The sequence below is a fragment of the Rousettus aegyptiacus genome, unplaced genomic scaffold, assembly GCF_014176215.1.
Source record: "Rousettus aegyptiacus isolate mRouAeg1 unplaced genomic scaffold, mRouAeg1.p scaffold_m13_p_1, whole genome shotgun sequence".
Lineage (NCBI taxonomy): Eukaryota > Metazoa > Chordata > Mammalia > Chiroptera > Pteropodidae > Rousettus > Rousettus aegyptiacus.
This window is the reverse complement of record NW_023416284.1, coordinates 113,647,922-113,792,100: the sequence shown is the minus strand read 5'-3', so window position 1 is coordinate 113,792,100 and position 144,179 is coordinate 113,647,922. Positions and strand designations below refer to the sequence as shown.

Genomic DNA, 144,179 nt, shown 5'->3' with positions numbered 1-144,179 from the left:
ATATAAATCAACATTAGAACTCAATTGCAATGGAAAATATACATCCCTACTGATTCAAACTTTTGCCAACAGTCTCCAGACTTCTTTTATTTTGATCTCTTATCAATAAAACACTTTGTTCATATATTTGCAAATTATGTATTATTTATAAATTGTGTACATCACTTTACTAATAAAATTATAAAAACACATGAAATATATAAAAATATATAATCCAGTAAATGAAAAATACTTTTTAAAAATGTTATATTGTTTATTAGTGATCTAAAATTTTTGCTTATTTAAAAGTTATTATAAATGATTCATGAATGCAATATAAGTAAAATGCTGCCTTCCCTTTTTATTCTTAAATTTAGCCACAGTAATTTAAAAATTAACTTTTAATTTCAATTTGCTAAAATACTTGATTCTAAGGACTGACCAAGATAAAAAAAAAAAAAAAAGGTGCTGTTCAATGGTAGGTACATATTTAAAAATGGGGGAAAAAAAAGAACATTGGTATGATTACTAAATCATTGCATTTACATTTCAACCACACCAACTTAATATACAAATCAGGTGGAAAGGGGAGGTACTGAGCTGGCTCGGTCTTCCTTTCTGTTTCCCTTCCCTTTCCCATGGGCACTATTGTGACTGGATGTCACTGAAATCTATGGTTGCCTGATTTAAAAGGCTAACTCTTCCTACAGGGAGGTGTTTGTTTATTTATTTTTCTAATTCTTTGGAGACACTGCTACTGATAATAGGTGGTATGGAAAAAAGTGAGTAAGCAAGTATGCTATATGGATATCTTTGGGAGAACAGTCAAATTGAAGGGAACAGATGTGTCAAATTGTTGAAGGAAAAGCATGTTTGGATTAGAAAGACAAAGAAATGGAGGTGAGTGTAGATAGAGTGGGGAAATATGGTCAAGAAGGAATGAATTAAAAAAGAAGTTATAGAAGCAAATTATGACAGACCTGGTAGACTATCATAAGACTATTTTTGACTCTAAAAAAGAGGAGGAGTCAATGAAGGACTTCGAATAGAAGTGTGATAAAATCTGACTAAATTCTATCTTTTCCTGGAGTTTAGTTCTTCCTTTGCTCGAACACACTATATTCTAATTCAATAGGTTTATCATTCCCTTTTCCCCATGCAAGCTTCCCGAGGGTCAGGGCCATTAATTAGTCATCTTTGAATTTACAGAGCTTAGTATACTGCCTGGATTAAAATAGGTGCTCTGGAATCATGTGCTGAAGAAGTAAATTTCAAAAAGGAGAATAATTCAGCCCTGAATTAGTCAGCTGTGTGCAATACAAAGGGGTGTGTTTTGAAATCCAGTAGATCTATAAGGTTTTTGTTTGTTTGCTTGGAAACACTGATTTGGTGATTTAGGACAATTCTATAATTATTTATTCATTCCTCAAACCTTTTGACTTAACTATATGAACAAAGGATATCATCTTCTAAATTATCTGGATCTTAGTTTTCTTGTTTTTACAGTTAGAGCTGTACCTTCCTATAAAGTGCTATTCTCTTTCAAGATATCAAGTTCTAAATTAAGGCTACAAGTAATTTTTGGATTAACTTATCCAAATGAACCATTTCTCAGGTATGTTTTAACAAAATCGAAGGCTAGAAACTATCTCCCAATTATTAAAGCCTTCAGCCTATTGAGAAGTCGTTACTTTTATACAACTTTAAAATGCTTCCTTTCATTCAGTTTGACATTGCTAATAATTTTGTATTTTGCCCCTCCTAAATTCTTATACTGTCTAATTTTTAAAACTTAACAAAGTATACACTACCTATAAACCTGTATCTCTCTTCAATAGAAAGGAAATAGGGAGATATTACAACAAATGCATTAATGCAGCTGCATAAAAGCTACTATATTAGTTATCATCAGACATGTAGTAATATGAATTCAGCCACTAATTATTGGAATACATATTAAATATTCATGTTTTAATTTAATATACCATAGAAATAAAGCACATAAAGGAATGTGTGATCTATTTATTGCGACATTCTGGAAAATTATCTTGAGGCTACAGAATAATTTAAAATATGATGGTTCTTATCACACATTCTGGGCCATTTCATGAAAACAGCCATATATTCTCTTCATGACCTAGCTTTAACTTGGCTCCTCTGAAATTTGCACTATTTTTAGTACCTTGAGGGATTAGGGTGGGATTTAAACTAAGATCATTTCTCCATAATCATTGCACATTTTTGAAGCATGTTAAAATAATAATACAATTTAGCATTGACATTTTATGTGGAGGGAAAGAATAAGTTTACAGCATATTTTCTATTATTGCCATTTTGGAGTAGAGAGACTCTTTGTAATTTAAAAAAAATAATCAGAAATGGACAATTAAACAAAATTTGCCATTTATTTTGCTCAAGGAATTTTCTACTATATACAATCACCTGGTACAATAGGGTTTGGGGGTGTCATTGAGGACTCTTATTACTATGGTGACATCTCAAAGTAATGTCCGTAATGTTGTTGACTCGTCATATGTATTGAAAATAATTTGCTATGGCGCCAGGCATGACAGTTTTAGGGAATTTTAAAAATTGGAATTCATGCTTATTAGTCAATCTAGATAATTGTATCTGGATTTTAATTTGATTCTCTGGATTAGAGCCATGTCCTCACCTTTAACACTATAATGGGATTCTTTGCTGCCTGGATCTTTCGCTACCAAATATTGTCAATAGAGAACTCCCTTCACTATTCAACACTGCCAGTCAAGATGACCTTAGCAGTAGGTACTCATCTAGGACTTTAACTCTAATGGGGCTGATCTTTTCCAGGCAAAATCCTCTTAGATTATGTACTATACTTTTAAATTCATAGCCCAAAAAGGCAAAGAAAAATAGCACGAAGTGTAATGTATCTCCCAATCAGATTTAATCTATTAGAAGCATTAGGAGTAATTTCGATTCCTCTTCTTTCCAAAGGAAACAGTCACCTAGCTCTATCTGCATCAGTCCTGCCAAATTCACCACAATTTTAAGACTTGTGCTATTAATTAATATACTAATATATAATTTTATTGATGTATGTGGGGAAATTTATCTCATCTCATTCTAATTTCACAATAGCTATTTCGTATATCTATAGAAACATATTAGTGACAGAACCATAGCTCTCTTTCATTGCAACATGAGTAAAGATGGATTTCATAATGCGTAATAAATACTAGTTGATAAAAATGGTTATGCTAAAAATAGTTTTACATTATAAAATACTCCAATTCTGTAACATTATAACCCATGCATCACTTCATATTCATCGCATTTCGATTTTTAAACCCCTGCCAAGTAATGTCCTCAAAATAACAGCTGTTCATTTAACTGAACATATCGAATTTAACAGCTTCTTTCACCATCACCCGCTTTTCATTAATTGTATTTTTAGTTCTTTTCCTTTACACTTAAAAATGTATATGCATCACTATAATGAATTCATTTCATAAATATAAAAATAGGTAAATATTATTTTCATTTTAAGTAGTTTATTTTAAAATGTTACTTGAACTCAGTGTAGTTATGTATCTATAGATGTTAAACTGTAGCTTAAAATGCTTTATCAGGTTTTTTTAAAAAAAATAATAACAAAATCCCTTAGTTTTAATAGTATATTAAGTTCTAATTAGTAAAAATTTGTGTAGCATAAATCTATTTTAAATATAAGTATTACTGAAAAAGTATGCTTTGTTTAGCAAATTAAAAGAAAATTTATAAATGAAGAAAATAAAAAGAGAGGACTTTTAGGAGCTTATCCAACAAAAGATACTTAGGAAAATTTACTATAAGGCCTCTCTGATTTCATTAGCTCTATATTTGTAAAGTACCCACGTTAGCTTAACTGTTTCAGTAAATGATCACTTGTTAATGATCAGTTCTTTGGGGTTTTTATTATTATTATTATTATTAAAGAAAATGATTCATGTGAATATAATGTATGTGGAAGAAGTTGGAATTACAATAACAATATAAAAATTTCTTATTTCTAATTCCCCAAATATTTATTTAACATCTACTATAAAAGTATTTTCACAAGTAACCATGATATGAAATGCCTCACAATCCTTGTATTGATACAAAATATTCAATCCAATCCCACAATGTTTATTTCCCATTTACTGTACTAGGCAGTGCAGAAAATAAAATAAGTCAGGACGATGGTCTTCACAGGAACTCTGTATTATGTAGATGAGAAATGGATTTGAAGTAACATACCAGTAGATATATACAGTTTTCAAACTTTGCAATATGGCTTTGGTTTCTATTTGATACCAAATTTATGTCCAAGAAATTTTTACAAAAATAGGGCCAGTTTTGCTTAGCGCATTATCTCCTGGAAATAAACTGAAAAAAAAAAAATGTAGATTTACAAATTCTTAAGGACTCATACTGAGAATTCTGATGGACAGAAAGGCTTAAGGAAGTTCAGTGTTACCTAACCAGCTGAGTTAAAGCCATATTTCTTATATCCCAACTAATTAGCTCTTTCAAATAGAACAGGATGAATATTGAGAAATTACATTTACTTACATAGTTGTCATCATTTAATAGTCTAACATGGCAATTTATTTAGAAATTCTTATTTTCATGCCAAACTATTTGCTTATTATAAAGTTCTTTTCTTAGCTTTGAGTAATCAATTCATTCACCCATTCATCACTTATTTGAGAAGCTATCTGATAAAATATCTTTTAAATTTCCTATCCCATTCTCAGAAGGTAGTTATCCCTAAGAACATATTCTTTTTGAGTAATTTGGTTTTATTAATCCACCACATGAAATGCCCCCATATTTTCCTAATTTTAAGACTTTATTAATTTACTTCTTTTGTAACCTTTTAAAATTTTTTTCTAAGTAATAGAAAAGTTTCAATTTATTGAAAAAAATAAGTGGTTTTTCAGAATTGTCACTACAAATTCAGATCAGTCATTTTTTCCAAATGGGCATGATTTATGAGATAAAATCAGTGGTCCAATTAAGCTAAATAGAGCAAAGTCAAGACCACATATGTTCTGATGCAGTCTAGTCTAGGTTGTTTTGCATAGATCTTACTTCAAACAGAATATAATTAAGTCCTAATATCTTGGGCAAAAACAAATTAATTTTTCAGGGGATTTGGTTCTTGCTTCTGAGGGAGCAAACTTACCAGAGCTGCTAGGTCATCTATTAAACTTAGGTTGATATGTGTGTTTTTGGGTCTTGAGAAGTAGATACCGAGAGATGTATTGAGAGGAATACCTGTCAGGCAGACAGTGATTCAGTCTCCATGTATGTAATAATATCCTCTTAATGGTGATAGGCATGATGAGGAATAGAGAGAAGCAGTTTAACCCTTTTATAAGAAAGTTATTACATTTGTTTCTTAATGCATAGCAACTTTTATACAAAGGAGTATTTTTGTTCTTGTTATTTTGCTACTACAGCTTTGGAATATAACATAGAATTTTAAAATGATCTTATATTAAATTAAAATTAAAATTATTTTAAATAAAAAAAAATTGATATCTCCATCTCATGTGTTATAGAAACAAAATTTCCAAATGACCAGAGATCTTTTCTCTTGGGAGATGTTTCTTAAGTCATTTTATAGAGTGGACAAATTGTTACTTTGAGTCCTAAATTACATATTTATAGTCATGTACTCTTTTATAAGGAAGTTGATATTTGCACACAAACTAATACAGATAGATGGTTATTGTCAGAAAGAAAATTATCATTGTTATGGCTTATTCAATAGTGGTGCATTTTTTTTTTTTTAATCAGCCTTGGAAAACTCGGATAGATACATAGATGAGCAGCTAACTCATAATAAAATGTGTGCAGCTCCCAACCTATTCAATCTCACATGCCATTTTTAGAGAAATAAAAAGATTTGGGACTTGACATATTCTACTAAATTAATAATCTTTAGAATTCATTATAACAACTCCAAAGCCACACACACCATTTTAAAAATGACAAATAATGTATGTATTTATGGAAAGAATTCAAGTAATATTACCAAATAATATTTTTTGATCTTTTGGTTTCTACAGATTTACCTTGGTATAGAGTTTGAAACTTCAAGATCTAGGACAAAATTTAGCAGTCTTCAGTCAATAAACATTGCATGAATTACTGATATTATATGTTCTTAGTTTGGTTTGCAAGATTAGTTTGTACACTTATTCAAATATAATCAAGCCTAAAAATATTGTGCTCTGAATTGAAGACAGAATGGTAAATAATATGCAATCCCTTCCCTCAGGATGCTTATAGACAGAAATAAACTGTCTTTAATATAAAGCATGATAAAAAAAGTCACATGATCCACCAAGCTAAATTATTATATTTTTGTTCGCTATGTGTTAAAACACTCTCAATGCTGTTTTTCCTCCTCATAGCCCATACCCTGGTGATTTTATACATATTCATTTTGTGTGTGTGGGTGTGTGTGTGTATGTGTTTTCTCCTTTCTCTCTGTCTTCCTAATAGGCTGTGAGCCTCAGGTTATTGTGATCTAAGGGTTCCAATCTTACCTTACTTATTGATCTTTGTATGTCTGGCGCCTATTGCCTAGAAGAACAGAGAGGGATTCGATAAGTACTTGTTACATGAATGACCAAGGTGCTATTCCTATAGACTTGTTTTATTAAAGGCTGAGCTTCCCACAGGCATATTTTGTCAAAGAAAATTATTCTTTATACTTAATTACTCTTTGATAAAAATATAATTCAGTATACATTTTATACTGATATGTTGTATATAATATATGTTATTATATATACACACATATAATAGTAGTGGAAAACAACAGTGAAGTCTAATCTTTATTTATTACATAATAGCATATTTGAAAAATGATTCTTGATATATGGAAGATATTTAATAAAAATGCATAAAGATTTTCCAAACTGCAATTCTTCTCAATCACTCATTAATTAAATTTTGATTCATGTAAATTAGAGGTGAATTGAGAAATGGGCTTTTGATTATAAAAGAATTATATATTCATAAGGTCTGTCATACCTAATGTTGATATTGGTGGTTAACACATTGCATTCTTATTATACAAATAGTACTCTACTGAAGTCACAGATACATTCTTTAATCATTACAGCATTCTATAGTAATTTTACATACTAGGAGACTTGGAGGCTTTAGGAAACATCCAGGGTCACAAACTGAGGGGAGCCACGGTGAGATTCCACCTGTCTTTTGAGACCTCGGCACCATTGTATATATCTTTTAAGACATAGTCTTCAAGTCACAACATATAATCTTTTATTTTCAATTTATTTTCAACAGACTATTGACATTCAGTAGTCTGTTATATTCATTGCAGGTATACAGCAGAATGGTTAGACATTTACATACTTTATGAAGTGATTCCCCCAATTAGTCTAGTACCCACCCAACACTATACATAGTTATTACAGTGTTATCAACTATATTCCCTATGTTGTTCTTTACATCTCCTTGGCTATTTTATATTTTGCAATTTGTACTTCTAAACCCCTGCACCTTTTTCATCCATCCCATTAATTCCCCTCCCATCCAGTAATCATCAGTTTGTTCTCTGGATGTCTTTATTTTGTTTATTTCATCCTTTAAATTCTACATTTAAGTATTAGTTTTTCTCTTTTTGACTTATTTTACCTAGCTTAATACCTTTCAGGTCCATTCATGTTGTTGGAAATGGTAAGACTTCATTCATTTTTATGGTTGAGTAATATTCCATTGTATACATATACCACCTATTCTTTATCCAGTCATCTTTTTATGAGCACTTAGGTTGCTTCCATGTCTTGGCTATTGTATATAATGCCTCAGTGAACATAGGGGTGCATATATTTTTTTCAAATTAGCATTTGGATTTACTCAAATAAATAACCAGAAGTGGAATTTCTGAGTCATAAGGTAGTTCTATTTTTAACTTTTTGAGGAACCTCCATATTATCTCCACCAATTTGCGAACTCACCACAGTACACAAAGGTTCTTTTTCTCCACAGCCTTACCAATACTCATTGTTTGTTGATTTATTGATGATGTTCGTTCTGACAGGTGTGAGGTGATATCTCTTTGTGATTTTAATTTGAATTTCTCTGATGATTAGTGATTTTCTATGTCTTTTCAAAGGTCTGTTGGCCATTTATATGTCCTCTTTGGAGAAATGTCTATTCAGGTCCTCTGCCCATTTTTAATTGAATTGTTAGTTTTTTTGGTGTTGGGATGTATGAGTTCTTTATAAACTTTGGATATTAACCCCTTATCAGATGTATGATTGGAGAATATCTTCTCCCATTCAGTGAGTCATCTGTTCATTTTTTTGATTGTTTCCTTTTCTGTGGAAAAACTGTTTAGTTTGATGTAGTCCCATTTATTTATTTTTTTCTTTTGTTTCCCTTGACTGAGGAGATATATCAGAAAAAATATCACTAAAAACAGTCAGAGAATTTACTGCCTATGCTTTCTTCTAGAAGTTTTGTTTTTTCTTTTATTTTTTTTTTTAAATTTTGGGTCTTATATTTAAGTCTTTAATATATTTTCAGTTTATTCTTGTGTATGGTATGTGAAAGTGGTCTAGTTTTATTGTTTTGTTTTTGTTTTTGTTTTTTTGTTTTTTGCATGTATCCGTCTAGTTTTCCCAGCATCATATAATCTTTATACCTCCTGCTAGGTGGGTCAGTTGCATGTTTTCTTGCAAGACAGTGATCTGTATGTTATCTTCAAACAAAGGAAGAGGTAGCTTCTTGTATATTCCTGCGCTACACAGGGATTTGGGCACTGTTGCTCTTATAATGAAGTCCTGGTCTTGCTCCTCAATTTTTACAGCTCTCCAACTGTGGGAAATGAGTCTTTTTATAAGCTTCCAAAGACGTCTCCTAACTCTTAGTCTTTAAAATGAGTTATTCTCCCTAGTTTTTCTTTGTCTTTTTCAGTACCATCAGTGGCACTCAACAAGAACCATCTGATTCCATCCTTCTTATGATTTCGATTTAAGTGCCTGTTATATACTATTTTTCAGTGCATTCTTCCCTCCAGTATCCCAATCCAGTTCTAAGCTGGTATAATGTTTTAATACTTGCACTACTAAACCATGCTCTCAGTAACCCACATTACACATGTAACCACTGACAGAATTCTCTTTGCTAGGTGAGTCACAGATAACCCAGCTCAAAAATGTCATTTTACAGTCCCCATACTGAACCATTCCTGGCTCTAACTCTTGTAAGTGGAACTCCCCAGGAAACTCTCTAAGAGATGAGATTTTTCATATTGAGGATTTGTTGTGAAATACTCTGGAAACTGTATCTGTGAGGGAGTAGAGAAAAGGGAAATTGGCAGAGAGCAGAAAGTGTTTTTGCTGGGGTGCCCCTTCAGAGATGTCTCAAATTGAGACCAAGGGGCTTAGTCTTTGTATTTCTGTTTAAACCAATAATTGGATGTAGTCTGTCTGTACTGGGGGTTGGAGAGAGTGGCACAACATTGAGCAAAGCAGCTCCCTGTAGGCAGGGACAAATCCTAGGGAAAAACTCAGTTGTGGATTGTCAACTGCTAACACTCTAGGCAGCAGAGATTAGGAGAGTTCCAGATGGGAAGAGGGCTCTGAGTGGTACACCACAGCTCCCTCTCAGCAGCCCATGGAGCTGACTAGTGAAGAAAACAAATTTTGACTAAGAAACACAGCTGTTGGCAAGCAGAATTTGAGAAGCTAAACTAGGTAGCCAGGGCCATGTGATCTTTTTTTTTATTTTCTGCAGAAAAAAAGTACTGCTTCAGGCTTCTGGATAAAGCAAGCATTCTCTCTCCTTTGATAACAGTAATTCAAAAAGATATTTATTTGAAAGGAATACACTTAAGTGAGTATACAGAGTTTTAAATTCAGAGAAATTTATAAATGTGTTCCTTTACTTAATATGTAAATGCACTTATATAAATATATTTTTGAAAGAATAAGTTTTAGCAGCAAAATATTCATTTAAATTTTTTTTTGAAAATATGAAATCATAGTTTTCAAGGGAGCAAACTATTTATGTAATAAATGTCTCATTGGCTAGTTTTAAAATTCCACTCAAGTAAACCTTGGGGTCAAATATATGTTTCAGCAAATGTTTTATTTTTTTAAACATTTTCAGTAGATATTTTAAATAATTTTTACTGTTTTGTGAGGAATAAGGAGTGAAAACCTATATTTATAAAAAAAACAGAAACGGAAGTTAATTTCATGTTCAATCAATGATTATTTCTAGAAAGAGCTCTAGTTTAATATATATTAGTATCTTGAAGAGAGGAAAAAATTCATCAGTTATGTTATTATGTGCACACTAGTTTATCTCCCTTGCTTTTGAAGGCCTCATTCATTCACATTTGTAGAATGTCTTCTTTCTACCAAACTTCAGGCTCAGGATACAAAGGTGAACTGGGCACATGTTCAGATTTACTTTAAAGAGATATTGTGATAATTTCAAAAAAAATAATATCACACGAGTGCTATAAATGAAATATGAATTAATGTGGAGACCCAAAGATCCAGCAGCTATTTCTTTGGATTGTAGAAAGAACAAAAATCTTCATAAAAAGTTTCATGTGCCTCTTTAAGGGATAAATAGGAGTCTGCCCAGCAGAGAACTGAAGTTAATTCTTTAGTACGTGGTTGTAAAAAGGTAGTGAATATCACTGTAGTACATGGCATGCTGGGTGGAAAGATGCACAGCGGTTAAAAAGAGATGAGAGTTTTGGTCTCAGGCTAGGAAAGACAGTTAATTACAAAAGGTAAAATTTAGATTTTGTCTCATGCATGGTAGCAGCAAACAGGGTCTTGTTCAGAGATGAATAACACGTTCGTGTTTGATTTTTAGAGGTAATTGGCTATTATGAAATAGGAACAAATATGTCCAGAGACATATAAATGTCATCTATTTTCTATATAGAAATGTGGTAAGATAATGATAGGTGTCTGGAAATAAATATCTAAGTTAAACAAAAATAATTTAATAGAATTAATATAATAAAATTAAAGAATGTAATGGTATTTAATTTTTAAAAAGTGTTCATTTGTTTTTTATGCTAACCAGAGGTCTACCTTTGAGTACAGAATGCCAGAAGGTAGACAGATGGACATTGGTTAGGGAATAATGTCCACTAAAGATATACCTAATCCCTAAAACTGTGAAAGTTACTTTATATGGTAATAGGAATTTTACATACGTAATGAGGTTAAGATTTTTGAGATGAAATGGTTATCCTGGGTTATTTGGATAGGCCCTAAATGTAATCACAAGTATCGTTGTAAAGAGGCAGAACTAGAGGTTTGGAGAGAGGATATGGCAATGTAAGAACTGAAGCATGATGCTACACTATTGAAGGTGAAGGAAGGGGGCCACAACACAAAAAATGCAAAGAAGCACTATAAAGCTGGAAAAGGCAAGGAAACAGGTTTTCTCCCCTAAAGCCTTCTGTGGGAGATCATATTGTCATAGGTAGTTGTCTTTATTAGCCCTTCAGAAATATGTCCCACAAATAATTTTACTCTTAGCCCAGTTTTATAAATGAGAAGACAGGTTAAGTAATTGTTAAATAGTATTATGAGAAGAAACAAAATTTGGGCTGCCACTCAAGCTCCCTGAACATTGTAACCAAAGTAAAACCAGTAAAATGAGGGTGGGGAGAAGGTGAATGATTTAATAAAATGAATAGAATACATGAAAATGTCTTATAAATTCTTTGGACTTCTACCTTTTAATGAGAGGCAGACAATTTTTAGGATCATTTCCAGCCTGTAGATACCTCAAGGTAGAACAGTGTGGCTCCCATGTACCTATTAAGTATTTTTAAACAGGAATTTAGATAGAGAGATGATAGATAGAGAGATAGAGATAGATAGATATACTCAGACATATATTAAATTGGCAGTATGAGACTAATTAATCCTCACATACTGTTCCTGTTTGCTCATTTGTGCCAAACTCTGTTTACATAATTAATAATCTCTAACAACAAACATATACAACACCACTGACCAGCAGTGGCATATTTCTTTTAGAAACATGACTTTAAGGTCTACATTCTAAATCGTTAGTTAAGTAATGTCAAATGTGAGAAAGCATGGATTTATTTCATGGCTTTAATGATTTAGGGGACACATTTAGATTTGTAGATATAAGATGAGTCACAATTTGGCTTTCCTAGAAGTAGAAAAAATGTTTAAAATAAACATTTAAATGTTTTGGATGATGTACTGGAAAAAAAGGAAGGTTTTTGAAAATCAATATTAGGTTACCTGGGGTAGAAATGATTGACAGTAACATAAGAAGGTATTGTGAAAAATTCTTTCAAAATTATCTTTGTCTTAAAATTTTAAGATGATTGCTTAAAATTGTACATTATTTTTTTAAGAAAATGATTATGATATATGATTTTAAAGTAACGAGTGATTCCATATATCACATACAAATTACTTTTTTTATTCATAGTTAAATATTTTTTCTCATTATAAATACTTATAGTGACCAGATAAAAAGGAAATGGAAAACTATTTATAAACTTTAAATCACAAGTCAAATTTATATATTGAGGACTCTGCTTCCTTTATGTATATGACAATGGCTACTGTTCAATAAGAATTCATTGAGACTAATGTCTCTTATGTGTTCAGTGAATACATTTTAATTATTATGACATAATAAGACATTTTTCTCTGTTTTTAAAAACATATTTTGCTTTGAGCTAGTAGAAGGAATTAGAAACAAAAGCAAATTTTAACAGTGGCTCTTCTAAGAAAAACTAAGTTGTAAACCACTTACTGTTTTCCCAGCTGTCATTTCAGAACATAATTTTGTTAAATAGGAATTAAAGAATCACTCAAAATGCTTTTAGACAGCTGGTGGGAAACTTGGCACAATAGAGACATTGTCCTTGTTAACACTTGGCTCTTCTAGAAAATATAAATAAAGCAATAAAAAAAAAAGAGATAATTTTAAGACTGTAAAAGTTAGTAAAAATCACCTAATTCAAATGTATTGATATAAAAATTAAGACCAGTTGTGACTGGTTAGGTGAGTTAATAGCCTACATGTAGTGACATTGTAGATCAATCAAATACTCCTCTTCCTCCTCCTCCTGGATATTGCACCTTTCTCCATTTATATTAAATCAATATCATAAGTCAGTTAATATTTGTAGAAAATATTTATAGATTAGAATAAAAAACATAAGCCTTCATTTCCTGACTCCACAAGAGTAAAAAGGAAGAGGAGAAGGAGGAAAGCAGGGAAAAATGAGTGGGAGGGTGCTAAGAGAAGGGGAGAGGAAGTGGAAGAACGAAATACATGTTTGATTATCCTAAGGAGAGAGGAGCAGTGATCGAATTAATAAAATTAAATTCTAAAATTCCAAACACATCTTGAGCTTGTTTTCATAATTTATAAAATTTGGGAATGACAAATTTGCCTCTTGGGAATATTATTGGATTTATGGATTCTAACGTGCTAATAATAATGAGAGGGATATTTAAAATCATTGTTCACTTTTTCCTAAGCATTGTTACACCTTCCTAGACTTCCCCACCCACTACTTACTGCTTTCTTGTCTATAACACCTGTGGCTGAGTTCTTATTTTACCTTTCTTACTCACTATTGATTTCCACTGCAAAGGTAGCTTATCCGCCTACAGTAAAATCATGATAGTTAACCATAAAACAACAACAAAAAAAGCCCTTCTGTCAGGGAACTGTAACCTACAGATTTATAAAGTATTTAATAATTGTGAAGGTCATGATGGCTCATGAAGATAGTTTACACTATGACTCTCTATTCAGTGCCCTCCTAACTAGAATTCCTCTTTGTAATTGCTAGGAAATAACGATGTTTAAAAAGGAAAAAATACAGAAACACTATATGTGACATTTGCTGAAGGTTGTTTCTTTAACTCCAAAAATAATCTTTTGTCAGAGGTCATTATATTTGGTTTTATATAAATTACATAAATGTGGAATTTGTATAATATATACTATGTATATATCATTATGTATACTAGATATATCTATAAGTACATGTACATTATATATACACATGGACACAGTGTTGCATATAAGTGCTTTCTGTTTAACCTAAAGAAAACTTTTACCTAATCTTATAGAATTTAAAAATCCCAGTAAATTTAAGATATTATCAAGAGCCAAAAGCCTTAAGAACATACAACAGTCAAAATAAGTTGAAAGATATGTTGAAAATATCTTTATATTCCCCAATATTCATTATTTTATTTTACTTTACCAAATAAATGATCTATTTTAGGGAGGTATTTTAAAGTGTCTCAAACAGGAGGCAGATGTTACATTACCTGTTTGGTACTTCTACTGCTGATGTGAAAATGCCTATCTTACTTTTCTACTTTTATAGATGCTTGTTTTACTTGGTGTCGCTATGCCAAAAATAAATTTCGTACTTGTGGTTTAAAAACTTTCAGTCACACTGATTTACATACATCCCATGGCTGCAAATATTTCGTGACTACATGTTTCGATTAAGGCAATGATTTTTAGTCTCTGCTCTCTATCACTGTGAAGCTCTATGAGAATGAGCATTGCCTGTATCTAACCTGTAGATAACCTGCAGAGTCAGGATAGTTCTCTTTATTCCTTGCATGTACAGGTAAAGTGCATGTTTATCCAAAACATTGGTTTTAAACCGATTAATATTGGTTATAATGTTAACATCAGAGATTTCTCCTTTGTCAACTCTATTATGCAGATAGTGATAATGACTATGGCACTGCTGTTTATATGGCATTATATTGGTGTCAACTAGACCATCTAGCAACTTTCTGATATACAGAAAAAAGTAAAAAAGAATACAAGAATCGATATATTAAAAAGTTACTTAATGCAAATGATTCGATCACTTTTAAAATTTGTGGGTTGTCATAATGATATATTTCAGAAAATATATTTTGGAATTTATTAATTTACCAGATATTTTAAAATGATTTTTAAAGCTACATTTGGTAATACTGAAGACAAGTTCTAATTACAGTTCTGCCATCAACTAGTTCTAATACCTTGAGCCATGTGCTTACCCTTCAAGGTTTCAGTTTCTTCATTATAAAATGACATAGGTTGGATGTCTCAGTGGTTTTCAATCTGTGTTTTGAGACTCGTAGGGGATTAATGGTGTCCTCAGGGACTAGTGGGAGGAAGAAGTGGCTGAGATAGGTAAATGGACAGCATTCTGGGCCTCTCTTCCCTTGCTTTGCTAAGAGCAGATCTGCTTTGAGCTTCTTTATTTAATTTATTTATTTATACACCTTGGGGAAATATGTCTGTATAAGGGTTTCTTAATTAAAATTAACAAATTTTAAAACCACCGAACCAAATATTCTAATGTTTAAGACAGCTTTGGGCAATAAAAGACGTAAAATTCTATGAGCTATCTAATGTGTTAGAAAACTGAGTATGAGAAAAGGAACTATATATTATCTTTCTGTGAAATAGTTTAGAAAAAGCCTGAGGGGGGAAGAAAAATGGTTTTGAGTCCATTATGTGCTTGCATTTTCATTGTCTTTTGACTTTTAGACCAAAAAGTAATTGTCTCAAACATCTAAACTATCTATAGCAGAATTGCATTTATATTCTGGCATCTCTATGTTTGTGATAGTCTCCTAGAAAATTATATTTTTGTATTCTTAAGTATTATATATGTCTTAGGGATAAAGCTTTGGGTAATAAACTAAATCTTTAGTTGTTACATTGAGTCAATATAGAAAGCACTATTTAAGATGTGAGAAATGTGTTTGAAGTGTAAACATCGATGGCAGATGAATTATTTTTCTATAGTAGCTATATTATTAGTAAAGAATAAAATTCTGTTCTGATAGCCTAAACCCTGTTATTCTAGTTTTAGAATCTTATTTAAAAGCAAAAGACTTTGGAAAGAGTCACAAATAACTTATGAAGATAGGGCATGTAATAAGATAGCTAAATAATAAGACAAATTGCTAAGAGAAATTATCAGTCAAAAATAGCATAGTAGATAAACAACCGAGATTATTTTGAAGAATATAATATGAATTGTTTTAGCAGATTGACTAGACTACAGGAAATAAACCTAGTGGAATTTGTACTCAATGTCCTTTCTTTGTTTAGAATAGGTACTAAAATACTAATTTGCCCTTCTTATTACTAACAAGAAATATTTTGACACGGAAACAATGACCAAGTTTTTAAAAGTTTATATTTCCTTTATTAGACATTTAAAAATATAGTTTGATTTATAAACTATTAATATCTATCTCTAACATGTGCCTTTTCATACTTTTATATTACATTTTTCCATGTTTGAGAAATTGTGTTTTTCTGAAAGAGTTCTGCTTTGAAGGTATTACTCAACGTAACATGTACTTTCATTGCCTTATTTCAAATATGTTCAATGAAATGCAACATTTATAACTGTTTACAGAAATGTTTAAATATTCCATTAACTTTCTGTCAGAATAACACATATTATTTCATTTTAGATTTAAAGCACCATGATAAATCATTTCACTGGCTGAAAGAAATCATATTAACATAGTTTTGTTGGTTTGTATTTAAGAATAAAAATTACTACATTTATGGCTACTCCTGAATATTATTATATCAAGTATTTGGCAACCTTTGTGCCAATAGCTAATTCTATAGATCTTAATAGATTCAAATTGATACTTAAAATAACAACAACAACAACAACAAACAAGCATTAAATCAATGGGTAGAGTCCTTTATTCTTTTAAGAATAGAATTCACTTTGAATTTTACTTCAATTTTTTCTTATTTTTAAGAAAAATAAAGAAATCTTTGTCCTTCTGAAAAGGATTATATGAGTGATGAATCAGAAAATGAACACAATTTAAAACATTTGTCAGTTTTACTCTTTCAGCGTGTATCTAAAGTTTCAGGTATCTAAAAGTAAATTTCATACAAGATATATTTTATTTTAAAAATGATTTTTAACATATTTTTATTTATATATTTATTTTATTCTATTCCATTTTTTATTTTTTTTTAAATTTTTTTAGGGAAGGCAACCCTTGGTTGACCTCACAGATTGAAAGGACCTTGTCATTTTACAATACCTTATTTTTTTATTTTTTTACACCCACATCACCTGGACTTCCTAGGTGGTCTCACATCCAAGTACTAACCAGGTCCAACCCTTGCTTAGCTTCCGAAATCCGATGGGCTAAGGCTTGTTCAGGGTAGCATAGCTATAGACTAATATATTTTTTAATGTTTCAAATGCAAGATATATTTTAGTAAGGTGAATTTTGTGGCTAAGACTGAATCAAATATAATGATTTTAATACATAAACACATTTTTGTAGTAGAACTAGTCCAATTTTTCTTTCATTTGTATTTTTGATTCTCATTTATAAAACTGGTTGTAGTTAATCATGATAAAAGCGTGATTTAAAGGAATTCTAAAATGTATTTTTTTGTTGTTAGGAAAATTAGATGTTTAAATATCTAGAAATTATAAACAAAATATTATCCATGACTATATTACTGCCCATTATTATCATATATATGTAATGCTCTAATATCAATTATTTTATTCAAGTATAAGATAGTATTCCAGATATTGAGTATAAGTAATAAATACAATAGTTAAGTTCCTGCCCCCTCAGGATGTATATTATAAAAGTTACAGAAATATACAATAAAATGTTTCAAAATATAGTATAGAATAAGTGGAAAATATAATATGTACATAAGTAACTAACATACTTAAAAAGTATCATAAAAGATGTGTAGTAATTGTGAAAAAGGAAAGTATACCAGAGGAAATGATCAAGTATTGAAGTAGAATGTGGCAATTATTTTGACCTTGTAGGAAGGATAAAATTTGGAAAGTTGGGGCAGAGATTAGGGGAAGTTAACAAAGATATTTCAGCTGGTAGAATGTCAAAGAAGCAGGAAACAGACTGGGGAGTAGCCTAGGTTACCTAGAGGGGTTACAGCACAAGAGAACATTTTAGGGAAAATTTACTGGCATCTTAACTGTGACTCAGTTATCATATGAAGTTCTATTCTAAGAACTCATTTCATTCCCACATCCTCATCAGCCAGGTATTATTACTTCTGATTTTCCTTGAAATTAAGAAATATGATTATGATCATATAGCTAATAATCCTAGGGGCTAGAGCTTAACTCGGTTGTCTATTACCAAATCCCCACAGCCTTAAAATCTGCAATAATTCTCAGGTTTTGGTCTTTCAAAAAGAAAGAAGAATAAACATATTTATTTGTTTGTTGTTTGTTTTTAACTGAGCATAGACTTTTAGGTTGGCATTTATTTTCTTTTCTTCCATTAGAATATTAGTCTACTGGGCTCTTGCTTCCACCATCAGGAAGTCAGTTGTCAATCTTGATGTTCCTATGAAAGTAATGTGTTTCGTTCTTTGGCTGCCTTTAAGATTATTTTTTTAAAATATCTTTCATTATCAGCAGTTTTAACCTAGATGATTTTTAATTTGTACTTATCCAGCATAGGTCTGGAGAACTTTTTAAATCTGTCGTTACTGTATTTTGTTATCTTTTTAAAATATTACTTTTTAAAATATTGCTTATTCCATCTTTCTCTTTTTTGAGGGGACAGGGGTGGACTCCTAACATCTGTCAGGTTTTTTTTTTTCCATTATTTTCCATATTGCTTGTCCATTTTTCTCACTTCTTTATCATTTTTTTCTTTATGTAGTTAAATCTGGATATCCACAGCTAATTATCTACTAAGATTTCTGTTATTTTTCTTAGTTTAATATAAATATTGGATTAAATTTTTACATTTAAATTATTATTATTTTAAAATCCATAGTATTTCTTTGGCTCTTCTATTGCAGGTTTCTAGTGAAATTTTGTCTTGTTTTATATATTTTTGAACATATCAATCATAGTTATTTTAAAATATCCAGTAACAACAATATTTGAATAGTCTACTTCTAGTGTCTAATCTTCTCTTGAACTTTGTTCCTCGATGTTTCTTTAATTTTTTATTGAATACCAGCCATTTTGTATGAAGCGTTGAAAACCTCTACCTAGTGTTAAATTCTTACAAAGAGTAGATGAAGTACAGACAGATGACTTCAGCTCAGTTGAGTGGGGTTTTAGCATGATCTGGGCTGGGGTTTTTGCTAATTTGTCTTGCTTATTGATTGTGGCCCTTTAGAATATCAACTGAAATCTGAAAGGGTTTAGCAGGACCATTCCAAAATTTTGCAGGCTCTAAATTCCAACCTCTGGTTTTCCCGCACCACACACTACTGAATCTTTGCTGTTCAATTTCACTGCTTTCTACTTGTATTGGGTGGTTACACTCTAGGAAATAAAGGTCTCCAAAGATTGCACATCAAAGTTTAATCTTACTTCTCTGCTCTTCTCTTAATGGACCTGTCTCCTTGACAAGTTAAATGCCGATATTTTATTTTCATTTACCGGAGATTTGCTGAAAGCTCCAGCTACTTCTTTCTGCTTAGCTTGGTGGTTTTATTTATTTATTAATTTTAATTTACGTATAGTTAGTATACAATATTACATTAGTTATATTAGTTTCAGGTGTACAATATAATGATTTGACATTTTTATACCTTATAATGTGATCATCTACTAATTCTAGTAATCATATGTCACCATGTAAACTTATAATAGTATTATCGACTATATTCCCCTTCACCTTTTTTTCATAACACTCATCCTCCCATTTCTTCCCTTCTAGAAACCATCCCTTTGGTTTCTATTTCTGAGGCTGTTATTGTTTTGTTTTTTCTTTTTTTTTTGGTTTCAATAGAAGTAAAGCCATATGGTATTTATCTTTCTCCATCTGATATTTCACTTAGCTAATAAATACTCTTTGTCCATTCATGTTGTTGCAAATGGCAAGATTTTATTACTGTTTTGTTGCTCTATAATCCTCCATTGTATCTATATACCACATCTTTGTTATCCATCCATTGATCAGCAACTAAGTTGCTTACATATCTTGACTATTGTAAATAATACTGCAGTGAACATAGGGTGCATGTATCTTTTTGAACTAGTGTTTTTATCTTCTTTGAATAAATGCCAAGAAGTGGCATTGCTTTTATTTACTTGAATTTAAATAGGCAAATGTCCTGGTATTTACAGCAGAACCAAGTATGATATTATCTTAGATTGCTTACTTTCTCCAGAATTTAGGAGATCCAATCATCTTATTTTTGTTGTCGGTGGTGTTGTTTTGTTTGTTTTGTTTTGTTTTACGAATTCAACAATTGCTTTATATGTTTTGTTTAATTTCTCTAATTGTTTTTGGTAAAATAATATTTGGCAGAACATTTTTGCTTGCTTATTTGGTAAATAGCTTTTCTTAATATAAGAAGATTCTCATTGACTTCTCATTTGCTAAGAGAATTTGTATGAATGTATATTGAATTTTATAATACCTTTTCTTCATCTGAGATGTCCAAACCATTTTTTTCCTTTAATAGACTTTCTTGTGTTGAAGTATACTTCTGTATGCCAATGGGAGAAATTACCAGCTTATAATATAATATATTTTGAAGATATCATTAAATTCCATTACTTAAATTTACTTATTTTTTCAGGTTTTTTTTTATCTTAAGTGAGATGGCTGAGTTTACATTTTTTGTTATATGCTTGCCAAGCGTTACTATTCTCAAAAAATAAGTTGGATAGTTTTATCTGTTTTTCTATTTTTTTTGTACCTGTATGGCCTAAGAGGGGAATTAAAGATTTGGAAGTAATTTTATTTCAGTTTGTATGAGCCTACTGTTAATCTGCCTCTTTTGGTGCATTTTAAAATACCTATTTATTTAATAATATTTTATATTTTACCTTGATCAATTTCCCTAATTTATGTTCTAAAATTTGTTCACTTTGTCTAAGTTTGTGTCTTGTAATTGGCACATTGCTAGATTCTCTTCCTTCTCCTCTTCTATTTTTCTAGTCTGATAATCTTTATCTTTTAGTAAATAGCTTAACTTGTTTATCCAAAGAAATGACATGAAGATGATAATTCTGACCAGTTTCAGTATTTTCTGCATGTTATACTTTGACCTTATCAGATTTAGATTGGTATGCCTAAAGGTAATGATTACTATTAATTGATGGTAGTCATATGTCACTAAACTAAGCATGTTATAATCTTTACTGCACACAATGCTCAAAATAAGCTTAAGAAATAGATATTATTGGCACTTTATGTATGGAAGCAACTGAGACTTTGAGAATTTAAATAACTTACTTAGAGGCATTAACTAGGTTAGTAGTTGTGGTAGGCAGAATTATAAGATGTAAGATGGTCATAAGATTTCCACCTCCTAGTGTATTAGGTCCTGTAAAATCTCCTCTCCTTGAATATAAGACCTATGAGTACAATAATATATTACTTCCATGATTATGTTACATTATGTTAAAAAGTAACTTTTATTGCTGCAACTAAGGTCCCTAATCAGTTGACTTTGATTTATCGAAAGTAAAGTTATCCTGGGTTGGCCTGACCTAATTAGATAGGCTCTTGAAAGAGACAAGTTGAAATAGCAGATGATCTCCGTTGGCCATGAAGAAGCAAACTGCTCTGCAGTAAGAATAGGAAGCCCAAGGCCAAGGACCTAAAAACAGTCTCTGGATGTTTAGGGTAATCTTTGCCTGACAGGTAGCAAGAATACAAAGACTTAAGTCCTCTAACTACAATAAAATTAAATTTGCTGACGACCATTGAGTTTGGGCAAGGTCTCCAAGCCTCAGGTGAGATCATAACCCAACTAATATATGGGTTTCAACTTGGTAAGATTCTAAGCAAAGGATTCAAATAACCCAGACTATATACACTGACTGACAGAAATTATAAAGTAGAAAATGTATGTTGTTTAAAGCTGCTAAATTTGTGGTAATTTGTTTTCAGCAATAGAAAATTAATGTACCGAGCATATCTAGAAATTTAATAAGCAACAAAACAAGTGTTAAAATTTTATCTCATACTTCAAAATTCATATTCAGAATTATTCTCTTCTACTTACCTTAGTATGTTTGACATTAGTCACAGAAATTTAAAACATCTGACTGTTGATCAGGAAAACTAACCAATGTATAGTTCATCCTATTACATTTACCAAACTTGACCACTTTGTCTTCTGTCTCACTGGCTGTGCAGTTGACTGTGGTAGATCTGGTTCATCTTCTATCATCTCTGTCTTCTGTGTCTCCTTCTTAACTACATATTTTCAAACTATAAAAAATGTTTTATCTAAATTCAGTGGAAAGAGTAATGTCTACTTTGTATTAAGAGGTAAAAATGATGTGGCTTCAACTTCATATATTTTGTAAAATTGTACTCATTTTGGTAAACATATTTTAAATATATTTCTCTCTTTAGCAAACCTACCTCAAATACCAAGATAATGTAGTTTAAAAATAGTATTTTACCTTTGACTATTATTTAAAATTACTGGAATTAATTAACTTTACAATGCTAAATGGAAAAGTGCTTTGCATTAAGAATGTCTAAACCCAGAAAAATGCTTCTGAGTCAAGTAAGCAACAGATGAATAGAAATGATTGAACTCTGGGTTATTTCTAGTTATTTCTACTCTTCAACATTTATGATTTTTAATGTTTCATATTAGATAAAAATATTTCTTTATTCTTTTATGTTTTCTTTTCATACAGATTCTATTGTATCTGGTGATCACTGTTATAGCACCTGACACTTTAATGATAATTATATCATTAAATCGATGCTAATTTTCCACTAATTATTACATCATCAGGAATACCAATAAGCTTTTAAGAATATATGACTTTGATGAAAAAGAAATTCGACTGGCTTTTTGACTTACTAAATTTGTTTCAAACTGTTACTGAGATGTCAAAATAGAACCCAGCAAATAAAACCCAACTTTTGTCTTTACATAAATGATCTATACCTCTGAGAAAGTGAATTGTCAGAACATAACTAAAGGGCAACTTGTCCCACAGATTTCATGCATGTGTCATCCATCTTATTCTGTCCATCACTGTGTTGGTTAGTTTTCTCCCATTCACTACAGCATACAGTTGACTTGTCTATTGTAGAATTGCTTCCACTTAAAATAGCAAATTCGTAAAACAAAATATAATCATTACATTTAATTTGTGTGTAAATCCTCTTTTAAGTCTGACAAAAAAGAAAAGGAAAAAAAAATATATATATATATAAGCCTAAAACAAGCTATGAAAACTTTGTGACTATTATCACACTCATTGAGAAGTTAACAATGTGGGGTAACAATGAATGAGAAAATTGCTGCTAAAATTTAGGAGACCATGAGCACTGTTAATGAGTACTCTTGAGTGGAGAATTAACACATGAGTCAGGAATAAAGCCAAACGTTAACAATACAGTGGTTCTCATTCTTCTGCTTTTCAGCTACTTAGAAGCCATAGAAAAACAACTGGCCCTGTTAAACCAAAGCATATTACTCAGTGGCAACTCTCCCATATTTGAATTACTGTAACTTAAAGGTACATAGATGGAACACATGGTGCTTCTTCGGTTAATGTAACATTTGACAGAATTTTGCTATTCACTCTAACAAACATACAGAATGCTCTTGAAATCTGTTTTGGATACTCACGACAGTTCTTGCTTTATTTTTCCTATTATATAATTTTTTTTCCATTTGTTCAACCAATATACATTACATATTTAGTGGGTGCCAGGCCTCCTCAAGATGCTGGGAAATATTAAACTGGAACTTGTTCTCTAATCTCAGGGGACTCCCACTCCTCGTGTGTGCATGTTAATATGTAGACATCTTTATTCACAAATAAAGAAACTGGGTTGGCATAATCTAGTGCAGCTCTGTACACTAGAAATATAATGATACCTGTGTGTGTTTGACATTTTTTTAGGAGCCACATTTTTAAAAAATTTAAAGGAAACAGTTGAGATTAATTTTAACATGTTTTGTTTAACTTTTTATATCCAAATTATTATCATTACAATACGTAAGTAATAAAATTATAAGTGAGATACTTGACATTATTTTTTATACTAAAACTTCAAAATTCAATGCGTATTTTATACTCACAGCACATCTCAGTTGGGACTAGCCACATTTCAATGCTCTATAGCCACATATGAATAGTGGCTACTGTATTGAATAGTGAAGATCAAGACAACAGCTAACATTGATTTTAATATTTTTCATAATGCTAGATCAGAATCTTTGAATGTAGGAGACCAGCTTCTACTTTTTTGATAAGAGCACTATTTTTCGAAAATATTTTTAGTATATAATTACCCCATAGTAATTTGAGATTTTTTTGTTTGTTTTCTCAATCCTGGGAAAGCAAAATTTGCTTTTATTATTTTGAATATTGTCATAGGCTAACTCTATTCTTTAGAAAATAATATGCAAAGTTATACAATTTTAATCAACTAACAGTACTGAATTTACATAGGTTAATTATTTGTAAATAATACCAAAAGCTGTCAGGAGGTTAATTTGTCATAATTATGTTTTTTTAAACTTGTGAGCTGGTTGCTGAGCTTCATATTGAGTTTAATTTTATAAAATCACTACCTCTTATTATTACACATTATTTTTATATTGAGACATTTAACAAAGTCAATATTTCCATATTGTGAATATGATTCATAAGTATTTTTATACCTTATGTATATTTTATTGATATGTTGCACATTTTTATTGAATTACATACTAATGAATACTTTTTACATAGTTTATAAACTGTCATAAAAGTAATTTGGAGGAAGTATTGACATTCTATAAAAATTCTAAAAGGCATAAGTTGATCGAGAGATTGAAATAGCCAGGAGTAATATTTGGATTTTAGGCTTAATGGTAAGAAATAATCTAAAGGTTGTATAATTTTACGTTATTCCCTTAGAGCTACCAGTGTGTGTGCCTGTCTGGTTGGGAAGGAAGTTTTTGTGAACAAGAATCCAATGACTGCAAAATGAATCCTTGTAAGAACAATTCCACCTGTGCTGACCTTTACAATAGCTATCGGTAAGTAATATATTTATCATTTTCTTTATGAAATTACTTGGAGTGCTCCATGTCCTTGAAATGCATGCAGACATTATTTTCACTTTACAGTCACTTAATTAAAATGACTATCTCAAGATAAAGAACTATTTTATGACACAATAATGTTATATTCATTTGAAATTTACATATATTGAAGTCTAGATGTTAAGTCAAAACAAGAATAAAGGTATTTAAATAGAGAGTAAACTGGTGGTTACCAAAGGCTGGGCAGTAAGAGAGTGTGAAGGATGTTGTATAAATGTTCAAACTTGAAACTAGTATATAGACAAGATTGTGTTTTAATCATAAAACTTGCTAAGAGACTAGATCTTAGTTTTATCACACAAAAGAAATTACTATTATTATGTGACATGATAGAGGTACTATCACTACAATGGCAATCACGTTACAAAATATAAATGTATCAAATAAACATGTACAACTTAAATTTACACAATGTTATACATTAAATATGTTTCAATTAAAAAATAAATAAATTTTATTTGGGAAATGCAGTTTCCGGTTGTGACACATGTTAAAAATGTATTTTCTTCTTCAAAACATGTTTTTGTATCTCAGTATTGTTTTGGGCCATTCCACACAAAATGAGTGCCATGCTATGGCTCCTTAGTATATTCATTGAATTTAAACTTTTGATTTATTTCTTAGAGATTACCATGAGTTTGAATTACTTTGGTCAAAATATTGATATATTTCACAACTTAATTATGCACATTTTTGTAGTCTAATTGTATCAGTTTTAGATGAGACATGTGAAGAAACTAAATAGAAATTCTGAGTAGCTATTGCTATTTCAAGTTTTTAAGATCCAAGTACATATTGGTAAATAGCTCTTAGTCTTTGACTTGTTTTGTATAAACTTTTATCAAGCAGATACAAAACCAGGTATATTGCAACTGGAATGTTCTTGTCACAGAAGAATACTTATTGAATATAAATATACTCAAATTATTATTTTTCCAGGGATAAGTCAAAATGAATTCAAAAAGTCTTCCAAAATAACTCATACACTTCCTTTTGTCTTATTATTATCAACTTTCGGAGACTAAAATGGAATATAAGATCCATACTAGTCATAGTAGTCAGCTTATTTCATTAAAAGAGAATTCTGAAATAGTCAGCAATAGTTAGATTGATATTTCAATGACAGGAAGAAAAATGAAATAATCTTGGTAATATAGAGAAACTCACAGTGCTAGTAGTTGATATTAGTTTAAATTACACAAAAATGTAAAAACTCAGAGCTATGCTATATGATATTGATGTATTGATAGATCATAACAAATTAATATTAACTGCTTGTCTATGTAGTAGAAGAAAAAACATCAAATTTCATTAAGCTAGGGAAATAGCTATAGTTATGAATGTTTATTTTACTTTCCCTAAATAATTTTATTAATTATAACCTACAATATAGAATATGAATTGTCCAGATATCTTTTTCCTGAGACTCTGATGTATACGTTTTAACATTTAGCTTTCTTTAATTTCTAAAAGTAATGTGTCTTTGCATTTGTTTATGTATGCACTCACACTGTCAATTGCCTCCAGACAAAGACCAGCAGGAACACATTTGTGGCTGAACAAATTGAGTTTTATAACACATTGTCCAGGGTGACAACACACATCCTGTAAATCCAGGAGACATCTCCATAAAAGGGTGCTGTAAATGACTTAGAGGTTTGAGCTTGAGATGTAATTCTGGGAACAGTTTAAGAAAGTGGGACATTAGCCTGAATCAGATATTATCAAAGTGGAAAGAATTCTATGTTTGGGTTCATAATAAATCTTATGTAGAAGGATGGAAGAGTAGGCACAGGTGAAAGAAAATTTTCAAGAGGCACAATCATTCAAACTAGCCATGATAGGGCTATTTTTGTGGTTTAGATAATTTTCATGTTTTTGTCTGTATTTGGATAAGATTATAAGGAAGGCTTATTTTTGTTATGATTCAACAATGTCAATGAGTAGCCTTGCCTTGTTTTGATGTTCTGCGAGATTCCCTTTTGAGATGTTCAACAGAACACCAAGATCTAACTGTGAAGCTAGTATATGGTACCTGGCCAGCTCCTGGATATCCTGGATGTTAGTTGCTGCTTTCTCTTTCCTAAAATACCATCTCATACATATGTGTGGAAAGAAATATATGCGTATGTGTGTTTATGTGAAATATATCACTTATGTTTATCCATCTATTTGTCCGGAATATGTAATTCTCATAATGTATATCAAAATCAAACAGAAAAGGGACTCAAATATTTATTATCCAACATAACAGTACTTTTATTTAGATAAAAACACTTCTATTATGTAGAAGTCTTAAAGATCTAAAACAAAATAAGCAAAAAAATCTATAACATTTAATTAAAAAACACTTTATTTTAATATTCATGAGACATAATCAGTCTTTCTAGATAACTCTGACACCACTAATTGTGAATTCTTAATGACTTAAATTTCTAAATGTGTCAGAAGACTTTGCCACTTAAATTAACACAAACTCCTAGTCATTTTATCATTCCTCAGATTATTGATAGATTACTGATTTTATTTCTGAGAGATTGTGTTGCATTTTTTTTCTGCAAATGAAAATAGAAGTCCAGCTAAGTAAGCTTTCTGGTTATATCTTCTTTGTGGTTTTAAAGATAATGTGTTAGTGTAAATGTTATAACATTAGCTATACTGGATTGTAAGGAGAAGAGAGAATTCACTAAATACATTATCAGTGAGGTTAGCATAATTCATATATTACATACAATGGCTCACTAGTAATTTCCTTACCAAGTTATCCTTTTTTATAATAACTTTATTGAAACATAATTTACATACTATGTTATTTATTTTTTAAAGGATACAATTCAGAAGTCTTCAATATATTCACAACAAAGTGAAGCCATTACCACCATCTTATTTTAGAACATGATCATCACCCCCAAAAAGAACACATACCATTAGCAATTCTTCCATATTCCCCCTCACCCAGACTCTAAAAACCACTAATCAATTTTCTTTATGTATGGATTTGCATATTCTGGAAACTTTATGTAATAAAATCATGCAATATGTAGTCTTTTTTTTTTTTGACTGGCTTATCCCACTTAACATAATGTTTTCAAGATTTATATTGCAGCAAGTATCAATACTTCATTTTTTTTTTGTGGCCAAGTAATATTACATTGTATGATAATAACACCTTCGTTTATATGTTATTCAGTTGATAGACATTTAGATTGTTCCTACTTTTTGAGTTTTATGAATAATGCTGCTATAAATATTTATGCATAAGTATGTATATGGACATATATTTCTAATTCTTTTAAGTATATAACCAGCAGTGTAATTCCTAGAAAATATAGAAACTTCCAAATTCTTTTCCAAAGTAGATCGCTATTTTATAATCACACAAGAAATGTATGAGGATATTGATTTCTCCATACCCTTTTCAATACTTAATGATGTCTATCTTTTGTAGCTGTTCTAGTTGGTGTAAAGTGGTATCTCAATGTCCATTTGATTTGCATTTCCCTAAAGACTAATGATGTTAACCTTCTTACTATGTGCTGTCTTAAGATGTGCTTTTTGGCTATGTGTACATACTCTTTCAAGAAATGTCTCTTTAAATTTGACTGAACTGGAACTAGGTTATTTTTCTTTTAATTGTAAGAATTTTTTTGTATATTTTGGATTTAAGTTACTTATAAGATATGTTTTGCAAATATTTTCTCTCATTTTGTGAGTTATGTTTTTACTTTCTTGATGGTGCCTTTTGAACTACAATTTTAATTTTGATGAAGCCCAGTTGATTTATCTTTTTTTTTCTATCACTTCTGCTTTCGATGTCCTATCTTAGAAACTTTTATCTAGCCCAGGGTTATAAAAATTAATTCTTACATTTTCTTCTAAGAGTTATATTTCTTATTTTGGTATAATTTCTTTTAAGTTAATTATTTTGTGTGTGTGACATGAGGGAAGTATCCAAGTTCACTTATTTACATGTAGATATCCTGTTGTCCCAGGATTATTTCTTGGAAAGACTATTTTTCTTATATTAAATTGTTTTGGCATCCTGTCTTACATTTGAACAAAAATGTAAAAGATAGTTTCTGGACTCTCAATTCTATTCCACTGGTCTATTTCTATTCTTATTCCAGTACCCCTGTCTACTATCATAGCTTTTAGTAGTTTTAAAATTAAGATATGTGTCTCTAACTTTTCTCCTTTAAGATTGTTTTTGCTCTGCTGAGACCATTGCATTTTTATATGAATTTTAATATAAGCTTGTTAATCTGTAAAAAAAAAAAAAAAGGCAACTGGAATTCTGATAGGTGTTGCATTGAATCTGGAAATCAGGTTGGAAAATATTTCCATATTAATAAAAATGAGTTCTTCATACACATTTATAGAATGACTTTCCATTTATTTATTGCTTATTTATTTTTTCAACCATGTTTTTAGTTTTTAATGTACAAGTATTGCATTTTTAAAATTTATTTTTAAGAATTTGATATATTTTGATGTTATTATAAATTAAATTATTCTGTTAATGTCATTTTTGAACTGTTTCCCTAATGTATAGAAATGCCACTATTTTTTTGTATGTTGATCATGTGTTCTGCAACTTTGGTGAGCTCATTGAGTAATTCTAATAATTTTTGTGGCTTCCTTAGAATATTCTATATCTGATTATAAACATACTATTGCTTCTACCTTTCCAATCTAGATGCCGTTTATTCTCCTTTCATGCCTAATTACCCTGCATAAATCTCTAGTATAATACTGAATAAAAGTTACAAGACTGAACATCCCTGTCTTATTCCTAAGCCTGAAAAAAATCATGTAGTCTTTCACCAATAACTATAAGGTTAACTGGATTTTTCATTGGTTCACTTCATCTCTTCTTTTCAGGAAAACATGTTGGATATTGTTGAATGCTTTCACTGTATGTAGGGATATTTGACTTTGTCCTGTATTCTATTAATGTGGTGCATTGCATTCACTAATTTTATAATTTTGAACCAACCTTCCATTTTAGTATATATTCCATTTAGTTATGGTGTATAATCCTTTTTATATGTTGCTAGTATTCTGTTGAACAAATCTGGGTTTATATGCATGAGGGATATAGACCATTATCTACAGCTTTCCCTTTCTTGGTGTGTGATATTTTTAACTGGTATTGCCACTAGGTAATTTTGGTCACAGAGAATGTGTTAAGAATTTTCCCTCATCTTTTGGAAGTGTTATAGAAAGATTGGTATTAACTAGTCTTTAAACTTTGCTAAAATTTACTGGTAAAAATATCTGGTCTGGGCTTATTTTTTCAGAAAATTTTGAGTACTCATTCAATCTTTTTGCTTGTTGTAAGTCCATTCAGATTTCCTATTTTTTTTTCTTTTTTTGAGTCAAGGCAGTCTTTCTAGGAATTAATCCATTGCATTTAGGTTATATAGTTGGTTGGCATAGTTGGTTCATTGTATTTTCTTAGAATCCCTTTTATTTTTGTAAGGTTGTAGCAATTTATTCCTTTCCAAGTTCTGATTCTAGTATTTTGAGTCTTTATTATTTTTCTTGGTCAGTCTACTTTAGTATTTGTTTCTTCAGAGAACCAACTTTTAGTTTCATTGTTTTCTCTATTTTTAAAATTTTCAGTTTTATCTCATTATTTCCTTCCTTCTATTTGTTCTTTTTAAAAATGCAGTTACAAATTTCACTCTGTTCGTTTTTATTGTTTTTTTCTTTCTGAACTTTAAGATCAACAATTTAATTGATTTTTCTTCAAATTCACTGTTTCCTTCTACCAACTTAAATATGGCATTGCTCTTCTAATGATTTTTTTTTTATTTCATTTTTTGTATTTTAAATTCTGGAATTCTATTGGTTTTTTGTTCATAATTTATATCTATTGATATTCTCAACTTGACAACACTTCAATCTCATAACTTTCTTAATAATTTACGTATGGTTTCTATTTTTCTTTGAACACGCTTACAGTTGATCTTTGTCAGATGACTCCAATATTCTTGCTTCCTCAGGGACAGTCTCTATTAATTGAATTTATTTCTGTGTGTTAGCCAAAAATATTTTCATATTTTTATGAACACTTGACCTTTTACATAATATAATGTGGCAAATCTAGAAATTAGATCCTGCTTTTCCCCAATCATTACCATTTTTGTGTTATGTTTTGTTTTGCTAATCTTTGTTTAGTAATTTTTTCTGGAATAGTTCTATAAATATGTGTATTTTGTCATGTGTAGATAATGTAGTCTCTGCTTGGCTACCATAGGGTTCAACTAATAATTTAACAGAGATTTTTCTTATTTCCTTTAACTGTTAAGTCTCCCAGCTTTTACTGAGGGACTCTGTATGTGTGAGTGGAGGAATGCATGCAACATTTAGCCAGGCAGTTTATAACTTTGTCTTATACTTCACTGCTTACACAGAGTCTCAAGGACAGTCACACATAAGAGATTAAGGTCTTTGTTAGGCTTGTGAACACATTTTTATGCTCTGTGTGTTTAGCTTTTCAAAGACCTCTGTGAACATCTCATTCTCCACTTCTTACCATTAAGGATGTTGGTCAGCTTCTTGTTAGCCTCAACTGGAATTATCACCTCAAGCAGCTGCAAAGTTAAACAATTGCCACCGATTGTTTTTGATAAATGTCCTTTATAATTTAAACTGTGCTATTCCTGGCACGGTTTACCATTTAACTGCTTTCTTTATTTATAATTTTTTTCTTCTCCCAAAGCAGAGTCAAAACCTTTAGCTACAGATGGGATCTGTATGGCAAAGTTAGATTTGGGTCAGGTAAAATAAGGTCAATGGCTAAGAATGAAACTTTTCATAAAGCTGCCAGACCAATGAGATAGTGTCATTCTCTGGGAAGAATCTTTTGTGTGAGCTCCAAACCTGTACTGCTACCTCACTGACTGTTAGGCAGCTGTTTTCACAGATGCTTTAATTGCAATGTTGTTTTAAAGACGATTATGGAGCTAGGGAGAAGAGTATGGAAATACTGCAAGTTAAACCACTGCAAAGCTGACTATGCTTATGAGATTCAGCCATTTCTCTTGAATAAACACTCAGATTTTTGCGAGCATTTAGTTCATACCTAGGGTTCTGAAAAAGTTGATTTTGATTATGTTTGCCAATGTTCTGGTTTCCTTTGTGGAAGAATAGGTTTTCAGAAGCCCTTCCTCTGCCATTAGTGAAGTGACTATACTAAATTATATTTTATATTGCTTTTAAGAGAGAGAACAATACCAAGAGCAAGAGCAAGAGCAATAGCGAGAGGAAGCATGGGTTCCAGAGTCGGAGAGTCTGGATATTGGATATAAAGTTTGGTTCTATCCCAAAGCTTCCAGTTTTATTATCTAAAAAAGCAGGAATAGTAATGGGTATACCTCACGGGGTTATGGGGTTGATTAGATAAGATTCTGTGTGCGGAGTATTTAGCTCATTTTTTGATATATAGTAAACTATAAATATCACTAGTTTTTATTCTAGCATCTGTTTTCAAATATATATATATGGATAAAACTAGAACAGCAACTTATAAATGATGAATTCATGGAATCACATAGATATCAACTCATCCTATTCTATATATGTATATGTACAGCAAATAAAGACCTCTAAAAAGAGATTATTTCATGCTTTTATAATTAAGCTTCTTAGTTAAATTTTAGGGGTCTCTGAAGGTTTCTCACAAATTTTCATGGGGCAAAAATTGCAGAAGTTTCAGTAAAGAATATAATGAATATTTTATTTTGTGAAGAGTCAATTGAAAGAAAACATCAAAAATTGCAAAGACTTTTTAACTTTCATATTTTTGAAGGAATCCACATTATATCCCATACTCATTTCTTTAAATAGAGTATTTTAATAGATGAAATGCAATGAAATTGCATTTCATTGACCATATCCTTATATTCCTTGAGAAGAAAATGTTAGGAAATAAATATTTGCCAGAATATGAAAACTCTTTAGGTGATCTCTGTGTCCTAAGTTACTGAACTACCTACATGGGTTCATCCGTAAACTACTAAAGTTAATATAGTTTAGTGTTTACACAGTTTCAAGACATTAAAAAGCAAATTGGGCTAGGGATGTAATTTGAATGCTGACTGCAACCTGCCTTCTGCTATTCCTGGCACGGTTTACAATTTAACTGCCTTCTTTATTTCTGGTTTTTCTTCCCCCAAAGCAGAGTCAACAGCTTTAGCTACAGATGGGGCTCTGTATGGCAGTTAAAAGACCCAGATGCCACACTCTGGAGCATGTTTTGCCAACAGCATCTGGCTCCTTTGCTGTCTGTACAATTGGCATTCATGTTGACGCTTTGGCCTGCTTTTCTTGTGGGACACTTTCAAAGTAGACTTTCAGATAACATGAAGGTTTGTCCCCACTTGACCATATTAATTCTGTTTCTTTTTCTCAGTTTATAATTTATGCAAAGTTGTCCTAGAAGCCTCAAATTATGAAACACTGTATATTAAAACTTTTTACGCTTCTTAAGAATATATTTTAATTTTTTTAATGGATATAACTGGAAAGAGTTGGAAATTTAATAATTATAAGTAAAAATCAATTTCAATTTATATGTGTTTAATTTACTATATGGAAACTACAAAATTCCAGTGTGTTATTAGAGGTGGTATTTTGTCATTGTTGTTGTTGCTGTTTTTAGTTTTGCTTAGCTCATGATGCTTAGGAGCTCAAAATTCTAACTTAAATATAAAATAAGTGCCAATAAAAAAAAATCCATAGCAGAATTTTAATTCAGGGAATAGCAGCCTGTAGTACAATAACCACCTTCAGCAAATAGAAGACTTTTTCTTTATAAAAACCAGAGTTTTAAACAAGATATGTATAGCTACATCATACTTTATTTTACGGATATAAAATAATGACCATGTAGACAATTTTTAATATTTTGAAATTACAAACAAATAATAATTTGGGGAAATTAATTACATGTGCCTCTTTATATACATATGTCTGTATATTTATATAATAAATTCCTAGAAGTGACAGTGACAGATCAAAGTGTGTCCACATCCAAGATTTGGACAGATTTTAGCAAATTATCTTTTAGAGATGTTTAATATTACATTCACAAGCAATTAATGAGACTGTCTTTACCATACAGTTCTAGTTTTTATCATTTGTACTAGAACAAAATCTCTTAGTGAAGCTTTGTATATGCTTATTTTATATATGAGAGAAACAAGCCTTTGATGTTTTCAGTGAAATCACAGTGTTGAAAGGTGATGAATCTCAGTCTAATGTCTATGTGACTTCAGATCTGTGGTTTTAGATCACTCTTAACTAGTCTTGATTTTAATATAAAATTATACGAATATTGCCACTGGCTACCCTCAGTTTCCAAGGGGGAATAGCCGCTACCATAGCTATAACTGATTTGTGAGAGATTAAATAGTAATCCTTCTCCCAATGGAAAAGTTGGAACTTCACATAGGTTCAATTTTATCAAGAAATAATAACTCAAGGAGTAAGTATACTTTCTTTAGAAGAATATATCCAATGTCCAATTAAAACTTTACAAATAGGCTTTATAGTTCACTAAGTAAAGTTACATTTTTAATAACAATAACACAAAGGAAGGGAAGGAGAAATCGTTTTTTTTTGTAGTAAGGCTCTTACATTATAGGTGACTTGGTATTATATTATTTGTAGATAAGTGATACACTAAAAAGATCTTTGAAAACCATTTTCAAATGAATAAATGAACTCTCTTCACTGAAGCTGTATTGAAAGCAAAAAGAAAAGAGGTGAATTGAAAGACTGCTTTACCTGACACCACAATATTTTTCAGAATAAATGAAGTTCCTAGTTGTTTTCCACCTTAGAAAAGCTCCTCAGGTACCTTCTATATTAATTTGCAATGACAAAATTTGGTGTTCCATAATTTCCCAGTCTCTGTCCTCACCTGCTCAAGGCGTTTTTCCTGTGTGCATGCCTATCTTTGTGTCCAAATTTCCCTTTTTTATAACAACATCAATTATATTAGATTAAGGCCCATCCTAATAGCATCACTTTAGTTTCATTACCTCCTTAAAGTCCCTATTTCCAAAGGAGGTCACATTTTGAGATACTGGGGATTAAGATTTCAAGATCTTTTAGGGATATGTAATTCCAATCATAACATTCTCTGATGTGTTCTGAGTGTAAATATTATAACCGTGGCAGCCCAGAATTTTATATTTTAGCATAGCCACACATACAATTTCCTGAATTTTATTCCCAGAGCTGTGTAGGAATGTATTTATTTAAAGATTATTTTTATTATTTAAAAAAGTAGTTAGGAAAAGAATCCTGGACTCATAGATCATCTCATTATTTTATATAGAACTCAGGAAAAGTCTATATTAAAAATATTATTGTCTTCGGATGGGTTTTATTTGTTTGCTTGGCCTTTAATATTTGTTTTTAAAAATATTGAGTTGTTTCATAGAAGCCCTATGAATTATAAAATTTAAGAGAAAATGCAAAACAAAAATGAACTAATTAGATACACTCAGAAATGTTTCATTAGAAATGAATTGAAAACCTTCAGTCATTGTTTGCCTCTGATTTGATGTTGCATGTGAGGGCAATGACTATGAAAGGGACAAAATGTAAAATTCAGGATTATGGATCTTCCACTAAAATCATTTTTTATTAAAATTATTTTTTATTAAACCCGTGGAAATAAGGAAATAAGTAGTTACAAAAAAACGAAAGAGATGTAAATGTAAATCTTTCTTTTATTACAAAATCTGTATTTCCTTTTTTTCTGAAACTATCATTAATCACAATGTCATGGTATGTTCTTATAAAAAAATGGTATAATCAAATACACAATATCCCTGTGTTTTTCTTATTTTTCTAAGTAGCCTATTTTCCTTTATTGTTTTATTTTTTTCTTTTTTTGGGGGGGAGGGGAGGGCACAGTATTTAAAGAAAAATAGCCTCTTCATAAGTCACTCGATTGTTTTTATGATTTTTTAATATCATAAAACAAATATCTATATACAATTAGAGGAATTTTGGCAATCGAATTTACTCATATGACTACCTCCAAAATCAACATTTAAAATGTTATCTATTGCCTCAATATTTCCTTGAGCCACTTTAAAGTTTATTTTCCTCCTTATTTCTGCTATTTATTGGACTTATAAAAGTTGTGCTTTTGTCATCATCTGTGAGTAAACTATTAGAAAACACCAATACATTCCTTTTTTAGATTGAAAAATAAATGAGTATTTACATATTGTGTTAATTTGAACAACGATTTTTCGTAGCAATGTTTCTAAATTGCCTTTTACTATAAGTATGGCTAGATGATGTACTAATAGTATTTCTATTTTTAACATCAGAAAACCAGTTATGATTTCCTCGATGAGATGTTATTAACAGAAGCAATATAGAATTTAGGACTTCTTTCTCCAGTACTTTTAACACTCTATTATTTGCAATTGTCACCTGCTATTTGTTATCTCAGTGATAAAATAGTTGCTTGAGGCTATGCTTTTTCTTTTTTTTGTCCAGCTTTATTGAAATATAATAAACAATTAGTTGCTTATATTTACATTGTACAATTCAATGAGTTTTTTTTCAATTATATTTGGCATACAATAATATATTAGTTTCAATTGTACAGCATAGTGATTAGAGATCTATATAACTCACAAAGTGATCATCCCACTAAATCTTCCCTCTTACATATTTATTACATTAATTATTTTATTTATGCTACACTTTATATCTCCATGTCTATTCTGTAACTATCCACTTGTTTGTACTTCCTAATCCCTTTGCCCTTTTTCACTATTCTCCAAACCCCCTTCCCATCTAGTAGCCCTCAAATATACTCTATATCTATGATTTTATTTCTGCCTTTCTGTTGTATTTTATTCTTTAGATTTCACATGTATGTGAAATCATGTGATATTTGTCTTTATCTGACTTATTTCATTCAGCACAATACCCTCTAGGTCCATCAAGACAATATATTTTTCTATCCCCTTCCTTTTAGTCTGTGTGTGTCTTTTAACCTGAAGTGAGTGTCATATAGGCAGCATATGTAGGGGTCTTGTTTTTTTTTTTTTTCATCCATTCAGCCACCCTATCTTTTGGTTGGAGCGTTTCATTATTTTTCATTTGAGGTACTTATTGATAGGAATGTAGTTATCACCATTTTTTATTAATATGTTTTTGATACATGTTTTACTTTTTAGAGAAGTCCCTCCAACATTTCCTATAATACTGGCTTGGTGTAGATAAATTCCTTTAGCTTATTTTTGTCTGGGAAGCTCTTTATCTGTCCTTTGACTCTAAATGATAGCTTTGCTGGATATTCTTGATTGTAGTTTCTGGGTTTTCATCAGGGTGAATATTTTGTGCCAAGCCCTTATGTCCTGCATAGTTTCTTGTGAGAAATTAGCTGCCAGTGTTATGGGTGCTCCCTTGTAGGTAACTAAGTGCTTTTTCTCTTGCTGCTTTTAAGATTCTCTCTTTGTATTTAACCTTTGACATTTTAATTATAATGTATCCTGGTGTGGGCAAATGTGAGTTCATCATTTTTGTAATTCTCTGAGCTGCCTGTGGTTAGGGAAGTTTTCCATCATTATGTCTTCAAAAATCTCTTCAACTTCTTGTTTTCCTTCAGGGACCCGTATGATACAGATATGTTTACATTTAATATATCTCATAGGCTCCTTAAAGTATTATTATAATCTTGGCTTTTTTCCCTTGCCATTCTGATTGAGTGTCTGTGGCTTCTCCAGCCTCTATATTGATAATTCAATCATCTTCTTTATCCACTGTGTTGATTCCCCCCTACTGTACCCTTCATCTCAGATAATGTGTTCTTCATTTCTGACCAGTTCTTGTTTATAATTTGTTTCCGTTTTTCCATTTTATAACTCTTTGTTAAAGTTTTCATTGAGTTCATCTACTCTTCCACTAAGTTTATTGAGCATGTTTATAACCAGTGTTTTGAACTCTGCATCTGCTTAGATTGCTTAACTTTATTATTCCTAGATCTCTGTTCTCTTCTCTCATGTGATTTCTGCTTCTTTGTCTTCTCATTTTAGCTGCCTTCCTGTGTCTGTTTCTATGTACTAAGCAAAGCTCCTAAGTCTCCTAGTCTTATTAGCATGGCTTTGTGAAGTAGGTGTCCAGTAATGAAGTCCTAAGAGGGATAGCTGCAGACCAAGTTTATTCCCAGCCTGTGACCCTCTGGACCCACTTGTTAAAATTCAGCAAGAAAGCCACAGATGCTGTGCTTATAGTTGTCTCAAGAGGCCATACCAGAAACCAAGGTCAGCTACCACCAGTGTGAGTCTTTGAGTTGGCTCAGCAAGGAGCACCGAACTCGCTGAGGACACAACTAGATATGGTTTGGGTAGGGTGGCAAGTTGGAGGAGGTGGAGTTTCAGGAAATCCTCTGGGTGGAGGGACCTCTGTTATTCAGTTTGATGACATCTCAGTTATGGCAGCGCTGAGTCTGCACACTGGGAAGGGTAAGGGTTCAACAGAAGAAGAATGGATACCATCTGGGATGCTGCCTGGGAGAGAGCTTTGCCTCCAGCCCTCGCTCTGACAACTCACTTCCTGTAAGTCCCTTGTGCCCCCAGATCAGCTGACCTGGCGCAGGTGCTCAGAGCGATCAGGTATGTCACTGGAAAAGTCTGCTTGAGAACATGGCCCCTTTAAGAGGCATCTGCAACTACCCGCTGCAGCTGCTGGCTGCAGCTGCTCTGGATCAAGCAGCCTCATGTCTTCGCACCCTCCTACCTTCTATCATTGTTGGTTGGTTAATTATTTCTCTCCCTAGTTGTAGTGCTTGTGTTCATCTAGATCCCAGGTGACTTTGCTTGCTGTTTGCTCCATGTTTCTGTCACAACTTTTATTTGATTGCAAAAGGAATGAACAAAGCCGCTGTTATCTACGACATTTTTCATTCTCTCTTACGATGCTTTTTCTAATACTGAGGAGTCTCAAAATCTCCAAGTAGCTGGGAGGTTATTGTTAGTTTTATTTAGGGTTATTTCTTTTCTTTATAGAGGGTTATTTCTTCCTTAATAAGCATAAATGTTAAAGCACCTTTGATTTCTATATCTCTTGCAAAGCCATACTAGAAGGCATGACCCATTTTATGTTTCTCAATGTCCCATATTAAAAAAGTAAAGTGTAATTTTTTTCTTTGACTTCAGTGTCAAATAGTATTATCCCTCTGCAGAGGAAAATATATGTTTTCTTTTGTCAGAAATTATTATTATATATACATATGTATATGTATATATATACACACACATATTATATATAGCCTAAATATTCTTTATATTTAGTCTTGATTTTTAAAGTAAATCGCAATCAATGCATACCCTACTTCATCCAATCTTTACAAATACTGATTTTGTGTCTATCTTCCTTCTTTTTAAAAAGTTTTAAACATTGTGTTTATGGTACTTACATTTTTCCTGAACAAGTCCATGTTCATGGTTTGAAGCCACTTGAAATATTTTGAGAAGTTAAAAAGAAATTTTATGAAAAACAATTATTTGGGGTTTGCCTCACATAAAATATACTTAGATTTCAAACGTTTCCCTTTTTCCTTTATAATTTACTGGACGTTAGGATTTTATAATATTATGGCAAGTCATTAATCCTTCCTTGATTGATACAATGATTGAGAATACACCTGTTGTTTTGCAAGTACCATAAATTTAGAACAAAAATGAATATAAATGGCTTTCAAATATGTTTTGATTAAAAATTAATTTAAGGGCAAAGCGCTTGTGTTTTGAGGTGAAGTATATATAACATTATAACTTCTAGTATCAAACCCTTTGTACTGGTATTCTTTCAGTGTTTCAAACACGCCAAGTGTTTTTTGTGTTTTGTTTCAGATTTCTTTTTGCTATTTCTTCTGCCTGAAATACTCCTTCCTTTACTGTCGCTCACCTTTTCCCCCAAGGCCCCTAAGACTGGATATCAGCTTAAAATGGCCTATTAGAAACCAATCTTACCACCCAATCCACAGTCTTACATATTTTGTTTTCCTAGACTTCTCACAATTTTTAATTGCTGTTTTATTTATTTGTTTATTTTATGTCAGTTTCCCTTGCTAGACTAATCAAATGTGTTCTATTTTATTAGAATGGTACTATACACCACACCAAGTATCCTGCATGCTTCGAGACACCTAATGACATTTTATTGAGTAAATAAATTAATATTCAATTCATTAATGTTACAATAAAGAAACATGCATATATATAGCCATATAAAAATTAGGTTAAAATGTGGTATTTTTGATAACTATTAAATATTGTTGTACTAATTACCAGAAACTTACTTTTAGAATGCCATAGGAACTTTGTCTTATTATTTCCTCTAGTACCAGCTTTTAGAGACAGACATTTATTGTTATTTATTTTCTTTAAATTATAGACGATGCCAGTCATTTTCTTTTAGAGAAATAGATCCCTTGAAAAGAGAAATTTTTCCTTGTCTAGCTCTTCTTCACTATTGAAATTAAGTTGAAATTGCTTTCCTCTGAATCTGTATTTCCACTCTCTTATTCAGAGAATCCCACATCCTTTATGCTAATTTACATCGTCTGCTTTGTGCTTCATTTTTCTTATTTTAATGTATCATTTTTGGATTGATTACTTCTTCCCCGTTTACATTCAAAGTTAGGTTTTTGTCTTCTCAATAAACTCGCATTGATCTGGGTTCAAATTTTAGCTCTGACTTTTTTTTCCTGAACACTGTTCAATATAGACTTTTTTACAGTAGTTTTATTATTACAGAAAAATTGCACATAAAATACGGAACATTCCTATATAGCTTCCTCTCCCTTTCACATACACAGTTTCTCCTATTATTACAAATTTGCATTCATATTGTATCTTCTATTATTAACCTCATACATTAATGTGTTACGTTTGTTATAATCGATTAATATTGATATATTATTACCGACTGCGGTTCATACTTCACATTAGGCTCCATTCTTTGTCTGTACAGTTCTGTAGGTTTTGACAATTTTGAGAATTTGAAATTTGATAATTTCATGCATCGATCATTACTATATCACACAGAACAGTTTGCCTTAAAAGTGCTCTGTGCTTCATCTATTCACTCTCCCCTCTTCTAATCCTTGGCAGCAATGATTTTTTTTTTTTTTTACCATCTTTATGGTTTTGCCTTTTCAAGATTGTCGCATACATGGAATCATAAAGTATGTAGTTTTGTTTTGTTTCAGACTGGCTTCATTCACTTAACTAGATGCAATTTAAACTTTCTGTGTTTTTATAGCTTGATAGCCCATTTGTTTTTACTGTCGAATACTCCATTGTATAGCTAGATAAACCACAGTGTTTTCGTTTTAAATTAATTTACCTATTGAAGGACAACTTGGTCAATTTCAAATTTTGGAAATTATAAATAGGCTTCTATAAAGGTCCATGCACAGGCTTTTTATGTGTACATAGATTTTTTACTCATTTGGGTAAATAATTATGAGTATGATTGCTGGATCTTAAAGTAAGCCTATGTATATTTAGCTTTACAAGGAACTGCCAAACTGTCTTCTAAAGTGAGTGTACCATTTTGCATTCTCACCAGCAATGAATGAGAGGTCTTGTTGCCTCCAGTACTTGCCAGATTTAGACGTTATCAGTGTTTTGAATTTTAGTCATTCTGATAGATGTGTGTTTCATTTGGATTTCCCAGTGACATATGATGCTGAAAATCTTTTCATATGTATACGTCATTTATATATTTTATATGATAAGGTATCTTTTCAAATACTTTGTCCATTTTTAAATTGAGCTGTTTGTGAGTTTTAAGAGTTCTTTGTGTATTTTGGAAACAAGTCCTTTATCGGATATATATCTTCCAATAATTTTTCTCTCATTCAGTTCTTTATCTTTTCATACTCTTAACAGTGCCTTCTTCAGAGCAGAATTTTTTAGTATTACAAAGCCTAGTTTATCATTTTTTTCTTTTATAAATCATTATTATGGTGTTGTACATAAAAAGTCATTACCAAAACCAATATTACCTTGATTTTTTCCTATGTTTTCTCCTAGAAGTTGTATAGATTTTTATTTTACCTTAAATCTTGATCCATTTTAAACGCTGTCTTTTTAAGCCCTCTGTTCTTGAGCAACTAGAAACTTGGGGTCTTCATTGAAGATTATTCTCATTAGCTTTAAATTAAGATAGGTGTTTATTTTTCAGTATTGTTGAAATAACATGCATATGGTCTCAAATACAGTGGTTTACACATAGAAAAATTCACAAATATTAATTTTCTCTGTGCTTATTTCTATCCCTAATTATATTCCCTAGCATTTCCCAAAGCCCTTCATTTTCTTTGAAGCTTTTCAGCCAAATTTAGGGAGATATAGAGCTCTATAATAACGGAATTTTTACTAACCCTTGTCAGCAAACCATAGTTCATCTTTGGCCTAGATTAATCTATTTGCCTAGATTATTGTCACATGTTCTGGAATTAAAATTCAATCTAACTTGCTAATGCTAGTATATTAACATATCATAATGTCAATATTTATCAAGATTCATTTTGGCAGACACTGGAAGAATGTAGTTTTTCTTAAAGATACCAATGGAAGAATGTCAGTGCTTTTATATATGTTGATATATTTATCAAGAAGCAAGTGTAGAGGCATGCAAGGAGATACAAAGAAAGATTTAAGTTAATAAATAACATATGATGGCATTTAAAATTTTAAAATTCTACAGAACCTAATGAAATTGAATATTATTCACAAATACATACATAGATAAAACTGTAAGGAAATATTTGGAAATAATAAACGAAATTTTAAGGTAGGTGTTCTTTCTAAAGGAATAATGAAAAAGTGTGATTGGGCAGAGATTCATAAAGAACTTCAAGTAATTTGGGAATAATATGTCTTAATAATCGTAGGATATAGCTAGATAATAAAAAGCAATCAGATTCATTTAATCAATGTTACACTTTGTAGCATCTGAAATATAAAACAAATAATTAAAGAAAATTTAGGACCGTAGACTTGTGCCCGTATTTCACATATTACAATGTGAATAGAAGGGATCAAATATTTAGACTCAATTATGGACTATGACTTTTTATATCTACAGTTTGTGTTGATTTCAAACTTAAAGGCCTTTCATTTCTTCAGGCAAAACTACTCCTTTTAGTATTTTAATTACCAACCTTTAATGAACTGAAGAACTTGAACCAGTTGCTGAAATATTTGCTATATCTGTTGATTTATTAAAATAGTTTTAATGAGTCTTCTTTATCTAGTGATCAAATGCAAACACAAAAATCAAACATGTTACTAAAATATTATTTATATTTTCTAGAATTAGAGAGACAAACCAACAGAGACATATTTAACTATCAGAAAGTATGCTTCAAATTGATTTAACTGCTAACAACAACAAAAACAAACAAAACGTCAGCTCTTTTAACTAGATGTCCAGATATAAGGTGAGCCACATGAGTAGGAAATTACCCCTTCTTTGAGTATCCCTTGGTTGCACCATCTGTGACCTGAATGTGTCAATAAACTACCTTTTCATAGTGGCAAAGTGATATTAGCCATCCTGGCTTCAGATATATACCCTATCAAATAAAAGAGAGAGAGCATCACTTCTGGAGGCTGTCTCATTAAGTGAGAAAGGATACTTTTTACAAGACCTCAGCAATTGTCACAACTCTTTGACTTTCATTGTGTCAAATGCCCATGGTAAATCAATGCTGATTAGTTCAGTCCTGGGTTCCTAAACAAGTTACTTTAGGAGAGGAGTCAATTGGGGGACACACTAGAACCACTTAGAAAATGCTGAGACCTGCCCGCCCCATTGAGAAATACTGATTTAATCTGCCTTTGATGCACTCTGAGCTTTGGGATTTTCAAAAGCTGGTAGGACCTCAGGGGTCCCCAATCCCTGGGCTGCACCAGTCAGTGGCCTGTTAGAAACTGTGCTGCACAGTAGGAGGTGAGTGGTCCACCAGCCAGCAAAGTTTTATCTGTATTCGCAGCCACTCCCAAGTGCTAGCAACTCCACCTCAGATCATCAGGCATTAGATTCTTCTCATAGGAACACTGGTCCCGGGTGCCAAAAAGGTTGGGGACCACTGTGTAAGTGATTCTAACATGTAACCAAAGTTGAAATTCACTGTCTTGGAGCAATCAGCCTCATCCTTGGCATGGAGTATCACCATAGGATTAACTTTCTATGCATAATATAAAATGCAGAGATGGGGGTAGATACCTGAATAAAATTAGTTATATGAAGAAATTGAGACCACAGAATTGGTGCTATGTAGATAACAGATAACACCTACACCACTTTCCCAGCTCAATCTCATAGTATCTATAATCTGAAATTAAAAATAAAAAGACTTTGGGATGGCAAAATCTGTTATATATTTAGAGTTTAGAAGGATATCAATGAGTATAAATTACATTAAATCAGAGTCTAAAATGTTTTATAGATTTATGTATGAAATTTGAAAAAAAGCAAACATTCAAAAATTTCAATATATCTGTTTCTTTGTTAAAAAAAACTCTAAGTAAATACAAACGATAAAACAGTAAACTAAAATTGTCATTAATGTTAAAGGAACTGTTTATTTCAGTTAAAATTATCATAATACCTGGTATTGGAATAATATAATCCTTAAAAATATTAACATATTTTGTGGCTATAATGGCAGATGTGGCAACCACCTTTCAATGTAGACTCTGAAGGATTTTATTAAAGTGAAAATGTGTGGAAGAGGTAAACATTTTAATTTCATTCATTGTTAAGAATAGAATATTAATTGGCCAGGTATTGAATACATTACTAAGGAAATGGAAAACAGAAAGATAAAATTTAATGGGCAGACAACAGGAAAGCTCCAAGGATGAGATCTTAACTTGGATGGTCAGTTGAACAACAGTATAAATTCCTTGGGCAACTGCAGAATGGATAAGAGAGAGTCAGTTGTTAGAGCTCCATGCTTAAGAATTTTATATACTTCACAATTTCACCTTCAAGTAGCACTGGGATTAACATATTACTAAATATTCTGAAGTTTAACACTGGATGTAATGTAGGCAAAATAAAGTAGTATTTATGTATTCAGCACTATTGAATTTCAAATATTTCCTTTAGAAAATCTGGAAGAACATATTAAAACCCAAAATATTCTATGGAAAATAAGAGTATATTTTTCATATTTAGAGCTAAATAAGTGAATGTGTATGAATTGATAGCTTACACATGTCTGGCATTCAGAGCAAAACACTAGAAGACCATATGTTTTATTTACTCACAATCAAGTTCTGGAAAACAAAATGCTCTTTCAGCAACTTGATCTGTGCGATTTCCCAGGCTTCAATACCACATTTGTCAAAATGTGGCCTATTGCTCCCACCATACAACTTTTCTATTTGCTGAGTTAACTTGACATTTACTTCATGTTGAAGGCCTCCCAAAAGGAATGACATCATTGACGTCAATGTCCAAAATCTTTGCAGAACAAAACCTCTGCATTGCTTTGTAGGAATTCAAATATCTCACTGTTGAGCATATATAAAAAAGTAATAAACTCTCCTTCAATAAATACCTCAAATTCTTCATATAATCAAAATCAAATTAATTTCTATGGCCTCTCCTATAGACATAATAATCTGAAAATTCTGACCAAAATTTCAAATTCACCATAATTTTATGGGAAAACTCTTCCCACATCTTTTTTAAGTGAATAAAAGCTATAAGCTGAAAGAGAGAAGGAAGAATGAATGAATCAGTCCTGGCAACAAGGGGCTAACATCATCCACCTGCCATAAATATTGGGAATATGAGTAAAATACAGTGTGATAGACTCAGATGAAAAAACAAACACACAAAACTACAGAGCTATGTCCTAAAAATATTTCAGCATAATGGTAGGGAATCTGAAGAAGTATTAATCTTATCTCCTATTTTAGAAGTATGAGGACTAAAGGCAAGAATCTTTTCCATCATTGCAAGCAACTGCATTCAGAAGTTGCTATTCTAGAAGTTTCAAGATTTGTGCAAAGACTATTCCAGGAGAAACCTGGCAGAGAAAAAAGGACTTGTCCTGGTGCAGCAGCACTTTCCTTGCCAAAGAGAAGGAAAATACCAGAAAGGAAGGTGAATACACCTACATCATCATTTTGGCAATGATGCCAAGCTAAGCAGAAGGCACATCAATGGGATGCTGTTACGTAATCTGAGAGACAATCTGCAAAGTAAAAGTAAAATATATATTAATCTGATGTCCAATGAATGATATTGAAAAAACTGAACAGCCACAAGGTGGAAGGGGATCCAAAGAAAATATACTGACCTTTATGGGCAAATACCATGCATAGACAGATCTCTATACACAAAAGATGAAACAAAACATAAAAGAGAAAACAAAAACGATAGGCTGCTAACCCATGCTGCAGAATAAAAAGGGTCTTCAAAATTAAGATGAAAAGCAAACCACTGTTGGAAAAAAAAAAGTCGTTTTATTCTTAGGATATTGCATGCTCTAAGTGAAAAAGTCACTGGTACAGAATTACATTAAAAAAATAAGTTTTTCCATGTCCCATCCAACTCACTCTTTAATATATCTATATTTAATAATAGTAGTCATAATCAAATTGTCTAAATATTTTACAGGTGGTAACTAACTTAATTCTTCCTTGAGAAATATATCATCTCCATTCTTAGGGATCTGGGACTCAGAAATAACCTGCTCAAGTTTACACGACTACAGTAAAGGCATTTGAATCTAGAACACCTGACCCTCTATGTACATGTTTTTCACTCCATACTCCTTGCTGTCTCTTATATGCTTCTAAAGATTTTCTGTGTATACAAAAGTACCTATGTACAAACATATAACACAATTGAAATCAAGTTTCTATATTATATGTTTATATGTTATATAGTTTATATGTCACATATATAGTTTATATGTTACATAATGGCATTTTAATATGAGTATCTAACTCATATAAAAATATATATTTTATTTTAATTGTTTCAGATACTATAACCAGTGCCCTCTTAATATCATTTGTGTTCTTTTGCCTTTTTAGAGATTCTAAACAATGAAACAGAGAACCTTGAAGACATATGTTTGTGCTCTTGTATGTATATATTTCTAGAAGTATAATAAAAATATTTGACACTTACTTGTGGAGAATACATACAGGTTCAATTCCCTAGGAATCAAATTCCGATGAAAATTGGCATGCTGGAAGTTTACTGTGGAGTGCTTTTGAAACGTGTATAGTGTTTTTGTACATCATTTATACCACAATAAAGCTATAAAAAAGAAAAGAAAACATCTGTGGGAGAATTAAGAATGCAGAATTAGACAGAAACAGAGGACAAATTGCAGTGGAAAGACAATGGAGGCTCCCCAGTCACACAGGCAGCCATACAGCAGGAATGACACAGTAGAGTTGTTACGCACTGGGGAGCTGGGTCTTAGCCTATGTCCCTCCCTCTACCAATTATTGGGTGTTATCTGTCCCAAGAAAAAGGCATCAACTTTAAGTGAAGTGGTTTTTTTTTTTTTTTTTTTTTTTTTTTTTCCCAGCTGAGGGCAATTCTCACAGCTGTCAGCCACCAACATTCCCAGGAGTTGGAGAAATCAGTGCGTCAGTCCTAGGTCGAATGCATCCACTAGCACCTATGGTTAATAATATAGTATTGTGCATTTTAAAATGTTAAGAGGTTAGATCTCACGTTAAGAATTCTAACCACAACACATACATACACACCCCACAAGAACACAGGGAAATTTTTGGAGGATGTGGGTATGTTTACTACCTAATATGTCTAAGTAATAATGATGATATCATAGGTATATGCATGTGTTCAAATTTACCAAGATGTACTCAATAAAGTGTGCAAATTTTTGCACAAAACAAATATGTCTCTCAATATTATACCTCTCCATAAAGATAAATGAACAAATAATTAACAAATGAAATCATACCTTGTACCCTTACATTCATTTGCTCTTTATAAGTTCTGTGAGATGCTACTTTAGAATTCTGGTGAGCTTCTTTTCTTGCAATAAATTATAAGAAAAGATTAGTATGGTGAACTATAACACCTACCCCTTCAGCTAGTCCACATGCAATGACTAATAAACTTCAATTTCCTCTTCCTCTATCCACTTTATATTCTCTTTACCATCATTAGGACCTCCCTGGTCTTGCTCTAACCCTAAGGGTCTATGTTAAAATCTATATAGTAGGGCTCGCCATAAACTTTATAGGACATCTTTGCCAGCACTGCAAATACCTCTAATTCTGCAGAGCCAGTTGCGTCTGATGGAGCAAAGGACAAGCCTCCTTGGACTTTGGCATGAACCTCTTACCAAAATCTTCTGCTCTGAGAGTCATTCAGAACTGCTCGCCATCTATATTCCTAGATGAATGAGTCAGAGCAATATTTCTGCCATTGAAATCAAAGAGGCCTATGGAATGTTGTGTTCCCCTTTTAATGCTATGTGGTATAAGATGTACTAATTTGTCTTTAATTTAGTTGTGTCCCAGTATGCCTAGAACATTGGATCTCTAACAACTTCACCTATCTGACAGGACCCTGAGTGTTCATAGGGTTTATCTCCCACAACTGGGGCACATGTATCTTCCTAAGGCTTTCAATATTTGCCATTTATTACAACATCTAGTTTGATTAATATAAAAATAATAATAAATAATGTCACTAATATAGTGGATCAATGTGACAGTCTGCAGAAAGGCAAAAAAAGTTACCTTCAGATCATTTTATGATAGATGGTGAGAGAGATAACATAGCCTTGAAGCTAGACTTTACATGTGGACTGTTTTCTGATCTAGATGAATGTAAACTGTTGCTGACCCTTCTGCTTGACAGAAAAGATTTCCGTATTCTTGGCCATATACTGTGTATGTGAGGCAGTGTCAATCTGCTCCATCAGATGACCACATCTGTCACAACAGCAGCATTTGAGTTACTACTTGTTTAAGTTTGAGTAGTCAGTTATCATCTTCAAAGTAATATATGTTTCTTTGGGTAGAAACCAGTGTGGTGAAAGGAGTAGAGAAATGAAAACAGACCTTGTTGTCCTCTAGGCTGGCACCATTTCTGCTTTTTTCCCTAGAGTGCTATATTTTTTGTAATTTATAGTACTTTATGCTTGGAGGGTAGGAGTTTAATGAAGAGACAGGTTCAGTGGCTTCCAAATTGCATTCTTTATAGTTCTAATTCCCAGACAGAGACAACATGAGGATTCTGCCATCCAAAAAGTAAGTCCATTTTAAGTACAGTTAACTCTTGAACAATGCAGACATTAGAGGCAATAAAAGCCCCAGACCCTCTACAGCACAGTTGAATATCTATGTATAACTTTTGGCTCCCTCAAAACAGAGTCGGCGCCTCACATCCATGGATTCAACCAACTTTGGCTCGAAAACAGTATTTTTCATTTGCTGCTGGGAATCTGTGGTTGGGAAATTGCAGTCGGGAATGTGGAAACACTGTTTTCGCTCCATGTATTATCGAATCTGCTGATGTGAAACCACTGATAGGAGGGGCCAACTATATTTATTGAAAAAAACTCGGCGTAAAAGCGGACTGACTCAGTTGAAGCCCGTGTTGCTCAAGTGTGGGCTGTATATCTTCAGGTATAGAGAATATGACAATTGGAACAACTTAACCCACCATGAGCTACACCTGAGTCAGGTACATTTACTACCTTGTCTCCATATACACACATTCTAAAACCAGGGCACCGAAGCTTCAGAAAGCGAGATGTTGATGTCAAATTGAGCTCAAATCCAATAGCCTTAAAAGCTTTGGCATTTTTTCTCCTAAATGTAGTTACAAAGGTAAATGGCCATAGGTCCTCTTGGTAGAATCTTTACTATATCTTTCTGTGGTGTTGCAGGGAATTTTCTCCTGGGCGCCTGGCCTCCCCTCAAACCAGTGAGATTAGGGTTTGAAAACTGAGCAAGGGGTCAATATTTTTTAGCTGGAGGGGTTCCCTCGGCTTCTTAATTATTTATTCTTAATTTATTATAGTCATGTAGATTGAGAAATATCCTTGTTTACTAATCCATCCTGCTCTAGAGACAATGTGTTTTATTAAGTGCCCCTATAGTCTCAGAAGATCAGGATCACTATTACTGCTTCTCTAACCTTCATGATCATTATTATTGTGCCATACTTACTCTAAAGGATATTTAAAAGACTCCCTGTGTTTTGTTTTGTTTTAATACCCAAAATCTATCATCTCCATTACTTATGGGAAGCCGATTTTGGTAACAGCATCTCCTATAATAAGTCCTGGCCTATGGGGTTCAGTTAATACTAAGCTTCTAAATGGAGTTGGTACCCTCCTGAGAAGCATTTATTATCACTTTGATAAAAAGAGAGGTCTCCAGGCCCTCCTAAGAATAAGACCAGTTTTGTGGCCTTATGTAAAGCCCATAGTTTAGTATGGTCATTTCTCTCCATTGTATTCATTTATTTTTTTAGCTACTACAATAATTCTGCTATTTCTTCTTCAGTTAACATGGACCATCAATTTTATGATCTTCCAAAGACTGGTAACCAACAGTCAGGAAGGATCTGCTCAGGAAATTGGGTGATACAGTTCCTTAAAGCTCCTGTGTTATAGGTGACCATTGGGTGACATGTTTTATAAGAGATTTCTCTCCTCATCTTCTTTCTCCTTTCTTTTCACTTCCTCATCTCTATTTCTCCCTATTTCTTTTTATAATCTCATACCGCCTTTAAAAATAAATAAAAGTCAATGTGAATGTTACATATTTTTTCTTAATTTTATTAAATTTATTAGGGTGACATTGGATTTTAATGGTGGTCATTTTAAATTTTAATGAAATAATGGGTCTGTAATAATTTTCATATCTCTAAATACTAGTTAGCTTTCTTCTAAGTAGTTTTATTTTCACATGTTTTTGACATTGGCTAACCAAAGTTGTTCTACAGTTCATAATTCATTGTATTATATGCATACAGCCTAGAACGAAGAGTTTATGATTAGTAACGAGTGTGAATTACTGATACATATTATTCCATATTCTTACTGTCTAGCATTTAGTTGGTCCTTGTGTTCTAGTCTCAGATTTATGTGTATGGACTTTGAGTTTTCTCTCAAATGTACCATAAGTTCCATCACATTTACTTTGGGTTTTAGATGTGAGTAAATCAGAGTTTTGATCCAATGCTTTCTCCCTCTGCTTGACTGGCACTTTGGCTTCTTGCTATGAGATGAAGAATCCTCTGAATCTTGAAAAACCTGAAATTGTTTTCAGATATGCTGGCCTGCCTGGAGAGTTGAATTCAACAACTGTGAAAAGTTTACTGTTCGGTTGTCTTCTTACATAGCATAGGAGATTAAACCCTGTAGAACAGTAGAAATTATAGATAATTTAAATAGAATAATCCCAAGGACATATCTAAGTAGTACATTTACATCAAAATGTACATCGTTAAAATTTTTCAGTATCGATAAATGATTTATAGACTATGTATGTAATAGAATATATGCAGAAAGTATATATCTTTGAATATATATATATATATTTAGAGAGAGAGAGAGAGAGAGAGACAGAGAGAGAGAGCGAGAGACAGAAAGAGAGAGAGAGAAAGAGAGAGAGAGACAGAGGATTGATAGACTGAATAGAAAGGTCTTTTTTCTACCAATATTAAAATAGAAATTCTTGAATTTATTTAGCATATATACTCAGTAATATTTTCACTCTTAAAAACATATAAAAGAAAAATGTTTTCTATCAATCAAGTGTTTGTAGGTAACCTCATTAGTAGGATTCTTTCCTACTAATTCTTTCCTCCTTACTCTTTCTTATTCAAATATTCTGAAATCCTATAGCTATTGAGGAAGTTATCATACCATACAGAGTGCCATTCTATATTTTTAATAAATTAATTTTATATTTTAGTTTAAAAAGATCAGTGTTAAACTTACTTAATTCTAAATTATTCCTGATAGTACTTGTTAAAATACCCTTTTAATTTTTTAATCATGAGCCTTGATTTTTCCACAGAGTTCCATATTTGAATTTCTTACTAGGACAGCATCTTATATCATGAAGTAAATTTTAGATTCTATATATTAACCATTAGTACCCTCTTTTCCTTTCCCATTTCCATCATTATCTTCCCTATCTCATCTGATGGCATCATTATCTTTTCAATACTGAAGCTAAAATCCACCAAGTACTCCCCATTACCCATTCTGCCTCATCAGCTTATACTAATCATAGTCCCAATTTTCTCGAGCCTACATCAGAACAGTACTTCAAATACGGAAGACCTAGTGAATACCTTCGTTTAGGTTCTCATAATCTTTTATCAGCAATAAAACAATGCCGACCTAAATGGTTGTGCTACCAAACTCTCCTTATTTTAATCTATCTTCTACTCTATGACAATCTGATTGTGTAACTACTGTACTTAAAAGCAGCAACAAACCTTAAATATCTTCATGGACATTATGCAAGATAACTTTGTTTCACTACTGTTGCTATTGTTTTCAACTTTGCCTTGCTGCAACTTTTTAGGTCATATTCATCTTTTTGTTCTATCCCTATCAGTCCTATTGTATATTTTTACATCTTAACATCTTCATAGTATTCTTTAGGGCGGTCTTTAATTTTGCTTTCTACTTTTAATGTTTACTAATAAAATTAATAGTTTATTTGAAATAAATGTCAATACTCTAAATGAGCTAAAAGTTCCCCACATTTTTATCCAAGAGGATTGCAGTTAAGAGTATAGTAGTGGCCATCTTGTAATTCATTGTTAATATATAGCTTTGTTGATAGTACACCTGAAATAATTAAATAAAGAACAGATAGGTAAATAGATAAAATGATAAAATGTCTGACTTGGTGGAATAACTCACATTTTTAATTCTTCCTTTTTCTATGCCTTCATTTTTTAAAGACATTAAATGGATGACAATACTATTTTATAAGTTACTGTCTTATAATTTCTTTTTCACCTATTAATTTTGGTTGAAATTTTATTTTGCATACAAGTAAAGTCTGCAACAAACACCAAGTGAACTATTATAAGAAAAGATCTTTCAAATGATGTATGCAGTTAGACATTTATAAATTTATAGTCATAAAAGCTAGTATACAAAATGTATTCAAATGTAGATAAATATTGCTGAATAATATTTAGTCATTGCATAGTAATATTTATGTTCAGTGTATAAAATGGTTAATATTTGTCTATGGCCATACCACCCTGAACAAGCCCGATCCCATCTGATCTCGGAAGCTAAGCAAGGTTGAGCCTGGTTAGTACTTAGATGGGAGACGATATAGGAAAACCAGATGCTGTAGGTGTAAAAAATAAATTAAAAAAAATTAAAAATAAGGAATTGTAAGCTGACAAGTCTTTGCAATCTGTGAGGTCAACCAAGGGATTCCTCGCCTAAAAAAAAAAAAATTGAAAAGAAAAGCTAAAATGGTTAATATTCAAAAATTAGAATCAGTTACTAAGATTTCTGAAGCTGATGAATTTCTTTGATGAATTCTCTTTTTCTCCCTCCTATTTTATAACAATGACTTCTACTTTATATTATTAACTTTGGTACTTTAAATCAATGTTTAAGAATCAAAATGGTATTCTCATTTAGAAGGAATTCAATATATATTATGCCAATGGATTTTTGGTTCCCTCACTAGGGAAGACAGCAAATTAGAATATATTAGTCTTCCTTTAAGTATATACTAAATTAGCTTTCCAGTTACTACTCAGTTAGTTTTCAAGTTAAATTAGTTACTACTGGAAATCGTACAATTGAAAAGTTATAGAATGTGTGTTTTTGTTTTTGTTTTTGCTTTTAATCTATAAAGACTCTGCTTCTAGCTGCCAGATCACACTGAACCCTGAAATTATTTCATGGTACAACCTAAAATCGAATTGAAGCTTTTACATAAAATACATTTTTTTCTATCAAAGACTAGTTTTTGTGACATGTGCAAAAGCAGATTTAAATATATATATGTGTAGATCTGATTGTTAATTACTAGTAGTGACTTTGTTCATTGAAACTTTATTTTCTACAAAATACTCATTCATCTCCATAGGCCTCACTTTGGCATCGTTAGTCCTATTGACATATGGCCAGATGCTTTCCTGAAGATTTGATCCTTGTAAAAACATCACATGAAATCTTGGGCCACCTGTTATTTAAGAAGATAGAACAAACCTTCAGCACATATGCTAAATATTCAAGCATTTTCAGTTATTTACAGGGAACTCTTAAAGTAGTCAAGCTGAAATTTCACAAAATGTTGAATGGTCTTACAGTGGATTTTATACCTATAAACTAGAAAAAAAATGAAAGAGAGAAGAAAGGAAGAGGTCAGAGTTTTAGTTCTCAGGGTTGCTAACCACATGACTGGATAAATTGCTTTTATTTTTTGCACTTTCAGCTATCCTATAAAATGAAAATACGAATATCTCTTCTACTTGTTTCAATGCCTTATTGGAAGTATCAACTGGGATAATATATTTGACAGTTTTAATATATGATGCGACTTCACAAATAAATGAAGAGTACCACTAGAAACTGAAGCAATACCCATTCTTGAGATGCGTATTTTATTTAGGCATAAATCGGGTAACAAATACTTTTTAAAAATTCTGTGACACCATCTATAACCACTGTGAGTGACTAGGCATTTATGATATCAGGAACTACATATATATTTTATTCATTATCTTATTTAATTATTATAACAGTTATCAGAGATTACCAATTTCATTAAGCTCTCTGGCCCTCAGTTTCCCAAAAGAAAGAATTCAGGTCAGTCTACGATTTCGAACAAAGATCATATATTAATCAATATTTATATTTTCAACATATTATGTACATGAGAGTATGAAAATTTAGAAAATTCATACACATTGAGGAACCAGAAGCTTAATAGTGGAGGCACACCATGCAAATATTTATAATACAAGGTTGTATATGTGATGATTTCCTAAAAGGAGTTAGATCAAGGTGAAATCATGTGCAGGATTAGTAAATTAATAATAATATAGTCTTTTCGGGGGAAAATATTCACTTTCATTAAGGGCTCTAGGAGCTAATCAAAGATAAATAGAGAAGCACCTTAGACACTTTTGTAAGTGAATGAGTACCCTATAAATAATTATCCTAGGATGATAAACCTAAGCCAAAGCTATCTAGGCAAAGTAGAATGGATAGCCACCAAATAATGTCATTATTTTTTAGAAATGAAAATAAAAATATCAAGAATTTTTACTCATTCTTAAAAGAAATAACATATGCATAGATATATTTTATATTTCAAAGGCATAAATTATTTCAATTGTGAACTTTGCCTTGATCAAACAAAGAACATGTTCGATTTGGATGGTAACAATCACTTCAGGCACACTACCAGATTTTTAAAAAAATGCTGTAAAATCTACAGTGTTTTTAGATAGGATTCAATCTTATTGAACTAGTAAACACATCATTAGTCACTTATGCCCAAACTCATCTTCTGGTCTATTTATTTTAGTATTTATTTCAATTGGTGCGTATCTACTTAGAATTCAATTTCGAGTACCAGTGCAAGTCAATCATTTAACAGTCTCCTCTCATTGTACTAATATCCTCTATATTTATTAATACATAAAATGCTAGATCTCCTTGGAGCTTTGACACTGAAAATAAGGTTTTTTTTTTTTATTGACTTACTCATTCATTCTCTCCCCCTGCCTCCCATCCCCTACTTCTCTCTCCTTTCTCCCTTTCCTTCTTTTTATGCAAAAGATTGCTTATCATGAAGCAAGTTAGATCTTTGAGCAATATAATATTTTCAAGTTATCTTAGATAACTAATCTATCAGTAAGAAAAATAATTTTTCTAATATCTTTTATGCCTCATCTCATGATTTATTACTTCCCAAATAGTACATTTACTCAAGATTTCGAACTCTACCTTGCCTACACGCTGATGCAGATTCTGTTTCTGAACCCACCTACAGTGTTTGATTGACTTCCACTCAACCAGTTGATCAACAGTCCTCCATATTGGCAGGTTTCACTGTTAGCTTTTTTCTTTACTTGAATAATACTTATGTGGGAAACTCTTTTTTTTTTTCTGCCTTATTTGTTAGCATTCTCCTGCTGTTAGCAGAATTAGCCTAGTTTTATGGAAGACGTTTGACTAAAATGTTATTTGAAGTCAAAAATTTCTAAGATAATGACAGATACAAGATGGCTGAGTTAGACTGAGCTAATGTCTGTGAATTATAGACAAAAGTTTTACTTTTTATTTGTTTACTTTCTCTTAAAATTTTCCATATTCTTCAAATATTAATAAGAAAGATGCTTTTAAAGCATACAAAAACTTAAACAAAGATCATATGCTTACCATAAAGGAGCACCTGTTATAAATACTCTGATGGTTATAAAAATCACATATTGCTAAAGACATTGAATTAAATATTTAAGGCTTATAAACAGTGACCCAATTGGTAAAATTGATTTTATAGAAAATAATTAATTGAGGAAACTTTCTCAATTGATAATTCAGCTCAATAGTTGCTAAAATTGAAATTGGTAGCACTCTTGTTCTCTGATAAGTCTTAGTGACCTATATTATAAATTTACCATATGCTTCTTAGATCTTATTTCAGCCAATGCAGTCAATTTTGTAGTAATAGACATTAAATTGTCTCAGGAAATTAGGCAAACAATATTTTTAAAGTTTGTGTAATTTATTAATCATGCCATAAAAAAATGCCACATATTAGTTTTATATAGTGATTACATTGAAAATGCAAAGAATAAATTTGAAACAGCATCATTTATATTTCTTAAAATTTTATTTCAGCTGTGAATGTACATCTGGATGGACTGGACAAAACTGCAGTGAAGAAATAAATGAATGTGACTCTGACCCATGCATGAATGGAGCTCTTTGTCATGAATCTATCATCCCTGGGCAATTTGTATGTCTGTGCCCACCCTTTTATACTGGAAAAATTTGCCATCAACACTATAACCCCTGTAATCCACTCACTGACCCTTGCAAAAACAACTCAACATGCTTGACTTTGGTAGATGGAGATCATTATTGCGTTTGTAGAGAAGGTAAGAGCTTATATTTATTTTAATATTGTATTTTTATTTTTGTTTTGTTTGTCTGTTGGATGACGGCTCCTTAAGACTGGGTGAGAGAAAGCCTATATAACTTAAGAGCTTAGGTAGTATCTATCAAACTCCAAATTCAAGTATATAGACTTGCTGGGAAAACAATCTAAAAAGTTAACCTAAATAGCAAGGAAGAGAAAGGGATGAAACTTTGTGGATTTTGGCTCCTTTTTCTCTCTCTCGCTCTTTTTTTTGTTGTTTTTCAGAAATCATCTATTATTTTTTGTTAACAGTTTGTCTTTCCTGAATGATCCTGCCCATCTAGTGTCCCTGACAATAACAGTTAGAGATGGACATAGGTCCAATCTAGGGTAATCAAATGCTACACTGTTACTTTTCTTCTGGAGCTATCTATAAACATCTCTTCTTTCTGCTTATATTGTTAAACTATTATCATGTGACTGTGGTGGCTATTTTGCATTATGTGAGAGAGCCCAAGTAAGAGATAGAGAATGATTAGCTCAAAGGACATTATTGGAGCCCCTAAATTCAACTAGACATGATGGCAGGCTACTTCTAATTTTCTGGGATATATTGGCCAATAACTTTACCTGTTATTGTTAAAGATACTTGATTGTGATCTCTTCAGATATAACTAAAAGAGGTCTGACTAATGCCTCAGTAGCCTGGGTAAAAGTTCTCTGTTTACATACTGCTGACTACATAAGAGCCATTTCCGTCTTCAGCAGGAATGTGTCTACCATAAAACTAGCACATCATAGGTTTTCAGTATAACTGAAATGTGTCATAAGCACAATACAAAAACCACATTCTGTTTAGAAGTCTACCTCTACCATTTATTTCCTAATACCCATTTATGGGTTCATATCTCTTTCCTTATAACTGGCTCTAATAAAATAGGAGCCCTTTAAAGATAAGAACAATACTTATTTACTCTTCTGTCCAAAAAGCCGGCTTAGACTATATCAATTAATCAGTTATTTTAGTCAAATCTATTTCTGTTTGTTTTTAGAAACCCTCTAAAACTTCTTGATGACATAAGGAATCTGTTATAAGAATATAAAGTCCAGTCCTTGTGTAGATGACAGAAACTTCTAGGCCTTCTGAAGGATTGTACCAGAAGCTGAAAAGCCATTAGTAATTGTTTTGTTTTGTTTGTTTGTTTGTTTGTTTGTTTAGATGACAAGGGTATAGAATATATATAATGTGGGCATATAAAGCATATGAATAAATGTTTTCAGGAATGAGGCAAGAAAAGCAAGGTAAGACAAAATTTAAGGGGAGCATTTGATGCACTGTAAACCTCAGTAATTATGAAGTACATAATTTAAATAAATAATTTTTCTTTTAAGAAAAATTGAGAGTGAAAAATTATTCAGTACCAAGAGAGGGACTAATTTCTTCAACAATATTATTCCATAGTGCTTTATTGACCTCCTAATATATTCTTAGAATATAAGTAATAGATACATATTTATTGAGGGACAGCAGTATATTTCTTAAGTGTAAATAAAAAATCCTCTATTTTCACCAAAGAATTTTCTACAAGATGGGAATGTTTTTTGAAATTATCATAATTTTTATAATACATTTGCAATTCATAAATTTATTTAATGAATTTATATACTCTAGTGAGATTCTTTTTCTATTATGAAATAAGAGGAAAATAAATTCAGAGGTTATCATAAAACATTATCACCTACCTATCAAACTAGTCATGAGATTTTCCATCTTTAAGAGTATCCACAAAAATATCTTGAGGCCAATTTGGATCTCACTATTATATATAAGTAAAATTCTGTTTTGTTTTTTTTTTTTTGTGGGGGGGAGGGGAGCAATTTCATCATTCTACTTAAGGCTTCCAGAGAAATATGACTAATGAAATCAATGCTTTGGATAAAGCAGTGGGTAGCACAATGATTCCTATGTTTATCTCCTTTATATTATGATCTAGCTCAGAGATCTTTAAAGTGCACACTGTTTCTAAACTATTTTTTTCATATATATGTTTAAAATTGAAAAATATATTTCTATACATCAGAAATCATAGGAGTGAATTTCTGTAAATCAGGCCTAACTACTGTACAGATGTTTGTTTAATATTGCCTTTAATAGTTCAACCTCTGTAGCTAAGGTACTGCAACATTACTTTAAAAAACTATCTCAGAATAAAACAAGGTTAACTATGAAATGTTTTAGACATTATGCCCCGAGTTACTTTAATAGCTGCTATGTAAAATAGGGTCTATGTCAAAACCACTGTATCATTTTTTAAAGAAAATATTCTAATCAAATTCAATTTTTAAAAAATACTGATATTTAAAACCACAGAGAATTCTAAGACTTAACATCTTATGCAGCAGTAGGATTTAGAAGCTCTACTGGAACTTTCTGTAGGTTGTTGGTGTGTGTCAAGTGAATGGAATATAGGAGGTCATGAGGAAAGAGATTTAAGGCTGAAGATCTTAGAGTTCAGCATATGTGTTTCTGAAATTCTGTTCATGATTTTTAGTCAGTGTGTAGGTTCTATCACAATTTAAATTTTAGCATAAAAAATTCCCATAGCCAGAGTAATAATGTGACTGCATCCTAGACAACTAAATTATAAATGACATTGAAATTCACCCTGAAAAACCAGAAAGTAGAATAACTAATGCTTTGACTTTTGCCAAATTAATTGATAAGCAGGTAAATATTTTGGTTAGTGTGATTGAAACTTACAGTCAAAGCAGTCTAATCCATTTTGTTTAAGCGTGAACTACTTATAAATTATAGGTGTAGTAAAACACCAGAACTATTGTGAACATGTTTGCAAGACAAAGTAAGGGCAATCCTTCTGTCTTCTGATTAGAACTGAGGAGAGATAATTTGGTCCCTATGAATGCTAAACATTTTCTAGTGGAAAATATGTAGACAGAGAAGCATTTAGCAGAAATAATTCGATACAGGTTTGTTTTCTTTGTAATCTTATTTGTTTAAACAATTTCTGTGATTTAAAAAATCGATGCTTTAATAAATTTTAAAATATCATATAGAAAGACAAATAGAATTTCATAAGATCCCTAGAAATAAATGGGATTCATTCTTTGTATTCCAATAGTGTTCATTTTGGTGATTTTGTGTGTGATCAATTTACACACTTCAAAATTTATTTTATAGTACATGTAAATTTTTTGCTTTTCTAAATCTATGTTTTGTACAACACACATCAATCTTACAACTGCATGTTGGTAGTGTTCTAGAAATTTAAAAATTGTATTCTTCATTAACTGATTCAGCAAACATATATTGATTTCCCACCACACGTTAAGTCTTGAGACAGGTGCTGTAGAAATTAAACATGGAAAAAACGTTCCTTCAAGGAATTTAAAGTTCAAAGGAGAGACACATAACTAACAATTAAAGTACAGTGTAGAAAGAGCTTTGCCATTTAAGGCAGAGAGAGGCACAAGAAAAGAAGATTTGTGGATGCATACCCTAGCTTTCTTGTTTAGTGTAACAACTCTGAATTATGTTCCACATGATTTCTAAGAGGGTCTCCAGAACCTGAAGCCTTAGTTGCCCACAGCAATACCCTCCTAATTAAATGACTCCTTTCCCTATTTTACTTTTCTACTCCCTTGCAATTATTCCTAGGATACTCTCTCAAATAAACTACTTGCATGCACATCATCATCCAAGAGTCTTCTTTTAGAAGAACTCAAGCTAGGACACATAGCAAACCTATCCATCTGGGAATTATTATTGATGCAAATCTGGGCATGAGAACCCTTCCTTGGAGTTGATGCTAAGAGAAGCTTTCTCTTTTTCGCTGAAGTTTTTTCATTTGGTGCAGCAAACACCATGTTCCCTTCACGTGGAGATCTGTAGACAGTAGTAGAGAAATGTTGGTGAAAGAGCTCGTCATGGCAGTTCTTATAGTTTTTTCTTTAATTCTGCAAACTGCCTTGTATTCTTCTCAGCTGGGTTACCAATAAATCCCATTTTTTGTTTAAGTGTTTTTTTGTTTGTTTGTTTATATTGTATTTGATCAAAAGAGTAATGCCTAATGCATGCAGTGAAAGGAAAGAGCTAATTAAGTAGGAAAGGTTGAATAACAACTTCAGGTTCGTAGAAATGGGATATAAAAATGACAGTTACAGAGGTAAAGATGATTTTAGATGAAATGCATGTGAATGTAGATATATACTGATTACAGCAGAGTTTCTGTATTAGCATCTTTGTGTATATAGTGAGAGATCTAAAATCATTTTATTCTTAGAATATATTTGTTTTGAATATTCTCTTCAGGGAAGATTCTCTTACTACTTTGAGTTATGTCTCAGTTAATAGGCAAGAACATCACCCTATCAAATAGTGTCAATTTAATTTCAAGGGATTAATTTTCAAATGTAGCCACTTCATCCATATGTTCCCAAGGTGAAAAGAGCAAACATTTCTTTAAATGGCATTTTACAAAAGATTAAAATGTGGAAAAGACTCCTAGGAAGGTGTAGTGAAAAGAAGAATCAGATCATTTCCATGTGCTATGGATTTACAATTGTGATTCTAAGCTTGATGAATTTGTAGTACCAGAAGAGGCAAGCAGTTGCATTTAAATGTATCAATTACTCCAGAATACATACTATTATTATGGTAATACCATATTACCAAAGGCGTATGATTCCAAGTGCCAAATAAATGTGTCATTTCACAAAATAGTTTGTCTAAATTAAAAATCATTCATTTTGACAATTAAAACACATGTGCTCATGAAGTAGCATGTGTCTACTAAGTTTAAATAGCTTTGGAAATTTATAGTGAAAAAATGCTTCAAAGAAAATATATATTGCTGCCAATTAACTTTAAATCATGTCAAGTATTTATTACACTTTAAAATATTAGCTTTCATACTAATTTTCCAAAAGTTTCCTAAAAATTAGTGTTAAAAAATCTCATTAGTGCCTATTAGAAATATTAGTTCTATCTTTTCATAGTTCATAGTGTGGGGGAGGAAGAAACTTTCTTCCACCTTCAAAATTCTTCTTGCCAGTCTAATACTCAAATAGACATAAGAAAGATTACCAAGAGGACATGATTAAATTTAATATATACTTATGTATGAGAATCCCACATACGTCATTCAGAGACCTCACATGCATGGGAGGTTTAAAGACAAAAAAAAAAAAAGAACATGAGGATATAAGACATTCTGAGCTGGGGATGAAGCAAGGGACTTCAAAGGGTCATTGTAGAATGATAAGTGCAGATGTTTAGTAAATAGATATTTGCCCAGCCATATAGGTGGGTCAAAAAAGAAATTACTGCTAGTAATCTCTTATTATGGGCAAGGGCCCTAATTTAAGTTCTTCTAGTTAAAGGGAGGGGCAGAAGTTTCCCTTGAGCCTGAAGCTAACATTATCCTTAGCTCAAAGCAATCCTCATACCATACAAGTACATCTTGGGGTAAGTAGCTCTGAACCTCCATAATAGTTAAGTATGCAACTATTTTGTAATATTTGTTAATTTTAAAGAAAATATCAATATTTGTATTAGATTGTTTTAAAGTAAAAATGAAACAAAATTAATAAGATTTATTACATGCAAAGAGAACTATTTATTTTTGTTTTCATAAAGTTAAAATCTAGGGAAATTATTTTTAATTAAAAAGAAATAAAAATGTTTTAATGCTTTTGAATATAATTTATTTGTAATACTTTTAGTTTTTAAGGTGTATGGTTTTGATCCTACCTTGTTTGAATGCATGAGGTATACATTCTAATTTTTTCCTATTTACTTTCATTTCTAATTACTCTGACTGATATTACTTCTAATGTGAGAGTTGTCAAGGTATAGCCCTGAATGATAAAATGTTTCCTAAAAATGGTTTTATGAAAACCTAACTACTGTTAAGGTACTTTGTTCTATGCTACCCCTTCTGAAGAATAAATAGGCTGCATTTGTTAGTAATGAGAAAATACTCAGTGATTTAAAAAATTATATGTATTATTTACATTGATTTAGCTGTTAAATTTCAGCAGTAGGTTTAGTAACTTATTTTATGATATGTGTTCAGAGAGTAGGGAATTGTAAAAATATCATTTATTATCCAGTCACATGCATTTGCTATGACAATACACAGGCAAGATACTATAAGGAACGGATAAGAGAACATCCTTTTGAGAATGTCTCATTATTTGTATGTAAAGAATTCTATTGCAGTTAATAAAATAGTTTGCTGAATAGTTCTGGATGGGAACAAATAATAGGAGAACAGGATAAAATTAATCCACAGTACTTTGAGTTTTGACACACTTTTTAGCTGTCACTGCATATATTCAAAACAAGTACCCCTTTATATGAATAAATATCAACTGCTAACACAAAGAACAATGAAAATTTAGTTTGGAACTAAGTATACATTCTCCTCCTTTAAATCCCTAAAACATAAGCTTTCTTAGCAAAGATTTGTCTTATTTTAAATGCAATCCATGTCTACTTTTTCTTGCAATGTCTACTACATTTCAGCAATCTCATTTCCTCAGCCCATTGACATATGTTACTAGTTGGTAACAAAGCTCCATCTCAGAAATGTCAAACTAAATGAACATGGCAAAATCACGAAAAATAAGTTTATCCTGTGAGCTGTCTGAGTTCCCAGATCCTGAATGTTCTGATTCATCAGCCCAGCTGAATTCAGGGAGGCACATGGGCACTTCTGTAGCTAGCCAACACCCTTGAGCTTCAGTGCCTCAAAATAATATTTCTAGGAAATGCTTTAGTGTCGAAATGCTCTGCCTCCCAGATAAGCTAGTAGGAATTGCAGAATGCATCCAACTCTCTAAATTTTAAATAAATTTACCTTCTAATATTTAAAGAAAAAGCTTCCTGTGTCATTTATAACAGTATTATGGCATTTGCAATTTCTATATAACAACAGTGATTGATGAATAGTAAAGTGTGTTGAAATAACAACTTACCTAAAATTAAGAGAACCAAATTAATTGGAAATGGCTCATTTTAATTTTGTTTTTAATGCTGAAAATACACCATCTAGTGCATGAATGAAATTATAAGAATGTAACTTCAGAGTTTAACTTGAAGGCTTTGATAATTGAGTAAGAAAAAATAGGACAAATTAATAATGGTACTTGTTCTGAAGACAACCTGGTCTGTCAGTCCCATAGACTCTCCAGGTTTCTTATGATTAGTAATCCATAGGGCATTGTTATTTCATCTCTCTACTTTTAACCTATAGTTGCCTGTATATTTAAAGTGAATTTATTTTAGATATCATGTAATTGATTCTGTTATTTATTTTATTTCTGCTTTTTTAATTGGTTTCTTAAAAATCATGTTTAATATAATTGTTGCTCTGTATCTTTAATTAAACTATTTTGCTATTAGTTTCCTATTTGTATATGTACTTTATTCCTTTTTACGCTTGTCTTCTTTTGGATTATGTAATTTTTAGGTTTCTATAATATCTCCTGCTAGAGAGACAGCTAGATTTTATAAGATGTAATACCAACTTCCCAACTCCAACTAGAAGAGGTTTTGGCATTTGATCTGATGGTAGACACAACAGAGAATGGCAACAGCTTGCAGCATAGTGTAATGTGAAAAGATAAAGTAGGTCAATCCCATGTTCTCTCATAGGAATCTAAGTGAAGAAATAAGCAGAGGATTTTCCACTGAGCAATAGGTGCTGAAGCTGAAAGATCATGATATAAAGATAAAGACCAAGGAAACTGTGTTATATCATCTGCATGCCAGTATTAAAAATGATTTGAAACTTTGAATATAAAGAATTGTTTGCAGATAGAAATAGGAGGAAAAACTATGAAAAGAACTAGGATAGGAAGATAGCCATTCATGGGTAGCTAGACCATCCTCTCTTTCAGATGCTTCTCGATTCCAATCTCAATCTATATCTATGCCAATAACAAATATAGTTTTCTTAGAGTAACATAAACTCTGAACAGGTGGTGACATATAATGTCACAGCAACTATTTGAGTCTTAGTTATGTCACAGAGAAAGGAAAATCGTGTTTCTTATATTTTCTAACTAGTATAGGAAAAATATTAACAAGAAAAAATGGTATAAGTATATATTGTTAGACTTGGTTAATATGTAACTATGAAAATAATTGTTCAAATCGTCATTATGAATATTAAAATATTTCATGTGTTTTAAAAAGTAATAATTATGCTGATTTTTTCTAACACAAATGTTTCGAAATAATTATAGCTGCCTCTCTTATCAGTCTAATTTTCTTTCATGTTTTTTTTTGTGTTTTTTTTTTAATATAACTGGCAAGTGTTTAAATGGATGACTGATTATGTAGCTGTGAATCAAAATAATTTGTTTTCTTTGAGTCATTTGGGTATGAAAAGAATTAAATAATTTGCCTCATCTGCTAACTGCCTTGAATAAATTTGATCATTGAAGCTCAATTTTACTTTAAGATTGGTCATCACATGAATTCATTTGCTTTTCAGATCATTTCAATTCTTCTTGTTCAAACATTCAAATACCTTAAAACAACAGTGATGTTAGCAACAACTACTTTCCCAGGGGATTTAGTAAACAATTCCTCCCTTGATTCTTTCATTTGAACTCATTAATTAGAAACTAGCATAATTTTATTTATACGTAATGTAGAATAGAGTTATATAAGAAGCCAAGGATTTTTTATTTTTCTTTTAACTTCCATTATAAGCAAATTCTCCAGACTCTTTATCACTGATTCTGATTTTCACACTCTGAAGTGAGATTTGCTCATCCATACCCATCTCATCTCTCTTTTCAGGCTTTGAAGGGGAACACTGTGAAATTAATGTGAATGAGTGCCTCTCTCTTCCCTGTCAGAATTATGGTGACTGTGAAGATGGGGTAAACAGTTTCAGGTAGAAAAAAAAATATCTAGATACATGTTTATGAATCTAGATGTATCTAAATGCATGTATGTTTGTAATTTCATTTGACAAAATTGAACTTTTTTTGATATTAACAATTTGTCATGCTAGATTTATTTGAAGTTTAGATTTTATACTTTTTATCAATGCGGTTTTTAAATTTCTTTGTTTAAAGGTGTGTTTGCAGATCCGGGTTTTCTGGACATCTATGTGAAATTGAAACTGAGTGTTACTCTAAACCTTGCAAAAATAATGGAACCTGTATGGATCTGATAAGCAGGTTAGAAGCTATATTTTACTGAATCAATTGTTTTATATGTGAAATTTAATGAATAATAAAGTGAGCATACATGTACTCATTCAACTTAAGAAGCAGAACACTACTGATACTCACATGCCTGTCTTCAGACACTCCTCCACTCTCCTGCTTGATTGTATTGGATATTCTGAATTTACGTGTAATACCCTTGCCTTTAAAATGCAGTATGTGTGCCTTTAGTTTGCATAGTAATATAACTGAAGTAATATCATGTATAGTCTCGTGAAAGAATATATTTTGTTGAATATGATGTTTCTCCATTATCTGTTAATGCATGTATCTGTGGCTCATTTTTATCAATTATACAATATTTTATTTAAATATATGCCAATATTTCTTTATCATTCTTTTGGGCATAATTTTTGGGTTATTTGTTTCATATTCCTTAGAAATAATAACACTATTAAAGTTTTCAAATATTATTTCTCGAAATACACAAATACTAGAGTTATACTAATTTTCATACCTAGAAGTAGAATACTTGAACCATTAGGTAGATATTTTCACATTTATTGTTTCAAGTATGTTTTAATTTCATTTCACTCTGTAAATGGAATATTTATACTTACTAAAAGTGAATAAATATTCTTATTTGCATTGTCAGAATGTTCCATTCGAGCTTCATCTTATGTATAAAATTATATTTCCTTATAGTTTTTCTCTGTATTCCAATAATAACTATGAAGTTGAGTATTTTTCCATACATTTCAATACATTTAATTTTTTCTTTCTAGAAATGCCTGTTTATGGCATCCATTCATTAATATTCTCATTTTATAGATTTGTAAGAAACTTTATATATTCTAATTATTAATACTTTTGTTAGTTGTATTACTGAAAATATATACTGGTTGTGACTTGACATTTCACCTTCTTCATGGTAAATTTCGAGTGCCAAAATTGATTTTAAAGTAATTGAATTAATTAATGAGTTAGTATATGGTTTGTTTTCCTGTACCTTGTTTAAAAATATTTACCTTAGAACCAAAGCATGTTTCTTATATTTTCTTTTAAAATACTTAAAGTTCTGCCCTTTATATTTAAATCTTAGAATGGTGCGAGTATAGTATTAGGCAGGAATCTATGTTTATTTTTTCCATTTGAATGACTGATTGTGCCTGCTACATGTGATGAATCAAGCCAACATTTTACTAACTGATCTGCCTGATCTGCAATGCCTTCTTGGTCACAGATCAAGTTCCCGTGTATGAATATGTCTATTTCTCTGCCTCTATTTTGTTTCCTTAGTTTAGTTAGCCACCCATATGTCAGTACCATAAATCTTAATTATTTACCTTTGAAATATTTCAGTACTCATAGGGCAAGACATCTCATATGTTCAGTCTTCTTTAGTAAGCTTTAATTGGAATGACAGTGTCTTCTGTTACAATCAACTACATTCTGCATATATCCCTAATATCCAAACAAACAAATAAACAAATGAAACCCAGGTAAAATTTTGATTGGAATTTTATTTAACTTATTGAGCGATTTTAGAAGAAAAATATGTCTTTATATTGATCTTTTGAAATATCTATTAAAAAGTTAGACAAATTCAACTGGGCATATATTGATTAGGGTAAAAAAGACTCGTTTTACAGGTCATAGTTGCTCTCTAAGTACCAAGGGCTATGTTTACTTTTAACAGACATCTAACATCAACAATTATTGTTGAAATTTATATTGTAAACTGCTTAAGTTTTTTAGAATCTTCTATATGTCTGTCATTTTCTATGGCTTTTTCATTGTTCAGTCTGGTGAAGTAAATGGGAACATGCTTTGAATCACTAACCCTGCAACTCTCAAGCCTTTCAAGGTGACACCAGTCACAAGTTCTGCTGGAATACAGAATTGTCCTCATTTTAAAATCTCAATGCATAAAAAAAGGCAATTCAAGATCTTCCAATTAGGCTTTCCTCTATAACAGCTCTTATTCCAAGGTGAAAATTTTATTACTAAGTATATGACTATACTACTTTCAGAGACTGTGGGGAGAAAGAAAAAAAAAATTATATATATATATATAAAGGCAAATTAAATGGTTTCTGTCCTACAAACCTATGCATGTAATTCTATTTATGTTTTATATATATATATATTATATATGTTATGTGTAATATATATGTTATATGTAATTTATATTATATATAGTAGCACCATAGTAGATTGTCCATATATATAATTTCTAGTAACCTATCACTGATTGGCCACTGCCAAGGGTATCTGTAAATCATTGCATCAATCACCATTCTGTCTCTCTCATTTATGTGGTTATTTGTTCATTTTTTTATATGATAAGCAAGTATATTCAACAGGCTTTATTTATTCTTGGATACTATTTTTCTAATTCATATCAGGGAACCCAATTTCACTCCTACATCCCACATTATTATCTCCAGCTTATAAAGGACAATCACCCCAGAGCTCATCAAAAGATAGTGAACCCATTCTTAGTGTCAGTGAATGGAGTGCCCACCTGAGTGAGTGGAGTTTCTTCCTAGGAAACTGGGATGCCCTCTGTATTCTCTGAGGATAGAAATTAAGGGGTAACTGAGCAGTTTTTTTTACACTAGATTTATTCAGACAGTTTCATAACAATGAGCCCATGAACTATTCCTTCTAACATATACCAAGAAAACTCTGGCACTTCTACCTCACCAATTTAAGCTGGGATTGGGCCCTGTCTTTGACTAGCCATCCTATTATACGCCACACCAAATATTCATATTAGCACATTAAATCTTCTTTCTGCACCCATGACAATAAGTTCAGCTCATTTAGGTACTGTGTTTATTTTCCTTTTGTTTGACCATCCGAAATTCAGTCCCACATCAACTCCCCAACTTGTGAAAATGTAGATTGATGGGCTATCTTTTCCTAGTTAATGTTTCCATCTCTCATCAGTAAAGGTGGAATTTAATTATTTTGATGTGCTGGAACCAGTGAGAAATGTTCGGGAGTGACCAGAGGAAACTGAAAAAAGTTTATATCAGTTCTTTCAGTGCCATTTAGAGGAAGGCTTGTATGCAGAGGTATAGATTCCTTATGACACAGAAGTTTTGCCTCTATGAGTAAGGGAGATTAAAGTGAATACAGATATTTAAGTTCCTCAACCATATCTGTTGTCTGTCTACCTGGAAAATGAACTCTTTTAAAATCACTGAATAGACTGTATCAGTTTGCTGTAGTTGCTTAACAAAAAACTTGAAAGCTCAGTGGTTAAAACTAATAATCATTTACTGCTATTTTTCCATCTGTGGTCTCCTGCAATTTGGCTAATCAGTATAGGTTGACTTCAACTAGGTTTCTCTGCAACATGGCTAATGGAGGGCAGAGGAGTATTTGCAGGTCTATTACATTACCTGAAATGGCTTGCTCCAAATGTCTCTCAGCCTCATTGGACTAGCATGTTCTTCTCATTGAGTAGCTGAAGCTCAAGAGAATAAGCAGAAATAAGAATAAACATGCAACCTCTCTTAAGCCCTAGGCTTTGAAATACATTCTTCATCCTTTACCTATAGATCACTATAAAAAAAAAAAAAAAAATCAAGGTCAAGCCTGAAAGCATGGGGCAAATAAGCACTCTTTCCATGATTAAGTTGTGGCCAGGAAGAATGGTAAAGAATAAAGATTTAAAAAGTCAGAATATAAGATGAAATATGTAAAGAATATGAAAAACCAATTCAAAGAGGAGTACATTTAAATGATCAGTAAACAAATAATTAGGAAACCTAAAATAAGATGAGGTATTATTATATATCTTTCCAAGATGAATCTCATTCACTGTTCAAGAGAATATGAAGAACTACTCTGGGGAAAGTTCATGAGTATACATGCCATAGAAAAAGTCTTAAATATGGGTACAGGGAGATATGTACATTGTTATACATTTGCAGTGTGTTTACAATAGTAAAAATTTAGAAACAAAATAAGTTTTTAAAAATTTAATGTAATAAACAGAAAACTTTATAGTATTTACTCTGAATAAACTATAAAATAATTATTGCTTAATGTTTATTAAAATGCATGGTAAATGGAAAAAGAAAGTATCAGAGTTATATATGCAATATATTATTTAGTAAAATATTTTGTAAGAAACTGCCAAACTATCTTCCAAAGTGACTATCATTTGCATCCCCACCAGCAATGAATGAGAGTTGTCATTTCACATTCTCCTAAGTATTTGGTGTTGTTAGTGTTCTGGATTTGGGCTATTCTAAGAGGTGTGTAGTGGTATCTCATTGTTGTTTGAATTTGCATCTTCCTGATGATATATGTTGTGGAGCACCTTTTCATATGCTTATTTAACATCAGTATGTCTCTTTGGTGAGGTGTCTCTGTTAAGGCCATTGGCCCATTTTTTAATCGGGTTATTTATTTTCTTATTGTTGAGTTTTATGAGTTCTTTGTACATTATATCCATTTTATTAGATATATCTTTTGCAGACTTTTTCTTCTGGTCTGTGGTTTGTCTTATCATTCACTTGCCATTGTCTGTCACAGAACAGAAACTTAATTTTAATGAAGTCCAACTTTTCGATTTTGTTTTTCATGGATCATGGACTTGGTGTCATATTTAAAAAAGAGAAACAAACCCAAGGTCATCTATATTTTCTCCTTTGTTATCTTAAAGGAGTTTTGTAATTTTGTGTTTCATATTAGGTATATGATCTATTTTGAATTAAGTTATATGAATGAGTATAAGATCTGTGTCTAGAATTTCTTTTTTCTTTTTTCTTTTTTTACTTAGGTGTTCAGTTGTTTGAGTACCATTATGTTGAAGAGACCGAGACCAGTTTTTCTCTTGAATTGTCTTTGCCCCTTTGTCATATATAAGTTGACAATATTTATGTGGGTCTATTTATTTTAATAACACCATCTTGATTACCATAACTTTATGGGAAGTCTTTAAGTCAGGCTGTGTTAGTCATCCAACCTTGTTCTTCTCATCAATATTGTATCTCCTTCAACACTGCATTCTGGGTCTTTTGCCTCTACATATAAACTTTAGGATCGTTATGTCAATATCCACAAAATAATGCTGGGATTTTTATTTTGATTTCAATGAATCTAGAGATCAAGTTGAGCAGAACCGATATCTTGACAACACAGTCTTCCTATCCATAAACATGGAATATTTCTCTATTTCGTTTCTGATTTTGTTCATCAGAATTTTATAGTTTTCTTCATATGAATTGTGTGCATATGTTATATTTATACCTAATTATTTAATTTTTGAGCAGGCAATAACAATTAATAAAATATTAAAATATATTTCGAAGCATATCACCCTAAGAATAGTGATTTTTCTCTTTGTAGAGAGAAATGGAGAAGAATTAATCTCGCTGTATGATAAGGGGTATCAAATATAATCATTGTATACATTCTCCTTAAAAATTCTTCAGCAACTTGGAAAAATATTAAGATGTGTTAAATACAGATGCTGATTATATGGGCATTGATTATTCTAGTCTCAGAAAATTACTTTGTTTAAATTGTTATAATACAAGCCATTTTCCATACATTAAAATATTTAAGAGACAGAAAAATCGAGGAACAGCAGAAAAATGAGTAATCACATTTTATGCCCCATCTGTTTTGCAAGAATATGTTTTTTGGTTGAACAATTTTCTTTGGTTTGTTTTAGCATGTTGATATTAACTTACCCATTAAAAGTCTTTGAAATAATTTAACAAGTTATTTAAAACTACTTGATGTATATTTAGTGCAAATTAAGTGAAACTGCAGATACACAAACAGGAATAACATTAAAAATAGTAATTATTACATAATATATTTCATGATTACATTCATGTCTTTAATCTATTTCATTCACACTTTTGGTTTTTGAAACCGAGGCCTGAAAAAATTAATATTTAATCCTAATGACATTATGTAAAGATGAATTTCTTGATATATGACAGCCCAATTCATTTACACTGCAATACTGAAAACTGGAATTGACATTTTCTGACACTTGTTAATATATGTTATCTAATAGAACTAATTTTTTTTTAAGCCACAGTCATTAGTTCACTTAGGTCACAGATAATAATCTTGTTCTGCTAAAAATGAGAATTCACCAGAACAATCACAATAACAGACACTGGTCCAATGAAAGAATATAGAAGAAAACAAATTTTTCAAATGCTTGGCCAATATTATCATAACCAAATCATAATCAATAAGAATATTTTGACCAATATTTGATGTTCATGAGTTTCTCAGTTTTTACTGTCTTAAAGTTAAAAATGATTTGTTAATATGCATTTAACCAAAAGACAAAAATCTTTACATTCTTTTGTAAATTATCTACCTAGAAACCAGTTTTTAATTCAAATGAATTATATTATTGAACATATTGCCATAACACCACTGTTTGAGTTTGAGATTAAAACTCACATCCATGTGAAGTAAAATTATAATAGTGGCATACAGACCATTTTAAAGATAATTACTCCCTGGACCAAACACATTGGGTAGAATATAATTGGTTTACTTTTTTTTTTCTTTTTGTTTGAGATACACAGAATGTACACTTTAAAGTATAACATCTAAAAGATGCTATATAAATTGAAACAAATAGTATAAACTATTCTTATCCTAGTATATGCAATATCCTTTTAGATTAACATAAAATTTGATAAGCTTTTTTCATGTGCAAATTTTCAAAAGACTGATTGCTATTCATTATGGATATAGGATACTTAAATATGGCTGTATTTGTTAAAAAATAAAAACAATTATAGAAGAAATAGGAAGTTTTATGTCACATTTAATAACTGATTAAAAATTAAAATTTATTACCTAAAGTATTTATTTAACTAATTTTTCTATAAAATGTTAATATAAGAACCTTTATTCATGTTGCAAACATAAAATAGATTATTCACGTTCTGATGAATAAATTTCGTTATAAATAACTGGAACAGGAATGCTGTTATACGGGAAAGTATATATATCGTTTTAAATGTATTAAAAATTCTCTCAAAATCCAAATTGCTATCATGGGCTAAGAAATTCTAGTAAAGTTTCATAAGCAACAGTTTATAGTTTTATTTTTGTCTTCCGACTGTTGGTTTATACGAAATATCTATGAAATAATCTATTAATATTATAAATATATTTTAAAATGGAAATGTTCATTAAAAATCTATATTATGCTTTAGATCATATAATGTGATTTAATCAATATAGTGGTTACATTTTAAAATAGCTGTCTAGAAGCAGAAAAACTACAATTCCTTTTTCACCTATAGTAAAATAAAAAAAAAATAATGTAAATAACAATGTAAAAAGAAGCTAATTTTAAAGCTATAAGCCCCTGCGATTATCTTGCATTTATTGCATCTCCTTTCATTAAGGCAATATCATTTTATGTAGAATGTAATTACTCCTTTTTTTATTTTTACCTTATTTTAATGTATCGAATTTTCTTCAGAAGTCAACTGTTAAAATGCCTTTTAGTTATTTAAAAAGTTTCTTGAAAACCTATCTGGAAAATTTTAGATCTTAATCAAATTAAAAGAAATTTGAACAAAAATGCTCGATACCCAGAAGTGGAATTGCTGGATCATAGGTAGTTCTATTTTTAATTTTCTGAGGAAACTTCATACTGTTTTCCATAGTGAACATACCAATTTGCCATCCCACCAACAGTACATGATGGTTCCCTTTTCTCTACATCCTCACCATCACTTGTTGTTTGTTGTTTAAATGATAGCCATCCTGACAGGTGTGTGTAAACTGAGAATGGGACCCTCAGCAGGTAAAAAGGAAAGGAAAAATATACCAAAGCTGAAGGGGTTTTATACCTTACTCAGAGGTCAGTAGGAAGAGAAATATAATGAGGATCCTTATAGACATATCCTATGCACTTTCACCTTTTACGAGTTTGAAGGGCCGGGTGCAGAGAATGAGTTAGGAATGTGCAGCTCTTTGCTTGATTCTTCTACTCAAGAGAGGGAGTGAGGGGCAAGGCAAGAAAGAGAGAACGGGGTTGAAAGAAAGGTGACAGAAAGAGTGCACATGTATTTAATGCTTCTGTGAAAGACTAAACACAGACATTCAGAGCAGATGCTCTGTTCTGGAATAAAAATTTGATTTTCATGGAAATTTGCCTTAATATTATACAATAAATGAATATAACTTTTAGTAAAAACTATAAAAGGATCTAAAAAGCTAAAATTTAGAAGGTAATTAGGATTGAATAATGAACAAAGGAGCATTTTGGGTAGGGAGAAAATTTGAATCTCTTCATACATCCTCAATGACTATATAGATGAATAAAAAAAGTTAAACAAATCCTACCTCTTCACCACAAGAAGAAGACAGAGAACATGAAAAATTTGACATTACTTGATAGAAGAAGCAAAATAATATGTTTAAAATAATATAAACAAGTTCTCATTGTTAGAAAAAAGAATTTCAAATATAGAAATAGGCTAGACTAAAATATATCCTATTATGTTAAACTGGAATCAAGGTGTTAGTATGAACTCATGCATTTGTACATATCAGTTTATAATAAACATATACATGAAATCATATGCAAAAGTAGATATAGAATTTGACATATATTTGTTAATATGTATATACAGACACATGCAGTATGTACGTACAACTATATGTATGCCTATACATATATACACACACATAGAAATTATCAGGGTTTTTAAGTGTCATGCTTCACTTAAAGGAGCCATTCCTCATATAATATCTGATTTCAGATCCAGGGCAGAAAATATATAAGATAAACTTGGACTGTCTTATGCAAAAAAGTAAGAAAGTGCTCAAAGAATGATGAAAACATATCCAAAGGATACAGGTGACAGCTTAATGAGGTTCCTGCTATCCAAATCTCAGAAGAACTGAGTATCAATATAAATAATAAGTTACAGATTTGACCCATCAAATGAAATGAAAATTCATGAATCTGGTTAGACAAATAATTAATTGAATCAATCAATCAATCAATCAAATAAATAAAGGAAAGGGAAAAAAAAGATCTTCCTAACAATCAAATGGCATCTAGTAAATGTGGAGAAAATGCTGAGTTAGAAAAGCATTATTCGACAAATAGTATGGAAATGTTTGATTTAGTTATGGATTATTAATGCAAAACATCTCCAATTTTAAGATAGTTGAAATCTCAAGATCCTAAGGGACCAATCTGACCATGAGACCACTTCGAGAAGAAAAATGTCTCAAAATAATTTCTAATATTCTACAATTCAGGCTAAAATGTAGATTTTGCAACTTCTTTAAATATGATAGAACATCCTAAGTACATGCAAAGTTATATAAATAAATTGAGATCAGTTAGTATCTCATATATTTTGTAGCAATACATTTTTAAAGTTATCAGTATAGAAAAAGTCACTTTCTAGATGTATTTTTACTGCCACATCTGAGAACACTGTGCCCAACTCCTACATACTCTGATCCCTTGAAATCATCATTGATTCATTGAGAACACACAATATTAATCAAAGACAATATCATTAACAAGAACATCTTGATTTTAATAGGGGATTTTAAAGATTCATTAATTTATCTTGCACAAGATTGGAAAATACTGGTGAGAGCATGGAAATGGAGAAAATTTTTGCTGTTTGAACACAAATTCAAGAAGTCATAGCAATTGGATTAACATCATCCTAAAAAAAGTTATTATGGTCAATTTCCTAGCCACATGGAGAGCTCTTAATGCAATTCTCTTTGATATCAGCTTGAAGTTGCACATGCAATTTTAATACCTTTTATCCAACTAATACAAAGATCCCACTATTTTATTTTTATTTTTTATAACTAACCAGTAAACGTTTTCCGTCACCTTCCCTAGCAGTTAGCTCTGTTTTTGTAGGAATTCACAGTTTTCTCTATTGGCATATATTTACTGTACTATTTGCATGTTGATGTTCCTAACTTCTTTATGAAACTGCCAAAAGCAAGCCCAAGCATTATTTACAGTTGAACCTGGATACTCAACTAAAGTCTGGCTCTCAGTCAATGTGGTAAATGAGTAAAAGAGGAATATAGGCATGTTATATTTCTGGTGATTATGTTTTCATTTTAATGACAACTATGTCGAAACTGAAATTAATTAAGAAGAGCTGTTTTAGAAAAGCAGAGTAAATATCTGTCTCAAAAGCATTACAAAAAAACTTGGTAAGGCCTTTTTATTTAGACTTATACAAGAGGGGGGCAAAACTACAACTATGTAGAGCTTGTTTTGCTAAGTGCACGTTCCTCTTAATTTTATCTGTGGAAATTAATTTCATGTATTCATTAATATTTTTATATAAATATTGAAGTTAGTTTAGGAAAGATTACATTATCTTTTTTTCTTAATACATTTTATTGTTTTTATCATCAATTGTTTGGTTGTTGCTTTTACTGATGTTACTTTATATATACATAACTCAAACTAGTCACAATTTCATCTCAGGAGAATTGGTCTTCTGTCTTCTGGCAAGTAGATACAGACAGACTAGATGTTGAAACAAAAACACATTCAGTAAAATATTCTAGGAATAGAATTAAATTCAGGATAATTCTGCCACATACGGTTATAAATATAACTGTCATAGCTTAGACTACAGAGGAAAGAAATCAAGGGCCAATAGAGACAGGGTCTGAATCATTAAAAACTTAAAAAAAAAAAATCCACATAGCAAAGAAGCACTTCCAAATAAAACTCCAGAAGACAAATCTAAATTTAGCAACTCAGTCATCAGCGGCCAATGTATAGGATAAAGAGAGGACACGTGCACATTGAAAAGGGTTCAGATTAAGTTTCTAGAAACCATTCTCGATGTCGTTTTTGAGAGTCACTCCCTCTACTAAGTACATGATATTTTAAAACTGACATCTACTCGTTTAATTACATCTGATTTCTCTGACATCTGCCCCAAAACAGGAGGGCTTTAATATTGTAAAAGTATCATTCAATCATGGACAGAATAATCTTCATTTTTTAACATAGAAGATAGTTGAAAATTTATATTTATATAATAATAAGGCGAATGCAGTTACAGAATTAAGCACAATAGTGTTTGTCAAAGTTCTTTTAGTTATTGACCAAAACATTCATTTTTTTAAAAAAAAAATTTCTCATATAAAGAATATTTAAGGGGAAAAAGAATCTAGAAAGTTGTTGCAAGAGTTTATTAAGAGGCTATATAACTGACAGTTGACCTGGGAGCTAGACTCAGGCATTCTCAGGATTTTTACCCACTCCTCTGTCTTTGTACTGTATATCACACTGACTGTTCTCACACTAGGAGTCACTTTAAGGGGTGAGAAGTGGCCTCTCGAGAGTAAGGTGTTAGACTATCTGTACTGTATAGGTGACTGAAACCCATTAAGGTCTGTATAAACTCTTAAGACTTTGGCCAGAGGCTGTGGAATCTATTCATCTTTTGGCTGCCCAACAAGCTTCAGATGTAAGTTCTCTTGATTTTTAAACCTGCCACCCACCTACCAATCTGGGGTGGTCTGTATCTTTCTTTAGTTTTTTCTTGCTCTCCACACACAGGGGCCAGTTTAGAATTTCATTTGGGGAACTCTTAAGGTTGAAAATGAACAAAAGTGAATCGTATTTCTTTAATGAAAAAAATAAATAAATAAAATGGAAAAATGGAAATATTACCATTTATTTAAATTAAGTGAAAAATCTGAAATTTAATATCTACATTAGAATTATGTATATAATGAAATGCTCATTATTGTTACATTTTCCTACTTTTCTCCAGATTTTTATGTAATTGTGAACCTGGGTCCCATGGATCTCTCTGTGAATTGAATATGAATGAATGTGAAATCCCACCTTGTTTAGATGGAGAAAACTGTGTCAACCAAACTAGTGGATACAACTGCCTCTGTGCTCCTGGTTATACAGGTAAACCTCTATCTGCCCTGTCTATATTAAGATATTGCTGTCTATAAATAAATGGCAATGTCATATCTGCTCTCTAAAACCTGAAATAAGCTGTCACATGCAAGTAGGACAGAAAGGTCAAGGAATTTTTTTTTTGTTTCCTGTAAAATAAATTAATAAAAACAAATATAAGCTTTTTAATCTACGATTTGCTAAAGACCAAGAAATACAATGATTCTATTTTAAGGTATTTTACATCTGTATGCTTTTTTGAATTAAAGTTTATCTCAAGTATGTTTATATAGTTGTAATACAGAAAAGAAGTTTTGGAGTATAAATAATCTAAGAGAAATATATTCATTACACAAATGCCACTTTAAAAGATATAATAAGTTTGGCTCCTTTAAAATACTCTTAAATAATAGAAATCAATCAGGAAGCCCTTGTGAATTTGAAGTTCTAGCAGAAATATATGATTTGAAGTTAGCTGTCTTACTATCAATTATTCTACAACATATACTATACACAAATATAGAAGCAAAAGTCATCAAGGAACTAAAAAAGAGAGAAAAGTATTAGTCTTCTATACTTCTATTAATAAATTGCATTTATAAAATATATATAAAAATTTGTATTGTTTTGACATGCCAACATTAATTATGTGGATCCAGCAAGAATGTATTCAAATCTCAAATCTTAATTTGTTAATATTTGAATTCTACACTACTGGGATCTTCTGGGGTCCTTTTCTAAGGGAATCTAGTTAAGTAAAGCTAGTATTAGGTTTTATGCTCAGAGGAGTAAAAACCATTCAACAAATAGAAATGATATTGGAAAGCAAAACTGATAAAGTACTAGAGGTATCTCCAGTAAATAAATGATCAAAAGGCTAGAGAAAGTTAAGTGGCCTGAACAAAACATATGCAAGTATCATTCCTGAGGAATCCTGATGGCTTCAGAGAAAGTTACCAGGCTAAAAATTGTTATATGAATAAATGTCGGCCTAAATTTAAAAAATAAATAAATAAAATAATGTAAAAACCAATATTTACAGTGTTTTTTTTTTTACATAAATAAAACATATTACATTTTTGGCTATAAAACAGTATTATTTTTAAATAATCCTATTGCCCTTCATGTTGCAAATTTGAGATTTCTTTTGGGAACTATAGATATTCAACTAGCAAATGCCATTCACCATGCTGTTGTTTTGCTGTGGCTGCTGCTGCTGCTAACAGTGTTAAATTAAGGAATGACATACAGAGCTCAATTTGACTGAAAAATGCATTTTATAAAATTATTTGATATAACACATTGTTCTACTATGATAAATTTTTCTTAAAGTTTGAAGGATTAACATACTCTTTTTTTCACAGCCTCTTAATTTTTTATGCAAGCTATGGTGCTTAGCATTGTTCCAAAATTTAAGATTAAGTTGCCAATTAGACTCTTCAGTGGAGAAGTAGAATACACACTTGGTTGTATGACACAGTCTGTAATGGAAAAATAAATTTGTGAGTTTTAGATGGACAACTGTGATACTGGATAGAATCACAAAGGAGTAAATGCAGGTTGAATAAAGAAGAGGACCAAGGACTGAGTCCAGGGGTACTGTAATATTTAAGAGTCCAGGAGAGAAAGAAAAAACATTGAAAAGAGCAGCCAGTGGTACAGGAGGAAAAACAAAGGTGATTAGAGTTCAGAAAGCTACATAAATTATTTCAAGAGCAGGGAGTAATCAGCAGTGCTAAATGTTATTATTTGGTCAAGTAAAATAAGGGCTAAGTATTTACTACTGGAATTAGCAAGGCAAATGTCATTGGTGACATTGTCAGGGAAGCAATTTTGCTGGATTGGAAGGTGCAAAAGTCTAGTTAAAAAGGATTTAAGAGAGAACGTGAGAAAATTAAATTGCCGAAGTGAATAGACAACATTTATTTAAAAAAGGTTTTATATTTTAAGAAGGAAACATATAAGCAGTAGCTTGAAAAGGGAGTAAGATAAAAAAAATATATGTTTTTAAAGTTTGCACACATATTAGATGAATCTGACTCCTGTGTAGAGAATGGACTAGAGAGTTTCAGTAATTGAAGCAGAAAGATAAATCAGGAGGCTTTGGGAAAATACTCTCATTAACAGACATTCGGAGAGCACATACTGTGTAATTGATTAATGGGAAGGCAATTTAAGGATTAGGGATTTCTTGGGCTTCCTTTCAATCTCTAAATCTGAATTTGGCTTATTTTCAGAGGAAAATTTGAATTTTAAACTCAGCAAATGTTGCTTGCTTTTTGGTACAATAGTAGGCTTCCCATATTGAAAGAAAAGGGTTTTCTTCTTTGTTTCAAAGAAACAAAGGTTACAAAAGCCCAGTTCACATGCCATTGTAAAGAGGTTTTCACACTTGTTTTGATGGTCTAGTACAATCTCTCATGTGAACTTGCAGTGTAATAATTGGAGTAACTAAAGTTTCTCTGTAGATTTAGTCGATTCTGAGCTGATTGAGCCGTCATTTCAGACCAGGTGTATCAGAGATTAGCAATTTGCTAACTTCTCTGGAAGGGAGAATTAAATTCTCACAGTAGTACTAGAAAGCTATGAGCAACAAAAAGTATTTCAGTTATATTTACTCTTTCCTTAATATAGTTATATCTGAGAAAGTTTATAACTTTATATGGTATATAGCAGATGATGCTGCCATTAGGAAAGATTATGTAGGGAAATGATTATAGAGGGAGAAGGATAAGGTTAGGAGCTGGGGAGGCAAATTTAAACAGAGTAGTCAGGGAAGGCCATAGAAATATTAGTTTGGTTTAATACTGAGATGTCAATTATATATCGGTACACACATACCTATGTGTATAGATAAAAGAGATAGGTAGAGATACAGAAATATCAAGAACCAAAATTGTGCTTAATTTCCTAAAAATATTGAAAATATTTCCTTAATAACAGATATTTATATTTTTTAATGAAATTAGACCAATAAATAAGCTTTGATAGTTCCAGGAACTATTAGAATTTTTATATCTTATATATAAAAATTGTATTTAAAAAATTATCACACTACAAATTAAGTAGGAGAAACACCTAGGAATTTTAGCTGTAGTTGGTAGTTTAGCAGTCTGCTGTATCAGGAAACAAAACAGACATCTCATTTCAAAGATATTTAAAGATTCACGGATTCCTTAAAATGCTTTCTTTTGCACAACTATGTGTAATGTGGGCTCTGTGCTTCTCAATGATTATACTTTTCCTTTACTTCTTATTTGTGATTCTATAACATTTAGATATAAAACATATTATATTGGCAATAACACTGGAAAAGTTTTAATTTGCCCGAGTAAAGCAGGATGAAGAATTTGGGTGTAATATTCTAAGGCAAATAAAGAAAACATATCAGACCTTCTCCTAAAAGCAACTTCTTTCAATACTCTTAATTATATTTTCTGGTATTTATCTCTACATTTCTAAATAGCATATTCATATTGCTATTTCTTTTTTTTCTCTATTTTGAACATTAAGTAAATTTTTTAAGGAAAAATAAGGAGTTAGTTTATCACTGTCTCCATTCACCAACACACACATACTTTTTCTCACTTCATCTTTCTTTAATGGTTATAGCAAACATTTTTAATAGTCAAAAAGTCATTTCAATTTTTCTGTTCTTATTTTATTTTGCCCATATTGATATTTACTTATACTTTTTTCCAGTGTTTTTTTATATTGTTAGAGAACATTTAGTTCTCATTTTTGATTCCCAAAAGCTCTTTCTTCTTATCTAATATTTTTTAGTACATTCAGTAATTTTCATTGTTAAAGTATTTTTTTCTATAATAACATTTATAAAGTATTTTGTATTGCTTACATTGTCTTAATCTTCTACAAACTCCTTTTCTTTGTGTGTGTTTTCATCTATCTCTTTATTTAGAGGTATTTCTTTAATATTGGATAATGTTTGAATACCAGTTATTATGTAAGAGAGAACTGCTAAAATGCTAATTGAAAACTCTGAGTAAGTGAGAGCACTTGACTGGTGATTTTGTTATTTTGTGTGAGTGAACATGAACCCCGGCTATTTTACTGGAGAAATCTGAAATGTCGTTATTGGGAGCCCTTTGCCCATTCAATGGTTTTCCAGGAAAGGGGTAAGGGGAGAAAATGGGGGATGGGGACAGGGAAGCAGCAGGGAAAGACATGTTTAAGATTTTGGCAAACCAGAACCTAAGGGCTAGTTGATTTTGATTCTTAGAAACATCTAATAAATTCTTGGAACAATATATACAATTCCACTAATTTTTTTCTACTGTGCTTTAAATTACTTCAAACTTCTTAACACGAAGATGTATATACTTTATAATAAAGAGTAATTGTGTTAGTGAAACTTTGGGGGAATAAACAAATCAAAGCAGTGTCTAGCACAAAGCAAAGTGGTACAAAAAGAAGACAGGAATCACAGGAGTAAAGAGACAGAATAATGAAAAAGAGATTGGCATGATATTAGCTGAAGAGGTAAGTTGGAAACACATCTCTCAAGGTTCTTGCTCGTTAATGCCACTTTCAGGCTGCCATTTTTATCCCTTTCCTCCAGCCCCCCATTCTCATTTCCCTCTTTTCCAACTTAAATTCTAAGACATAATTATAATGACTCTGTTACTTATTTCCATTAACCTGTCCTTCTCTATTTTCATAATACACATCTTAAAAAAACCCTGAACCCTGATGTTTATTCCAACTTTTCATATATTTTTTTCGCTCACACGGGAGAAAAAAAACACATGTACACATACACAGACACACAGACACAGACAGACAGACACAGACAGACAGACACACACACACACTCACTCACTCCTTCAATCACTCACTCACACATACTGGCTGTTCTTACCTTTTCTTCTTGATCACAGGCCTCAAGAAAGCCCTTGGTGCTATCTGATAATGCTATATTTCTCTAATCCATTCAATATCCCAATATCCTAGTCTATTATTTCTAGCTCTTCTTGTTTAAATTGCCATCAGTTCTTCTTCTACTGAAATTTCAACTTATATTTTTGTTTCTTATATTCCTGAGCAATAATAGATCAGAAGAGAATTTCTTTTATCTCTCCACTAACAACTACTTATCTGTATAGATCTGTGCTCATACACTGTTTTTCTGTTTCTCCATGTCCTTGTCCATGATTAACCCTTCTACTAGTCAGTCGATTCTGTCTTTTATTACCTATTATTATTACCTAGCAATTATTTTCTGCAACATAATATTTCCCCTCCATACTATATTACTAGTATCAGCATTTAAATATTAACATTTCCTCTTTTGTCATTTCATTTTTTGTCTCTCCTTTTATATATTTCTGTTAAGCCATTTCCATTTTCTCTTTTGTTTAAACCAATTATCATATTATATATATATATATTTAATATCCATTTCCTCATTTCTTATTCTCTTTCAAACCCATTTCCAATCATTATTTTAATCCCAAGACTAAAATGAAACTTTTCTTTTTTGAGGTTACCTCCACATTGCCAAATTAAAAAGCAAATTCTTTTTTTCATCTTAGTCACATTGTCAGTGACATTTTACCCATTCAATATATTTAAACACTTTCTAAACTTGGACTCCATGTTTTCACAATCACTGATTTCTTCATTGTTTTCTCTTTTTCTTTTGGTGGATGATACAATTGTTCAGAGCTTCATTTTTTTTTTTTTCTTCTCTAGATATATCTTTCGATTAAGTGATTTTAACCAGATTTTTTGTTTGCTTAAATATCATACATATATGGATAATTACACAATTGTTTCATGATTTCTGGTCTCTTCTCTAAGCTCCCAACTTATATACTAAGTAACTACTAAACATTTCTAGTTGGATATCATCCATATGACATCTGCAGTTGGTGCTTCAGTACTGAGGGTTTTTTCCCAACCCTGTTCCACCACAGTGGCTTCTACCTCATAATGGCATAGTTCATAGTTTCTCAGAACAAAACTATGGAATTATTCTTGACTCTTTTTTTTCCCCAGGAAGTTTATCAGTGAATTCCATTGGCTCTATCTTCAAAACATATTGTAATTCAACCACTTCTCACAACCTGCATTATAATCACCCTAGTTTAAGCCACCATCATCTTTTAACTGGGCTATGACATTTTACCCTGTCTGCATTTTCCATTCTTGTCACATTAAAATATATTCCTCATTTAGCACTCAGAGTGATCATTTTAAAATATGAAACGGATGACTTTGCTCCCAATCTCAAAATTCTCCATGACGTTTCATAATGCCTTGAATGTAACACATTCTCCTTATTTTGGCTTGGTAAATCTATATACTCTGGTTCCTGGCTACCTCTCCGATCTCATTTCCTTCTACATTCTTTCCTGTTCCCTAATTTGACCTCTTGCTACTCCATCTGGGTGTGAATCTCTCCCCTCAGATATAAGTATTGTTTTCTTATTTCATCAGGTCTCAGATATGAGTTCCTCTTACAGGCCTAGCCACATTCTATAAAAATAACATTGGTTTCTTGTATGCACTTTTTTTGTCCTTCATAACAATAATCACTGTCTAATCATTATATCACTTCTTTATTTATTCTGTCTTCTCCTACTATCTTTGGATCTCTGTGAGGGCAGGATTTTTTCTATCTTTTGTTTGCTCTTTAGCTGTGTCTAGAAAAGTGCCTACACCATTAAAGGCACTCAAATATATATATGAAAGATCATTTTATTTTTCAGTACTTATTTATAGTACTATTAAGTACTATATTTCTTAATAGTATTCAGTTTTAACTTCTTAACTTTTTACATGTTAATGCATATAACTTATTGATTATTATAGACTTTATTAAGTGTTTTTTCATTTTCTTCTCATAATGGCATTAAAAGACAATAAAACCCTCACTGTTGTAATGCTGATTAATTGATACTATGGCAAACCATTCAGAAATTTTTACTGCCTGTGTGCTGAAAAACATAACCCTGAAAATCTGGCTCATTTTGAATTAAAGGCATATATATGCAAATATATAACACCAATTCTAAATTCAGGAGCAATATAACTTGATCTGCTATTATAAAGTGAAATAGTTTTACGCAATAAATCTAAAAGTGACTTAAATGATAAAATTTAGACCTTTTATATTACTCATTAACCCATAATAAATCTTTCTAAAAGGATACCTATAGCAAATTAAGCCAAGTGACCTTATCATTGGTGATTTTTTATATAATATATGACAATCTTAAAGCAGTTAATATTTTACATCCTGCAAAATAAGATGCTAAAAATAATGGTTGAAATGATGTACTGCCTATTAAATGCATATCAGTTATCAGATATTTATAGGTCATTATGCACTTCTACTTAGTTTTCTAGAGCTATGATGTTTATGTCATAAATGCATCCATCTGATAGTTTAAGAGTATTTGGTTCTAGAGAAATTATATAGACATAATTAAAAAATATTTTTATCATAACATTAGTAAATATTTTATTATGCAAAGAAATTACTAATCAGAATGACGTTCAAGCCTGGTGAATACCAAAAAATAACAGTTACAGGACAATTCAAATGTATTAGGCACTGAAGTGGTTTTGATTACTCCTCTTTCAGTCTTCCTTCTTCTCAGGTTCTAACTGTGTAAGCACCCAAAAGATGAGAGTGGGTCAAATTATCAGGATTATTCATGAAGGCCCAATAACTTCCAAAGTACAAAGCTTTCTGGTAAAGTTTGTTTGAAGAACATAACTATAGCCTGTGTCTCCATATGAGAACATTATGACACTATCAATATCCTTGTCGCAAACAGAGGTAAGTTTGGTACAAATCGAGTAAAGAATTGGGTGTGAAAAGCAGACCCAGAGTAAGATTCGTGTAGCTAGCTTCTTATAGGACTTGGGGATCAAACGAATGATGAAGACCAGAAAGTATATGGAGAATGGCAGATTTATAGGCATATTTCTGGAACGCAGGTCTTGGTACTTCTTGAGGTAAACATAGCAAATACCTCTTGTACCCAGGCCACGTCTTCTTTGCCAGCCTCTGATTTCAGCTATATTTGGAGCGAGTAGTTCTGAGTGATCTCAGCTCACTTCATAATGACAGTTTCTTAATTCTGTGCTAGCTAAATCTCTGCTACATCTCCAGGATCTTTTTCTGTACCTTGGAGCCAGTTTAGTTCACATACAAGCACAACTCAGAATACAGGAAGCCAGTGCCCTGAAGGCACCCTTCAAACAATAGAAAATAGAAGACAGTTTATAAGTATTTTAACCACCTTTCTTTTCAGATAGGCAATCTTGGTCATATATCATTTACTTCTTTAAAGGTCACTGTGCAATCATGTCCCCATTGCCTACAAACGGTAACTTTAATAAGGCTTCTTCTGCTGACTTTTAATCACACTTTGGTGTCAAAATCTCCAGTTTCTCATTCTTACTTTCTGAGATCATCTACCAAATAAGTTGGGTCACCATAACAGGTCCTGATTTTAGCAGAATCCAAACTAAAACAGTAGGCTTATGACATGGAAGCAAGAATCAAATGAAAGGAGCTCAAAGCCCAGGTATGAATCATATTTCCTATTTTCGGAAGCATGGAAATTCTTTACATCAGTATGTGAGACATTGCTACTTGAAGAATTTTACCTTAATTGGCTAGAAAGGAAAGGAAAGAGAACTTGATGTATTTAAACTAATTATGCCATTTTGGGTAAGGACAGCTGAACTTCCTTGACCTATGGAAACTAGAGACCAAGGACGTAACCCCACAGCCATCTAAAGTACGATGTGCTTCCTATAAGGCAAGCAATATCTTCACCCTTGAGACTTCACCCTTAAGAATTCTCCTACTCTGTAAATGACTGTCTATGGCATATTTAAAAGTCAAATGGTTTTCATTTCTAAAACTGTGACTTCCCACACTGTCTTTGTTTAACTGAAACGTGTTGTGGTTCTGTATAATATATCCAGAGTTAAGGAAACATTAAAGGCCTTTTAAATTCAAAATATTGAAGCATTACCAGGCCAGTTAACTCTGGCTTTTAATCAGAGAAATAAATAGAAATGTGACCCATTAGAAAGCAAAGATCTTTGGAGACATTTGTGATTTGAAATCTTGACCCCAATAACTCTAATGCATAGAGAAGAAAAATGTGACTCTTATGTTTTAAAAGGATTTTTCTCTGTGTTGCCTTAATGGGTAATCAATCTCACTGCCCTATTTTAGTTCCTTTTCTCTCTGTCTGAGACATTCTTTTACCTCTTTTTCTTGTCTTGAGTATCTTTGTTTCTAAGTCTTTTTCATAACATTTACCAGTATTATCTGACTAAAACACAGATCTAATTATGTGGAACAACTTTATCAAATCACATTTTAGCAAGTGTGACTCTGCAATTTTAAGTTCCAGTAATTCTCCCAAGTCCCTTCACCAAGATCCTGCAGTGTACAAATTCATCTGGATGCTGGAAAAAGTGCAGAGAACAGGTTAGGCTCCTTGACTTCATGCTGCTTATGTCTGGTGAGATCCCGAAAGAACCAAGCTCTCCTGTATTTACTCACACAATCTAATCTTGACAATACTGGAGCTCTGAATTTCAGTCGAGACTTAACAGCAGGGGAGAATTAAGGAAAGATGAGATATTGATTATTTTCTCATCTCTAAACATAGGAGAGTCAAGTACTTCTTCTCCCTGGAGGCAGAGGGCCTATATTACATAGTCTCCTTCTTCCCCATGTTTCTCTCTTCCTTCATGGGTTACAGTCAGAGACTTTGTGCTAAATCCTATATCCTAAACAAGATATCCTCAGTCAGCCAGTTCTCATTCTATCTTCAGAGGATATGGCTTTTGACTTCTTTCACCATTTCTTTTCAACATCTAATTATTATGCACCTTGCTAAATGTGGCTCACAGGCTGAATCCAGTTCTGTTTGATTAGGTAGTATGACTTATGTAGATGAGATAACATTTTAAAATTAGGATAAGTCATGGTACCCTTAATTTTCATTTCTTATGAAAATTTAAAAGACCTGGAAACACTTGGCATATTTTTTTTTATTTTGGAAGAAGTAGGTTGACTCTGAGAATAGACTGTTTCCTTGAGATGGGGTACATACTCTTCGTTTTACCTGAGCTGTCAACAGCAGTTTTTTATGCTATGTACCCAACAATTACACACCTTTGTTCAACCCCCAAAATTTCAGAGAACCATAAAACCAAGGTTTCTTATCCTCAATACCCACTACTCCTTCCATTTGCTTTTCAGAATTCTATTCCGACATGAAATGTATATATTCACCTTTCAGTCTACTGATCATTTTGTCAGCAAATAAGCCATCACTTTTCTTGTCCTCACTCAACTTGCTTATTCTGTAGAGGCATAATGGAAGATGCTTTTTGCCTTTAAACAGTTGAGATTTAAGTGTACTAAGGGAAATTCCTATTTAGGAAAGTTCTTAAACTTATAAAAACTCAACTTCCCTGAAAAGGAATAAAACAAAGTAAAGATATATCTGCAACATTCATTTGGAGCTCTTGAAATGTTGATTAGCTTTTTGGCATTGTATTGGCATTCCCTTTCAGAAAAAAGCTTGACCTTGAGAAAGTAGACATAGTTATACTTTATATTTATTGACTCACAATGGTTCTTTTACCTGTTTGGCCTCTCTATAGAGGAAGAATGGGGGAGAGTGGCATTTTTTCTCCATAAGGTATTGTTATTTTGTCAAAGGAGTTATATGAACATAGTATTACACAAATCATTTTATCTCTGGAAACAATGGTTTTCTATTTATATGTAATAACGAAGTGCCTAATAAGCAGTTTACATTTAGTGTAATTTTCTGTGCTTTCCTTATTAATAGTTTTTAATATGTATATCTGTTTCAACTAAGTACTAATAAAATATTATAGTAAAGATAAGAAAAACATACAATTTTACATGAGTACAGATTTTTTTTGTGTGTGTATTCATTAATGTATTACCAAAGTTCGAAACAATGCTTGACACATTAAAAAGGCTTAATGAGTATTTACAAAAAAAACAAATGAATAAAATCAGAAAACTTAGAGTGATAATTTTTTAAAAACATAAAAATACTATTTAACTAAAATTTATAGTACTACACATTTTAAAAGAGGTAATCATTCAAAGATACTAAAATATGTCATTTTTCTTTATATATAATATGGATGTTGGAACAATCTATGGTAGTAGAGAATTTTCTAAAATGTCCACAGGATTTTAATGAACCACAGGGTTTTATTGAATAAATGAAATCAAAATTAATGATGCTTTCAGTGAAGCCTAATGATGTAAGTTGTCTAATGAAAGTGCATTGTGTGATAAATGTTAATTGGAGATAAAAGACCAGGAAATATACACAAATAATTGCAAACCACTTAGTCTGAATGCATGTTTTCAAGAGTAGAATCTAATTTTATATGATTTATATATAAAATGGATTAAGAGTTTTCTGGAGACTCAAAGGAAGTTTAAGGGTCACTGTAGAAAATTTGGAGATGGAAACAGTTTAGTAAGTGAATATTGGACCATATACTATAGTAATGTAAATAAGCCCTAAGAAACAGCTCCTGCCTTCAAATACAGCAAAACCGTGCTAAGGAGACAGCATTTATAGAGAACTCTATAGAGCATTATTAAGAGAAAGGAAAGAAAGCCTTTAGATTTCATCAGTAATTGAACATTTATGTTGGTTCTGAAGGCTGGGCAGAATTTTGGTACACATATAATGAGGCAACCTGATTGCTAAGTTGAGCAAAACAGGAGGAAAGAGGTCAAAGTTTGTGAGTTCTCAATGTGGTACTTGTTTAAAACCACTTTTCATATGTTGTCTCAGTATTCTGAGTTAGGCATTATTTCTAGTTTACAGTGGAGGAGACAGGTCAAATTTAAACAATTCATCTGAGGTCGAAATGTTCATAGAGGATTTGGGACTGAAATGCAGATGTGGCATTTTCAAAATCATGTAATGTGACAGAAAGTTAAGGTAAAAAACAACAACAAATATTCTGTAAACTTCTAATTATATGTTACTAAGAAATCAGTCATCAAAAATGGAAATAAGATATAATATATGGCCTCTGAATCTCTATGCCTCCAATTAAATATCTGAATTTGATTGACATTTAATGAATAATAGCCCTACTCTAAATTGATTTGTTCATAGTAAATACTTCTCCTATCCCAAATATTTTCTATTTTTTAAAGTTCTCCGAATCTTCTACCAAGAAAGTAAACTCATCTATTTATTCAGGCATGTATATGAATTTATGGATAATGAAGATGATAGAATAATTATGTAAAAATTAATGATGAAGTTTTTTTTATTTTAAAACTATTTCTTCTTTCATATTTACTGCTCTAAATGTTAACCATCCACCAATTTTACTGAAATCATAAAATTAATATTCTCAGTGTAGTAGAGCAACTTTAAAATATTTATTGTATGGTAAAATTTGTTATTAAAATGCAAATTTATCTTTAAAAATATATTTAATACAAATAAATTTATTATAAAATAAAACCATATGTATGATTTAATAATATAACTCAATGATAGAAATCTATTATCAGAAAAGGATTAGTAAAAATGGCAAACAACCTTAGGCTTGTGAGAGGTATATGTAACCATAAGCCTTTTGAGCATATTTAACATTTTTTCAGTTGAAGAAGAAAAATTCTATTGCTTTAAATATTTTTAAGGTTTCTAAATAAATAATAACCATAAAGAAAAATGGCCTATATTGGTATGCTAGGAAGAAAACAAACTTATGAGCTATTTACTTTCATATATCTCTTTTATTAAACAATTCCCAATTCTGGTTGGTGAAACAAGTGCCAAGGTCTAAGAGAGATAGGCAACATTTCTTGATGCCCTTATGGTACCATTAATAAACTAGAAAATAATTGTATTAAATGTTCCTCTAAGGGAGAAAGAGCCAAGTTTCCATAAAGTGCCTGCCTTATAAGGAAATTCTAAATATGCAAAAGAAAGATTTAATTAAACATTATGATCAGATTTGAAAAAGTTATTGCTATTATTTTTTCAACAAGGTATTTCCATGTCTCAATTTATTCTAACACTTCAAGGGCACATATATTAGATACTTTATATCTTCCCATGGAATCCCAAGACTGTTCTCTTTTTTATCTTAGCTTTTCTCTCCTCAGTTAGCAGAATTGGGTAGTTTTATTGCTATAACTTCAAGCTCTATATCTACTTGTGTGAACATTATCAGTTTACTTGGAAGGAAATGATATTATGTAGTTGCTGGATATAACGCTCTGTATAAGATATAGAAATTCTATATAAGATGTATATGTAATTTAATCTTCAGAAATTTAAGGTAGAAACAAACCAACAAATATATATATATATATGTTATATCCACATAACATAAATCCATATAAATATATCTTATATATTATATCCACTTTTTGGTTATAAGATATATATGTATAGATCTTATATTAGAAGCACACATGCACATATGAAGCAGAATTAGGAGCTGAAGTTGGACCGTGCATTTAAATATGGCAGAATAGCAGGCTATGGTCTATATGGTATCCTCTGGAATTTCATATTTTGAGTCCTTAAACCCAAATATGATAATATTTGGCAATGGAGCCTTTAGGAAATAATTCATTTTAAATGAGGTCATGAAGGCTCCACCCTTATGAGGGATTTAGGGTCCATATATAAGAGACACCAGGGAGCTTTATCTCTCTCTCTGCCACCTGAGGACACGGCAAGAACGCAAGCCAGGAAGAGAGCTTTCACCAGCCCCAACCAAGCTGGTGTGTCGATTTCACATTTTCAACCTCCAGAACTGTGGGAAAATACAATTTCTTTCGTTGTAATCTGACAACCATCAAAGTGTTCTCTGGATCTATGAATTTTTTGTTTTGTTTGTTTGTGAACAAACAAACATATTTCATATAAGTGAAATTACATGTTATTTGTGTTTCTCTGTCTGACTTATTTCACTTAACATAATATTCTCAAGGTTCAGCCACAAAAAAAATGAAATCTTGCCATTTACAACAATGCCTGCCATTTTTTGGATCTGTCTGCTCCTCTGCAGGCTCAATCATCTCCTTTCTGTAATTAACTACTAAAGTTCCTTTAGGTGTGACCCTAGGCCTTTTTTCCTAGTCATTCTATATTCATCCACAATATCCACCTATATGTGGATATTTACCAGTTATTGTCTCAAGTTTTTGCTTCTTACCTGAATGCCAGACCCTGGTAAACATCCTGATTGGCATTTCCTTTTGGATGTTGCCATACCACCTCAATATCAACAAGTTAAATATTGTTGATTTTCGAAGACTAATCAGTGAAAGGCACAGAAATTATTCTTATGTGCCGACCAGGAATTTTGATGATGTTCCTAATACTCTCCTCACCCCTTACCCCTGTGGCCATATTCAATTTATAGCAAAGTTATTTTGGTTGATAACCTAGATATTGCAAAACAAGCCATGTCTCTCCATCTCTACCATCATCAACCTAGTCTCATATTCTATTCTATACGCTTGGTCTTTTTAATCATCTTTGAGCTCATTTACCTTTATTGGCATAGTAACTGGAGTAATTTTATATTTACAGCTAGTGTCTATTATGGTACCACAGTACCAAAAAAAAAAAAAAAATAATAGCTTTCAGTTGTACTGTCTGTCTCTCTCTCTATTAGCTATCCATCATCCACTTATTTATCACAAATTCTACAATGGTTCTGCATAGTTTTTCAATCTAACCTTATGTATCTTTCTCCCTACTTTGTGTCCTCCAGATATTTTTATTTTATTTTTATCTCTAATAGGCTATGCATATTTCTGAAAAGCTCTTTCATCCCCTTATCCCTGTTCACCTAGTTAACTTCTAACAAAACTCATTTTAAGTGACTTCTTCAGACATCTAAGAATTACTCTAATAGATGTTTCCATAGCATTGATTACCCTTCCTTTATGGTATTTTTTCACTGTTTTAATTTTACATATATTTGTGCAATTCATTGATTAATATATAACCCCCTACTAGAATGTAAACTCAAGGAAGGCAGGGAGATATCTGTTTTTGTGTGCTGAATACAATGCCTAGAATGAAACAGGGTTGCCATTAACGCTGACTCAGTGTCATGAAATAAATTAAATGAACATTTGCACATAATCTCTGACTTTAAAAGAAGGGTATATAATATGCAAACAGATTTTAGGTTAATATATAAAGAATGTTCTAACATATACTCTTGCTTATAAATGAAATTATTACTTATAATGTGTCAGGTGATTTTAACACTAGCTCTCTTACTACTGCCAACAAACGTGCATGGGAGACATAATTAAATGCAACTTTTGCAGATGTAAAGAGGCTATTGTGATGAGCAAAATTTTAGAAATGACTCCCCATAAACCTTGCCTTAGTATCTCTTCCCCTTTGAATGTGAGTGAAAACCTGTGAATATGATGAGATATCACTTACGTGATTATGTTAAATATCGTGGAGAAAGTGAGATTATCAGGATGAACCTAATTTAATTATATGAGCAATATAAGAGCAGAAAGTTTTTTCCAGCTGGTGAGCAGAATGGGAAGTCAAAGAGATTCAAAGAATGGAAAGGATTGGACCTGTTTTTGCTGGCACTGAGGAAGGTGGAGCTACTTTAGAAGGCATGCAGTTTACCTTCTAAAGAGCAGCTGTGGCTGACATCTAGCAGGGGAATGGAGATATCAGACCTACTATGAAAGGAATAGATTCTACCAACAGCCTGAATGAGTGAAGAAATCAATTGCCCCCCAGAGCCTCCAGAAAAAAAAAAAAAAAAAAAAAGTCAAGTCTGGCAAATACCTCCTTCAATGTCTTGAGACCCCAAGGGAAAAAATCCAGTTGATCCACCCATACTTCTGTCTTACAGAACCATGAGCTAATAAATGAGCACTGGTTTAAGCTGCTAAATTTGTAGCAATTTTATATTCAGCAGGGCAAACTAGTACATCTTCTGATGGATAAATGACTCCCCAGATATCTTATATCTAAAATGTGACAAATGTAGGACTAAAGTGTAAGACATTTCTAGCTTCAAATCTCTTAACTGCTTTTGTACTCCATCTGCACAGCACTATACAAATCTATTAGGGGCAAGAAAGAGGCAATGAAGATAATGCTGGTAAATCAGAAACTATATAGCCATTCCTTGAGTTGTAAATGTGGTATAGTTTTCACAAGTTTTTCAGTTGGTAATTAGGAAATCCAAATATTAACCTTGGTATAATCATTAGCTTTATTATTTTTCTATCCCTGATTTTTATCGTAATTTAAAGGAGATCCTTTTCAGCTACAGTTTTTATTAATTCTATTTGCAGCACAGCCTTACCATATAGGAACTAAATTGAGTTATTTTTAGTTTTTCCAGGAGTGTCTAGCATACAACTATCAATACATATCTCATCATTATAGATCTATGGTAGCTTTGTATAACAACAAGTTCTTCTTTAATAACTGTGAAGCAGCAAACAGACATTCTGAGTTGTAAATGTTATTTATTTACATATTCACCACTGTAAACCTTGAAGCTAAATTTCCTTGAGGAACCTTATTTAAAAATGAGTCTTTTGAATAAAATCTATTTTATCATCTACAAACTCTATAGTTAGTTACTGAAGCTAGATGTTGTGTGAATATCTTAGATGCAATTAAATTGTGATCATTGTATTTAAAAGTACTTTGTATATCTTAGTTAACAGCTGACTGTTACTGGCTCTGTAATAAGAAAGATTATCTAAATGAAAGAGCTACTTGTTTTACATCTTTAAGATTTTAACGTGGCTTTTCTTTCTCATTAGTTCATCTTCCTAGCACAGAGACTCCTTGTATTATTCTTACTTCGTGATTCTTTTCCACTGTTCTCAGTAGAAAGGCCCAAATCAGTAGCAGCATAATACTTGGTAACTATGTTGTATTTCTTCATTCCATATTTCTTAACTGTAATCTGATAAAATCGACTTTTATCTATTTCAGTAGGAGTGTATAATGTAATCAATTGTGTTTTTCTAAGAATTTCAGAGGCTTAAAAAATAATAGCATTTTAAAAAATTATAAATATTGAAACATAAGAATAAATCTGAACATTTTGAAAACAGACTGGTATTTTAGAATGCTAATATATTTCATATTTTCAATTATAGTTGATATTTAATATTATATTAGTTTCAGATATACAGTGTCATGGTTAGACATTTGTATACTTTATGAAGTGATCCTTTCAATATGTCTAGTACCCACTCACCCACCTGGCACTATACATAGTTATTACAATATTATATATTATCTATGCTTACTTTATATCCCTGTGATGATTTAACATGTTTTAGGACTCAATATATTGTGACCCAAGCTTGTTGTGGAAATGACATCCAACTCCTGTATATGTTTCATTTTGTCTGAAGCATTGTATTTTAATGGTAAATGAAAATTATGAAAAAAAATAGTGTAGAGAAATTATTTTAAAAGCCTGATTATCTTTATGTCCATCACTACCATTTGCCAATCTGCCAGCAAAAAGTATTATGAGTTTTCAAACTGCATGACTCAAGATATTTAGTGATTACATAGCGAACTGATATAGAAATTTCTCACCTGATAAATAACATCGCATAAATCACCTAGGCACGGTCTGTGAGCTTTCATCTTTCTTTGGAACATTAAATATTGGTATTGCCATAGGAAGAATTTTACACTAGATGGACTCATACTATGATCCACAGTGGCAATCTCCAAATTTATCATTCTCTCCCTGCTTGTTCTGTGTACTATTACCCAGGTCATACTATTTACACCAGCTGTATTCTTTTGCTCAGAGCAACTAAGACATTTATCCTCCAGCTTATACACTTGATGTCCTGTACTTTCTCCCTGTATTCCCACTGGATAAAAGCTATTTGTTATAATTTTGTCTCCTATGTCTGTTGAATGTTTGAAAACATCAAACCATCATTATAAATTTCTCTCTTCAATCTCCTAGTAATGCAGTAAACTGAAAAGACTTCCCCAAAAGTGCTTCATGCTTTTACAAGCGTTACTATAAAAGCAGTTTAACTACTCATATGTATTTTTCAACCCTCTGGGTCATTACTGTTTACTGAATCTACAAGAGAAACTACTGACATATATATATATAAATACCTGAATTCTGAATGATCTAAGTATAAACTTAGTCACTAAAAAATTATTTTAAAATAATTATATGATCATTTCTAAACTCTATGAAGAAATAAAAAAAAAATTGGGGAAAGTTATCTGAGAAATTGCTAAATTAGCTAATAAAAATTATCAGAATCAAAATCATGTTCTCTGTATACATTAAAGGGAAATTGACAGTCCAGACATTTGTACCAGGTACTGGGACGGCGGAAATGACATTTTAATGAACTCAGTGTTGCACATGAGTAGTTAGCTTCAGTGTGGTAACGATACAGACATATATACAAAAGAAGAGCTATACATTCTAATTTATCAGAAAATTATCCAGAGTTAAAATTAACATATGAGTGGAGATTCAAAGGAAAATGCACTTTCATAGTTGGAATAGGCAGAAAAAGGGAATCTAAGGTGCTTCAGGTAAGACATTTCTAGTGGGTGTCATGGTGTATAAATCAGAGTTCCATTCTTTAAATTGTTTACAGTGAAGTTAAGAAGGTAGAGAAGATTTTTTTAAAGGGCGTTGTATGCAGATAATATTTTTTTTCCCCTAAAGCAAAGGAGAAGTTATCGAAAGTTATTATGCAGAAAACATGTAAATCATTTGTATTTTAGAAAACAAGCTCTGAAATAAGTTCTAAAGATGTGGTGGAGGTTAGTGTAAATCCAAAAAAGAATTGTCAAAATAATGCATTTTAAAAACACAGTTGAAACAGTGAAATTCTGAGCTCAGGCAGTTGTTAAGGGAATAGAGAGGAAGATGATATAGAAGATGTTATTATAGAAAAGTTGTATATTTTATAATAGAAGAACCCATGATTTATCCTGACTTTTCTAATTTGTACTCCAGAATAGAAATGCGAAGATGAAGAAAGAGACATAAGAGAATCAATAGTAACTACTTTAAGGAAATACTTTCTTATCATTCTAGTCATTTAGGTGTATTAATCATATATGTTAAAACTTTGTTAAATCAATCATTTTTTTCCTAAGTTGGAGGATTTTTTCCAAGTTTTATTGTGATATAATTGACATGCAGCACTGTATAAGTTGAAGATAATGACTAACATATATTTTTAAAAATTACCAAAATAAATTTACTTAACAGCTATCATCTCATACAGTTCCAAAAATATATTTTTATTTGCTTAGGATTTACACCCTTAGAACTTAGAACTCTCAGGATTTACACCCTTAACAACTTTCAAATATACCATACAGCAGTGATAACCATAGTCATCCATAGTCATTGTGTTATATATTACGTTACATCCCCAATACTGATTTATTTTATAACTACAAGTCTTTTTGACCACCCTCTACCCCTGCCTCTGGTACCCACAAATCTAATCTCTTTTTCTGAGTTGTTTTAAGATTTCACCTCTAAGTGAGGTCATAAAGTATTTATCTTTCTCTATCTGATTTATTTCACTTAGCTAAATGCCCTCAAGTTCCATCCATGTTGTTGTAAGTGGCAGAATTTTCTTCTCTTTCTATAATACACACACACACACACACACACACACACACACACACACACACACACACACACACACCACAACTTCTTTATTCATTTATCACTTAGGTTGTTTCCATGACTTGGTATTGTATGATGCCGCTATAAACATGAGGGTGCAGATATCTCTTCAACTCAGAATTTTTTGTTTCCTTCGTATTTATACCTAGAAGTGGAATTGCTGGATCATATGGTAATTCTACTCTTATTTTTTTGAAGAAGCTTCATACTCTTTTCTGTAATAAATTAATTTTGATCAGTATTGACATTTGACTATATTTTACTTTTTGAACAAAGTAGTAGAAAACTATAATCTATTTCATATTAGTTGCATATACAAATGTATTACTTTTCTCAAATTCAGTGCATTACCACATTAAACAATCCCTAAATTAATGTAATTACATGAATATTAAAATCAATAATGACATCTCATTTTAGATTGGGAAAGATTTATCACTGAAATTATAGTTAACTATTGCTTTGATAAACTATAACAGATAGCTGTTAGTAAAGCTAAGAAATGTCTCTACATTTCTATTGAGGATGATATTGTATAATTTTTACATATGAATTATGAATTTGAACTGTAAAAGATCCCACATAACTAAAATTTTTCCACTTACCCTTGCAAGAGCCTGTCTCCAAATTGTTCTTCTTAACCTCGCTCTTTTTTTTAAATAAAATTATTAGGGTGATATTGGTTAATAAAATTATATAAGTTTCAATTGTACAATTCAGTACTACATCATGTGTATATCACATTTGTATGTTTACCACTCAAAGTTAAATTTCTGTCCATCATCATATACTTGACCCCCTTTACCCCTATAGATCTCTCCCCTTTCCCCCCTTCCTTCTGGTAAACCACTCATCTGGTGTCCATGTCCATGAGTTTCTGTCATGTTTCTTGCTTTCGGTTTTATATCCCACATGCAAATGAAATCATGTGGATCTTAACTCTTTCTGTCTGACTTAGTTCATTTAGCATGATATCTTAAGACCCATTTCTCTTGCTAAACTCCAGTTGTCTAACCAACAGCTACTAAACTGTAGCCACAGAGAGGCTGACCCTGCATCTTGTTCTGTGACTAGCGCATCTTCAGTTTCTCTGTATCTTCTGAGAATATGAACAGTGCTCAATTCTGGGAACAATATGAGCTCGGAATAATTTTCACCAATCTTTACTTTTCCTACAGAATGCACATCTTAGAGAGCTAGTCTTTCCCATCAAAATGTTTTAATAAAAATTAGGATGACTTTTTTTTTTATCTACATGCTTATTGGTTGGATAAATTTTGATGTAATTTTTCAATACTAGTCAAAAGAAAGAAATGTACATTTTTTTGTACATTTCTTTTGTACTTTTCTCTTGGTAATAGGTAACCGATCAATACAGGAACTACCTCTGTAAGATGATTGAATTAAAATTTTTGTGAAGCATAGGTTAAGTTAAAGAAAAATAAATAAGAGTCTCCTAGATGATTTTAAATATAAAGCAAACAGAGACATGATTTGGACTTGTGGTAGCGGAAATAGAAAGGATGGGCTAGTTACTTAATGCCACAGACTTATGAAAGGTTTAGAAATTGAATTTACTCCTACAGTTTTGAACCTTGAATAATTTACATTGAGAGGGGCAATTTTAAAAAGACATATAGAAGTTTGCTTTGGATGGGGAGATAAAAAAGAAGTGATGGAAGTGAGCTTTCTTTAAAATTTGAAGGTAATAAAATGTGGGGATTTCAAATAAGTCACCAAAAATGCGGGTAGGAGGCTTAGAAAGAAGAAATAATGACAGATTAATATTTGTGTGTTACCTGTATAAAAAAGATGTGGAGTCAATATATTCCTGACGGGGTTGGGAGGAGTGAGAAAACAAGATTGAGGAAGAAAAGGACTAGAGTGAACAGAAATGAGAGACAGAGAGAGAGAAATTGGTCTGTTGGAAGAAACTTGAATAAAATCAAGTATGTTTCATCAAACCTAAGGTGATATCAGTTGTATGACTCAATATTATCTCATGCACCATAAAAGGGATAAAAGATTCTAAGACCAATATGTGCATCTTAGAATCAAAGAAATACAGTATGTTTGGAATACAAAGGGAGACGAACCAAGAGTCAAGAATGGCTTGTAATTATAAAGAAATGACTAGGTGATTTATAGAGAACAATTTACTATGTTGAGTCCCATAAGGTATAAATATGTGTGCAGCTGGTGAGTAGATAGCTGTTATAGCAGTAATTGAAAAATTACGCAAGGTGAAAAAGGCTACAACTTTGATGTGAAAGTCACCCCAAATAATGGCTAAAAGAACAAATGATGGTTGAAAGAACCATGCAAGAAAATGAAGAACATGCATTAATTTCCAAAGAAAATAATGTTAAATGATTATGTTGGAATAAAGATCTGAAAGTAGTACAGGAACTCTGCTAGCCTCTTTCCACTGTTTACTTGAGTTTGTCCAAAAGAAAGAAGGAAGATCCTCTTATGGAATGAATTTCAAAAATCTTGATGGCATCGTAAGAAAGCTAAGCACACGTATAAGAAGTTTCAGTTAGAATGAGTAAATTAAAAAAAGGTCAGTCCATGGAAAAGTTTAAATATGGAAGAAAAATGACTCAAATGGGGAGGCAGGTTTACTTAATCAGAAATGATTTAAAATTTAGTATTACTATATAACATTTTTTGGGGAAGTCTCTTTTTTAATTGGTGTTACTTGGAAGATATTTTGAGAAATGTTTAACCATTGTTTTTTAAGAATTGACTTTATACTGTCATTCAATAACAACAATGCAAAAACCCTAAAATGCATTGTTTTATTCTTATTCTTTCTCTTAGTACTGGATTACTAAAATATTATTTTTAGAAAAATTTAGAAACAATCATCAGAAGATACACATAACAACTATACACTAATCTATGGTGTTCTCATAATATATAGAGACCAAGGGACATCAGTCTAATCAGCAATGGCCTTGACAGAGCACTGCAGTTTATCAGAAAAGGGAAAATATTGGCATGCCAGATCAACCTCTTATATCCATTTTTCCTTACACTTTACTTGTTCCAGACCAGAAAAATTTATCCCAGTCCTTACATAAATAATGTGTTCCTCAAAAATTTGTTTATCTTTATTCAGGTTACTTTGGAGCTAATTGTAAAACAAATACTTGTTAGCATTATTGACTATGTTAGTTCTATTGATAGAGAGTATTAGTACAAATTTTAATGATGCTTGGTACCAAACATTGTTAAATACTGACTTATTGAAAGTTGCCTCATCAAATTCTAGGGTTTTTGGATTTTTTTTCTCGCCATTTCTGGTAGTTCCTTAATTTCCAGAGGTTTAATTTAATAAAGAGCTCTGAAATTAGAATAACTGAGTTTAAGAGGTTAATCTTGATTTTTTTTTTAGAAAAGTGTTTGACAGTGAGGTATTAGAACATATTTAACAGCTAACTCTTCTAGGGAAAAAAGCAAACTCCTAATTCATATTTTTTTCTGGTTTCTGAGGCGTACATATAACCACAATGACTAATTCAAGCTACCAACAATATGATGTCCCCTGGCTCACAAAACTAAAAATTTTACAATTGGTTCTTATGAGTAGGTATCAGCTTGACCTATCATATCATTTCATGTATAATGTACCAAAGCAAAATTATTTAGGAAAAAGAGTCTTGGATTTTGAAACAAAATATAGAGGTACTGGTCTCTTCTTGATCTTTCACTGGTCTTTCATGATCTGATGAGCAAGAACTAACCTATTTCCTTCTTATTGCCCAGTATCTACAACACTTCCTAGTAGCTGCGAGATATCCACAAGAAGAATGGTAGGAAGTTAAACAGTAAGGTAGCTGCTGTTATTATTTTATATTTATCACAAAAAAAGGTGAATACATTTTCAAGATAAGTAATGTGACTTGAATATTAATAAAACAATAAAGTTATAGATATTAACCTTTAAAATTTATGTTATATCAACATATTCATATTAATTAAAATATTTGCCTGTTCAAGGAGGTAAAATTAAATAAGTTGTGAATAAAATTTATGAATGGAAACACATGGCAAAATGTTCTGTGACTCATGAGGTTGCTCTATGGATCAATTTCTTTCTTTTTGGCATAGTTCTGTCTATATCACACTTTCTCAGTGGGGACAGAGGAGCTTACTCATTTAAAGACACCTGAGTGTCAATTATTAAAAACAAATTATTTAAGCAATTATCTAACAATTTCTACCAACTACATTTTTTTTGTCTTATACTAAAATATTTGATATTAGTTGCTTTACAATTCTATATTATATGGAGTTGTTTCAATTCTTAAAAGACAATAAGATCCTATATAATCTACAATAAATGAATCACAAATTTGAAAGCTATTCATTAGATGGGAAGTCTCTTGTCATTTTCTCTTGGAAATTAAAAATATTCTGGATATGAAGCAGTCCAAAACGAGCTCCCTGCTCTCATCAGATAGTTCTCATCTAGGAAACAGCCCATTAATTAAAACATAAAGAGAGAAATTCTCATAATCTATCTTTTAATATTTATTTTCAAAACTTCCTTGCTTAAAATTTAAAAACATTCAGAAATCAAAGATTGCAAATTACATTTTAATTTTTTCAATTTGTAATAGTACATCTGATTGCACATGTTCCAAGATGGGAGACCAATAATATTTTTTTACCCAATTCCTAGATAATAATATTTAATAGCATCCTATAATAATAATAATAAGTGTGATCATTTTTCAGCACCATGCTATTTAATCTTATAGTAACAATATTCAAAGTAGATATTATGATTGATTTACACACAAAGTAGGAAAATTAAGTGCACATTTATCAATAAGTAGCAGAGGCAGGATTCTGAGTCAGGTTGATTTGATACAATATTTGTGTTTGAAACCATAATTACATAGTTTTACTCATCATGTAAATAAAATTAAAGTAAACTGTTTAGAAAAATTTTGATGTGTGAGCATATGTCTCTAAAGGTATATGTGAACACAAAAAGAACTAGCCATATACTCTAAACTCCTAAAGATAGTGAATCCAAACCTCTAAGGGAAACATATTTTGAATAAGTATCTTATTACCAGTAATTTTCAAATAATGAGTCATTTTCACTGTAAGTTTTGCCTGTAAATGAACATTGCTACATATAATATAATGTATTAAGGCCACAGGACACAAAACTTAAGTGACCATGCTGAAATTAAAAAAAAAAATCATTTTGTAAACAATTGGGTTTACAAAAAAATACATGGGATTGGTAATTATCTAATGGCTAATGAAATTTATGTATCCAATCTAACTTCTAAAAATGAAATAATGGGATTCGATTGTATTTATAGTGAACTCAAGCAAAAATTAATTCAACATGACTGCATTGTATCAATCCAGCTGAAATAAGGGCATATCTAAAAAGCATAGAAAAATGTTTTTTAATTACAGATTGTTAAGAAAAATATCATAAAATATAAAGAAACAAAATGAATGAATTTCACTTCTTTTATTCCACATATACCCATAGATAGAAAGTCTAGAGAAAGATGAAGAATACCAATTCTAATAGCATTTATTTAATGAATTAAAGACATATAAACTGTATATTTCAAATAACAGCTTTACATCTGTGTATGTGTATATATGTATATATACACACATACATATATATGGAGAGAAAAAGAGACAGAGAGATTCACTCACTACACACTAATCCACATTGTTACATATTATTTATTTTTACAGGACACTCAAATTCATTTTCCAAGGGAAAATAGTGCCTAATTGCAGAAGTTTTACTGTATCTGAAAGCCCGGAGATAACAGGTATAATTGTTTTAGCCCCATTTAACTACCACCAGCACCCTTAAGCAAAGGAATACATAGAGAACTAGCCATTACTTGAAAAGCTGCCTATATAAGCTTCGGGCCTTCAGTTTTCAGACACAAGTAATTAATGTAAAAGGCTTGATACGTCAGCATTAAATCTGGCAGAAATTTATTCTGCTTTCTTGTTCTGACAAGTCAGCTCTCAATCTTTGTTTTCATCAATATGAGGGGTTTTTTGATGATAAATTGAATGAGGAATGGGAACTTGTTCTTATATCATTAGCTTTTAACTAGGACCATTTCAGAAGAGGTAAAATCATCATGGCTTTATGTTTTCTCCTACTCTGACATAAAACACTAATGTAGGAGTCACATAACATGTAGTGTCAGAAAGATAAGATCCAAATTGTCATTTCCCCAGGAAGACCACACAAAAGTATTTTCAGATATGGTCTCAAGGAACATGTTTGCTAAGTGCCTTTCTTTCCTACAGAATAAAATAGGCAAAAGTACCAGAAGCATATAGTAAACCACTGCCAGCTAAAACAAGAGAGAATCCTTGAATTTGAACAATGTAAAAAAAAGACCTGTTAAGCCTAGTACAGTTATTGATACAAATAAATATATTACTAAACAAACAAAAACCTATAGTATTGAGAAATGTAATTATTTCATCATTTAATAATAGTATAAACAAAATTATATTTTTGGAAGATGAAATGGAGTTTCAGATCAAAACTTAGGTAATATATGAAGGGAGAAAGTGGAAGAATGGTGTTCAATAAAAGCTCCACATTTGATTTCTACATTACATAAATTATAATTAAAATTACATCAATATTCAATTGGTTTAATGTGAAAAATATTTAAGATAATTCTTATTGTATGACAGAATTGACAAGTATTTGAATTATTACATCATTCATTCATTCAGAAACTTGCACTTGTGTTAAGTAGAAAGAGAAAAGATTAAGCCTTTGCCTTTTAAAGAATACATAGATTAGCAAAAGTCTTGGACAGTAAATATGCAAGAAGAGAGGGGGAAAAGGAGGAGGGGGTAGAGAGAGGAGAGAAGAGAGGCAGTAAAAAATTTAAAGAAAGGTTGTCAGATACAGGAACAGATATAATAAATCTTAAATAAGCATAAATGACTTTAAATTGCCCTCTTAAAAGACAATCTGCCAGAGCATATTCAAAACAAAATCCTAAACTATGCTACATTTACAAAACACATATAAAATTAAATGGCACAAGAACACTAAAAATAAAAGACTGAGCAACAGTACATCAATAAATTTGAACTAAAGCAAGCACAAGTAGTAATATTGCCACTGGAAATCAGTATAGTTCTTTGAAAATGAATAAGTTGTATATAAAAGTCATGAAAATTTTCATTCTATTTTTTTAATTGAAGAGCCTAACCTACCAAAGTATAATTTTTCTCATTAAAAAGCAGTATATGTGCATGATAGAAATAATTACAGGAAACTGAAAAAACAAAGATTGTAAAATACCTATCACCAGAAGTAAATGGTAACAGTTGCACAGTGCTATAGCATTTTTTGGATACCATATAGCTGCTAGAGTTATTAATTTTTTTTACAGTAAGTAGCATTTGGTCACCTGAATTTTTACTTAGCAATAATGTTCTTAAAATTCTCTCATTATTACTTAATTTTCCAGAGTAAAGTTTTTTTTGTTGTTGTTTGTTTTTTGTTGTTTTCAAGCAAATGTGTATTTTTTTTTTTCTCCTTCATATACACAGTCTCTTGGGGATTCAGTGCCACCGAGCATTTGTGTACAAGGTTAGGACTCCAAACCTCAAGTTGGTGTGGGGCCGGAGGGAGTAGGAGAGGTAGGCTTCCACAGAGCTCAGGATCCTGGCACACCAGACTTAACAAAGGACGTCAGGGCACCTCACAGAAAACAAAAATTTCTAACTACGACGTCATGTTCTGACAGAAGATTCTGCACAGTCATATGGAAAATTCAATTCTAACTAAATTACTGGAATAATAAAGTTAGCCAGTGAGGTCCCAAAATACAGCAGAGCCCTACAATTCACAGCTGGGCAGCCCAACAAGCTGCCACCCAGCGAGGAGTGGGACACATCCTGGCCAGTGAGGGGCAGGGCCTTCAGCTCCCACTGGGGGCTGTTTGGTGCCCATCTGGGATGAGTCCCACTGACATTTCCAGCAGGGAAACATCCCCACCATGGCAGGGCAGCCTTAGTACCAGGAGAGAAGTCTGGAGACCAGAAGTAGAGCAGAAGGCAGAGAGGCCCAGGTGGCCACAGGAATCAGCGCAGATGATGGGAAAGGAAGGAGGGCAGGCAGGAGGGTGGCAGAGACACTACTGTCTCTGCAGGATGGCAGCTTGCCCGAGCTTTGGTTCCCCCACACACTTTTTCCTTACCCACCTCGCAACAGCCCTCCCTGGCTTTGGGTCCTGAGGGTGTGTCTGCTTACCTTGCACTTTCCAGCAGATTCCACACCGCCAAATGAAGCCACTAATATTCCTTACTAAGAGACCAACTGCCGCTAGCAATGCATGGCCTATGGGAGGATTTCCGTGGCATAGTTTCATCTTAAGGATAAAGAAAGACTCTCAGTATATAATTAATCTCAATAAAGACAGCTATATATTTTCCAATTTGTCACTTTTATCAAAGATACCGCAATAATCATCTTTCTAGATATATTTTAAACATTTCTGTGGAACAGATTTCTAAAGTGGAATATAACAGAAAATGCATTTGGCTATGTTTGTCTTTTACCACTTGGCTAAATTGCTTACCAAATTATGTTGCTTTCTACATAAGCTTTTACAATTTGCAGACAACCATCACTGTAGGAGGGTGCTCATTTGACTCCATATGTACCATTGTTTATTGCTATTTAAAAAAAATAAATAACCACTTATTTGGTGAAAATTATGCCTCACTGTTTCAGTATGCATGTCACTGCCTGCTAATGAGGTAAAGACTAGGGAGGTTGAAAATTCATTTGTTGCACATCATAATTTCTCCTAGAAAAAATATTCCTCTTTATAGATTATCAAGAGAAACAGTATCCCAAAAGAAATATATATAAAGATCTTTATTAGTTATTTAAATTTAAAATGTTGAAAGAAAAAGACCATTATTATGAAAATGGTTAAATGTACAAAAATGGACCGAAAAAACACAACATATTTCAATTGTGTAGAAAATAATTTTTATAGTGTAAGTGCTAACATATGTAAATATGGATGCATGTGGACAAAATTAAAATTTAAAAAGGGAATATACAAAAATATGTAACATTATGAGATTAGGGAGATTATTTTTATTTTTATTTCCATAATCTTTAAAGATTTAATATGGTTTTTCAATAAAAAGGAAAGAGAAGAATTTGACGAGCCCAAACAAAATGGAGTTGCTTCACAGGTATCATTCATTTTTATTGTCACTATCATCACCATAATTCAGGTCTTACTGCTTAACAACTGAACTGAGAAAACTACCACCTTACTACACTTCTTATCTCCAGCCTGACAGTTTTCAATGGTTGTTCTTATTTTTACAGAATAACGTTGAAGTCTATGTATTAGTCACAAATTTGTTTGAAAGTTTAGAGTGAAGACTCTTGTATTTGACTCTCTAGTTTTGAGTCCCATCTCTATCAGTTCATAACAGCTTGATTTACAAGAAGTTAACTATTACCTTTGTGGCTAAATTTTGTGATCTGAAAAATGAGCATACAAATGGTACCTAACCCTGCTGCTATGTTATGACTGTAGTGCCTGCCTAGTACATAATATTCAGTGAGTGTTAAATGATTTTTATCACCTTGGTACTCTTAGTAGTAGAAAATCCTGCCCCAAGTTACCTTTTAATTCTCAACTCCATTATGCTGATTAATGACTATATTATCTTATAATATGTTGAGGAACAGTCTTTGCCATACCCCAGTTACCACAAACAATCACTTGGGTTGCCGTTTCTCATCCCTGTTATGAACATGTTTTTACTTCCCTATCATCTCCATCAGCCTCAAAATAACAGTCAGAAAAGTACCTGCCTAGTATGTGATGGAGCCACTTTGTACTGGCTCAGTAGTGCTGACTATTAAATTTTTATGAATTTTGTAAGCTGGTTGACATAATTTTGGTCCATCGAAATTAAAAAAAAAAAAAAGATGGGATGATTTGCACAAGAGCTATTAATATAAATAAGCCCTTTCCTCCTTTTTTTTTTTTTTTTCTGAGAGTCAGTTGTTAAACATTTATCAGCACACCACTGTAACTTTACACCTTGAAATTCTTTTGATTTTTACATAACACACATTGGGCTACTCATTTTAAATTAGAAGATATCACTTTGAAGCTTGCTTCCATGACTGTTTGATATAAGACAAACTCACTCAACAGTATAACTGCTCCACTATTTCCTGTGGATAACATCAACTTGACAGTTTGGTTAAAGGATAAATCAAATGAACACTTATGAAATTTATTTGTAAATCATAAACTGCAATAAAAAAGAAAAGTGCCCTGATTATCATTAACATTTCATTTTAACTGGATTTTTTAAATGAAATATTTTAGAACATTAGTATCATTTTTTAAAATAACTTTCAAAAAAATATGTTTACCTAACTATGAATTGACATGCAGCTCATAAACCATTGGTTATACATTTTATATAAATAAAATGTTATGCTGTTGATTTAAGGATTAAAATAAACACTTCAGATAAAATTCTCTTAATGTTGGAATATTAAATTTGAAAGCACTTAGTTTAATGGATGTTTTTAATCATGGATTTTTAGTTCTATGATGAAATTGACAAAATTTTAAAGTGTGCTTCCTACTTAAGTAAATTGGAATTAGGCTTTTATAGAACAATGGAAATTGTATTAATTAGAAAATTTTTCAATTTTTTTTTCCATGTAGCTCTATATTAGGAATAAAAAGCAAATACAGATTAATTCACTATGAAGCTAATGGGTTTAAATTTTAGGACCCTTCACATGGAAGTGGTTCATCTAAGGTCTCGTACCTACATTATATTTGTGATTTTTTATTATTTTTATTAAGAAGTTTTCCCCAAATTATATAAACTGTAAGTCTTTTTTAAGTTTTAATTAGGAATATTTATTTTACACTTTATCTTGGTTCACAGCTTGGGCTAAGGGCCTAGTCAGTCAGTCTGCCTTGTCTTCCCAAAGAATTTCTCTTTCATGCATTGGATTGACTCACTGAAACTAAATCAGTCTGTCAGAAGTATTTGTGTGTAACCTGGAGAGTAAGGGGTAAACAAAACCTTTAAATTTCATTAAGACCCTGGATTTAGGGCTCATTAAAATGAAGACTAAAAGCTTTCAGCTTTTCATTGATATCCTTGGTGGAGTTCTTGATGGAGTTGCCAGAAATGAGAGGAACATATTGCAAATGTCACATATTTTGTTCAGAGCCACAGGACTCTGTAAAGTACCTTTATTTGTCAGCTTCTAGTTGCATAATTGCAGGTATTTAAATCTTACACTTTTTGAATTATTAAGAAAAAATTCAAGTGTTCAAGATGTATTCCCCCTATGAAGCAGTATAACTTGAATTACCAACATCAATACAAAAATTATGATCTAGTGAGACTCAAAAAATTTAAATGTGACCTCATAGATATGAGATGCTTTTTAAAAAATTGTTATATTTATCTTCGGATAAATATATAAGATTTGATATGTATATGTATGTATGTGTGTGTGTGTATATATATATGTATATATATATATATGAATGATATGATATAAGCAGACTCACGTTTCTGTACCACATGTCACCCCTTACTTGCTCGGGGTGGTCTAGACAGTCACAGGAGGGAGGCTGTGGCAGCCAGAAAAAGTTAGCCACATTTGATGTCTAGTTACACAGACACTTCAATATTCTGACACTAGTCATGCCAGTATATCTCATTGAACATCAGCCTTGTTTTTCTGAAATAAAGTTGTAATATTCAAATTTTAAGCCTATAAAAATATTTTTTCTCTTTTTTATTAAATATAAATGCAAGTAGCTTAAAACCAAATTCTTTTTACAAAATCACTTTCCTCCCCAAGCTTCTTTTTCATGGCTATTTTACAGTAATTCAGTGATGTCCCCTGAAGTATTTACATTGTTATGTAAAGATTTTGATATGCAGATGAGATGAAATAAGATAATATTGAAGTAGAATGAATAAGGTATACAATATCAGAAACAAAGAATTGTTTGTGTTTATTTTTGTGTGTACTAAGTCATAAAATTAATTCTAATGATGTCAGTTCTCAGACTTTGAATCGGAAGGTGGAGTGCAGCCATCTGATGCTGGAACTCAATAACACACTCTCCAACTGCATGTAGGAGTATTTGAGGTGCTCATATGGGCTAGATGAGAACAATCATTCCTAAAGTGTGTCCTTAGAGGTACTTACAAAGTACTAACTTTGTGTGTACATAGTTAAATCTCACAATAGCCCTCTGAAATATGAAATATAAATAATTTTATATATGGTTAATAAAAGTTTGTTTTAAACATTGCAGAACCTGTTAAGTGATACTTTAAAGAGTCATTTTCCACATGACATTACAGAGGATTAGATAATTTTTTGACTTAAAATCTCCTTCTTTTATTTGAAATAAAGTCCCCTGAACTTATTATTAATGCGAGTTAATAAATTATAACACACCTGAATTTTTATGTATGTGGAAATTTTATAAGTTCTGACAGTATTTTAACATGTTAGTTTTAGTCAATGCATAGAGTCCTGTGATGACAAATAGTTATCTATATATTAGACTAGGACTCTAACTCATCTATAAACTGTTATAAATTATTTATATCAATACTTTCTCTTGTCTGATATCTTTCACTGTTAATCTGTCCTCATATATCTGTTTGCACTTACGTATATACCATATACCTTCACCTTGAACAGCTCACTTTTCCAAAGATCTCATCATAGTTGCCTAATTCAACACATGCCTCATTTCACTTGCATTTATTGACTTGTTCATTTGGTATGATCTAAAAACAATAGGGAGCCACATATATGAATTGGAATATTGTTTTTGCTTGCTATTGCAATTTTCTGAAGGGTATTTGAAATCTTTACTTCAGAGGTTCCTTCTAATGGCATAGTAATTGTTTTTATGACTTTTCCAATGAACTATGAAGTACTGTAATGTCAGGCTACATTTCTGTGGTAATGAAGTCTAAGGGACAGAAGCCCTCATTTAATCCTGGCCTGATATTGAGTTGCCCCCATTCTTTTCATGCAAGAGGTATGAAAAGATGAGAGACAAGATTCAAATGAACATCGTTATCATCAGAAATGTATCAATATGTGTCCTTTGCCCAAAGCTCTAAAGACTAATGTAATAAATTTTAAAAGCCCCTGTCCAATCTTGGGATATTTATAGATAGAAAAATAAAGCATCAGTCAGAGTTCCTTGGAGAGTTTTGTTAATAGACATGGGTTACATAATACTTTTATAAAATCTTTCCAAACATTAAGAATATTAGCAAAATGATCGTTAATTAAATGTTAGTCCATTCTTGTTTAATCCAGTTCAACATGTACTATAGTGGAGCACCTCTTGAGATCAATGTATATAGCCTAGTTATACTTGTTTTATGGAACTTGAAATGAAAATTCGTACTTTAATTCATACAATTTATTATTAGTGATAAATAATAACTATCATTTAGGGGAAAACTTTTCATAGTTTAGGCCTCCCAAGAAATAGATTGATATTTACATGAGGTGACTTATTGAGAAGTGCTCTCAACAGTAATGCCTATAAAGGAGAAGCAGAAGCAGGCCTGGGAAAGGAAGATGTTGAACTAAGATGTAGTTATAATAGAAGCCTCGGTTAATTACTCCGGACACTCTGAATTGGGTGAGATCTTTTAGAGTTCACCTAAATTGAGTCACCCTCAGACTCTGCATAGCAACCAGTGAGGGCTAAAATTGGGCTAGGCAACACACTTTAGCCAAGAACAATTCAATTCATGGGAAAGAACACAGCTCTGAATTATTGGCATGGAACTCCTCCAGCAGTAAGAGAAATTGTTTCCTCTGTTCTGAACAGAGATCTGAAATGCTCACCTCTTCATCTGCTATGGGCAATCATTGTGCTTCTCAGACCTAACTACTTTAAAAAATAAGTGCACCTCATCTGGAAACTGGCCCCCCTAAATTCTGATTTGTCTCTTTTTATGAGTAAATATACAAGACGGTGTTAATTTCTGGAAGATTTTCAAATTCACTAAAGCTAATTGCCAGAGCCCACCGGCAGAGATCAAACAGCACCTGAAAGAGAGGGGTGAAGCCTATGGGAAAAAAAAAAGAAGACAGGAAAGTTCTTCGGGAGGACATAACAGTCAATGCTGCAGCCTAGAGTTTATTTAGCCTAGCCTATTTATACCTAAGCACAGAAAGATAAACTTAGCTCTAGGCATGCTGCTGCTGTTTACTAAACACTACATCATCCTAGTTCCCATAAATCATGAATATCCTTCTCTCAGGTGCATAAACATTCTTGTTTACAAGGCTGTAAATCATTCCATTATCTTGAAAGGATTTCTTTAGGAAGCGAATTTCCTCACCAGGGTCAGTAATGTTTAACTTAAAATCCTGCTTCCTAAAACCATTGTTTAAGCAGATTTAGCAGCTGCTTCTAGTTACATGACACCTTCAGTGCCTGGTAATGGCTCCAGACAGCTGATCTTGGCGCTGCAGCTGATACTCATCTTCCTTCTTCCTTTGCAATTATATTGCCCTCACTTTTGACTAACCAATATACTAGTTAATGGATTACCTGGTGAAGTAATCTAGAACCTTATGCCTGACAGTTATTAACTCCTTCCTGGTAATGCTGTGACCAGTGTGTTTTTCCATTTCCTGGCAATATCAGACAAAGAAGTACTGACACATGTCCCAGTAGGTCACCTTCATGCTAGATGTTTATATCTCTGTCCCAATTTTACAGCAGCACCATACATCATTCTAACCAACATCCATAACTACTAAAAGATAACAACTTCTTTCCTTACCTGATTATCTCTTGTCAGAAAGAGAACAAAGCGACTCGATTGAAGCCACAGAATTCAAAAACAGACTCTTTTTGTGCCCCATGGCGTAAAGATACCTTCCTTGGGAATCAGACCCTCTAGATTCATGGAGCTTATATTTTTAAGAATGCAAAGCAAAATTCCACGGAGAAAGTAATCAGTTCCACTCTTAATTTTACCCTCTTGGCTCCCAGTTCATGTATTATACCTATTGGAGACAGAACATCATATCATGATCATTGATTTAGAGTGCATATTATATCCTATACGATGGTGTCTCATCCTGTAAGCTCTCATCTCCAAGTTGGCATCTCATTTTCACCTAATAGTTTTTGGATGGTGTATATCATAGAGCCATTAGATTTCATGGTTTTATGATCAGTATCGTGCTTTCCTGTAAGGCACTTGTCCACTGAGATGTTATGAGAGATCTCATATTAATAGATCACCATTACATAAGCCTTTGAATAGTAATGCTGATTGAACCCTTGTCGATGAGAGAGGCAAGAAAGATATATCCATAACTAGAATATATGTCAATTCTAGTCAAAGTGAATGACACTGTTCCTTCAATCCAATGTAACCTGCTGATTACCAAGTGACTAACAGTTTTGGTCTCTATTCTTAGCAGACTGGGTAATTAATTGGTGAAAACAATAGCTAGATCACTCTTGGAACACAAGAACCTGAACACTGGGCTCATGCATAGCTTTCATATCTACTTTTCTGTCTACTCTGTTCATACCAATGTCAGTTGCTGAAGACAGAAGATGGCTAATGTCAACTGACTGAGTTCCTTCTATGTGGTTATGTAGTGCATCTTCTGTTGTAGATATCCTATAATGGACATCACAGTGCATTGCAAAAACCTTCATACTTCATGCCCACTCCCATTAGTCCATCTAAATGCCTCTTTCTCATATTTTCCTGACACAAATTGTCTTATAATTTTCCAACCAGTTTATTTGCCACTATCTATGAGTCTAGGTTATTATGATAGACCAACCAGGTTATTCACTGCTATCTATGAGTCCATCTGTATTTTTATCTTGGCCCACTTCTCTTTCCACTCAAAGACAATGACAGCGAGATCTTCTCATTAGATGTATTTCCCTTTACCTTTCCTGAAAAACCTCTGAATGAGGCTGTAGGGAAGTAGCGGTTCATTTTCAGTTCATATCCATATACCAAGTCAACCCATCCATGAACCAAGCTCAGCCTTTATCTTTCTCCTTAAGATGGCAATAACAGAGAGCCTCTTCTACATAAAGTCATAATGCGGACTAAGGAGAGCTGTTGTTACAACAGTAGTACATAAAGGAGTACAAAGAGCACTCAATCTTTATTCTACTCGCGCCTGATTCCTGAGGTACCGTCTCTAATGGATTACTGCTGGTCCTGACTATTCCATTTTTTTTAACCTATTAGTCATATTTTAATTTCCTTCTCCAACAATTTCAACATCTGAATCATCTTTAAGTCTCATTGCATTTATAGTCTGTTTTTTTTTTCTTCTTATTTTGAATGTCTCACGATTTATTAGCAACATACATTTAAACAGCAAGACTGAATGTCTTCCTATATTATTCCTTAAAGAATGGCATTTTCTGTACTGGCTAACTGGAAATATTTTATATAATAGTTGAGCTCTTTTTTAGTTTAAATATTGTTAATAATAAAATACTTTGTTATAAAAATCTCATTTTGATTTAAAGAAGCTCTTATTCCATTATTTTGTAATTTTAAATGGTTAAAATTGTCAATTTGAATTTTCAAAGTCATTAATTCCTAAATCCATTAATTATGTGATTATCATGTGCCTGTATTAATTTGATTAGATCACTCATAAGTATCATTCTATTATGTAAGTTATAATTATTTTCAAAATGTTACTACATTTTGGATGTATTCAACAGTAGAGAAGCATATTACTTGGTCATTAACAACATAGAAAAGTTATAAATGTACTTTAAGGATAATCCAATAAATGTTGTTAGCTAAATTTTATTAAGAAATATCTAAGAAAATTTTTTTAATTACTTAGAATTTTACTAAGGGCTGAGTAAAAAACAAGCTTCAAATAGGCAGTATGGTGAAATGACATTTCAAGTAGAACTATCAGGAGAAAACATAGATATAAAATATATACATAATGTTTAATTCTAATCTGGTTTGGCGAAAGCAGTGGTCCTCACACCTGTGTTTTTAGAATCACTTTGTTTTGTTTTTGTTTTATTTTATTTATTTATTTTTAACACAGCACATCAGGCCTACTCCCCAGAGATTCAAATTGGAGAAATATTTTTAAAAACTCCACAGGTGATTCTATTATCCAATCAAGTTTGTACAGTAGGGGACTATAATATTTGATAAAAATCAAAGAAATGGTATGAAAGACAAGATTGATCTTGTGAATTAATTTTAGGCTAAGGAGAATACATTTATTTCAGGAGTCAGTAAAGAGTCCATAAGTATTTTGTTAGGAAAATACATAGGAAATGAAAATGGTTAGGAATCAGAAAACCCATATGGAAAACATGTCCAAAATATAAGACAAACCAGTGGGGAAAATTTTGATGAAGAAGGCTTGGAAAGAAAGTAAGAGAAGGAACAGAGGATGGACAAAAGTTAGTTACATGGATAGGTAGGTAGGTAGGTAGGTAGATAGATAGGTAGCTAGCTAGCTAGCTATAGAGATATATTTATTTACATAGTATTTCTATTGTAACATTATTGATGTTTATATATATTTTACTGATCATGCATCGTCAGTTTATATATTTTAATGGCCTATTTAAGTAAAGGATTTTTTAATGTTTGATGAGAAAAAGACCAAAACAGAGGCAGATGTTGAAGTAGACTGGTAAAGAGAGTTTGACACAGCAGAGGCATGGAAAGTCAGAATTACACAGGTAACCATCTAATCTACCTTGCTTAGAAAAGAAGTGGCTTTTGCTATTAATAAAATCAAGTACTCTAATTTTAGAAGCATGAACAGAAATTTATTCCAAATATAAACTATTACTGTAGCTCCAAAACAGGCAGCAGAATAGCATGAAAGAATAGTAAGTAAGACATAACAAGAAGTACGATATATGTGTCATGTTTCCTCTCTTGTCAAATAGGATCCACAGTGCTTATCAATAAATTACTTGGAAAATATCTGTTACACTCTGGTTGAAATATGCTGTTCTGGTACATGCCAGGTCAAAATGAACTATGAAAAGAGTCCAGAACTATGATTAACACTACATAGACACTCAATGAGTACGTGTCGACTACCTTAATAAGTAATAGCAAGTATCTGACATATAAGGCAAGGTAGACAAAGAATTGAGGTTGAGATTGAGCAAGGCTTTGTTAATGTCTAATAAATACTAAAAATTATTTCTCTTAGATTTACTTAGATTCATGAAGATAATGTCAAAGCATTCACACTTTAATCTGATGAAGAAAATAAATCATGTTATAATGTTATTATAAATATTCATCACCTTTTATGTGCTGCTAGAAATGTACCTATAATCTCTGTACATCTCTCAATTGTGCTACAATATAGATATTTTACTCCCCAGTTTAAGTATGAGGTATATTATAAAGTTTGGATACATTGGTAATTATGTTTTTGTTGCATTTATTTTTTGGTTACTTTTCATTTCTGGAACATAATAACAGTTTTCCATTTATGATAGTGATATACAACTTCTATTTTTCAGCTTTATTAAGGTATAATTGACAAATAAAGTTGTACCATATTTAAACTTTACAGTGTGATGATATGGTATCTGTATACATTGTGAAAGGATCTCTATTTAGTAAATTAACACATACACCACCTCAGAATTTTTTTCTTTTTCTTTTTTTTTTTTTTTGCATGTGGTAATGTTCACATTCCATTCTCTTAACAAATTTCAATTACACAGTAGAGTTTTATCAACTCTAGTCACCTTATACATTAGCTCCTCATCCTTTATTCCCCTTATAGCTGAAAGTCTGTTTGGTTATTATAACTCTTCCCATTTGACCCACTCACAGTTCCTGGCAACCACTTTCTATCCTCTCTGCTTCTATAACTTTGACTTTTATTTTTTTTTAGATTCCACATAAAAATGATACTATACAGTATTTATCTTTCTCTTTCTTACTTTGCTCTCTTAACTCAATGCCCCCAAGGTCTGTCTTTTCTTAAACAGCAGTATTTGCTTTTTTCTTAGAGTTGGTAATTATGTATAGGAGATCATTATGAATCGAAGTCTAACACTCTTCACACCTTTTTTAAAATTTATTATGAAAACTTCTCTGTTCGAAGCTGGTAAAAACTAGAAATTCCATTAAATATTTGACTTCACAGCAAGACAAGTCTTTCAGTACACACCTCATACCTCAGAGGGATCGCCTAATTCCAGATTCTGATTTTCACCATTTCAAGAATTTACATTTCTCTAGATTTTCAAGAACTGTTTTGTGCTTTCTTGGGAAGTGGTAGCGACCTCTGAGAAAAAAAATAAAGCAAAATTGATGTGTCAAATGAAATACACACACACACACACACACACACACACACCAATGATTTATTTATTTAATAAAGATTTGAATTGATGAAGCGTTGAACTAGAAAGGCAAAATTCATACTCTTGTGGAACTAAGTTTGTAATGGCAAAGACAGATAAAAAGAAAAAGATTAGTGAATAAATTGCACAGAATACTAGAAGATTACTTGCAGTGGGGAAAAATACATAAAAAAGGATAATGATAATTGTGACTGAGGAAGGGGATGCGACTTTAAACAGTAAGGTCAAATAGGCCTCCCTGAGAAAATGACATTTGAATGAAGACCTGAGAAAATGAAGGTATGAATCATGTAAACATCTGGGAAAGAAGAGTTCTAGGAAGAGGAACAAAGTTTTTGAGGAAACACAAGGAAATCAGTGTAAGTACAACAGTGTGGTCAAGGGTGAGGGTATAATAAGATGAAATTTCAAAGGTAAAAAAGATCTAACTTGTATTGTGCTGAAGGATTATGCTGATAAAAATGAGGGGAAAAAATGGTTTACAGGGATGAAAATGTTCAAGTCAAGTAATCATTACATTCTTATTCTCTTTGGAGGTACTTAGGAAATCAAATTATAACCACAATTTAACTAATGAATAAAACATTAGCAGGGGAAAGCTCCTAAGGTAATGTTGCTTTCTCCAGCTAAATTGAGACATGTTTGCCCTCTAAAGGGAAAACAGTTTAACAAAGAAAGTAGTATCCTGTCAAGTCTCCTGTCCCTAACTAGTACTGGATACATCCTGTTCAATTCTCTTTCATCATTTTATCCCTTTGCCAACACACTTTTGTGATAAATTGACCATCTCGTTTTGACTGACATTTTTAACATTAATTCTGCCAACATTCTACATAGTCCTACAGATATTTTTCACTCATATTCTTAATTAAAATAATCATGTTCTGGAAACAATCACTGATTAAAATAATGTAGAGATTTTTTTTTTAATCAGGAAAATGATAGTAATCAAACAATAAATATATACCAGGCTATGGACTAGTTGTTTTAAATACATGGTTTTACTTTATCATCCTAATAAAACTTAAGATAGACTAATAAATAACCCTCATTCACAAATGAAAAGCTTACATGATTAATGTGTCTGCACTAAATATTACGAATGTCACAAATATTTGCCCTTCCCTAGTAGAGTCTATGGAATGAGAACCACTCATTCTCGTCCCATTATGTAGGGCTTGTCAAGTGACTTAGATTGGCAAATGAAATGTAGTTGGGAGATTTAAGAACTAGTATATGTTTGTCAAGTGCCCTTTTCATTCTTCAGCAATGATAACAATGTCCCAGGTATAAGATGTTCCATTTACCTAAGTTCCAGAATGAAAATAATATAAAGTGGATTAGCTAACTCACATGAAACGCTAATGTACTCTTTCAAACTATTTTTTTTAATTTTCCCAAGTTCCTTTCCCCTATGATCATTGAAACTTTCTTAATATTCTTTCTCAGATTTCTTAATTAAACACACAATGCACTCAGATTGCTTTTCTATTAGGACCTATGTCAGTTAAAATGTAGTGTGGTAGGTGTTACACAGTGGCTAACAGCATGGGCTCTGCCATTGAATACCTGTGAGATTTTGTGCTTTGTTTTTTTCTATGAAATGGTGAATATTATTTCCATGCTCCAAAATTATTGTAAAGTTTAATCTATATAATTTTTTAACAATACTTGCCCAGCACATAGGAAGGTTTCCAAATATCAATTATTATTATTACATTATTATATTCTTCATCGCAAGCCTATTTGTTTATGAACTTATTTTCATTCCCATCTAGTTTGTTTATAGCTGTCTGTTTATAACATAACAGCTTATTCTTTAATAATCTTATCTTTATTCGCAGCTAGACATTATGTTCTTGGCTACAAGAGCCATGTTTTCAGTAACTGTTAAAAGATAAACTGAGGTATATTAAAAATTCTGAGTTTATTTGCGCAAAGTTCTATTTGAATCAGGCAGCATTCAGTCTAACATATAGAAAGAAGCTCTGAGGAGTTACATGAAATAAAAATACTTTCATAGTCATAAGTGAGCAGGAACAAAGAAGTTATACTAAGCAAAAAAGCGAATTAACTGTTACAAAGTTAGAGAATACCATGTTCTATTGTGCTTCCCAGATAATAGCCTTTTTTTTCTGCTGCTCAGAAAAAAGATTCCTTTTAAAATATTATTGCTTATTTACAACGCTCCTTGTCACCCAAGAGCTCTGATGGAGAGGTACAGTGAGATGAATGTTGTTTTCATGCCGCTGACACCACATCTATTCTGCAGCCCATGGATCAAGGAGTAATTCTGGCATTCAAGTCTTATTATTGAAAAACACTTTTCATGAGGCTATAGGTGTCATAGATAGTGATTTCTCTGATGGATCTGGGCAAAGTAATTTGAAAACCTTTGGGAAAGGATTAACCATTCTAGATGCTATAAAGAACATTTGCGATTCATGCAAAGAAGTCAAAATATCAGCATTAACGAGAGTTTGGAAGAAGTTGATTCCAACCCTCACTGATGATTTTGAGGTGTTCCAGACCAGTGGATGAAGTAACTGCTGATGGGGTGGAAATAGCAAGATAACTAGTATTAGAAGTGGAGCCTGAAGATGCGGCTGAATTACAGCAATCTAATGATGAATGAGGATGATGTATTCTATTAGATGAGAAGTCGATTTTTATAGATGAGCAAAGAAAGTGATTTCCTTCTGGTGAAGATGCTGTAAAAATTTTTGAAATAACAAGATTCAGAATATTGCATAAACTTAGTTGATAAAGCAGGGGCAGGATTTGAGAGGATTGACTCCAATCGTGAAAGTAGTTCCACTGTGAGTAAAATGTTATCAAACAGCATCACATTCTACAAAGAAATTGTTTGCGAAGAGTGGAGTCAATGGATGTGACAAACTTCACTGTTATCATATTTTAAGTAATTTCCATTGACAGCCCAAACTTCAGCAACCACCACCCTGATCAGTCAGCAGCCATCAACATCGGGTCAAGACCTCCACCAGCAGAAAGATATATGACTTACTGAAGGCTCAGATAATTGTTAGAATTTTTTAGACATAATGCTCTTTCACACTTAATAAATTATTGTATAGTATAAACATAATTTTTATATGCACCAGAAAACCCCCCAAACATTTTTGTGTGACTCACTTTATTGTGATACTTGCTTTATTGTGGTGGTCTGGAATCAAACCCACAGTATCTCTCAGATATGCCTGTAATTTGCTTTAGGGAATGGCAGCTGTCTATCTGGCAGATTATCTAACTGGTGCTGATTCCCCTATTCCTGACTGATTGGTTTAAGATTCCATTTCTGGGAGAGCCCAAATTGTAATTGTCAGTATGGTGCCATGGGGCCTAGCATAAGTGACTCCATTTGGGCTTTGTTGTCTTGTTTTTAACAGTATACATTGTACTACTCAGCATAATGACTTAGGCATATATCATTAGTAGTTGCAGGTTAGTCCATTTAAACTAATGCTTAGAAGCGTAAGTCAAGGAGAACGCGATTTGAATCCTTATCTGCTGTTATGGTCTCTGTGATCTGGAAGCATTATTTAAACTCTCCAAACCCTTGTTTACTCAGCAGTGAGTTAATGTTTATATTATCTGCCTTCAGGTATGATGAGCAGTAACTAAAATAATGTATATAAAGGCTTTAGTACAGGGCCTGGCACACCAGTAAATTCTCAACCAATGGAAGTTTTTATTAGTAGATGTTCAATACAGATGGACAAATGAACAAAGGGATTATTCTAACCATTTTATAATGATTCTCTACTTTTTCCTAATATCTCGAATATGTAAAACCTGCAATAGAGTCTAGCTTTCTATTAAGCTTTTTTTTTTTTTTGTATCCCTAGTTGAGTACAGAAGTGGCACGTGGCGGGTGCTTAATAAATATTTAAAACTTGACCTTTGAAAACACTAGGTATTTGGCCAAAGTCAGATTACATTTAGAAATTACAGAAAACTCATTACAGAAGACTTGCCAAGACCAAATTTATAAAAAAAATAAATTCTTTATTGATTCCTGCAAGTAATAAATGTTTGGCTATCAAGGATTATTACTATATATATATATATATATATATTAGAATTAGTATTCATGGTGACAACTTGATACAATTCATTACTTCACTAATATTCTCAATAAACTCCTCATAGTAAAAACATATCTCTTAAATAGATTAAGCTTGTGTCTTATTTTTCTCATTCACATTAAATTAGTAGTCTGAGGGTTCATAGACTTAAACATGCTTAACCTTGAAATTTTTTTTTTTTTTTTTTTTGCTACAGGATGTCAAGTTATGGAGAAGTCTTGATTTCTTGGTGATGTTTATCATAATGAACAAACTTCGGTGTTTTGCATTTAAATAGTCTCATGTTTCATCTTGTCTCTTCTAATGTAGGCGTCAATTGTGAAGTAAATATAGATGAATGTCTGTCAAAGCCCTGTCTCCATGGTGGGACTTGCACTGATGGCATCAATCATTATACCTGTGACTGCAAGAGTGGGTTTTCCGGAACACACTGTGAAAGAAATGCAAATGATTGCCTCTCAAATCCTTGTCTGCATGAAAGGTAGCTATTTTTATTTTTCTATTATTAAGTCTAAGAAAGTAAATTTAACTCACAATATTTAAGACTTGATGTCAAGGGGAAGGTGATAAAGATAATTTTAATTGTGCTCTTTCATAAAACTAGAGCTAAGTACAGTTAAGATGACAGATACTGCCTGTTTTACTTAATGAAATGTACTGATACACTTTCTCTGCTCTTTTTTAAAAAAATGTCTACTCATTAACATAAAGTAATTTCAATAAATGTGGATTAATTGGACTTTAATATACTTAAAGGTAACTGCTCACAGTAATAAAACAGGAAGGATGATGAGACATTCTATTATTTGCTCTGTGGAGGGGTAATACCACGCACACACACTTAGTATTTAAAATATTCCTAAGTAGACTGATTCTTTTATTCCTATGTGCATGTAAGGTATTTTGTGACTCTCTTTATGGAATTATATAACAATTCTCCTGCTCATGGATAGAATATTAGTTTATGCAAATCTAAAAGAGAGTATGTATAAAAGATGCAGGTGGCAAAGAAGAATGGCTCTCAGATGCACCAAGCTGCCTCCTGCAGCATTGTTATTACTTTTTTTCCAGTCTTGTCTGACTTTGTTAGCAGGGAAGGAAGGATGAAGATGAGTAGCTCCTTCCAAATGAGTTTGGTCATAGCTGACTTCGGTTTCCTATGTAAGCCCTAGACATACTGTTTATCTTTTAGAATTATTTTTTTCTAAGAGAAGATGGCAAAAATAAAAACTTAGTGCATTCTTTCAGTCCAGGCACTTTGAAGGTATAGACAGCCTTCTGTTGCTCATAGGCATGTGTTTTTATTCACCTGAACTGGAAAATAACTTTTTTAAATGGTGAAACTCTCTCGAATGTGTACTTTAATGTCTTACTTATTTTAAAATTCTGTGTTCCAGATGCACAGATCTTATTAATGAATATCAGTGTTCGTGTGATATAGAATGGGCTAGCTCAAGATGTGAGATCAAGATTAATGTAAGTTTTATAGTTTTGATTAAATCTGAAGTAATTTAAGAGAAAAAAAAAACAAACTTTACTGTAGATTTCAGTCATTTTGTCAAAAGTTATTGATTATTTACCTACTTTGTCTCTCACCATTCCATTCCTTTTTAGAGTTTTTAAACTTCTCCAAACAAAAAACACAGCCTCTTTTTACCTTTCCCCTCCTCTGCCTCTTGTTACCTTAATCTTCTGCAATCTGAAGTTCTCATTAAACTAAATCTTGGATATGGTCATTGAAAAAAGAAGCTCAAAAGGCTTATAAGTTGCCTTCTGCCTCTCCATCTCTTAGGATATACAGGTTTTTGTGGTTGGGTAGGGATGAAAGGAGATTAAATTGATCCAGACACAACAAGGAGAAAATAAATACTAGATGGATGTGCCAAGAGGTGGGTACATGTATTTCATGATACTCCAAGGATTTGTCTTCCAATCTTTAGCAATCTGATGTGATTGTTGTATAGTATTTTATGAGGAATACCTCATCCGTTGAGAAATCTTGATTGCCTGAAGTTTGAGACTATTCTTGGTGGATGAGAATCTTGTAAGCCTTCCTAGACAATGGGGAGTTCTTCCAATTCCTTCCTGGCTCACAGAGACATGATAAAGGAAGGGCACATACAGACCGAAAATAGCCTTTGACGTTGTGAGCCTGTTGATATTTTATTTAAATCCTTTGGATCTCTCTCCCTCACTAAAAATTATAGTTTGTACATCATAACGTAATTGTTTGATGATGCACATAAGACATGGTAGATACTCAGTAAATGATCTGTTTGGAGGGAGTCATGGGGCGGTTAAATGCATTAAGGAGAAACAGGATTGACCTCTTTTTGCTACTTACCTGCTGAGTTTTCTTAGGCAAATTATTATATTCTGAAGTCATGTTTTAGCTCTTTAATGAAGGTAATCTTAATAACTACCTATTAGTTTGTGATGACTAAATTAGATAATGCATGTAAGTCTATTAGCACATTTTCTGACACATTCTTTTTAAAAATCTTAATGATTTATTGGTATTATGTTAAATTGGTTTTAGATAGCAAAAACCATACTTGATGAAGAAAAAAATGTTTTAATTAATAAACTCCCTGGTAGAGAACAGATGAGGTATATATCTTGTTTACATTGTTGAATGTATTACCTGCCATAATCCATAAAATGCTTTCTCTTAGTAGTATAAATGTAACACTCTTCTTCTGAATGAATTAAATAAATAGTGAATATTTTCTTTTATATATGAATTTTTATATATTCATATACATATTCAATATTATGAGAACAATTGTTAAAATTCTACCTATGTGCTTCTAAATATTTTTAATATTTTTATTTTTACATAAAAATTAACTCATTATCCTCCTTATTCAGGGACTTTTTGTTTCACTTAGTATATCTTAGGAATCTTTCCATTATAATACAGAGTACTGACACATTTTTTTAATAGCTAAAAAGTGTTCCAAGTAAGTGTTGAAAACCCACACTTATTTAATGAAAGTGTGAGCATAGGAGACTCTCTAGATCTTATTAAATGAATACACATTTTTTTAAAGTGTTGACTAATTTGATGAGGAAAATATGGCATGTCGTTATTTTAATTTAAATTTTCCCACATCACTACAGAGATTTAGCACCTTTTCATATGATTATTTACCATTTTTGCATCATTGTTTGTGACTTATCTGATCATAGACTTTGACTAACACTATTTTTCTTTTATCTTGTCTTTTTCTTTTTGATTTGTATATATATTTTTAATTATGAATAAAATTCACTAGATTCTGAAAAATTTGGTATCTTGTCTAGAGCTTGGCCACTCTTGATTTTATAAAAATTGTAAATTGGGGTTTTTATATTTTTCTTTGCCTTTTTTAGTGACTAGATTTGCATCTCTCCTTAGAAATTCCTTTCATATAGCAATATTTAGATTGTTTTTTATATTCCCACCTACTACTATTTTAAAATTAACACTTTCAATACCTTAACTCATAGTGAATATATTGTTATAATTAATTAAAAGTAGGGATTTGATTTATTTTTTCAAAAGTAAAATAAATTTTCCCAAGAACTTTTATCAAAATTTCTTCTAAAAAAAGTCAGTTATTTCTCTACTGATTAGAGAATATCTAATTTTAGGAATATCTAGTTTTAGAAATTTATATTCCATTTCTCTGCTTTTAAAATCTTATTTTGCCATTTATAATAATTATTATAGCTCAGTAGAGTGTACTTTTAAAGCATCTTTTTCACTAATAATTAAGTGTACTCTAAATGTAATTTTGGTTTTTTGTTCTGCAAATATTAAATACTTAATATCTATGGAAAGCTGGATATGATAATTATCATACATGCCTGCTCTCCATAGGTTTTATATGGAGATGTAGATATGTATCTTACTCATCTGACCTATTTATTGTAACTTTCCCTACATTGCAAACTCAAATAACAGCATCTAAAGGACATTCCTGGATCGATGTCCGAGTTTGTCTTTCCAGGCCAAAGAGACGAGAGCAATAGAGAAACATAGGCAGTACTGATTGAAAAGAACACTCAGGTCAACATAGGGCAGGGTGTTATATCTAAAACTTCCTAAAGAGTGAAAAAACAAAGTTTATGCTAAGGCTAGAGGGAGAAAAATGCAAGCAAACTTTTTCTGTCAATCCGAAAATTTGAGGCAAGCTTTTTAAATTAGAATTAATGTTAGAGAAAAACAAACTCATGATTACATATGGAATGGATACTGGAGTTTTGAAAAAATGTAATTAACAATTCTGAACACATATACACACAGATAAAAGTGATAAGGAAAGCAGGTATTTTTCTTTTGTTAAGACTCAGAAAGATAACTGCTAAAAGGGAAGAATGTTTTGTTTTGCTTTTAATATTAAGTTAGTATATGAAAAAAGTACTAAAATGACAAAAGAAAACATGATTATAGAATAAAAGAAAGAATCAAGACATTTTCAGATGAAGAAAAAGTAAGAATTTATAACTAGCAGATCTAATTAAAAGAAGGACTAAAGAAAATTATCTAAACAGAAAGGAAATGATTTAAGAAAGAGTATGTATGTATTTTTAGTTCTTCAAATGTGAGCTGCCATTTATAAGGGGCTTTTTACATAAGATTATTTACCTTCTGTCTACCATGTACATTACATACACTTTCCTATTATTTGTTAATGTTTAATCAATATGTAGTTGATTCGTACATTCAAAAAGTTTACATATCCAAATTTGCTGATAATTTAAAGGTTCTGGGATTTGTCACAAGTTTAGAAATGACTTAAAAACTTCTAGTATTTTTCTCATTTCCTTTTGATTTTCAATAACGATGGATACATCGGCATGCTTTTTAGGCTAAAGTTAGAGTTGGAATCCCCCAGCAAATGGTTAGTTTCCTACAAGTCAGTTTAGAGAATATGTATCTCCTTTAGTGCAAAACATCTTTAAAATAAGAGCAATCTCACAAATGGGGTTATTTCTCACATACACAGAGTACTTTCTTTTTCACTTAATTTATTATTGCATATTATTCTACATCAACATATATAGTTCTACCTTATTTATATAATATAAAGATACTGTGTACCCTCTTGCTGGTGATTTAAGATATTTTGAGTATATATATTGCTTTAAAAAATTATTTGTGTATCTCAGATACAGAAGTTTGAGTTATCATACTCTATTTCATATTAGAAAATTATCACTAATACTTTTAAAACTCTCTTGCTCATGTGTTTTTGTGTGTGTATGTGTACTCCTTTTGGCCTCACAGCCTACCCACTTTCCCCACCATATTAGTGCATTTATTAGAAATCTTTTCCTACATATTTTTCTATATATTTTTTCTATCTATTTGATTATTTGGGCAGGTCCATAAATCTTGAACCTCTACCTTAGGGACAGATTTCTATCATTATTATTGCAGTAATAAGTTCAAACCTGAATCAGAAGAGAAAAATAAGTGGGGACATGGCTTCTCTTAACCACTAACACCAACTTCATGTCCTTTACAAAGCTACAGATTCCTTAGTAATATTTAATGAAAGTTTTCTCAACCCCTCATTTTGCCATATTGGAAAACGATATGCTGTAGAGATTTTGAATATATACTTTAGAGTTTTGCAATATTCTTTTAGTTACCTGAGGAAATAGGAGTATGCATTAAACATTAGCTTTTAAAATGTGTTTGGAATTTTACATTACCTTTAAAAAATTTTGACGTTTGTTTCTTAAATTTGGCATTATGCCCAGTTTAAGCCCTGATGTATTGTTTTTGTTTCTGTTTCAGTCATTTGTGCATTTTCAGGCTGTTTCTAAGATAGTGGTTTTGCTTTTCTGTCTTTCAGTAGCCTTCTTTCCCAGAGGTGCTTGCAGACACATTTTCAATAAATAAATAAAACTAATATTTACAGCAAATATTCCAATTTTGGTATTTTATAATCTTATTTGATTGTTTAAAAAAAATTAAGTAGTACATTTTCTTTACATCAAAACATCATAATCCAGATTAAATTGGAAATCAAACAAAATCTTCTCTATATTAACTGCTTCAGTCCCATATTCAACCATGAAAGTTTTGAGGAAAAAAACAAAACAGCAAATGAAAATTATAGTAGAAATAAACCTTAGTGATATCTAGTCTTTACCACATGCATTATAATTTGTATAATCCCCTAGCTAAGAAATTCCTCTGAGAGAGAAATTAAGACTTGGCATTACAATGATCCCTAAGTTAGAAGTCAAGTCATTTAATGTGGATGTGATTTGAATTTGTTGTCATTTTGTTATGAGACCTTGGTGAAGTCACTCTAACACCCTTAGGCTGTTCCTCATCTTTTTGAGAAAGATAAAATAGTTGGGTTAGATTCTTGCTACTCAGTATCTGGTCCATGGGACTAACAGCATCAGGATTTCCTGGGTGTTTGTTAGAAATGGATAAACTCAGGCCCCACACAAAACCTACTGAGTTTGAATCTACAATTTAACAAGCTACCCAGAGTACTCATATGCAACCTAAGTTTCATAGTTTAATTGACTATTTTATTCAGAGCTGGACACAAGTTTATGAATTTTGTAAAGTTTAATAGGTGTTTGTGGTGGGTCAGGTAGGGCTTTAATGGGTACCATGTCCTGGTTCCCTCTTCAAAATTAGTCCTGTAATTATCTGTTTAATGCATTCTATCTCCCCAAAATCTTATTCGAAGAAAGCATTCCACTACTATAAAAACAGCAGTATTAAAAGAGAACATATGATTCTATGAGAGAAATGTTTCATGATTAATATGATCTCAGATAATAAATTTCTGTTATTCTGGGAATTTCAGAAATCAAAGAACACACTTTTGGACTAAACTGTACACCTCAGATAGAACATAACTCTCAGAGAGATAATTGGCACATGTACTAGTCAAGCTGGTAGTTTACCCTGGCTAAGCCATCCACAGTGAATACATCACTGCTGTGTTACTCTCACATCACTGTACATTTCCAGGCATGGAGTTTTGAAGACAAGTCAGATGAATGTGGCATTGGCGTCTAGCTCAATTGTCTGGATTGCTATTCCTCCCAATTTCCTTTTTCTCTGAGCACAGCAGCCCTTTATTTCTTTCATTACTTTTCTAAAATTTAATTAGTGAATTCTTTTTGGGAAGCAATTTATTATATTAAATAGGGTATAGCAGAGTCATGTAAATGATGGTGAACAAAAGGAAAGACTTCCTCCTTAATTTTTGAACCAGAAAAGATCAAGAACTTTAAATGACAATTTGATTTTTTTCTAAAAAGAAATTGTTTTTGTATTTCCTGTTAAGCCTTCTAATTAATTTAGTAAAAGATTCTTGTAAACCCTAGAGACAGAACTTTTGGCCGTCTGAAAACTATTTCTTTCTTCCCATGGGAGATATAATTCAATTAGTTTATGTAATGCCTTCTAATAAATCATTCCCTATATATCCAGCCATAGGGATTAGAGAGAAAGATGTTTCCATGCCATTCCTTGTGGAATTCTGCATTTACATTCTGTAAAAATAACTGCAGTACCTGCACAAAATCTATTACATGCCCTTGGTTATCCTCAAGGATTTCACATTTTCAGCAAAGGTAGAACAGATATCAGAATGGCATTCATTTATGAAAACATACATTTAACTCCATCAACTTGGGTGAGTGTAAAAGATCACCATCTGAATTTTAGGCATGACTTGAGTATTGTACTCAAGGGCACAATTCATTTATTATTGAAAATGACACTAATTAAACCCTCTGGTGATTTTGACAAACCTAATTTTACAGTTAATACATGATATAAATGCAAAAATAAATAAGTAGACTGGATCAAAATAGCTCTTCTCGGCAAAGAAAATCATCAACCAAATGTAAAGGCAACCTCTGGAATGAAAGAAAACATTTGTGTACCACATTTTCGATAAAAGTGTTAATATCCAAAATATATAAGGAAATCATAAAACTTCATAGCAAAAAAAACAAAAACAAAAACCCAAATAACCCAATTTAAAAAAAGGAGCAAAGGACTTGAATATACATTTCTCCAAAGAAGCCATACAAATGACAAACAAGTATATGAAAAGACTCTAAACATCATTAATTATCAGGGAAAGGCAGATTAAAATCACAATGAGATGTCACCTCACAGTTGATAGGATAGCTATTATTAAAAAAAAAACAAGAGATAACAAATGCCAGCAAGGATGCAGAAGAAAAGGAACCCTTATACACTATTAGTGGGAATGGAAACTGGTACAGCCATTACTAAAAACAGTATGGAGGTTTCTCTCCTCAAGAAATTGAAAGTATAACTATCATATGATCCAGCGCTTCTGAGAATATTAAAGAGATATCTGTAGTTCCATGTTTATTGCAGCATTATTCATACTAGCCACGGGATGAAAACAACCTGTGTCTATTGATGGATGATTGAAAAAAGAAAATGTGATGTCTATATGTACAATGAAATATTAAAATGGAATATCTGAAAAAAGAAGGAAATCCTGCCATTTGTGACAGTACTGATAAACCTGGAGAGCATTATGTCAGATGAAATAAGCCAAATTGAAAGACAAATATTACAGGGTATCACTTATCTGTGGAATCTTAAAGAGAAAAAAAGTCAAAACTCATAGAAACAGAAGTAGGAAGGTAGTTTTCAGGTGCTAGAGGTAGGAGAATAGGGAGATACTGATAAATGGCACAAAGTTGCAGTTATAAGATGATTATGACACAAATGTTTATTTATGTTTATTAAAGTTTATTAAGTGTTTTTTTCTGAAAAGTCAACAATGAAATATTTGACAATATTTCTGGTGATAAAAAGTAAATATCATTTTTTATAGAAATATATTTCCACACTAGGCAAAGGGAATATCAGATAAGTTTGCATATTGATTTCTTAAAAATGTTTAAATAAAATTTAATAAAATTAAGTCATCACTAATAATCAGATTCTCTATTTCTTAATTTAGGACAGCATATCAATCCCTTGTGTGGACAAAGGCTTCTGCCAGAAATCAGTCCATGGCTTTACTTGCATTTGCCCAAGTGGCTACACTGGTGCATATTGTGAGATAAATATTGGTAGTGCTGAGCCTGAACTGAATTTGGACCTCTGCCTTAATGAAGAGATTTGTGCTGGTGGACCTAGACACATTTTTTCCTGCAGGTTAGTGTTTATTTTTCCACAATTAACTATGTGTATATTTAGAAAAGCTTATAAACATTCCACTAGTAATGCACTCTGAAACATAGATCCTGTTTTTAAGTAAGTTTTATCTCAAAAAAATTATATAATCACAAATTTGAAATCAACAATTCTAAAAAAACAGCTTATATTTTCTTCCAAATGCTTTGTATTCATATCAATCCCATGTTGATGTAAATGTTGAGATTTCAAATTTAATCATCCCCTATTTTATACGTTTCATATATACTTTCCTTTCCAAAATGGGGTTCTTATTTATTTTCTTAAATATTACACCACAAAAATGATTTACAAATAGTTTATATTTAGATTATACTTCTTAACCAGAGATTTGTTTCTCCTATTGATGGACTTATCTTCTAAGAGTTTAACAATTGATAAAAAATTTTCTTTATTAAAATTTATAATGATAAATTAACCTGTCACAGTATTTTGAACCAATTATTATTTAAGACATCTTTTTTAAAATTCTTAGGACATGAATTTTCATTACCTTTGTTCTTTATGGTTACATAACATACATAATTGGTTGGTCAGTTGAGAACATTTAGTCATCTGTCCAGTTTGTAAAATATTAATTGAACCCAGGTATTAACTAGTAAAAAACAAAATATACTTTTTCTCTTTTCTCTACTGTCAAAATATCTTAAATTACTGAAAGGTTAACCATGTATGTTTTGATATATAGTTATTAATAGTGAGGTTTAGCTATTATTTTTGTATTTTATCAATTATTTATCTTTAAATTATTAGTATATTCTATCTTATAGATGATGCTGCTACCACCATATTTTCTTTAATATCTATGACATAATTTTATCCTTGTTATTTATTTTAGTATGTTTTATATTATTTTCTTTGGTGCATACCCCTAGTAAGGCACATGTGGATGATAATTTCACATAAACCCAAGATTATTATCTTTTCATTTAGCATATACAGTCCATGTTTGTTTATTATTATGACATTATTATTATTTATTACATATTGCCTAATGTGCCATTTCATTTATAAAATATGGGTGTTTGTATGTGTGTGTGTATATATATATATTATCTTTCTTATATTTTGTACTTTTGAGCATGGATTTTGCTTAATTTACTCTAGTGGTTTCAAAAGCATAGAAAATAAGTATGTTTCTAATATAAACAGTAATTATGTAAGATAAAACTATAAAAATAATCAGTTGACCACTGCAAGGACTCTCTGGGTTAATCAGTGCCAGGACCAAGTCAGCAACAGGAAATTGACTATTTATTCCCAATGGATACAATGTTATAAATCAAGAAAACTCATTCAGTTCAATAAAATAAAATAAAATAAAAATAGAAATGTGAACCTAAAACTAAAATGTATGTTTTTTACAACATAGATAGTATTTGTTAAATCAGGCACTATAAAAGCTACTCTGTAAAATGTTTCTTTTAGGGGATGTTATCCTTGGAATAGTTAGGCTGACCTTCTTAAAGCGTAAAGTCAGTGGAAATCAGACTGAAGATGCCTGCTTCTTGTCCTGGCAAATCTCCAGGGACAAGTGTAGACATTCATGAATGCTACTGGGTTATTCAAATTGCATTTAAATGAGTCATCAGTCTTCAGAATTTTCACTGCTTGTTCAATTCTGAAAGCCACTGAAAGTCTCTGAATGGTAAATGCCTTTGGAAGTTCATTTTCTAGAGGATTTTGCAGTGTGAGGAGCCATTAGAGTTGGTGCCAAGTCAGTACAATCTTCAGATAGTTTATTTACAAAAGAAAACTCATATTATGGGTAGAGATATTTTCAAATCAAGTTATCGGATTTTTGTATGGGTCAAGGATTAACTTGTGATTTATTTATTTAAAATATAATAAAGTAATCATTTTTCTACATTTAAAAATTATAACAGACTTACTGTTTTGATTATAATTTTGCATTTTTCAAATTTAATCGCAAAGAAGAAATCTTACTCTTAAAGAAATGTGCTAACCTAAAGTTAAAATGCTAGGATGAGAAGCAACAAGCATTTATTTGGGATCAAAACATTGCAATGGGAAGCATAGATTCAGGCAGAAACCCAAACAATGTCTGCATTACAGGGTGAAAGCAAGGGCTTTTTCTTTTGTTTTGTTTGTTTTTTGAGAAAAAAAGGAAAGGATTAATTACAAGAAAAAAAGAAAAAAATACTATTGTTGCTGGCAAGCTAAGCTACTTCTGACTCTGCATGATTGGTAACTGATCCTTGTCTTCATATATAAGCTTCATTATCATCAGTCCTTGTGATCAGAATGTCCCCTTTCCTACTGACTTTACACACATAATTGTTTATAAAACTATTGTGGTTTATTTTAGCTAGTCTAAATAAAGGTTTGGCCCAGTTTAAAGACTGGCCCAGTCCAAAAGTTTAAGGAACAGCACAAGCAATGTAGTTTTTCTCAAATGGATGCTTTGATCAATTTTAAAATGGCTTCATTCATGTCATTTTTCACAAATGTTAAAATATTTTGTTATTGTCTTATTTCGCTCATTTTCCTCCAACATTTACACAAACCAGAGGTAAAGTTAATGTCTTCACTCTCATTGCTGGATTATTTGTTAAGAAGCTCTCTAAATTTTGTTTGACATTTATTGGGAAATTAATTAGCAAATCTTTTAAGTTTCTACCTTAAGAATACTTATCCTGAAGTCTTATTTTGATGGAAAAGTCCTTATTAAAATATTTCAGCCCTCATTCACCCAAAGAATATTCTATACTATTGGTTTCCTTATGATTGTAAGAGTACCAATTTTTTTCTAGTTGAAATTTCATGCTGTTTCACATTAAAAAAAAAAAGATAGAATGCATCACTCTTTAAATTGTGTGGACAATTTGAAACTGTCAATCTAGAATATGTTATTGTCTTTGGCTTCAAATATGAATTAGAATTTGCCGCAGTATGAATTTCTTAGATTTTATCATTCACTGAAAATTATGCTGTTGATGATGTGCTTTCATTTCTGTCATCTCAAAAAATAAACCAGAGAATGGCCTATTTTCATGAAAATTATATTTTATGAATTAAGTTCATTCACTTTCTCATTAGAAGCTGACAGTGTTTAATATTTTTAATTTTAAAACTGTATAAAATACTTATCCAATGACTGTCTTGTAGATAACATATAATTATTTTCCTTCCTCTTTATCTATGAAGTTCAAGTATTTAACCAGAATATGTGATGCTGTATATTTTTCTTATTTATTTATGTCTGGAAAGTCTTTTTTTCCTCTGTTATCCTTTTGTGCATTAATACTAATTCATCATTCTGCATTCTTCTCTGGGTACAAATATTGCTTACATATTGCAAATTTAAAATTCTTTTATGCATTTTAATTTTTTCTATTTTTATGTCTTGAAATTTTTCTTCTCAATCTTCTTTTTACTTCTCGACCTTTTATCTGGTTTCGTGATTTTTTTCTATGAGAATATTGTTCTCTTTTATTTTTCAATGCATTTTCTTTCACTGTAAATGTAATAGCTGCTTAACAAACCATATTATTATTTTCTGTTTACAAAGCAATTTATTTCATGTTCAATTTTTTTCTCAAAGCTCATATAACTTGGCTTGTCTTCTTTTAGTGACAAAATTTTTTAAGTGGATACAGTCTTAGTTACTAGCATTTTAATGCTTGCTTTATTGATCTTTGTTACTGTTACCTAGATGTCTCCTAAGACCACTTTTATATACCAGCTCTATTAGTCAGACCCTTCTTTATTAAATTATTTCTGTGTCTACAAGACAGTTTTAAATAATAGGCCTGACCAGTTAAGGGCCTAGAGTGTGCATTAATGTAGAGCCACACCTGAGAAAACCTATTTTCACTTATGTGTTAATAGGCGCCTAGATCCAAAGTGAAATTGCTCAGCATGTATAGATCCAATAAAATTACTCTACTATTTACATTTTGAATATTGGGCTTCTCTAAGTCTGAGTGTGTTCAATTTATATTTTGTTCATTGCTAATATTTCTATGAAGACATTCAATTATTTTAGATTATTTTATAACTGTAACAGATTGTAGCAGAAACATATAGTCAGATAGAATGATTATTCCCTAAGTGCAGTTAAACATCTGATTTGTACTTTATATCCTAGTGCAAACTTTATAGATATTAATGACTTTGCTCACTTTAATAATAGCTGCTTTCAGAAGTCCATAAGTATTATTAACCATGTGTAACAGTTAAATAACATTTTAATATGGGAAAGTTTTTTTTAAACTATAAAAACTATGTTGAAATTACACTAAAATTCAGATTAGAATCACATGGCAAAGGATTACAGAAATGAGGAAAAACATTATACATCACTTTTTTTCTCTGGTGCCATGTAGGTTATAGAGACCATAGCAAATAATTTATAAAATAAGGCATTGAGACACAAAGATACCTATTTTTGTTTTTAACATTTGATTGCATATTTTTCAAATAATATTAACACATTAAATCAGTCTAAAATATAATTTACTAAGTAAACATCATAATAAAACATTAAAGTGGAATTGCATTAAAATTTGCGTATTTACGGACTTTGGATAATCTTTGGATAATTTCATTATCTTTTCTGTTTAGTGCTATAATGATAAATACTTTTCTTTGTTATTCCATAGTTAAATAAGTAAAAATATATTATCAATGGTGAGCATTTATACTGTAGTTTGCCTGGCAAATATTATCCAATGATTACTTTTTAAAAGATAAACCTAGACTATTTTAAACACAAAACAATATCAAAAATGCAAATGTAATGATAAATCCAAAGAATAATAATGTTTACGTGTCAAATAGAAAATTTAAATTTATGACAGAGAATGAAACATGTGACTATAAAACATGCATAAGGTTCACTCTATTTCACTAAGCTAAGTTTTAAATATATGGATTTTTATTCTACTTGGAGATACAATTAAGGTCACTTCAGTTTATTACCACATGTAGAAAATAAAATATAACCACTATCAGTTAGTCTACTAAGTACATGTATATTAAAGAACATTATAGATCTACTCTCATAAAATTGTATGAAAATTGGTGATTGCTATATTTTTTTAGGCAAATAGTCAATTTCAAAATAAAATTAGAATTGGGATCATCATGATTTCATTATAAATCTAAGTATTATGTAATTTAATTCAACAAGTACTTTTTTTGGAAAATCAGTGTATGAAAAACAATATTTTTGAAGTTTGAATCTCAAAGTTTAAAAGTTACAGCTTTATTTGTATTTCCTGATAAAATTTTCTTATTTGTATTTTCTTATAAAAGTAAATTATACAGATTGTAGCAGAAAATAGTAGGTGTCTGACAATTTTTATAGGATGGTTTTGTCATTTCAAAATTAAAAATTAGTTTTAATCGCAAATATGTGAATTTTTGCACCTTTAAATACCTTTTACAATATTCAACAGAAAAGATAAATGCAGAAATATAACCAAGTCACTTTCTTTGGTATGAAGTAGAAGTAGCCTTATGGTTGTAAGTATCTTTATCATGTGTATATGAACTTGAAATGTCTAACAAGTTCAAAAAAGCCAGAGGAACATATGTAATCAAAACCTATGTAATATGAGAATCAGTGTTTCTTGAAACCAAAGAGAGAAAGAAAAGAAAAATTAGATAATTTAACTTTATTAAAAAGATTCGTGACATGAATAATTCTGCATCGATGTGGTCTGTTTGTCTTAACTTCCAGATAGTTAATGAGTTTGATGGTTTTCTGAACCAGATAAGATGAAAGAAGTAGTAAAAAATGTAAATAGTAAAAAAATTTAAATTTTGTTAATAATAAAAGTGAATTGTTATAAATTGCACTTCTTTTAATTTATTTAACAAGTAAAGCATAAAACTAAGTGGAGATCGATTATCAGTTCTATCTTCAAAATTAACTTTGATAACATTTACTAACTCTTATAAAAGTTGATCTTTAGTAATACTGAATGAATTATTCCAAGTTAAATGACTTTTCGAGAGGAAGAGTTTAAAATATTTTAATTGGTACGTGTCAAATGGCCAACTTAATGTAAAACACGCCCATTCTTTAATGCCTTTAGTAAATAACAAAAGGATATTGAGATGAATTAAATATACCTAGGTAATTTAGGCCAATAATTTTGGTAAATAATTTTTGTTAATGTCTAGTCTCAGCAGCATTTCACTGCTAGCTAGTTAGACATGTAGATACCTAAATACATGCATGGATATATCATTCATACACACATATAATCTCTCTATATGCAGCAAACTGACGCATAGTGATTTTTACCAGGGAGCCTACTAAGGTGACATTAAAAAATAATTTAACTTCGTATTTCAACTTTGAAATAATAGTGAAGATCACTTAGTAATATGAAAAGGATAAAATGTGAATGAAGTAGCGATTAAAATTAATTTTATAAATTAGGATACTATTAGATTTCTCTTTCAGTTTTTATTATCATGACAAGTTGTTAGCCATTATACAGAATTTATAGAGGATCTGATAAGAGGGTGTTAGCTAGGAAAGAGCAAGGGGTATGAAGACAAAAATTTTTCTCAAAGCCTAATTGCTTCACTGCTTATGAAGCTTAGTTTTCTCATTTACTAAATAGCATCGTATAATGCCAGCCTAATCAGATTGTGGCAAGGACTTCAGGAGGCAGATAAAAATAATTTATATGAAAGACCTCTATTGAACAGCTAGTTAGGAGAAGTATGGTATATATTTTTTCTACCTCTTCTACATCACTTAGCTCCCCTTCTCAATCTGTGTAATAAAATAATTTGAAAATGTATAATTATAAAATAATTAGAATAAAAGTATCATATCATGTCTATTCTTTTGTACTTTCAATCTCTGACATAATTCTTGATATATCTCTTGGTTTTTCCATTTTAAAAAGAATTTCAATATTATATATAAACAAGGAATTGAAAAAAGGACATACTATGTATAAATTGCTGTAGAAGGTTTAATCAACAAAGAAATAAATTCATAGTCAACTGTAACCCTGATATGCAGCAATATCAGCAGCTCCCTTCTTTTTATTGAAGAATTTAACACATACAAAGGAATATATTAAAATATATATAAGTAACTAGGGCTTGAGACATTCCATTTCTTTCAGGATTTTGCAGTATTTGCTTTGAAAAATACATTTTTCAGTGCAAATAATTTAACAGTTTCTCATAGAATGATGTGGCTTTTAATTTGGTTTTGAGTTAACAGAGAGGTTAACATTGTTTCATACTTCTCTCTTAAAAAGTATATTTTTGTTAAATTACTTTTCATACTACTTTTACTATATGAAAAATAACTGTATGAACATTTGCCAGTCGCAGATTCTAAGAAAATATGCCATTATTCAATCCCTTCAAGTAATTACTAATCCTAAAATCACGATTTTTAGAAGTATTTTGATGTTTTCTGGTAGTAATGCCCTTTAAAAAGTTAGGATGCATTTCTCAAAACTTTAAAGTTTTAATAATTGAGGAAGAATTATTTTTGCAAATAATTAAATAAATATCCCTTGTTAGGAATATAGCTTATTTAGATGATAGGGAATTAAAAAAAAATACTCATTTTGAACATTACTGAATACTTTATTTTACTCACTGCGTGGCTCTGTTATAGCAGATGAATATGACTTGTGCAGTTGTAGGAATTGTGTTCTGAATTTAGATCCGTTTCTTCATTGTTTCAAAAATATAACCTATGTTTGTTTGCAGCTTTTCAAATTTAGCTGCACTTCATTGATAAATTCTGTTGATACTGAAATGAAAAGTTTTATCAACATTAATTTTGTTTTTATTATTTAAGTGGAAAAGATGAAAGAACATTTAATAAAAGAAATTATTTTGTACTATTTTTTTTGTTATCAATGCAGCAAATTTATATGATTACTTAATTATATAACAGTACTAATGCAAAATATTCACCAAGAATCTAAAAAATTAAATAAGTAAAAAAAGTTAAACTTTAAAATAAAAAGCAAATAAACTGATTGCTCTGAAAAAAAAAATCAGAATAAACTGCCCAATTATATTTAACAGTATACTTACACAGATATTTGAATAATGAAGAAAAAATAAAGCTAGAAATATTTCCTCTTGATTTTTATAGTAATAGTTTTGTTGTTGCAATGGTTTAAAAAAGTTTTCAGAAACTTCTATCTCTTTCACAATAAAAGAGCTAATGTCAGAATTTGATCTCTGACTACCTGATTGGATAGAATTAAACTTTAATGTCACATTCTGCAGTCTAGGTTGATAGTACTTTTTCATCAAAAACATTGGGCAGTAAGGAAAGAAAAAAAAAATTGCTCTTACTTCTTATTGTCAATGGAATTACTATATCTCTACAGGTCAGGGCATCAGTACATTTACAGCATACTTTAGTTCTTTAGCAATACCTTTTGTAGACCAATTTATATAGCTGAAAACTCTTCTTGCCTTTCAATTTTAAAAGCAAGATTTTGATCTGTCCCTGTCCATAAAATTTTCCAAACTTCTTTTAAGTATTTTAGGTCTGGCATATTTGTCCACCTGATGATGAGATTTTTGAAGATTACTTTATAAGTAATTTAAACTAAAATATTAATTTGAATGTTTGTGTAGGGAGGAGTATGTTGTGTGTGTTTGTGTGCATGTGTGAGACAGACAGAATGAGAGACAGGAAGATAGACAGAGATAGAATTATTAATACCTTTTAGTTCTTTAGAAAAAGCACATCACTCACCTTGTTTTTATATATGTAGATTGAATATATTCAGAATAGCACAGGTACGTAATGTTTCATACATGGTTTACTCTATATAAATATCTTTAATTAATTAACTTTTCTGTTTATACGACATATATCAGGTGTCTTAAACTCAGCATATACTAAAAGTATAGAAATAAATTTGATATATATCTTAAATGAATAAACACAATTATTAAAGAAATCTGTAAACAAATGTGACACAATGTGTAAGGGCAACACACTGAATACATAAAGCTTTCTTTAGTGAAGAAATAAAGTAAAAAATAACTTACTGTATTTTGAGGGGTCCTGTAAGGCCTCAAAAAGAGGTGTCCTTTGACTCCTTCTATGTAAATTATTTTTGACTTAAGGACAAGTTTGTAACACTGATATGTTTGGTAACAAAAACAGAAGAAACAATGAAGTAAGAAAAGGTGAAATGTGCAGATTATGGTGAATTACAAAGACATCATTGTCCCTTAAAATGAAAATGTAATGCAGGTATAACAAAATTAGATTACCAAAATACTAAAGAGCCAGACTCTAATGAGATTCGTAAAAGATGCTTATTAAGACTTTGAACCTAATTCTGTAAATAACAAGAGAACATCTTTTAAAGGCTAGTAAGGTGTAGTTAAATGGTCAGATTTATATTTTAGAAAAATAACTGTGGGATCATTTATCTGATTAAAGAGGCAAAGAACAAAATACTGCAATGACTTAGGTAAAGGGAGAGTGAGTCCAGCAGAGACATTGAAAAAGGAAAGGAGTAGGATTGAGACAGATTTGGGGAGTAAAAATTAAAGATTTTAATATTGATTGAATGTGTGTGTAGAATGAAGAGTTGAGGATGGTTCTACCTTTTTTAGGCTTTCATGATTATATGCATTCAAAGGTAAAAATATCACCATTTTTTTGATAATCATCTGCAGTCTAAGTGGGAACTGATCTTAGGTCACCTGACTTTGTATAACTCTGTGGCTCAATCAGAATTGTTTACCCAAAGGCTTTTAACTTAAATGATGCAAAAGGCAGCTAGAGTGAATCTTCAAACCAGCTCTGTTGACCTAGGGACATAGTCAATTTTCAAATTAGGATGCATAGAATTCTACATGTAGGTAAGAAAGCTTCTCACATACTTACTTTCTCTTCCTATATTTACTTAGATAATCTAATGATTTTTTCAAGAAATAAAAATTTATATAACAAATAATATGAAAAGGACTCTGTTGATCTGTAAATAGTTTATTTTTAAATATGTTATTTGGTATATCAAAACCTCATATCCCTATGGATTGAAACTATTCATCATGTCATTAGTTATATTTTAACATTTCCATAAACAAAAAGATAAGAATCTTCAAAAATCCTTAGGAATGAATGAGTACATGAATTCAGAATTTGTAAAATTAATGAAATAATTGATGGCAAAGGCTTTCATAATACTACAAGTTTAATACTTCCTGCATATCACTATGCAGACATATGGAAGTGTGGCAAGACTTCTTTTTGATTCCTTTAAGCAAATTAACTTAAAAGAAGTGACCTACTTTTTAATTTGGGGATTTCTGATATTTATTACATGTTATTTAATATCAATAACATTATAAAAATATAACAAAAGAATTGTTTTAATGACACGTATATATATCACTGGTGCATTCATAACAATTCTATATAAGATATTAAATCACATACTTATTCTCTCTTTGAGTATGTAATAATTGGAGGAAGCAGGTGTTATGTGGGTATTGAAAAGGCTCTCTCTTTTTTTTTCCAGTTTTAATGTCATCTGGCTTGTTGGCAACATGAATAGATAGTTTGCATTTATGGGTTTAGATATCTTATGGGTCTATTGCTTGTTTAAGATTTATGTGGAAGATTAGGAAATGCAAGAACTTATATCTATGTACTTTAAACCCATTTAAAATGTCTTTTCAGGACTATTTATAGAGATAAAATATTTTTATGATTTACATTTTACGATTTATGTTATTTGTATTGACTTTATGACTATAAACCTATGTTCAGAAAAAAAATGTGTAGATAAGCTCAATCTCCTGCAGTTGCTCCACCAAGTAAAATATTAATATATAAGATATTAAATATATTTTTATCATTTTATTTTTGGGGAACAATATTAATATGTTTTGATAAAATAGCAATACCTATAGATATTGCTGATCATTATATTTGCCTATTCCTTTTTCATTTAGGTTTTCTCCAAAAAATCATTTATTTAATTCCAACACATTAATCTGTGAAAATGTATTTAGATAAAATTCGGCAACACTAAGTGTCTGTGAACATCAATTTAACAAGTTTGAACTGGGAGCCATTTTTAGAGAATAATTTTTTTTGGCCAATTCTGGCTATAGCTTCAATATCCCATCCCTTAACTTAATCCAGTACTACCATGAACTCTTGAATATTAGGGCTATTCTTACTATTATATTCACTTTACTTTCTTTTCTTGCATCTGTTCCTAGTACTTCTTTGCAGGGGACAATTGTTTGCTTCCGGACCTTGCACAGCATATATCACAACATTTGGTATTTGGAAGAAATAACCGGCTGATATTACATCAGCTAATTAGTATTTGCTAGGCAATAACAACTTCTTCAGATTTTTGTCCTCTTTAAAATCCTATAATGCTTTGCAGCAGCAGTTAAATTTATATCTGGGAGAGTATTACCAATGAAAGTATAAGCAGTATGAATTTTCTTTCATCATACCTCAGTGCAAAAAATACTAATTACTTAATTTCTCTAAATTAAAATAATTAGCAGGCCTCAAGTCACAAGGATAAGATTGAATTTCATTAAAGTGTATTGTCATTTCCCTGTATCACACAAAAATATCTCGGGCTTAAATGGCATCTGAGATATGTAGGTAAAATACTCTTTTTTTTTTTAGTACAAATGTTCAAAGTCAGGTTTGCATCATTAATTTGAGAAGAGACAGTTCTGCTCTTCTTGGCTCAAGACATCCAGAATTGGAAGCTTAGCCAACTCAGAAGGCAGCCTCAGTGTGTATTAGGCTGCTATTTGCCTCCATGGTTCTGCCATTTTTCCAGGACACTTGGAGGGAGTGCAAGTGAGTCCCTGTTATTTTCAGAAGCAGAAACTCAATTTTGTGTCAGATAACTTGGGGATCACAATAAATCTCTTTTTAAATTGTAGATTGTCCTGCCGTATCTCTAACTTCTTTCTTCTACTCTTGCTGGCATGTTTCACATTATCTCCTCTTAATGGGGTTTTAGAAATGCACTGCTAGTCGTTCATGGGAATAGTGATGGAAGAGCAATCAGTCAGATGTTTTTTACCTCACTACTTTGTCTCTGATCTCATTCATCAGTAAACCTATGTGTCTGTTAATGAATGCCCCATGCCAGTAGCCTTATATAAATTTGAGGTATTGAATGGATTCCTGGAATTATTGCTTCCACACAAAAAGGACAATTGTCTATTGTAAGACAAATATTAATAACTGATTATATAATGTAATACACAATGGATTTTCAAAAGCATGTTTTATTCTCTATCTCAGTACTGATTCCATACTGTCCAGATGTTTGCTTTTTGTTTTACTTTGTTTATTATTTAAGCATTTCGTTTAATCAACATTAGTTTCAGCACGGACTAGTACTATATTGCAAGTCAGCAGTTATATCCACAAGTCCAGACTTATCCTGTATGACAGTCCTGTAATTTAGTCCATACTCTTGCCTGAAAATCATCTTGCTTCATTTCTGTAGATTACTATCTTTCTACAGTGCATGTACTCTAATTGAAGTTTCTTAGCAATCCTGGAGGAGGAGGTCAGTGTCACACATAGCAAATCTAGGTGTGTGTGTGTATGTGTGTGTGTATGTGTGTGTGTATGTGTGTGTGTGTTTGTGGGAAGTGCACATTCTTTTTCTCCAAATCAAATCAGCTCTGCTCTAAAACTCATGCACAGTGGGGCAACATGACTTACTAAAGAGCAACCATAGTTATGTTCCCCCGCCAAGAACTGTGATTCCTCTTTTATACTTGGGATATTAACTCCTCTCTGTCTTTAACTCCCTCCTTTATCTCACTCTTCCTCAAAAATATTTGCCTGATTTATATTTCTCTAGGAAATACAAATATCATATTCTGTATACTTTAAAATAAAAGTGAACTTCTACTTCTCTTCCTGCAGTACAAAGTTCAGGTATAGAGAATAAATACTTAGCTTAGGTGTGTGTGTGTGTATGTGTGTGTGTGTGTGTGTGTGTGTGTCAGAGAGAGAGAGTAGGATGAAATATAAGTCTATATCTCAATTATCGATCCTATAATATGCATTCAAAAATTTGTTGTAATGGGAATTGATAATTTGAGTTGCCCCATTGTGAAGAATAAAAATAATTGCAACTTGTATAATAGCGTAGGTGAGGAAGAGGA

The 144,179-nt window shown here is 31.5% G+C and overlaps 1 pseudogene; it reads left to right on the top strand.

Moving 5' to 3' along the window:
- Positions 1-53,424: 53,424 nt before the first annotated feature.
- On the top strand, positions 53,425-53,543 carry LOC118606860 (annotated as a pseudogene).
- Positions 53,544-144,179: the final 90,636 nt, after the last annotated feature.